We start from the raw sequence: 135021 nt of genomic DNA on the forward strand, positions 1-135021 counted from the left end.
TGCATAATGGATACTCCGACAACAGGTGTTGCATAACAGAAGCGGAATGGATTCTCAACAAGCATTAAAGGGGATTTACGTTGACGAATGGCAGTTTCCTTTAATGCTATGACTTCATGAAGCTGAGTGGTACTGATGATGTATCAACCATGAACGAATGAAAGACAGGAAAGGAGGTATACGAAAGCGGTGCTACAGGTGGAGATAATAGTTGGAGACCAGCAGTATTGCCGTGACAGAAGCCTGCAGCCCTTGTGGAATTCCCTTCTGGGTGATTGATAGTTGGAACTGCTCAGGGGGGAGGGTAGCTTGAAACATCATACGGCATCATGGACTGTCAGCTCAGCTCAGCATGGGGGCATTTACAGTGCGTGTACTGTAGGCCGCAAGAGATTGATGCACAATTCCATTCTTCAGTCACGGTTTCAAAGGTTCCCTGTATCAACAAGCCACATTCCCGTGCTTCATGGCGAGCAGTGGTGCATTTGGGAGGCTATAGCACGTCCTCTCTTGTAAGGCTGTATCCCCGAACTTTCTAAGGTTCGGTCCTTAATTCGCTCTTAATTTGCTCATTACGTTGGCACTCGAACCTCAATGAATGTGCTCGAAGCCTCGAACCTCTGCCTTTTGTTTTTCTTCCTTTTTTATGGAAAATATATACCATAAAGTCCAGCCCGGTCCTGTTAAAGCCCGACAAGGTTCTGCAATACAATAATCCCAACACCAAATTACTCTGACATGCAATTTCTCTGATGCGTGCAGCCGCAGCACGCAACTACAGTGCTCTTTCGCGCAGATAGCCTAGAATAGATGGAAACAAACCATATCCAATGTGCTAGCTAGATAAACTTGTTGTAGTTTGATTAAACATAACGAGCTCTATTAATACCACGTTCCTGACCATTTACCATTACATTACAGAGAGACAGGAATATATATAGAATGTGACATTATCAAGCAACAAATAATAGTAAATGACAAATAACACTTTGTTGGCAACAACAATGCATAAGAAAAAGGCATAGAAGCATAATCATGCCTGTAATAGTATAAATAATTACAGATTTAGCTTTCTTTGGGGTGAACTGTGAAGAATTATCTTGCAAACTTGCAAATTATCTTGCAAACTTTATAATGAGCCTTATTATGAGGCTCATTAACTATTTATTTTTGCGCCAGGAAGCGCTGTGTCGCTTCGTCCGACAAACGCAGATCTCCCTAGCACAGCTTGACTCTGGTTAGGTCGTACCATCTGTTGCATCATGCTGAAAATAGCCAAACTGCAAGCTCACAAAGCATCGCAGTGCAGATCAAAAGTTTCTTTGTTTTACCGATAGACTATGCAATGTTGCCACCCACAGGATGGATGGTTCGGTGAGTCAATGGCTTTTTTAAATTCAATTAATTAAAAAAAAACGATGGTTCTTGCGTCCGCTCGAAAATCCCTGCCCAAGTTCGAATCCTAAAAACAAGGCTTGGGGACAGCCTTATACGCTCTTGTCACAAGCACTTTAGATGTTGTTCCACAGTGTGATAACTACGCCTCAATATGTCGCAGCCCAGAGTGTTGTATTCCACACCGGCTATAGCGTCGCCTGACTAACCGCCTGGCAGGATACTTTGACAGGGAAGCCTGCAAAAAGTCGCCGTCCGTGTCGTAACTCTTAAGTGATAACCATAAAACAAAACAGTTTGGGGGAAGAGCTTCCAAACTGGCCCCAAAATAATGAAAAAATATATTGAGTTAGAAAGCTTCTTCTATGAACTAAAATATTTATTAGTGCTATTAAAGCAGTGCACAGAGTTCAAACAGTACTTACAGTAAGAAGCCAGAACTCAGTAGGCAGTAGTCCATAAGTGCTTTTGAACTCTGTGCACTACTTTAATAATACTAATAAATATTTTGTTGCATTCAAGGAGTTTCGGACTTTGATATCTCTTTTCATTTTCTTTCCCTCCATAACTGTAATTGACTATATCCCGGCCAGCGGTCGTCGTCAAATGCCGCCCACATGGACTCACCTATTCACTGACACCTGACTGCACAATGATGTATCTGTTAATTTGTCTATTCCAGTTCCCGTCCTGCACGGACACATTTTCAGCATGTTAATCAGATGAGTGCTCGTCCAAGAGTAAACAGTTGATACCCAATTTCAGTAATAGAAAAGTGAGGTACTACTTATATTAATAAGCCTTTACCCTATAGACATGGGGTTCCCAAACTTTTCCATTTCAAGGACCCCCAGTTTGACATGCATTAAGCTACGGACCCCCATTTAATGGCATTTCTATCTCTGAGACCACCAATTTATATTGTAAGATCAATGTTAATTTACACTCACAAGAGTTACAAACCCATAAGGGTCCATTTTGGTTCCTAACTATCATTTAGCTGGGGAGCCCCTGGAACTCCTTCAAGGACCCCTGGGGGTCCCCGGACCTCACTTTGGGAACCACTGGTCTATAGTATAGACCCCAGCTGCTTTAACACGTCCACGTGAATTCTGCATTGACCATAAAGTGGGTGAAACATATTGCAAAACACGTCGTTAACACTGATTAAGTACAGGTATCGGTGATATGCTTATAGCTTGCATTTCTGGTGTTTTGTTGTTGGTGTGAAGGTGTATTTTAGTATTCCCGCAGGTAACTCGCCATGGGTAGATGTCTTGACATTCCCGTCCCGACACAACTGCGGTGGTGTGCATTGCACTGAAAAACAATCCCCAAATAACTGGAATACATTGCGGATTGATGAGAAGTCTATACGAGGGTGTAATTTTTCTTTAATGGCAAGACTATTGCACTACAGAATAGTACGATATGGGGGGGCATTTAAGGTTCAAAGTTTAACTGATGTGTAATACAAGGCCTGTCTAATGGCAGAACTGAAGGCTTTGTTTGAATAAAGCAGCAGTGTTGAGCGCCTCCCTATAGCTCCTTGACTTCATTCGCTTGTTTATCTCGTTTTATCCTTGGGTGATTGCATGGTTGCTTTTTATTTTATTTGTATTTGGGCTCCTCCCTCAACCAATCGCCGCTAACAGGACAACTCTACAGAGATTTGGTCTGGAGCCCAGATTACAGGCTGCCGGTGGGACTGAAGCAGGCCTCGTCCAGGCTCGCCTGACAACATTTTGGATAATTAGTACCAGGGTCTCATGAGATGGGCGCGCATGCATGCACGCACACAATCACGCATGCACGCACGTCGCATGCACGCATTGCATTATACTGCTCCTCCCTGGGGGAGACGCAAGTACATAGACAGGGAGCTTCAAGGGGATCTTTGTGGATGCATGCAGCTCTGTCAGTTCTCCCCTCCCCTCGCCTCCTTCACTGTCTTCAGCTGCATCCTTCACGTTTACACACACTCACAATCTCTGTGCACAGCTCTTCCCAACTGTTCCTCTCAGTCTCTCAAGCAACTGTCCCCTCTTATCTGTCACTCACGCATGCTGTTTTTCATTGTCTTCACTAATACAACGATGCTTCGCGCTCTCTCTCTCTCTCTCTATCTCTCTCGCTCTCTGGTGTTGTCTATCGCTCTTCAGACCCTGTCTGCCCGTATGGTACTATACTGTAGTGTAGGAGCTTCACACAATATCCTTGATAAAAGGATAACACAAAAAGTGATGTGATGAACTTTGTCCATGTTTCATATGGTCGAGTTCCTTAACTACATGTACATAAATCCATGAGTCTTCCCAATTTAGTTTTTGTGGGGGGGGGGGGATCTGTGGCGCCCGCTGGCTAAGTGGCCCAGACTCAACTGACAAAAGCTGTTTATAGAAGGGTCCGTTAAAACAATAGCAGATCTACAAGTTGCACCACAACGGCTCAGCTTGTGGTTCGGCTGTTTAAGTTATTTGTCGTACAATGAGTATATAGGCGTAGGATTTTAGGCAGTGGCGTCATCGTTAGTTGTGACAATTGAGCCCTCCGTTTACCACTTCAGCACTTTTTTGCCGATTGGTCATTTGCTGTATCTATCCCATGGGGAAGACACGGCTTCGGCTTGCATTGATTGGTCAACTGCAGCATCAGCCCTATAGGGCTTGTAGGCCTGCTGACCAGTCAGCACAAGCTTATCACCCCCCTCCGTCTTTTATCACTGCTACCCAGGTTCTGCTACATGCCATATTGCCATAGGGCATCCACGGCATATGGGTCATTCATTTAAATGAACCTATTCAAGGGTTATAATTAGAATTTTCTATTGACTGGTTCACCCCAGTATGAACTAGAAGTGCACTCTGTGGAGTGCCTACTTGCTTGTTGCAAGTGCCTACTAATGCGCAAGTACTGTCGACCGGTACAAACTGTATTTACCTGTCTGACACTATTTTGAGATCTGTTGGAGAACATGAAGGTATTTCTATTTAAGCATTTCAAATTCATTCTTTCGTTACGTAATGAACAACAATCAATTAAAGGAAATGCCTCTATGTATATGTAATTTGTAAGTTGATTAGTGGTATACTGTGGTTACTTTGCGTATGCCCCGTTTGATGCGTATGTATCGTAGCAGCATATGACGTCAGGGTATAACTGGTACAACTAGCTCTCAATGATGACCTAATAAAGATGTGGATTAAAGGACCCAATGCCAGTAATTGGTTTTCGATGGTGACGTAATGACGATATGTTTTAGTGTCGGGAGGATTAAAGGTAAATGCCCCTATGTATACATGTATGTAATCTGACACCACTGCCATATCAAACACGTAAAGTAGTCATTACGCCATACGCTGGCACGGCGCACACACATCAAACGCGACATACGCATCGAAGCACTGGACGAAAACTATTACTTGCGCGCTCTGCTTACGCAAGTAATAAGTATTAACCATGCCTTATCGCTACTAACTTCCATCCAATCCTCACCTTGCTGATCTTATTTCGGATATATGCAGCCATCTTCTTGTCTCTCGTGAAGCTCAAAAGTGTGTGAACAATATAGCACTGATTGATTTGCCACTTTGGGCTCTCCATAACAAGCTCAAGGACACTTCCAATTAGCATGTGGACTCCGGTATGCTAGCGTTAGTCCCCTTAGACGCAGCTAGACACCCAGCAGACTGGAGAGAGCTGATTTGATTGGATGCCTCTCACTTCGCTGTTTGCAGAGCGAACAGAAAGCTGATTGGATGGAGAAAAGATCCAATGCCTCCTAATTTCATCTCTCCCTCTCTCTCCCTCTCTCTCTATCTCTCTCTCTCTCCCACTCTCTCTCTCTCTCTCTCTGTCTCACACACACACACCTTTAAACAATGTCAGATCAAATCCCCCAACTCACTCCCAGACAGTCTCACACATAATTCATGAATATTAAAACGAGGAAGCGTGGTGGATATATTCCGGCAAAACAAGCATGTTGATTGTCTTCGACGTGACTGCCATTCATATTTAGACTTGTTATGCATGTCACAGGCCTTGTGTGTCCTCTAACTCAACTGATAAGGAAGCGTTTGATATCCACCACCACCTGAAGTATGACGCTTCCTTCTCCAGGCAGAGAGACAACCCTGTGTTCACCTTGATGGATCAATAGCACTTTGTTTCTCTTTTTTGCCATTTTCCGTTACAGAGCTTTGTTTTTACCGACAGCCATACAAAGCTTTAAATAAATAAGTTACAGGAAAGCCAACCTGTGATGTGTGGATTGTCAATACATGCGTTTGTCTCCGTCATGTGACCCTTGTAATAGTGTCCCTGTGAAACCTGTATAATTCTGTACATTTATTCTATTCCTACTGGTATACAGGTGTCTATCTATATCCATCCATCCATCCAATCACCTCCTATCTACCTACCTATCTACCTACCTACCTACCTACCTACGTACCCATTACATCAACCTTCGGTTAACCCATTTAGACCTGAGGGCGATTCTACGTCTTCTAAATCTTGACAGTTTTCTGAAAAACCCATGTTTCCATGTCAGTGGTGCTCAAACATGTTCATGTCAAGGAATGTACTTGTATGTACTTGGCTGCCGACCATCTGAAAATATGTTGTTCCAGTTGACCCCGCAGAAGCAAAGATTTGAGTTAAAAACGTTCGCTCTGAAAGAATATATATTTAAATATTTGCGCCACATTTTCACGATTTTTCAAAAATAGACCTACAAGCTCATAGCGTGGCACTCGGTGCCGTGCTATGAGCTCCGACTAAATGAGATCCATGCATTGAGTTAGTGAAATGCCGCCACCACCACCACAGTCGGCTGTGTGATTTGGAATACATAACGGTTTTCACCCTAGAACACAAAAACACAGGTGATTTTCACCCGGACAATTATCTTTTTTGTAATTTTGTAAGGTGGGTGGGTCTTTCAGTACCTTCATGATGCTCAGTGACATCATAGGAGGTATAGGTATGTTTCCCTGTCCACACAGGGCCGGATCTACCATATGGGCACTTCTTTTTTTAAGATCCACAGAAAACGTCCCTGCTAATGAAATAATTGGTGTCTAAAAAGATTAGTGTTTTATTGTTGGTGAAAAGGAAGCTGAAAAGTGCAATTGTATGTAAATCAGCCAACAATGCGTTAGATTGGCTGTTGTTCAAGGTGGGTGTGCCCACTGGGCTGTGTGAGGTCAGGTGGAGAGGTGATTCTGGTGTAATAAAATAAGTATGTCCGCCATCCAGAATTGCTTTCTTTTTTTTTTTTTTTTCATTCTGCTTGCATAGCGCATCAGGTGACTCTGCAAAAATAGGACTTCAGCAGCCAGATCGTTGACCACATTACTACCGTCCTCGCCTCCCTTGACTGGCTGCCTGTTAGTTTTAGGATTGATTTTACATTTTTAATCGCCACTTTTAATGCCCTGCATGGCTTAGCCCTCAGCTACATTAAAGATATATGCTCTTCTCGGCCCGGGCACTATAAGCTTTGGAATGCCCTGCCAGAAAGGCCTTATAAGACATATAAGCTTACTGTGTTCTTTTAAACCACAGCTAAAAACTCACCTGTATACAATGGCTTTCACTTGATTTATTGGTCGATTTATTTTGCGTTCACCTGTTTACCGGTACATGTCTTAATTTGCTTTAATTGTTGCCTTTTTATATTGCTACACTGTATTTTATTCTGCATTTCTGCTATTGGAAAGCACTTTGTAACGTTGTTTTGAAAAGTGCTTTATAGATAAAGTTTTATTAGCAAATCAGAAAGACTTCCAAACCCCAGAGAAAGCTCCAGACCACAGAAAATCCACTGAATGTTTTTTGGATGTAATTGAGGTCATAAAACGAAGAATAAAAAATAAATGAAAATTAATGTCATGAAACCTTGAATAGCGGGGAGTGGGGCTGTCGCTCCCCGGTCCACACTCTATCCTTTATAACTCTATATATATGTGCCTTCATGTGCTCCTGCGTCTCTCTCTCTCCTCCCAGGTTGGAGTTGTGCTGCACTACTCGTCTCTGTCCACCATGCTGTGGCTGGGAGTTACGGCCAGGAACATTTACAAGCAGGTGACCAAGAAGCCTCCCCAGGCCCAGGACGGTGACACGCCCGCCGTGCCCCCCAGCACCAGACAGCCCCTGCTGAGGTGAGCATGATGGCATGCAGCCCCGTCTTTTAAGTAATTTTACACTTGGTTTGTGAGCTTATAGATCGGCTATTTTCAGCAAGTGTAAAATCAGAGCATCAAGGCCCACTAAAATAGATTTGTCGACTAAATCAACTGTAGATTTAGTTGACTAAAATCTTATGATATTTGGTCGACTAAAACTAGACTAACACTAAAACATTCCAGGTGACTAAAATGTCACTAAAACTAAATTAAGTTTCAATCCAAAGACTATGACTAGACTAGACCAAAACCACGTCTTACCTAACAAACAAACAAACAAACAAACAAACTCCCACTATACCTATTTGACAGGCAGCCGCTGTAGTGTACACACTTTTTAAAGCACAGCTCAAGACCTACTTCTACACTTTTGCTTTTAGTTGAGCTTTTAAAATCCTTCTTGTTGTTATTCATGTCCTGTATTGCATTACTGCTATCGTTTTATGCTTTTCTTTTTTTTCCCTCTATTGCTCTGTAAAGCACTTTGAGCTGCATGTCATGTCATGAAAGGTGCTATACAAATACAGTTGTATTAGTATTATTACTAGACCTGTACGTGCCCGTCGGCTACCGGCCTACTTGAGAATGATGCAACTTGGGAACCTAATAATACCCGTTGTCAAGTGGACTGGTTAAGTAGGCTAATCAATTGGCAGGTGTGGGGTTGCCATGGCAATCAATTGGCTGAGGCAGAGGCTGGAAATTGCACAGGTGAGGGGATTCCCACTGAGGGGATTCCCACTGGCAGAGCCTGAGCAGAGCGAACCGTGGGTCCGCCCGACTCGATACCGGGCACTGCACTCCCTGTGGGGGTGTGGAACGCGTGTGTCGAATATGAAGTCGGTGGGTCAAACGGTCCTCGAGTTACGTGCATTACAACCGTACACACACGTACGCACAGTCGCACACACGTATGCACGCAGAGAAGTGATGCATTTATAGTAGGATTATCCCTCTGAACCCAGTAGTTGGCACGAAACTACTCCTTGGCACACAATTGATATATAGTTGTTTGCAGACCCCATTTGATTTTTAAAACATTTTCAATATTTTTCAAACATTCAAAAAAAAGAAAAAGGCAGATGTACAAGCTCGAGCTTATCTGGTATTTTTGAATAGTCAACATATAAACTATGGATAAAGAGGTAACTGAAAATAATTGTGATGCTGTATTAACACATTTAGCTGGAGACACCCTGGAACCCCATCAAGGACGCGACATACCAAAGCCTACACGGGTTGTGCACGGTGCACACTGTGATTGGCCAGTCGCTGTGATGGACAGCCCTAACCTCAGTAAAACTATACCTAAACCTAACCCTAACCTTAACCTCAGTAAAACTATGCCTAAACCTAACCATAACCTTAACCTCAGTAAACTTAACTTGCCCGGGGTTTGGAACCCAATAGACCCTTATGGGTCTATAACTCAGTGTACAAATTTGTACACTCAGAGTTACATTAACATTGATTATACAATATAAATTGGTGTCCCAGTAGAGATAGAAAAGCCATTAAATGGGGATCTGTAGAGTAATATGCATGTCAAACTGGGGGTCCTTGAAATTTAAACGGGTTGAGAATCACTGCTAGAGCCTAAAACTCTTCTCTTAGGGGCGTCCCTGGAATATCTTTTAAAATGGGGGTCCACGGGCTAATTAGAGTCAATTTGGGGGTCCTTGACATGAAAAAGTTTGGGAACCACAGCTCTAGAAGAGGTCTAGGTTCACAACACAATTCTGTTTTTGGTTTGTTTATATTAATACAGTGTTATATATACTGTATTATGTGTTGAGAATGAGGAGCATCGATGCTTGGATGCATGTATTTCTTGATTTATGCTACGGTACAGGCACAGCTATATTTATTCCCATGCAGGTACATACACTCTGGCTCATTTTTTTTTAAAGAGCTACAATAGATTTACTCGGATGAGTTATTGCAATGTTTATCTGTGGAGACGTACAGAGCTAGTTTGCATTCTTTCAAGCCATGGGCTTTGTTCGCTTCCAGTCTGTAGCTCTGCAGTGACATGGCTGTCAAGGCTCTCCTATTTATACCATTTGGCTCTCCTAGTGGGATTTTCATGTGGTTTTTTGTTCATGTTAAGAAATTAAATTTTACAATCGGAGTCACGCCGCCTGCCACGAGGGGAAGAACTTTCGTTATAGGAAAAATAATGACTCGCATAATGTGAAAATTAGTCTGATAAATGTTGGAGATTGCCAGAAGCTGAACATTTTTTTATTTGAAATGGGGGGGGCCCTATTCAATTTGGATTCTCCTGTTAGACGTGGCTGGTGCTGTGCTGTTCAGTGTGCCGCTGCTTAGCAACAATAGCTCTGGCGGAGCCTGTAAGGAGACCGTGTGCCTAGGAGGGTATCTATGTAAATGTGTAATTGGATTCCCATCGACGGTTGACCTAATGCTCATAACCATTGCTGTCACTCATCGGTGGTTAACTTATCCCTTCCAATTTATTTATTTGAGAGTGGTTATTTATGTTGAGATCCTTAACGTCTCGGAGTTGCTGAAAGGCATTTAATCAATGAAGCAATGACTCTGGTTATAATAGGGAGGGAGCCGACTAGAACAGCTGCTTTAATATCTTTTTTTTTTTTTAGAATAATCATTGCCATGATCCTGGCCATCACAGACAATAACCTGCTTTATCTTGATGCACTATAGTCGAGTGTGTGTGCGTGTGTGTGTGTGTGTGTGTGTGTGTGTGTGTGTGTGTGTGTGCGTGCACGCACACACACACACACGCAAAATAGCTCATTCTGCATAGGCAGACTTTATCTTTTTTTTTTTATGCATACACAAATTCTTCCTCCTGCTTTGGCAGAGGAAGCATGTCTGTGGAACAGCTGAAGTGGGTGTGGTGTTGTATGATAAATGTTTTGGCTTGGTGATTTTTGTCTTGTCTGCTCTGATCCAGCGAGATGTAAGAGAGTGGCAGCCAGCAGCACAGTGTCATTTCACCCAAATGGGTGAGAGGATGAAAAGGGAATTAAAAGGACAACGGTAAAACAATCTGTTACACCATGGCACCAGCCCAAAGGCTGTAACTAATTACCACGATTACCTGGGAGGCAGCTGAGCCAATAGGTTCGAGTTCAAGAGCTTTATCAGAAAAATGAATCTATTTGGCCCTTTCGGACGGATTTCTGTCCTATTCGCTTTAGCCTCACACGGCAGTTTGAAATATCTTTTTTTTTTTTGCTTCCTGAATTTCCCCCCCTTTCCTTCCTTCCTTTCTCCATTTCATTTTTTTTCCTGCTTACTCATGGCCTTTGGCATGTTTAAGAGGATCAGCTTTAGGAGCCACATCGGGGGTACTTTTCATCTTTAGCCCATTAAGATCGGGAACGCATCTGTGTCACTTTAGCGTTTAACCATTATTTTAAACTTTAGCTGTTGAAAAATAGCAGATCTACATGCTCGTAGCACGGCACCGTGTGCCACGCTACGAGCATGTAGATCTGCTATTGAAAAATTGTGAAAATGTGTGCAAATCATTGAATAACTATTCTTTCACTGCAAACATTTTAACTCATGATAATGGGGATCCGAATAAAGAAAGAATAAATAAAGAATTGCTTGTGGTGGGGGTTCCCGGAACAAGATTTTTTTCAGATGGGGGTCGGCGGCCAAATACAGATAAGGGACAAGGGGTCCTTGAGCATACGTTTTTCAGAAAACTGTGATGATTTTATAGAAGACATCTTGTAGAATCTGGTATCAGTTCTTGACGGGCTAGAGGAAGGTGCTGTGTGGGCTTCTCTGCGTGCCATGATGGCAATTACTGTGTGCTGCTGAACTTCAGTCTAGAACCTTCAGCACGAGCACCTGCCAGGGAACGCTCGAGTGCTACGAGAGATACGGAGGCAAAGAGATGGAGGCACACATTTGAATTAATAACCTCCTCACGATAATTCTGCAAACCTCGCCTCCTCGTAATCATCGTTTTACTAAAGTTATTAGTAATTTTTTCCTCAGTCAGAATGTCTTATCTAAATGAGGTGGTTTATTACCTCTGAGTTGAGTTGGATGCCTGAGGTTGTGTTTTCACACCCATTGCAGGTGTTTGTTAGTAAATTCCGGAGAGATCGTATGGCTGGACTTTTCATGTGACTTGTATTGCTATTGTGGAATGATCAATAGGCTGGCCCAAAGAGAAATTTTCGGTTGAGAAGACGGAGATAACGCAACTGAATACAAGACAGTCCTACCAAACACTTTCTCCCTTTTGACAGATTATTCCATTTGCTTTTAGGAAACTATGTTTAAGGTTGAAAATGACTTGAGATGGCAATTCTATGCAGCAATATCGTCATCACGGTGGCGACAGTGACCATGTAGCAAGACTTTCATATTTTAAAACATTTTTTAAACAGCAGTAAGGTAAAATATGATTGTTTTCCTTTTTAATATCTTCTGAGTGATGCCTATACTAGGTCTGCATCTTTGGGAATAGTGGGTGAAAGTCATCGAGGATAAAGATGGATCCCACCAGTATAAAGGCGCTCTCAGGCTGTGACAAGCACAGTCTCTAACAGGCAAACACTGGGACACCTGCATGATTGCAGGGCTTTAATTTGAAATGTTCTGGAAGCTGTCCCTCATGTGCAGCTTGGGAATGAGATAATGTGACTGGCGGCAGGGGGGGGGGGGGGGGGGGGTGCAGCGGTCGAGTTGATGCACAGTGACTGACTGTACCATCTGAGGGGAGAAACCTTTTATGTCCAGAATCCAGATAACAGTATATTTTCTTTCTCCTCTTTGTTTCGTAAATGAATGCCTTACTTGGTCATACTTCAGTCGTGCCACGCAATTAATCGAAAAATAAAATATTGCAATCTAGATTCAGACACCTACCGGTATGCGGTCTCATTTCTAAACTTTGAGCAAGAATCGTGCAGCAATAGTTGGCTGTCCAATTACTCTTAGGTACTCTAATGTTTTTTCTACACAGATACAGACTTTGAAAGACAATTATTTTCATGGGGAGAAAAAAAAAGAGAATCGGAGCGGCAGGGGCGGTATGTACCGCACTGTTGTGACGAAAAGAGAGTTGAGCCAGAAGGCAAAGCTCTCCGTCTACCGAGCAATCTTCGTTCCTACTCTCACCTATGGTGATGAAGTGTGGGTCATGACCGAAAGAATAAAGGTCACGACTACAAGCGACCGAAATGAGTTTTCTTCGACGGATGGCTGTCATCTCCCTTAGACTAAATGAACATTTTTCAAAAGACCATGACTGAAACTAAAATCTAGATTTGCTGCCAAAATCAACAGCGATACACAGGTTATTTTCTTTCATTTCATGCAAACGAACCGCTTTGGGGACATACAAGGTTTCTGGTCCCCGACAGCAGCGCCATGCAATGAGACTTAGTGGCTGGCTGGAGACAAATGAATTCCTCCCCCTCCTCCTCCTCCTCCTCCTCTAAAGACCCCCCCCCCAACCCCTTTCATCCGGCTCCACTTCAGCTCACACCAACAGGCCAATAGCAGCAGGTGGTGATGATGATGGCTTATTGGCCCGTCAGCTAGTTCGGCGGCATATCGCGGTGACCTTTGGCCAGGAATCCCCCTGCAATGTGTTGGACAGCACACTTTAAATGCCTCCATCTGTGGTCTTAACTCACAGTCACGCCGTTTGGGTGACACGGCCTGCACCCGTGAAGCAGTATTTCACCTTGGTATAGAGCAGTGGTTTTCAACCAGTGGTCCGGGGACCACCAGTGGTCCTTCAAGGGGCTTCCAGGTGGTCCCCCAGCTAACCAAATGGACCCTTATGAATCTTTAACTCTTGAGAGCGTAAAATTAAACCAACATTTGGTTTCATTTTACGCTGTCAAGAGTTACATTTTTGTTCTTAATGGGCTAGGCTAGAGAAAGGTGCTGCGTGGGCTTCGCATTTGCATTACTTAGTTTACATGAAGTCTACACAATTAGAGAATGTATGAGAATTGTTCATTTTTTTTATCAACGTTTGCCTGTTATGTCTCCTAATGGTACCACATCAATACAGCAAGGAATTGTGGGCAAAATCATTTCCAACCATAACAACATATTTTTTTGTTTTGGGTCTGCGAGGCTAAATGTCATCACATGGTGGCTCAAATGTCAATAAATAATGGGCCTTGACAATATGAAAAAGGTTGAAAACCACTGGCATAGAGCGTTTGTCTTCATGTGGAAGGTCTAGAGAGCAATCAACCACGCAGTTTTGGCTCACCGATTGTCTGCACAGGACATTCTTTGCGCTCTCCCCTCTCAATATGATAATTGTGAAAAGGCAAATTTGTTTAAAACAATTATTGATGTGCCGCTGTGGACGCAAATACAAATTTGACATTACATAGGCTAAAAATAAATAGTGGTACTAATTTAAACATAGGGGCCTATTTTTTTTAAATAATTACAGAAATGAAAAGCAATGTGTATGCACACTTGTATTAGTAGTACTACATGTCAACATTACTCAGTGACTTTGTTATTAAAAACAAAATCATACAGAAAGATTGAAAGACAGCATGTCTAGTCTATTAGAGGCATATTATTTTTAATCAAACGAAAAGAATGTCTTCTAGGATCTTGTCATTCAAGATCTTAGTTTTGGTCAGTTGGTATTAAATAGGCTTGATGTATTTAATGTTGCACTGCAAGTGACTGAGGGGAAAAAGTATTTCATATTTTTTATGTATGCAAGTACTTGGGGGCGAAAGTGACAAGTAAAGTGATTTTGATCTCAGTGAGGAAAGGATGAAAATGCACATTCCACACACTAACCAGAATGGTCAGGGAGTGCAATGATGCCGAGTTTGTGCTAAGTCTGGCTTGGCTACAGCCATGCTTGGCCAGTACTTAAACAGGCCACTGCTGTGCTTTAGATGGGCTTGTCTGGAGTACGTGGAGGTGGATGTGAGGACGGTGACGGTCTCCCTTTCTCTTGCCAGCAGCAGGTGCTGCGTTTCATCGTTGTCCTCGGGATGACAGGGAGGGGAGCATGTGTGCTCTGCTGTGCTTGTTGCTTTGCTAGACAGGTTTTGAATGGCTTCCCGTGCGTGCACACGCGGGACAGGTGTATTTTTGCCTTTTTTGGTTTGATGTCAGAAATAATCTGTGTCTGCGATAGAGAATTAAGGCACATTGGTGAAATGAAAGCACGCAGAGATGTGGGTGAGGATCCCAAAGATAGTTTGGAAAGAAATCGTAATTGCAGATGGAGACAATTTAGACTTATTGTTAAATATTATAGGGATGAGAAAGGAGGAGAAAACTAACAGTTTAGATTTAAAATTACTTTTTTTGTTCAGAACGAGTTATGATATAATTTCTGTTTTCATTTCCGCTCAGAGTAAAATATTGTTTGTTTCCGTTCCTTGAACGCCGGTTAGAAATGCTATTTTTAGTCTAGGTTTTCCACACCAAAAAGAGAAAGAAATCAATTGTGTATGTAGGCCACCTGGGCATTAGTGCTTAGCCATTCTGTTGAGGTGCACACTCAGAAGAAGAAGGGAAAAAAAGCGTAGACCAATACTGCTCAAGTATCATTCTGCGGTCACAGTATAGAAGCCAACACCAGCCATATACAGTAGCAGTGCACCAATGAGCATGAAAATAAATCCAAGGCCCTCATACCTGTCAACTACTGCAGTGTCACACTAAGCTCACGCTTGACTTAAAACCCAACTGAACCCCTTATTTTAGTCTAATAGGTTGACGGCATACACTAGTGTAGAAGCAGCCTCGCTGCCTGCCTTGCCCGTGAGAGTTGCCCTGTCTGACCGCGAGTCGTCCCCAGCTGTTCTAAGTATATCCTGGGCCAATTCCAGAGAAAGGACAACGCATTAGACACTGAACAGGGGACAGTGCATGGAAAGAGAGAATTGGGGGGGGGGTGTCAGGTGAGGGAAGGGTGGTGGTACTATAGTGCTGCTGGCTAAAACACATTGGTAACTTGTCGATCTGCTGTTTTCTAAAGATTTGTATACATTTGAAAACTTGTGACTACTTTTACTTTAGGTACATTTGGTTGCCAATACATTTGCACTTTTACGCTAGTACATTTTTAATTGTGGACTTCCAGAGGTACACTTCCTCTGCCAACCTGGGGGGGGGGGGGGGGGGGAACTCATGCTTCCTTCTATGCATGAGGAGTCCAAGCTGCTTCCTTTCACCTGACAGGGGAGAGTTTCACCGGCCGGACGTAGCGCGTGGAAGGGTAACTGAACAGGATAACTGCAGGATAACTGCATGTTTTTGTGAGGGTACCTGCCCTATAGGGGACACAGGGAGAACATGCAAACTCCACACAGAAAGGCCCTTTCGCCAACCCCACCTCGGGTATGGACTCAGAGTCTATTTATATTGGACGGTCGCTGCTGCAAAATCTACTCAGAAGCACAACTGCGCATGCATTCTGTCTGCTGTGTGTCTGTGTGCATCATTGGGCCTGTGTGCATCTGCCCCTGCAGGTATGCACGGACAGAGTACAGGGATCCATCTACATGTGTGTATACATTAAAGTTTGACATTTTGTTTGATATTGTGAAGATAGCAGCTCACAACGCTAGCTTGTAGATCGGCTGTTCACACAATTGTCGCCCAGTTTTTATAGTATCATTTGTTGATGCATAGTAATGGTCTCATTTATTTTCTTTCTTACTTTCTTTTAGGTAATAAAAAGGTCTTAAAAGCGAAAAAAATAAATCACAGCTTACCGTTTTAACAGCGGGAGAACGGCGGCGACTCTGGACGATACAAATCTCCTAGTGGGCGTTCCTGCTGTCAGATCTCTGTCCTCGCATAGGTGGTAAACTGTGGAGGGTAAACAAAGCAACACATAAATTTGATTGGACGGACGATGTCCTCCAAAGATAAAATATTGTCATGTTTTCGGTTCGACGTTCCTCCGCCCACTTTCAGACTATAACCTCTTCGCCTGCTATCGCCAGTAGTTGCCGGGTCCCATAGACCAGTGGTTCCCAATGTGGGGTCCATGGGGGTCGCATAGCCAGGGTTATTTATTTATTCATTCATTCAAGGGCCTTTGGATAGAAATGAAACAGACTCCATGCAGCCTCTTTCAGTTAGAGCGCTGCAGAGGCCGAGTGTCTGTGACTGTGACCAGCTGATGGTCGTTGACGCTTAATTGATGCATCAAGGAAGGCAATTATGTTTCTGCACTGTCAAATAGGTCTACATCTATTCTATTGTGAAAATGTGTTGTGACTTTCATTGAAATGTCTTAATACAAATAGTTTCAATGGCATCTAAATGGCATCTAAATGTAAGGTTGCAAATCGGTTTTGCGAGGATGAGGGGGTACCTGGAAAAAAATCTTCCCTCCCCAAATGGTACCTGGGCCAAAACAGTTTGCGAACCGCTTCCATAGACAAATAACGCACTTAATTCCAGAAAATATGTCAGGCTTGTCGCCCGCTGTTAAAACGCACTGTACTGTAAGTGAGACAAGAAGGAATGAGGGTCATGGAGCACGGGGGAGGGGGCAGGAGGATGCTGGGGGTGAGGGGATGGAGGCTTTAACATCCACCACTTCTTCTCATTTATGCCTTATCTGTCTGACGGCTGTGTAAATGGCTTTCTGGTGGGGAGAGGAGGGCGTCCCTGGGGGGGGAAACCGCTCCTCGCAAAGACACTTGACAGGCCAGCAATGCCCCGCCCTCGCCCCCACACTATAGGCCCAGACAAACATCTTGATTGTAATTGAATTTTGGGGATGGCTGCCGTGTGATGGAGAGAGGACAGGGGGTGGGGGGCAGAGAGGAAAAAAGAATAGAAGCCGAGACCATGATGGAATGGTAGGGGGGGAAAAAAGGCTAGAGTGCTGACAGAGGGTTGAGATTGAGAAGGAAGGACGGACGAGGAAATAGAGTGGAGGAGAGAGAGAGGATGGCAGTGGAAGGAGGGGGAGGGGTGCAAAGGACTGGGTTTCTTTCTGCGGTTACTTCGGAGGGAGATGTTCTCTCCCACACTTGTTCAAAACAAATTTAAAATGCGTGCATGTGGAGAAGTTCAAATATACTTTTCATAATAATGCATAATACAAGTGCAACAGGTTTTAAAACCAATTGAATGGGGGGGTGGGTGGAGCAATTACATTGATTTCTCTAGCGTGTGAGATTAATTTAGATTAGATTGTTGTGTTTAAAGTCCTCTGTAAATTGATGTTGTTTTGCACATGGCAGCAGATTTCCCCAAAAGCATACTGTAGAGTGTAGAGTACCTTCTATTGACTCACAAGTGGTTTCTGTCAAAGTGATGTACATGGTACGCCTGGAAAGAAAATAATGAATCTAAATATGAACTGCTGCAATTTCCAAATCGCAGAGGCAGCAATTAATTGCATAAGAGAGATGGGAGCTCCAACATTAAATTATAGACAATGTATTCTAGTGCTTTGGGTAATGAATCAAGTACAATATTCGTGAAACCTTTCATCATACTCCAACTCAGTAAATCTTCCGTACTGACATTTATTTTAATGAAACCACTTGTCTTTGAACAACTTCTGAAATCTGAAAATAATGTCTGGCAAGACATTATTTTGTCTTGAAGTGCTGCTATTAGCAGCACTTCAATTTTCCGGAGTTTTGACAGTTTCCTAAACTCAATACTAAACTCTAAAATTCGTCACTGAACGTTTGAAGGCAAGTTATTATGGTTTTCAAAGGTGCACTAACCCGAAAAACAAGAGAAAACGTTGACAGGAATGAAGTCATTAAACTAGTTACTTGCGTTCCCATTTTCCTCTGGCCGAGGGGCACAGGTCTAGTATCCCAAATGAGGCGTATAGATTATCACCAGGGCAGGGTAAACTACAGTAGCAAACAAGCTTTAACAACCAATTAAAACTAACTGAAAAGTACAAACATAAAAATAAAAATAAAAACAGATTTAAAAAATGTAATCTATAATAACTTTGGTCTGTCTGTCTGACTGTGAGCCGCTGAGAACTTTCATGAAACTTGGTAGGCTGCCTCAAAGAGGTCAAGGTCAAAATTTGAAATTTTACTGTTTTCAAGAAAAGGGATTATAAATCACAATTCATAATGCATTCTCTCTCTCTCTCTCTCTCTCTCTCTCTCTCCCCCCCTCAGGTTTTATTTAGTGAGTGGTGGAGTCCCTCTCATTATCTGCGGGGTCACCGCAGCTGTCAATATTGACAACTATGGCAGTGGGGAGCAAGCGCCATAGTAAGTCCTTTCACCCCTGGTCAAACTGCCAGAGCATTGTTGTCAAGAGTGTGCGTGCGTGCGTGCGTGTGTGCGTGCGTGCGTCTGTCTGTCTGTGTGTGTGTGTACAGCTCCTCTCCGGCATCATTGGACCGATCGTTGTGAAACTGTGCATGCATGCTTACTCCCTGAAGGCCAGAGCAAATATTACTCCTACAGATTTTGTCCAAACCACACGCATATCTATACACAGTATCTCTTTAGCCATCTGATCAATACATGATGAATGCAGCGTCCGATTGCTTGGAAACTTTGCACGCTCGTTCCCACCAAGCCAAGGAAGGACCTCCATCCCAATTTCTTTAAAAATCTCTGTATAAATTAGATTATTTTTTGGATCCCATTCCAAGTGGCCACAGTTTGCGGGCCCTGGGTAGGCAACACGGCCTGGTGGAGAACTGTGCTGTCCAAGGAGCACACTTTTGTAGTTTTACAGTATTATCTTGTCGGTGACTTTGTTAATGACATTCATGTATCTCTAATTATACATGTGGATAATGATCGCCATAAACAAATCAAAGTTTCGATTGCCTGAGTCAGATTTCCAGGCAGGTACACACACGCCTCCACCCATTCTGATTTTCAAAGGCGGATTTATTAGTGTTTGATGAACCCGGCATGTTGTTTGTTTTTATGTGTTTACTAAATAGCTTAAAGAGGTCATGTGGTAATGATGAAGCTAACATTTTGTGTGTGTACGTGTGCACACTTATGCGCCTGTGCGTGTCTGGCGTGTCGTGTGTGTGTGTGTGTGTGTGCGTGCGCGTGCGTGTTTTAGCTGCTGGATGGCGTGGGAGCCCAGCTTGGGAGCCTTCTTCGGCCCCGTGTCCTTCATCGTCCTGGTGACGTGCGTCTACTTCCTGTGCACCTTCGTCCAGCTGCGTCGACACCCCGAGAAGAAGTACGAGCTGAAGCAGCTGAGCGAGGAGCACCAGAGGCTGGCGGTCCACGACGTGCCCACGCACTGCATCCAGGGGCCGGCGGCGGAGCCCGGGGCGCTGGCCACGCACCCGCCGGGCAGCGGCCAGTGCCCGGCCGGCTGCCCGGGAGTGCCCATCAACCCCGCGCTGTTGGCCAACGAGCACTCCTTCAAGGCCCAGGTGCGCACGGCCGCCTTCACCCTCTTCCTGTTCCTGGCCACGTGGACCTTCGGGGCGCTGGCCGTGACGCAGGGCCACTTCCTGGACATGATCTTCAGCTGCCTGTACGGCGCCTTCTCCGTCACGCTGGGGCTGTTCGTGCTCATCCACCACTGCGCCAAGCGCGACGACGTCTGGCACTGCTGGTGCTCGTGTTGCCCCGGACGACGCGGCGGCGCTGCCCAGGGGCCCGGCGGACCGGCCCGGCCCAAGGTCAACGTGAACGGGGACACCCCGGGGCACGGTGGTGGTGGGGGTGGTGGGTATGGCCACGGCCACGGCCACTGCCACCACAACGACTCGCCCGGGTGCCCGGGAAGCAAGGCCCTGATGGGCTGCGGCCACAGCCACTGCAAACACGCTCCCCTGCCGTCGGCTCAGACGTGCCTGGCCGGCCCCGCGGTGGTGGCGCCGTGCTGCGCCGCCCTGCACAGCCAGCAGCTGATCATGGACGAGGAGCCGGCGCCCAGCGCCCACGTGCTGCTGGCCGAGGCCGAGGGCGGCTACCGGCCCGGGATCCACCTGCACCGCTGCCTCAAGGGCAGCAGCGTCAGGACTAAGGGCCGCTCGCGTTTCGGTCGCCACCGGGCTGGGGGCGGTGGGGCCGGCGGAGGAGGAGGAGCGCCGGGGAACGAGCGCGAGTACGCCTATCACATCCCGTCCAGCGTGGACGACGGCGGCAGCCCGCACAGCTCGCACACGGACAGCCCGTGCAGCACGCACGAGCACCACGTCGCCCACGCCCTCTGCCCGCACCTGGCCGCCCCCCACGAAGCGGGGCATCACACGTGCGGCCATGCGTGTGCCGCCGCCTCGGTCAGCGCGGTCCACGAGCTGGCGTGTCACAATCCCTGCCACAGGCACATGTGCTGCTCCAAGGCGGACCTGTTCCCCACGCTGTGCCACGCGGAGGCGGGCGGGGGCGACGGCGGCACAGGGACCTTTCTGTGTGGCTGTGGCAAAATGGCGGCGGCGGAGGACGACCTGGTGGCGGCGGCGGCGCCGCATCACCACCTGGAGATGCACGTTGCTGCGGCGGCCACAGCCGCCGCCGCCGGCCCGCGCAGACAATCCTACCCCCAGATCCCGCCCAATCAGAACAACGGGATCCTGAAGGGGGGCCTTCACGAAGGGCTCCTGTACACGTCGGACAGCACAGGGAATATACGCACCGGGCCCTGGAGGAATGAAACCACCGTGTAGTATCCACAGACTATAGTCTGGAGACAGCACAGGGAATATACGCACCGGGCCCTGGAGGAATGAAACCACCGTGTAGTATCCACAGACTATAGTCTGGAGACAGCACAGGGAATATACGCACCGGGCCCTGGAGGAATGAAACCACCGTGTAGTATCCACAGACTATAGTCTGGAGACAGCACAGGGAATATACGCACCGGACCCTGGAGGAATGAAACCACAGTGTAGTATCCACAGACTATAGTCTGGAGACAGCACAGGGAATATACACACCGGGCCCTGGAGGAATGAAACCACGTGTAGTATCCACAGACTATAGTCTGGAGACAGCACAGGGAATATACACACCGGGCCCTGGAGGAATGAAACGACCCTGTAGTAGAACCACACAGACTATAGTCTGGAGACCTTCTGCCTCGACCCAACCCTTTCCTCCAGAAAAATAAGCCCTCACCAACCATCCCCCTTTGTAGGATTAAAAAAAAGAAAAGGAAAAAAAATTACACGTCACAATCAAGAGTGTTTTTCTTTTTTGTATGTCCTCATATTATTCACATACAGTACATGTCCTGTATCGCTGTACAGAAATCTGACATCAATGTGTACGGTCTCTCTATGGCATTCGACACAGGACAGAAATTCTTCCGTCAAGATTTGTAAGATGTTATTTTACCACTTCATAATACTACACACATGTATGTGTGTGTGTGTGTGTGTGTGTGTGTGTGTGTGTGTGTGTGTTTGTGTGTGTGTGTGTGTGTATATACATGTATGAGAAAACGGATGGTTGGGTGTATGAATATGTGTTAGTGCTTAAATGTACTTTTACACTTTGAATCCATCCATTAGTCTCTGACGACATACCTCCAGTTCTTCAAGAAACTCTTGCCATCCAGGTTTTAGACAAACTTAAACCAGCAATTTTAGACTCCATTGGGTATTTTTGCCAGTCAGACAAAAGCAACCTTACTATCAACTGTGAATATGATCTACTAAGAGATTTTGATAAATAATATACAAAGATATTGCCGCTTGCCAGAGATAGCTGTGAAAAATTAAAGAGCAACCGAAAAGAGCAGTGAAATCCACACACGTAGAGTTTATCCTCTTACCGGGTTGATATTGATTGTGCTGTGTGTACGATGTCTTTTACTGTTGTGTTACTTTATGGGGGGGAAGGGGGGGGGGGACGGGGGGGGCACTGGGAGACCACAAAAACTAGGACATTGCCATTGTGAATAGAGAGCTGACGCCACTATAACACCATGAGAGTTCATGTCATTGTACATCATAAGGTTTAACACTGTGCCACATCAACTCTGCTCCCACAAGTGTGTGTATTCCGCACATAGCCTACCCCCCACCCCCCCAGGCATTCTAAAGTCAATATTTGATGAATCGATATTTCATACGTTGTCGTGAAGAAGCTATATTTGTAAAAAAAAAAAAAAGAAAGAAGAAAAACAAATGAGACACTTAACAGCTTTAGGAGAAGCGGCGAGTGTTGTTGTGAGCATGAGTGCGCCAGAGACTTACGTTACTGAGGGTACACCTTGGGAAAAACCTGCCTTTGCCCTGTATCAGTGTTCTGTCCCCTTTATTATAAAACCAATGGAAAAATAACAATGTAGGCCGTTTTAACATTGTTGTTAATGACTCACTGAAATCAATGGGAAGAAAATGCAATTGTTCTTTTTCCTTTAATGCCCCACAGTGTGCATACTTTGTTGTAATGTAGCTACTATTTACTTTTTTGTTTGTACTTTATTATTATTATTATGATTATTACAGTGCAAGCCAATGCCAATTCCTTAATTGCCATTACACTGTCTCTTGTCTCTTGACCAGATTAGACTGCTGCAACATGCCATGTATTGTATTTTATTTTTATTTTATTCTTCCTGTTTTCGGTGCCATTTCACAGTCATGGATTAAGCCTATTTCTCAACTAATATGATTTTCCAATAACAGATCTCCATTCCAACAAAAGGGGGTGGGGGGGGGTGGGCCTGGGGGAGGGGGGAACAAAAATAACATTTATTTTTGGACGAGGCCCTATCCGAGAAAACACCACAATATTTCGGTGGCTAGCTATAGCTTAGCCGGCCATCTGGCATTGAGCGAGGCCAAGGCTTCTGGAGTATACTGTATGGATCAGTCCCCATTGTTACCATTGAAGGTCACAATCACTTTGAAGCATTGCCACTCAGCAGAGTACATAAAAGAGGCTCTTTATTGATTTAGAACAGCCTTGTTTGTTTTATGAATGGTGATACTGAGAATGACGCTCACCAAGGGAACCACTTATTCACCAGTGACTGTGGCAGGAGGAGGAGGGAAATAAACAGATCCATATATACCGTATGTGGTGAAGAAGTATGACACAGCAAACCCCTGCCCTTGCAAAACCCACCTTCTTCTTGGCATGCAACGCCATCCATTTACCCAGACTCGTGTGCACTCTTGTCCTATGTATATAGAATTGGTTTCTGATTAATTATTTTATAAGAGAAATAAGATATTTAAGAATAAAATAAATCTATATGTAAAGAAAAATGTATGGTTAAAAAAAAAAGAAAAGAAAAAAAAAAGACTGACCTCTATGTTATTAATACTCAGTATCTGAGTTTAGAAACGAACATTGTTTTTAAATGCATTTTTTTTTGCAATTTTTGTTTTTTTTGTTTAACTTGATTTCTGTCACATCTGAAATAGAAATGCACTACCCATGTTTGGCCTACCAGAGCTGGTCATGTTTGTCAAGGAAATATGTGTTCAGAGAGAGAGAGAGAGAGAGATTTCTACAGAGAGAAAATGTGGTATTTCTTCCCTTTTTTGTAATAGCTAAACCAGTGGTTCTCAACCTTTTTCTGGGTTCCACTTCTCAACAGTGTTCGACCGCATTTTCAGAGCACGTTTAATTTAATAACGATCAATCGTTCGATCGTGTCCCACCTCGGAACAATGGCACTAACGTAGTATGTTCTGAGCTCTTAAAGCTCTCTTATTTATTCGTATCACTTTTTTAATATTAACGTTATCGTATCATGCAATACCACCGTGGACCCCATCAGACAGGTTGAGAACCAGAGAGCTAAACGACTTCCTTGGAGACATCAAAGATGATGACATGAAGTCCATATCATTATGTAAAGTTAGCCAAATATGTGGCCAATCTACAAAATAAATGCATCAATAGCTTGCAAAACAAATGCTTGCAATGGAATTCAGAATCATGAAAAAACCCTAGTTTGACGGGTCAAACTAGAACACATGCATAGGTTGTTAATGATAGGCCTACCCCAACTTTCAGCAGCTGTCACAAAGTTTCCCAAGGGAGTTGGGGTGGAACAAATTGAGAGGTGATAGTAGACACCTTTATGAACACATTTGTAAAGAAAGCTATTGGTAAGCGTTTGCTTTGCTTTGCAGATTTTTCACAGATTTGGCTTTGTAGAGACAACAGAGGTTATATCCATGGTCTGGGCTCTGGGGCAGCGGTAACTCTGGTCCATAGCTGTAATGCTGTTGCATTGCGGTGGACACACTCTGAGCCCCCCACGTATATGAAATGCATTTTTTTGCTAGAAAAAGATTTTCTTTTTTCACCGGACGAAAAATACTTTGTTACTCCACTGCGCCGATATAGACAAGATTTTTCCTTCCAGTGAAAATAAATCCTTCTCTGGCCAAAAAAGTGCATTTTATACGTGTGGTTGGGTGGCTCAGAGTGCGTCCACCGCGGAAAGTAGGCGTTTGTCATCACGCAAACCGTCTTTGTATTGGTGAGTAGCGAAAACATACTTTTTATTTTTTGTCGAGAGGCTGGTCTGCATTTCATGTGATCGCATGAAGTGGAAAGTCCCATAGCTCTAATGCGACGGCGTTAGGGCTATGGACCAGAGCTAGGGCAGCAGGTGATATTGTATAGGCGCCCCAACATGTGACTCATAAACCTACATTCTTGAGCGGAGTCCCCCCAGTTCTCCGTACTAGGGCGTTTTCCGTTTTCACTCTACATTAAATATCTTCATTGGGAAAAACAGCCCGTATACAAGCTTGTAGATCGGCTAATTCCTGTGACGGCTTTCCTTCATAGCATACGGATGCCGGGGGAACCACACGAACCTCGGTGTCATTATTCTGGGCATGTGTCATGTTATGCAAACATTCATTTATAACTGGCAAACATTCAGTGAAAATAGCTGATGTACGTACAGTACGTATGTACTACAAGTCCACAATGTGTCACGTTGTTGTGAGCATATAGATCGGATATTTTCTGCAAAAGAGTTTGGTGTATTGGGAAAGAAAAAGGACGAGGCCAAGCACAGACTCTTGTTGGATGCTGGTCAACTGAATTATAAAGTGTTTAAGTGGTTAAGCTACTTTGTCGTATGACAAATAGTGAAAATGGCCAATCTACAAAAACAGCCCAACACATTGTGAGCTTCTGGTCAAAGTGTCTATTTTCACTATTTTTGTGTTTAAAACATTTTGGAAATGTTTGAAAATGTGCCCGAACATAATGATGGTTGAGGAACTGTCCATTCCAATAAAGTGATCACAGTGTATGAGGGCTCCTTTGAGCCATCTTGGACGCTTGCTGACAGACTTGTGGCCACCATGACTTTAACAGGTGTTCTCAATTCTCAACCAGTTCTAACGCTGGCCGTGCTGTTTTCTGTGTCAACCTGAAGTCAAGCCACGAGCCGACATATATTAAACCACACAATATTCTTCTAAAAAGAGTTGTTTGTGCAGCTGGTCCCTCTTGGTTGAAAATCACTGGGAATGGTCTTTGTGACAGTATCACAATTTTTCAGCTAAAACAAACAAAAACGAAACAAAGAAAACACAATTCACACTCGATGAATGGGACAGATCGGCGCTTCAAGGATATTTGCCGTACTCATAATGTGCACTACTGTATATTTGCTGGTGCTGTGTCTGTCTTCGGAGCAGCCTGAGCTTTTATTTGTCCTATTATTTGTTATTAGACCTATACAATAAAGACCTTAGGTGTTGACCACTTAAACCCTCTGGTCTTAGTGAAACTGACCCGAGTTGCAACTATACACCGTTTAACTGTACACCAAATCTCAGAAAAAAAAGAGCCAGCCACCCCCCTCCCGAATTATAGATGCCGGGGTCCAAGTGGGTTAATTTATCCATTTGTAACTTAAGGGAGTGTGCCATTGTAACCAAATAGACCCAACTTATCGATTTGATTATCTACAGTTAAAATGAACACATGGTGGTGGTTTCACTGTGTATTTGGTACTGCAGGTCTCTAATCTCATCTCTGTTGCCATCTGACTGTAGCAGACATTGGGCTGTATTTTGCGTGTCTTGAGTACCAGGTCTTATTACTTAACTTAAGACCTGGAGGTGTGATCAATGTCATCTGGCTATTCTGAGTGGCCAAAGAGCATTGACCACGCCTCCAGGTCTTAAGTTAAGTAATAAGACCTGGTACTTAAGACACGCAAAATACAGCCATGTCCAAAAAGGAGCTTGCCGAGTCAGCAATGTCTCACCCATGGCCACTTCTGCCACCATAAAGTTCTCAGCTGTGGTACTGTGACAAGACCCAAACAAAGTCACTTTTCACTTTTTTCTACATCAATAAATGTATTTTTTCACCATGCAATGAAAAAGATAACATATTTTACTCTTGTTTCCGTGTGTATGCCTATACAGTTTTATGCATGCGTCCCAAGAGAGCGTTAGTGGGAGAATGAAAAAGAGATGGAGGAATGTATGTATGTATGTATGTATGTATCATGAAGGATGTATGAATGCCTGACTCTCTCTTGCAACTGTATACATTCCTTCTGACAGTGGTGATGGAGATTGAGATGTTCTCCTTGGGAGAAAAAAATATTCTCCCAAGGGAAGGTTCTCATATGATAGCCGGCTCGACTTGACTGGCGGTCGTGTGTGCGCGTGCGTGTGTGTCTGTGTGTGTGTTCATTGGTACACTGTGCGTTCGTGCTGAGCATGCATGTCCCTGGAAATGAGACACAGTGTCATTGTGTGCATCACAAATCAGACCCAGGGCCTGACAGGCCGTGAAATGCATGAGCACATTTAATACTCAGCTGGAGATTATATGTAGATATTCATTTTTTTGTTTATTTTTTTTTACAAGGTTACATGGCACCAACCCCCCACACCCCCCCAAAGAAAATTAAAATGGTGCCAATGAGTTGTAATAGTGATTAGTGAACAGTGATAATGAGTATGAGGGCTAATGTGTTTTAATTATACGGGGTGTTTCTGAGGCAAGGAAGCGTGTTCCCTGTTGAGTCATTTTAACTCAGAGAGCGCGCACATGTAACCGAAAGGACCATTTGGTTAAATCCGTGTACTCTCCGAGTTAGAAATGGATAAATTAGCACTGAGACTTTTATCGTGTGTGTTTGGAGGATGGAAGAAGGCCAACAAAAGGTGGGCGTGGCGACTTGTTCGCTGAAGTACATAAAATTGCCCAGGATATGGCATCTGTTTCATTAAAAATGGATCTGGTTTTAGCGACACAGCTGTGTGTTTACGATACAATTATCCGCGTTTTTTATTTCATGCTACTACAAATGCCTTGGTAAACACGCATGAGTATGCATGGGCAAGTTAGTGAGGGTGCACCGTGGATAGTGTTTTATATCCATGTACCGTATGCACCAATTGTTTGCGTTAGAAGTTGCAGTATTATAATTAGCCCTCGGTGAGGCCTTTAGGAGGGCCACTCAAGCCGCAAGCGGAGCCTGCAGCACAATTTGAACTGGTTCTCCTTGAACATCGGTTTATTGGGGCAAGATTTTGAGTTTCTTCCGTTTTCGTGACACTTATGACAATGAATTTGTCCAGGAAAGGAAGGAGACATCTTCCCCACAACACAACACAACCAACATTATGGCATGCAAGGGGAGTACAGCCATGAAGTCAGTGGTGGAAAGTAGAGGTGTACGATTATGAAATTATGACCGATATCCGATTTCTGATTATTTGCTTAGGTCCCGTAGCTTTGACCTAAGCAAATACTGTATATCATACCTATGACACGCTGGGTGCTTTGTCAGCAGATTCAAACAATCAGCAGATTCAACAAATAATCATTTAGCAGAACTGCAAGCATATGAAAATAATACATAAAATAAATATACAATAATATTATCGAAGCTATTAATGTTATCAGGCCTATTATAATTATGATGTCATAATTACTGATATCGGGCCAATAATAATTATCGGGCCGATTATTGTGCATCCCTATCCCATTCTGACCGGGAACCCGTTTTGGTGTTCGCATCATGTTATGCTTTAGCTATTGAAAAATAGCAGATCTACAAGCTCATAGCGCGCCACCGAGTGGCGCGCTACGAGCTTGTAGGTCTGCTATTTTTGAAAAATCGAAGAACGAGTGACATTTTTTTAAATCTGATCTCAGGTCAGAATGGATTCATCAGACCAGTGTGTGTCCAGTGGAAACCTCGTATGTATCTGATCTCAGGTCAGAATGGGCTATAATAAGTAAAACAATTGAGTACGTTATTTTTCCCAGCACTGCATAGGAGTACATATGTATACATATATGTATGTTTTGTCTTATGTAATCACCAACTGTCCTGGGATCCACAGATGTTACAGAACATCATTTCACCAGCCCTTTATCTTCCCTCCTCTGTCTCTTCGTACAGTGTGTGTGTGTGTGTGTGTGTGTGTGTGTGTGTGTGTGTGTGTGTGTGTGTGTGTGTGTGTGTGTGTGTTTATTCTCCCTGGCCGTGTTCTCCCTCTCTTTTTCTCGTCTCTGATAACAAGGCCCGCCCCGCCTGCATGCAGCCTTGGCGGTGAACACAGTACTGCTGATAGAAAGGCTGTGATCGCCATGCTAATGTTGTCCTTGACTTAAATAAAACAACCCAAGACTCAAGGGGAGATGGTAGAGAGAGAGAGAAAGAAAGAACGAGACAGGGTGGCAAAATAAGTAGAGAGAGAGAGAGAGAGAGAGAGAGAGAGAGAGAGAGAGATGGAATACAGATGAAGAATAGTAGGCTACTAGCCCATTCTGACCTGAGATCAGATTCATACGAGGTTTCCACTGGACACACACTGGTCTGATGAACCCATTCTGACCTGAGATCAGATTCTAAAAATGTCAGTCGTTCTTCGATTTTTCAAAAATAGCAGACCTACAAGCTCGTAGCGCGCCACTCGGTGGCGCGCTATGAGCTTGTAGATCTGCTATTTTTCAATAGATAAAGCATAACATGATGCTAACACCAAAACGGGTTCCCGTTCAGAATGGGCTAGTATAGTAAGGGGTTTTGAGAGAAGAGAAAGAGAGAAAGCCATATATCAAGATGAAAGAAGAAGAAGTGGGATATGACAGGAGCAGAACGTAGAACTCCATATCTAGTGAATAGAAGCTGAATGAAGGACAATGCTGTCCCTATGTAGCGCTATAGTGTACTATAGACCCAGTGTTGTTTTCGTCGACTAAAACTAAGACGAAAAATGTTCGTCGACTACCTTTTTTCACTGACGAAAACGAAATGAAAACTAAGCTATGATGACTAAAACTATATAAGACTATATATATTGACAATTTTGTCAACAAATAAAAACTAGACTAAAATGTTAGGAAGGGACTAGTGGACATAACTAAAACTAAAATAGAACTTTGCTGCCAAAAACAACACTGTATACTATAGACCAGTGGTTTTCAACCAGTGGTCCGGGGAAGGAGGGTTCCAGGTGGTCCCCAGCTAAATGATGGAGAGTTGGTAACCAAATGGACCCCTGTAGATCTAAGATCAAATGGACCCTTAATTAACAGGTGGTTTCAATTTAAGCTCTCAAGAGTTAAATTATTGTTAAACATCTACAAGAAGTCTACACAATTAGAGAATGTAGAAGCATTATTTTGATCCACGTTTGCCTGTTGCCTCGCCTAATGGTACCACATCAATACAGCATGTGTGCAAAATCTTATCCAACGATAAAATATTCGAAGTTTGGGCTGTGCGTGGCTAAATGTCATTAGAATGGTGGTCCGTGGCTGAAATGCCAAATAAATAATGGTCCTTGATGTGAAAAGGGTAGAAAACCACTGGTATAGACTATAGACAATCTTCACTTGGCATGCCATCAAGTATTGCATGTCTGTCTGTGCCGCGTGTGTGCATGGTCACATGTTGTGCATGTGTGTGTGTGTGTGTGTGTGTGTGTGTGTACGTGCGTGTCTGAGTTTCACTTGATTGGGTGCCTGCAACGCCAACTGCACGTGCACCATTAGTGCACATCTATCTAGTGTATGTTAACTGACTTTGGAGTCGCTGATAACGGCAATGGCGAGAATGATTCGGTTACAGTGTAAGTGACTGTAATGGCTATGTGCATGAAGCATGATGTTGAACCCGACATTACACAGTGGTGGCTTCATTTGACTTCATGGGTGAATTGGGTGCTTTTTCTTGCACTGAGTTGTTCTTGTATAGTAGTTTGCCTGCAGGGCATGGAGGGGGGTGTATGCTAATGTACTGAAGCACTCTGTTGGGGCTCCAGACATCATGGGAAAATATGAACAGCTGTCTTGGTTTATTTGGTTGTCATTGCCGTGTCTTCACTCTACTGTAGTGTGTGATGATAGTCATGTACACTGTAGTCTCACTCTGCAGTTGCCTTCAAGCCAAAGCCAATATCTTTCTGTAAAAGGATCAATACTGCAACATAGATTTTATTTTTTTTACCCAGGGTAGTAGCTAATTTTCAGCATGCCCTGCACATAGAGACACACAGACAGACTGTGACACACACATTACAGCCTGGGAGCTGCTACAACCAGCTGCTACAACCACAGTCTTGGCCACTAAGCAGCTCCACTGGAGCAGTTGGGGGTTCAGTGCCTTGCTCAAGGGCACTTCAGCGGTGCTGGGTGAGTGATGACAATCACTTCCCGACCCAGATTCTTCCTGCCGTCCGGGGAATCGAACCGGCAACCTTTCGGCAACAAGGGTGCTCCTCTAACCCTTAGGCCACCGCTGCCCGCGAAATACTATAGTATTGGCATCCAAATGCACTTAAAGTACCGTTATTTATAGTTGGAAGGGTTTAACCCTTCCAACTCCAGCCTGCTTCAGCTCTATTCCACCGGTTCTCAGATGCCTATCATCATCAGCCTTTATAACCACAACTGAAGATGTCTCCCACGTGACGGGGTGCTCATTTCAGAGCACAAGTTTGATACCTCAGTGAGTGACAAGGTAGAACGGACCATGCTGTGCTGTTGAATTCCTTTAGCTACGCCTATCAAATCCACTGTTCACACTGCCATGTGTGCCAAAGACTGCATCGCGTACACGGGTACGTATGAGAGCGAGAAGAACATTGCTCTGCTCTGCATCGCCAAGTCGTGACTGCGAGCACCTGCATGTGAGCAGGCTTTGGCGGAGCCAGCCAAATGGCTGCCAATCTGTTTGACAACCACCCCCCTATATTCCTCTTCTCCCCCACCCTTTTTTTTATTTATAGCTTTTGTCCGTGGTGATGCAATGCACAGTGCAACTGCAAGGGAGCAGACAACTGGTGTGCTGCGTTTAATACAACAATCCAGTGAATTATGCCGGTCGTGAGAGAGAGAGAGAGAGAGGCTGCTGCTGTTGTCTGTCTAACAGCAGGGCCCCGAGGGAGATGGAGGAGCCAGACAGCTCTGAGGATGGGAGAACCCCTCCCCCCCGCATCCCCCTCAGCAGCGCTGCTGGACTTCTAACCTCGCGTCACCAGGCTTTCCACCTCGGAAGGAAAGCCTGGTCTGCATTTCTAAAATCGCTGTGTGATCCGGTATAGACTGGATGATAAAATCTAAAAATACAACCACAAAAACTCTTTTGTAGTTTCCGTCTTTTTCCACGTTGTTTTGTTTTTTGTCCCCCATCCCCCCCGTTTGTTTTTAGTCTACGAGTTGGAATAAATTATGGATATACCAAACAAATTATTCCAAGACGTTCTTGAAGAAACATGTGGGATTCATATGAGGCAATCAAGACTTTCATTGGGTATAGGCACTAAAACTACGATGGCCTTGATCACGGGGAATTTTGGTTAGTTCTGATTCCGGTTTGTGGTTTCCTGCCTGATGACTACAAATCTGTGACTACAACATGGCATATAAATTACCATCCGCTCCCGACCGGATCAGAAACCCAAAATGGAATGCTTCCCAGGCTACTGATCTTCGACCTCACACCGGCAGCGGTGGCCGAACGGTTTGCGGAGCGGTCTTGATATCGGAAGGTCGCTAGTTCGTATCCCCGGACCGGCACTTTAAAATTACCACCGCTGAAGTGCCCTTGGACAAGGCATTGAACCTCTACCATGAAATGTTCTATGAGCAGGGCCTGGCTGTAAACAAGTTATTGAGCTTAGTCCAGTTACCCTGGGTAAACATAGTACCTTTCCTTTCCTTTTACCGATCTCTCCCACCTTCCCCGGCTCCTTTCCTCCCCTTCCTGGCTATGCGTCCCACAATGCTTGCCTCACTGCAGAGAGCTGCAGGACAGCTGGGGACGACATGGCGGGCGAACGGCCACACAGGGGCAAGGAGGAGGGAGGGAGGGAAACAGGGGAGCAAGCAGATGATGGAGGGAGTTGGGGGATGGGGGCAGGGAGGGGCTGGGTCAGCTGGGAGATTATGGCAGTATAGTTTATCACTGTGTTCAAGCTCACACAGTTTTTCCATGAAGCGTTTGTCTGCAACTAGTAGGTGTCTTCTGTATTTAACATTATCAGATCCTACCCTTTGTCAAGTCCCGCCCATGGTTGTGCCCCTCTTCGCACCCATATGGACAAAAATCCATTCTCTCCATCCACTACCATTGAAATAACGTGTTTTTTCAGTTGCTTAACTTGCTTCGTATTCATATTCTGTGCATTCAGTTCTTATTTTAAACTTTGTGTCAGTAAAAAGGAACATCACAGGGGCAGCATGGTGACTGGGCATGTCATGTCAGTCAGGGACCAATCAGCAGTCTGCCAAAGGGTGAATTATATACTGTTTCTTGTGAGTCAGTTTCTGTCTGTCTATCTGTGTCTTATTCACATTGACATTCACCCAGACAAATGCGCGTGCACGCACCCAGTCGCACGTCGCACGCACGCATGTTTTACAGGTTAACCACTTTCAACATGGCTCCCCAATTTTGGCATGTTATTACAGGCACACATTTTCAAACATTTACAAAAATAAAAATATATTATGTATTACATTTGAACAATTTCAACGCTGCGATCCCGGTTAGCAGTTTGTAGTGAAACATCTTCATGTCCAATAGTCATTTTGCATTCTCATCCCGCCCTTCATTACATATGCACTAATAACTCGTACAGAAATAAAATGGAAAGGTTGGCAAAGAACAATGTAGCCTACTATTTATCACCCTGGCTGTACTTTCCTTGTCACAGACGGGAACAAAACAATCTGGTCCATTTAAACAGTCAACCCAAGCATTATGGGCAATCAATTGTTTTTTTAGACCACTATAGTGACGTCATCTGTAGACAGAGGCCCTGAACCTCTGGATGACATGCCAGAACAACGTGCGCATTAATTTAAGTTAAAGTGAAATGATACATGACTCAGTCACAACCAAATGATTAGGCCTATACTCGTTGTCAATACTTTGGCTCAGCGGCCTAGTTGGTGACACGACCAGTCGACCACTAACCTCGCCTCACCAGGCTTTCCACCACCTCGGAGGAAAGCCTGATTTTTCTCAATAAAAGCTCTCGTAGCCTGTAGCTTTTATTGAGAAAAATCAGTTTAAGGGAAAAGGAAGTTGCCGCCTGTTGTTCCTGCCTGTCGACTACAAAACAAACATGACGTAACGATATCATCCGCTCCCGACAGGATCATATACCCTAAATGAAATGGTGCCCAGGCTAGTCGACCACAGATTAAAATCTTGGTATAGGTTTTATGGGAAAATATACAACTACTAGGGCTTGCCACATGTGAATGCTGAAATAAAGACAATTTCAGTTAAATGGCCTAGTATAGGCCTAGGCCTAGAATAAGATGAATAACTATGCATATACTAGGCCAGTGGTTTCCAACCCTTTTCATATCAAGGCCCATTGCCATTTGAGCCACGGAAACGTTGAATATTTTGTCGTCGTTGGACAAGATTTTGTCCACAATTCCATGCTGTATCGATGTTGATATCATAGGAGAGATAACAGGCAAACATTTAATTGTGTAGACTTCTTGTAAATTAAGTAATGCAGATGTTTAACAATAATGTAACTCTTGAGAGCGTAAAATGATATGGACGCGGGAGGGTCCATTTGGTTTCATTTTACACGCTCAAGAGTTAAAGATATATAAGGGTCCATTTGGTTACCAACTCTATCATTTATCTGGGGAACACCTGGAACCCCTTCAAGGACCACTGGTGGTCCCCGGACCACTGGTTGAGAACCAGTACTAGGCCTACAAATACAACACTTCTCCTCCTTCTCAGACAGTATGGTAAATACAAAGCCTGCCGAGAAATCAAACAGATTTAAACATTTTTACACCAGGTCTGCCTGGTGACTAAAACGTTCTGCTTGCTATACAGTGCTGCCATCTGGTGGTTATAAAGGGTCACTCAGTCGGTGTGTTTGAAAGAGTGTTAAAACCACCAGAGCATCTGTAGTCTTTCGGGCGTGTCATTAAAGGAGAATTCCATGCTAGAAGGCTTTCTTACCTTTATTTGTAGTCGTTATGTCCCCACCAAAAAGGTGTTATTTTTGTGCAAATAAATTGGCTATTTCTCCAAATATAAGCCCTCAATGGGGGTTGGGTTTTTGTGCTAATTTGCTTATTTCCATCGAAATAAGTAGTAAAGTGTGCCGTAAATCAATTCAATGCAATTTCAATTCAATTAATTGAGGGCTTATGCTTGGTAGGGGAAATAGCCAATAATGCGCTTTTGCACAAAATAACACCTGGACCTCTTTGGTGGGGACGTAACAACTACAAATAAAGGTAAGAAAGCCTTCTAACATGGAATTATCCTTTAATGGCAGTGTGTTTGGAAAAATAAAGGCAATACGTGGCCAGGGTTCCATTTTATGGACAATATTGTCTATGTCGGTGGGTCCATCCCATATGGAAAAAAAAGTAGAAGAAACATATATGTTGTCCTGTTGCCTCCAATAGTAAGTATTTACATTTTTTATGTATGTCATTTACATGTATGTCATGTAAAGTACATACTAGATTTTATATGTGAACTCTTGAAAGTGGCACCTTTCATACAATCCTCATATAAGACAATAAAGTGAATCATGTATGAATCAAGTAAACAACATGTATGTGATCTATGAGGTAAGTACATGGCAAACTGTATTTTCCTTACATGTTCCATACAATGTTTGTAGTTTTAAATTATATGATATATATCCTTTCCATATATAAAGAAAATACCATTATAGTATGTATTTTATAGTTTGTAACCATTTAATTTACAAGAAAAGTATGCTTCTTTTATATGATTTTTATAACATTGTTATAAAATCAGCCAATACATTATACCTTATAGTTGTAAAAAAAACATATGTTTTATCTATGACTATATATAAGTTTTTATATGTGAAGTGTATGATAGGTATAAAAAACATATGCGCTATAGACCCCTGGGAGATAGTTGATGAGATAGAGCACCACACCTACTATACCATCAACTCTCCAATTCTTCCCGCATCACTTGCCGCACCCAAGCTGTGTTACTCATACGCTGAGTTGCCAGTGCCCAGGATCGAACCCACGAACTTGTGGTCTTAAGGCGAGAGCTCTACCGACTGAGCTAACCAGACACATCCTGACATATGTGAAGTGTTTGATATGCTCTCTTTATGTTTTTTTTTTTTTTTTTAGAAGATTCTTATAAGTTACCATAGCAGTATAAAATAAAATGCATTGGGAGGTACATGGGGGGACATTGGTGGTGACACTGGCTGGGGGGGGCACTGGCTGGGGGGGGGGGGGGCACTGGTTGGGTGGGCACTGGGGGCTTGTGTCACACTGGGGGGACACTGGCTGGGGAGGACACTGGCTGGGGGGGGACATCACACTGGGGGGATACTGGCTGGGGGGCACTGGGTGGGGGGTGTCACACTGGGGGGGTCACTGGCTGGGGAGGACACTGGCTGGGGGGGCACTGGGTGGGGGGATCTTAAATAATGTAGGAGTCATAAAATGTAAAAGGGAATACAACTCATTATTTTGTCATCTCATGTTATTTCATTGTAAGATTAGGTTTTGTTTAATTTGGATGTCTCTGTGACATACATGGCCTGTATTGTATGGTTTCTATACAATATCCTATCAGATTTTGGTTTCACTGATGTTTGCCCAACTCTACAAGTTTGACAACACACAATTACTAAGGATTTTGTATGTGGATTTACTGCAGTAATTATTTATAAGTTCATATATATTTCAATTTATACTAATTTACTAAGAATATTGTATGTGGATTTACCGTCACATATAGTTCTTATAAGTTACAAAATTATATAGGTTTCACTTTACAAAAACTTACTATGGCTCTATATATGTGCTTTGACTGTTTTATATAGTTCCTATAAATGACAAAATTATATAAGTTTCACTTTACAAAAACTTACTATGGCTCTTATATGTGCTTTGACTGTTTTATATAGTTCCTATAAATGACAAAATTATATAAGTTTCACTTTGCAAAAAAATACTATGGATCTTATATGTGCTTTGACTGTTTTATATAGTTCCTATAAATGACAAAATTATATAAGTTTCACTTTACAAAAAAATACTATGGATCTTATATGTGCTTTGACTGTCATATATATTAACTACAAGTTTCATGTAAAACATATACAAATTTAGTATTTTTTTTTCCATATGGGATCATAGACCCACCTGACACAATAGTGGGGGTTCATGCACCATTCCATGGGTTAAGATTTGTTTATTTTGAAGGGGCGCTAGCCCCTCCTATATACAGGTTTAATGTTTGTCTTTAGGACAGCACAATCTATGTAAAGCGCCTTGGATAACGGCGCTATATAAATGCACCATTTACCATTTTCAATGTTTGTTTTGTAAACGCCCTTGGCAATGAAGGGAAAATGTACGTCATAATGTGCCTCATTACGTCATATTGTCTCTTTATTGTTAATGGCGTTTAATGTTTGTGTTGGCACCGTTTGTTTTACATCACCATTACATCATACCTAATCAACATGAGTTCGACTTTAATTAGCGCCCCTCACTTCACAAGGGTGTGATTTTTACTCCTGATTTTTATTCCTTGTTACTCATTAATCACAGGCTACATTCATGAGCTGGACGAAAACATTGACAAAACGTATTAACTATTTTAAGTATTTTTCCCTGGACCAAACGGGACACCCCAAGTCCTCTCTCAAAATATTATTTCACAAGAATCAAGAGTAGCACATGAAAGTAAAGGGGCACCCACTGTGTATATCTACCACATGACGTCTCTTATGTGGTCATTAGTGCCCTAAACAAACATTAATTGTTGGCTGTTACGTCAAAGCCCAAAACATGGAAATAGCAACTTCACTCTTAGGATTACAGAAGTGATCAAGAGCCACATACAAGCTAGTCTCTAGCTTGACAAAATGGACTACTTGAATGTAGCCTATACTCTCAATCGAGTTCTGTATACATTGTGTGATATTTATTTACTATTTTGGTGTCAGCGTGTTGTTGGCACAGGAAATATAATGTATTGTAAATCGTGTCTGTCTGAATAATCCCATAAGGGATGGGCTCCGAAAGGCAACCAGGCACGAAAATAAAAGCAAGCATTCATTCATTCACCTATACTGTTCCCTGTTATAACTCACATACCTCCAGCAGATACAACACAACATACTAAACTGGTAGATTCACATCAGCATTCCAGAGCCAGAAACAGTTACTTGCCACCCAGTCATTGGGACCCACAATGACTGTAATAGTCCACCAGCTTGAATCACACTAGGCACTTTATGTGACAGCATACATACAACAAAGCGGCTGCAATTTAGCAAAGAAGAAACAAACAATGTTCCTACCTGTCCTTGACCAGGATCAAACTGTGGAACCCATGGATGAAGAGATAGAGCCTCTGCATGATCAGCCCAACAGTGGTAACCGAGGGTCCCGAAAGGGGCTAGTCATCTCCATGATCCTCATCCAGACTCATTCTCCTGGCTGCCATCTTCTCACTCAGTCTTGGATGTTTAGTACTGCACATAATAATAATAAAACTTTATTTGTATAGCACCTTTCATGACATGAAATGTAGCTCAAAGTGCTTTACAGAGCAATGGAGAAAAGGAAAAAAAAGCAAGGCAACGACATTAAAAAACAAGCAGTAATGCAATACAGTGAGGGCATGAATAACAAAAAATAAAAGATCAATTAAAAGCAATGTTGTAGAAGTGGGTCTTGAGCTGTGCTTTAAAAATGTCTACAGAGGCTGCTTCCCCGTGTTTTGTTTTAGTTGCCATTTTTTTAGGCAAAGCGAGCAGGCCAGCAGTGGAAGACCTTAGGGGGGGGGCGGTTTGGGACATATTTAGGCAGGCAGTCATGTAGGTAGGAAGGTGCGAGACCATTGAGAGCTTTATACACAAGTAAAATAATTTTTAAATCAATCCTAAAAACAACCGGAAGCCAGTGCAGTGAAGCCAAAACTGGAGTTATATGTTCTCTCATCTTAGTTCTAGTTAAAACTCTGCTGCTGCATTTTGGACAAGTTGTAATCTGTCAGTTGTTTTCTTAGGCAGTCAATTGCAGTAATCAGGCCGAGAAAAAACAAAGGCGTGGATTAGCGTTTTTGCATCGTCCAAAGACAAATAGGCTCCGATTCGTGCAATATTTCTAATGTGAAAAAAGGCAATCTTGGTGACATGATTAATGTGTGAATTAAAATTCAATTCAGAATCAATAATGACCCCCAGGTTCTTTACTGAACTTACTTACTTTACATCACCCTGACCAGGACATAGCATCCTGGTGTAGTGCAGTGGTCAGGGATTTAGGGCAGGCTCTAGTCTATAGGGTCCAGCATTCACAGCATGTCACAGGAGAATAGACTGCAGAGTTGAGAATAAGCTGAGCTTGAGGGTCTGAGGTCATCACCCTGGCACATGTACCTGTGGAGTAGGTTGAGAGAGACACCATAAGCTTTGAGTATAATTAAGTATGGTAGAAAGAAAGCTGACCAAGAGCCACATACTGTACACTGTAACTGTACCCTGTCACAACTCACTAGCAACAGCAGACAAAGTTGACAAACATACACAGCCTGACCTGTACTGCCTCCTACAGTAGTACTGGTTAAAAGTAACATAACAACCTAGTGGCTAGTAGTATACATATAGCCTATTGTATCCTGTCACAACACAGCCTAGTTTGTTTATATCCTGATATATTTGTTTATACCCCGAAAGGGGCTAACACACACACACACACACACACACACACACACACACACACACACACACACACACACACACACACACACACACACACACACACACACACACACACACACACACACACACACACACACACACACACACGTTAATGTTTACTAGCATTAGCCATTAGGTAGGGTAGCCACTAGCTAACATACCTGCAGAGCCTATGAAGATGAATTCTTCTGCTCTTTCAAACTGTCACAGTTTGTGACTGAGACTCAGTTTTTTCACTTCCTAACAACCCAGTCTACTCCACTCAACTTCCATGAGGTGTAAAGTTCCATTATAAGTTGTAAGTTGTTTATTTCACTCGTTGTATTATTGCTTACCAAACACATGAGCAATGAAGGTAGTGTCTGTTTGCAGCAGGTGTGTAGAGGGGGGAGGGGGCGTGGCTACCGGAGGATTTTAAAGCGCGCGCGCTTGAAGCCTGCTCAGTGCTCAGGGAGTGTCTGCTTTTGTTCAACTTCAACCCTTTTCATATCAAGGACAAGGTCCATTATTTATTCTGCATGTAAGCCACGGACCACCATTTAATGACATTTAGCCTCTCAGACCCCAAAGTTGTCTTAGAATATTTTGTTGTATTTGAATAAGATCCACAATTCCACACATTTGAACAATTTACATTTTTGAACAATTTACATGCTGTAGCCTAGTACCATGATAGTAAACGATAAAAAAAAAACAATTCTATATTCTCTAATTGTGTTGACTTGTACATTAATGCAGATTAATTAAGACGAGTTAAAACTATAAGGGCTCATTTGGTTCAGCAATCAGCACTGTGCCAAGCATAACGCAGAAACACTGGTCTTGCTCCAGGCTCTCTAAATTACTACCTGCTTATGAGCAGGTCTATTTAATAGATTTTTATTAGGTGAAAGATTAGCCAGCTGGAGTAATTAAGTGTTCGGAAGGAAGAGAAAAATGTTGGACCTGCTGTGTGTGTGTGTGTGTGTGTGTGTGTGTGTGTGTGTGTGTGTGTGTGTGCGTGCATGCGTCTGCCTCCCTGTTGCAGCAACATGGTCTGTGTATTTACACCTCTGGCCAGAGGTGTCTGTTGAACTGTCTAACAAGGTGCTGGGAAAATAAAATAGATGTTGCGAGTGGCTTTTTTGGCACTGTTCGTCTCTCTTTGCAGAGCTCTACTCTGCACCTCAGCACATATATTTCCAAGGCGTGCAGATAACAATATGTCTCAGTGCTGTGTGAGGACGCAGCAATGAGCGTGCATGGTGTGTGTGGGGGGGTCGTGGTGGTGGTGGAGGGGGGGGGGGTCTAAAGCTCCAAGCTCAAGACATTGCTCACCAACCATCACAAATTCAGCCAATGCAGCTATTCTGCTATAGCATCCAACACTCCAGAGCAGTGATAAATTCTTAAATACTGGTTCCCAAACGTTGTGTTGAGAGGCACACTCAGCCAAGAGACATGTCCCAGGTGTGCCTTGGGATTTTGCGACAACCACACATAATTATTGCAATTTACATAATTATTATATTATCATAATAATCAGTATTATAATAATCAGTATTAGCCTACTTCAGTACTTTGGGCACACTTATTCCTGGCTAATTCTATGCCCTAACTAACAAATATATATCTCAACCACTTTCAACCCTATTGTGGGAATGTCATTATAGCCGAAAATGTTGAATTATTAATTTTACAGTTTTCCCAAAGTTATTTATTTTTACTGGAAATAGCAGTAAAAATAGCAGAACTCGCTAAGAATACAGCTATGACTTGACATTTTGAGTTGCCCATCGTGTGCCTTATTATGCACAAAGTAATGAAAACCAATGGCTACTGAAGAATATTGGATCTCATAATTATACTGTGTTGCAAGGCCTTAGTCAAATGTGTAATTAACATACAGTAGACCTTTTGGTGGACAGCTGCCTAGGGGTGTCGGCCTCTCAGGAGTAGCTAGGAGTCTAATTCCGTTGTATGTAAATTGGGGTCTGTGTTGGCCTGAGTTGATCAATGGACTTTGCTACTAATAGATATGCACCATGTCGATCCCCTTGACCAAATGTGGAAGGTTTAAAAGGTGGCCAACAAGGCTATCATTTTAGTCAGTCAGTCGAGGCGCGAGCCTTGTGGAGAGAGACGTGAGCCAGCTCTGCTGGCTGGCGTGATTCTCTATGCTGTTGCTGTATGCTGTACTCCGTTTGAATAAACATCTTGGGACTTCAGTTCGTCTGCTGCGTGCACATTTCTCCTCTGTATGGTATATTATATACATCAGATGGTGCCAGAAACCGGTCGTGTTGGTGTGTTTATCACGTCAGATGAAACAGTACCAGCGGCTTTTTTTTCGTCTAATTCGGTGGAGGGGAGTTTTTGTGAGCGGCGACGGAGGAGCTCCAGAAGTTCTCCTCTGTATGGTATATTATATACATCACTACTTTTAGACTACATCTTGTGTGAAGGAATATATATCAAAACTGTATTGACGGTGAATATGAGAATAAATGTATGTAGTGTCAACAACAGGCCTTCAGTAGTATTTGAATAATGTGATGCATACTGTTGTATTAGTAGTAGTAGTAGTAGTAGTAGTAGTAGTAGTAGTAGTAGTTGTAGGAGGAATCCATGTATAAGTGTGCCAGAGTCAGTAATAATCAAAATGAGCAGACAGTGCCGAAATCAAAGCATGAGTCAGTAATCCACAGTGAACAGAACAGACGGTGTATAGGAGGTCTTATATAAGCTCTCATATGGGGTTCAGGCTTTGTTGTGGAGCCTGATGGCTGCATGGCTGGCACAAAGGACTGTCCAACTAGCTTTGTGGTGTGGTGTGTGAGACGAGTTGGGATGAGTCTGTGTGTTTGAATGTGCTCCTCATTAGGGCTGTCACGATTACACTTTTAAGTTGACGATGATGAGCCGCTGTTGAAAGCTTCATTTGGGGAAAGGAGGAAAGAATACTGGAAAGGCTTGCCTCAAAACACAGTCACCCCAGGCGTACAGCTGGCGGAACTGCTCAGCATGGACTCGTTGTGATGTCAGAACAATCATTGTGATGTCAGAACAGGCCATGCTTCATATATGGAGATATACAGGACCTACGGGTGATCAGGTCCAGAGCCCTGGCAGAGGCTATTGTGCTGGTTCTGGACAACTGTGGGTCCGACGGACTTGACACCGGGCACTGCACTCCCTGTGGGGGTGTGAAACGCGTGTGTCAAATTTGAAGTCGGTGGGGCGAACAGTTCTCGAGCTACATGGATTAAAGACGTACGTACGTACGGTACGTACACACAGAGACTTGGTGCATTTATAGATAGATAATTGTGACAATAAGCACCTCATAATTGGAGGGTAGGGTCCAGCTTCCTCCTCATCCTTCTCTCTGCAACCACCACCTTCAGATTGCCCAGTTTAACTCTAACTATAGAGCAGCTTTCCTCACCAGCTTGTTCTCTTTGTTGCCATTTCTTGTGTTGGTGCGTGCGCGTGTGTGTGTGTGTGTGTGTGTGTGTGTGTGTGTGTGTGTGTGTGTGTGTGTGTGTGTGTGTGTGTGTGTGTGTGTGTGCATGCGTGCCTGCGTGCGTCCAATATATCACGGCAAAGTAGAGGACACTGGCTCCTACAGGCTCCATCTGCAGCAGACTGTTGCACAAACAATTAAGCAATTTTTGGAGCATCAAAGCATTGTCATTCCTTTTTTCTTCAGGAAGAACAGCATGCTCTGGTCTGGTCTCTTCCTGTAGAGTCTACAGGAAGAGACAAGACCAGAGCATGCTGTAGTATAGTCTACAGCAGTGGTAACCAACCTTTTCAAGCCCAAGAGCCCATTTTATTCCCAATTGTAAGCCATGATCTACCACTAAAATATGTTTTGAAAAACCACTTGTTTTTGGCGATTTCTGACAGGCTCAATGCATGTGCACACATCCAGACAAAGTAAATTCTGATAGTTATATAATTAATGCCTAAATATGTATTAGAAATATACATATTAGGACAAAAATACAAATAAACTTCGTTTTTTTTAATAAAAGAAAATGCAAAGGACATTAAATGAATTGCTTATACAGCACAATATTTTGTTTCTCAGTTCGATGAATATTCACATTTACAGTCCAAATGACAAATGCATATGACCATATATTTGAACAGATATGGTGACCGTGACAGATACAATACTCTCAGGGTCAGCCCACCTTAATGAGACTGCTGAGACTGACATTATCTGCAAGCGTTTTGAAATCTGGTTCATAGTTAGTGATTGCCAGTCTGAGGGTGTCATTAAAATGTGAGACAGTCATACGAGTTGGATTTTATTATTTTCATTTGTCAAAGGGCCATTTCACATAAGTAAGTGGAGCCAAGCCAAAGCTTGAGTGCACACGACACAATCAGGGGATACTTGTCTCTGCTCACAAGCGACCAAAAGTCTTGGTCTCTAGCTCTGCCCTGCAGTTGACAGTCATTTACTAGTTCAGAAATATCCATTTAATAAACGTAATCTTTGAATGCATTGTACACATCCTCACCCCGGGTCCTTTTTTTCAATGGAATAAGGGCAAGAATGTCCTCTTTGGTGGTAAAATCAGGAAAAAAAACATTCAGACAAACACAATTAGCTGGGCAGTGTGGACTCGTCAAACTGAAGTGAAAAGTATTCACAAGTCTTTGAATACGTTTGTATCAATGCTTTAATTTCCTCCTTGTTTTTAAGGTTAGAAAACAAGCAGTCTGCCGTGACATTCAGCAATTCTTTAACCATGTCCCCGTCCATAAATGGTTTCTTGCACTGAGCCAAAACATGGCTAAGTCGGAAGGATGCATGCTCCCATTCCTGGTGGAAATGATTATTGATTATGATTTATTTTCCCGCCGGGCCCTCTATAGTCAGAATAGAGTAGTCACTGCTTGCCTGTGTAGGTATAGTAGTGAGTGAGAGGCTGTTTAGCTCTGTGGGTTTTTATACTGTTCTGTTCTGATATGCATGACTATTATGCACAAGTTGTGCATCACAACACAGGGGTTACGGGAGATAGCGGTCAAACAATAGAACAAACGAACTCCGCAGTTGATGGCCCAATACACACATCTGGGGCCATCACTGCGAGCTATTCTAAATCCACGTTCTGTGCATTGGTAGTGATGGCTGCCTGTCAGTCTGACACCTGCTCACTCCGGGATCTACTTGAATGGCTCGTGCAAGTTACATGTAGCTCGCAAACCCCTGGTTGGTTACCCCCGGTTCTACAGTGTAGACTATAACCTCTCTCTTTGCTCTGGCACATCACGGACCTCACGGTGGCATCACAGACTTATTGTGTAACTAACAATGCTGTCCAGATGACACAGGTAAACCAGGTTGGCACATACAGTACATGGAACCAATTGTGGTGCACTCTCTCTCTAATAATAATGAATTAATTGCATGTACTGTATGTAGCACTTTTCCAAGTGTTCAAAGCACTTTACAATGTTTGACAGGGGGGGGGGGCATAATTTGACAGCAGGAATTGCCTGTCATAATTTGACCCCCCAGTATCAGGATGTATTAGGATGTTGATATTCATTCATCAGCCAACACTCCCCACTCACAGGTAGTACCCCCCCCCCTTAGAGTAATGTTATTCCATATACAGTAGACACATACAGTACAAAACCGAAAAAGTACAAAAATAACGGCATCATCTTTAACTCTTAAAGTGTAAAAGAATGGACCCAGCTTCATTTTTACATATTCACACATTTTTCTGTGTATGAATAGCACTTTTAACAAACTGCTAAACAAAGTCAAACAGTGAGTCAATCTCACAGCTTGTGTATCTGTTGGCTTCTAGATTTAGTAGATTTAAGTATTATTTGGTAGACTTGGACAGGGTATGCACCCTTTTTTCGTCACGCTGCAATATGTTGCGAGCTAATTGTATATGTCTGCCATTTCTGGTGCATGACACCGGCGCACAACAATATCAGGCTTAAGAGAGAAGGAGAGAGACAGTATTCTTGACTTGTGACCTCGAAACCGAAATGTCAGAAAATCACTTTCTCTGTACTTCTGTATCTGATGGCTCCATATGGTATTTCTTTGTAAATCATGCTGAATACCACTTCTGACATAACTAGCTAATCCTCATGAAGATGGAACACTCCCTGAATGCTGAATGTGACTATATTAGTTTGGTGTGGAGCAGTGCCAAGTGGGATCAAATGGTCTGCGTTGGTTGGTGCCATGTCAAAGTCATTGTGGAGATATGCAGGATAAGTTTCATCCTATTAAAAGTCTGGCAGCTTAATATAAATGTATTTCCCCATTATCTCAACATGCCAGGGCGCTGAGTGGTCAACAAATCTAATAAGTCTTTCCACCCCCGCCAGGACAGTGAGTCGTCTATATTGCTGCTCAGCAGTCACAGGGCACTGCCAACATAATAGCTATCTCATTCCCTGCCACCCTGAGCTCATCTGGCACCCAGACAAGCTTTACATCATCGCCATGCAGGGCTAAAGCCAGATCAGGGCCATAATTATTCAGATAGAGTGCACAATTAAAGTGGTCTATCCTGGATGTGTATACAAAATGGTATTGATCTGGAGAGAAAGGAGAATGCACAGTGTGTGTGACTGGTTGGGTGAAAAACATCAAGTCCTCTGTTAATTTCAGGACCCCAAAACAGTCCTATATAAAAACATACATTAAAAAGCTACTGCAAGCAAATGTTATCAGTCCTTGTCCTTTGATTGATTGATTGATTGAGTTATTAACTGTGAGTGGACGACACCATAAAGCATTACACTTGTTTACAATAGGGCCCACCATTTTCAATTCATCAAAACATTTAGAGACGTACGAATATACACAACTATATAGTAAAAACAGGAAATCATCATAGAGGAGGTGAAAAGGGAAAAGAAACATATAGGGCTCCATTTTCGTCACCTCTAAACCCCTTTTTTTACTATTTTGAAAAACATTTTTGAATAGTTCAACTAGCCAATCTACATTGACACGTTGTGAGCTTGTTGACTGGCCATTTTAACTATTCAAAAGTGTTTTGCAAAATAGTTTAAAAAAAAAGGCAAATAATTTAGGGATAAGGGGTTTAGCGGTGACGAAAATGGAGCCCATACAGTGAGGGGGAAAAGGGGTGGGTGGGGGATTCAGATTTTACTGGGGCCAGTTTCGAATTGCAGCCGTCCATATAGGTGCCCTTTGAGAGCAGTTTTGAAGAAGTCAAGGAGTCTTTACAAATTTAACTTTCGCAAAAAAAGGTGGCTGAGCATGTTTTTTGGAGCTTAACAGCCTTTCAGCCCTTTCCGGTTAGGTTACTGTATGCGCTCTCTCTGATACCTGTTGGTACTATGGTACCAGCCAGGAGCGACAAGAACACTATAATCAACAGAAGTGTTTGTCAGTGAACTAGGTCGCCATGTATACCAACGCCAAAGTGGTTGCCTGGCACGAGGAAATGCCGTCCAAGCCCCAACCCATATCTAGGCCTTCAGTACTCAGTGCTGTAAAAAAATAAAAAAAGGGGCTTGCCTTTGTTTGCTCTGTGTAAAGCAGGACTTTATTGTTTGAGGCAGACTCACTAACATACAGAGTACAGACAGGGTGATATAAGCTAAAAAAAGGTACTGGCCATTATTAAATTAAAAGACAACATTTGAAGAATTTTGAACGGAATGATATGTAGGCCCTACTGTATCACAAGGGTCAACACATTTTGACTGAGTCACCATTAATTATTTTCTTGCCATCTACGCATATGTACTATAGATATGCTATTGGGACCTATCTCTGCCAGCTACGCTTATAAGCGTAGACAACCGTTTAATCCATATATCAACACACTGACCGTTTGTTGACCTTTTAGCATTGCTCCGGGTAGAATAGCCCTCCTCCGTCACCACCAGCGATGCGATTTCTAAATCCAGCTCCGTTGAGCCTCCATTATAACCCAATTTTCAAAGCGCTGTATCTCCAAAGGTTAGAGAGCTGTGGGCAGTTCGGAAACTGCCCACAGCTCACTGGTGATGTCCACCAGTGACGTCATCGTTAGGCAGATATTTTTTAAACAATATGTTTTTTACAAAAATGTTTAGATTTTTATTATCGTGAGAACGATGGCTTCCTTTTTCGCATTGCAACTTTTCAGGACTAGAAAGCCTGAAGTTTCTATTAGCTTGGATTCCCCATTGATGATGTCACATGGTGGACGGGTTTGTAAACTGCCCACAGCCCTCCTATGAGACACAGACTGAGTAGAACAAAATTGTGCCATTTTATCATGATTAATAGTGAGGACCTATTATATGAAGATAGGTTGAAAAGTGGTGAAGTGGTCCTTTAAGGTTGCCTGCTGTAAATCATATTCTGTGATTTATAAGGCATATAGCTAGCAATCTTTGCAAAGTTGGAACAATCATAACAGCATATGACATAACTAGGCTACATCAAAGCAAACTTCTAGGAATGCTAAAAGAAGAGCACTTTAATAAGAAGTGGGCTGGAGGCTGCACTATATTACATGAGTCACTGCATGGACGCCTGTTCCAAAACTGCACAGAGATCGGAGGCGTACAGCATTGATTCAGACAGCAGCCTCAAAAGCTCAGCCCATGCAGCCACATTGCATTTCTTGCTTCGCCAGGGTGTAGATTAGATTAGAACGACGGGAACTGCAGTTTAATATCGTCATGTTTCTTTTAGTCGTTGACTCGTTGCCATGACAGCTACAATAAAGTCCCTATAGTTTGACGACACGAACTAAAGGCACGATCGATCGTCGCAGCTGTTTCACCTGTTCTGGTCTCTTCTCTGGTCTGGACTGATCGAGGTCTCGTCTCCCTGCCGTGGTGTGGGTCTGGACTTGGTCTGACCTGGGAATGCTGCAGCATCATGTTATTGTTTGGACAGATTCGGACAGAGTGAGAACAATGTCAAAAGTACCAGTCGACGTACCGAACAGACCTCGTTTATTAACTTAATTAAGCCTGCTTGTCCTCAGCCGGCATGTCGACTCCTCGACACACCGTTGCCAGGACACGGTAAAAGGAAGAGGCTGAGCCTGATAGTGTCGTGTACAGCGCCATCATAACTGGCACAGACACACTATAATTCGCTACTACAATTATAAAGACGTTCAAAATCGTGATAGTTTTAACTCGACACAATGGGGACACCCGGCACTGGTGGTGATGCTGCAGTCACATATACATACCTGCAGCATGCATGGAAAGAGGATGAAATCTGCACGGAGGATCGACGTTATGAACCAGAGCATCTGCCTACACTGCTTGAGGATGAGGTAAACACATTTATGAAAGAAAGGCACCTTAATATCATATGCACACATTTTAACTAGTAGGCTTAGGCTATATGGCTATATAACGAAGTCCCCTAAAAGTCGTAGACTACTTCATTTCCTCCCAGTCTCCCACCTGTTTCTATTTTGTTATAAGTTATATTGGTCGTTGATTATTCTTTTAAATAAAGGCAATGATCGGATTTAGGGTCAGAAACACTTCCTACTACAGGATATCTTTGCATTTGAATAATCAACTTTGGGGCTATACTTCATTGTAGCCTACTGCTAGCAGTGCTAGGCTATTACTAGGCTATATAGACTACCTCACAAAAGTGACTTGGAATTTTCAATATAATTTATAGATTTATCATATGTCTGGATTTTTGCTCTTTTTAGCATAATGGGCCTCTCTTGCTGGTCTTATTGTGTTTGTATGGATAGTGTAAATTAAGATGAGTCAAGAAGACATTTGCAGATGTTTATGAGATAAGTTAGGGCCCGGGGGACAAGACATAGTTTTACATTTTCATGGCATTCACCCAATGCACAAAAAAATCCAACAAAAAAAGTGTATAACACAAGGTACCAGGGCAACAAGTACCAGCTCCCTAATCTCTGCTGCTCTCTCCCACTGTCCGTCCATCCATCCATCTTCAAAACAAAAAAAACAAACACTTTGCTTTTACTGGAAGGTCTGGGTCTGGCAGGTCGTCCAGAACTGTCTTCTAAATCCTAACAGACAAAAACGTATGTTGAAGGATCCCCAAAAAATTACGTAATTGGCCACAGACCCCCATCTCAAAAACATTTTGTTCCAGGGACCCCCAGAAGCAAAGATTTTAGTTAAAATGTACAAAAATGTATGTATTCAAAGATTTGCACAAATATGTTTAGTATAAAATGACATGCACAGATGCTTTCCCGGATTGAATAGGTTGAGCCCTTCTGTGGTAGCCTAGTTAAGTTTGAAGTACTTTTGGAACTCGTCATCAATTGAGAACTGATCACTTAATGACAATGATCATATAGTATTTAACTCCACATATCACAGTTGAGGTTGAGGTCTAAGTTAAAAAAATTAAATCTAATAATGAGAAAAATAAATAATCACTTTCCTACTTTACTGAAGAGATAATCTCTCAAGAAAGATGAATAAAATAGCAGAATCTGTCAGCACTACTAAAATATGTAAGGTTGTTGTTAGTAGGAATAAACAAAAGCAACCAGGAGGAAGTGGACTAAGTAAGGGGAGGAGCCAAAGCCAACTTTTTGTTGTAAACAAAAAAGGAGGCGCTGTCCCCAGAGGCAAAAGCCCTTTCCTTTTATAGTCCAGTAATTAAAGTAAAAATATCCTCTCAGGTTGGACAAAATTGCTTTATTTTGTTTCTCAACTGATTCGGACATTATTAAACCATTTTGGGTGGGAACCCCGTTTGGTGTTTTAAACACGAAAGTTATAATTTAGCTATTGGAAAAAAAGGTCTGCTATTTTTGAAAATTCGTAAAAATGTGGATATATATTCTTTCAAAGGGAATGTTTTTAACTCAGGTCTAAATGGTTAAGGGACCAAGAAGTCACGAAAATGGAATTTTGACAAACAAAAATCCACCACAACCCATCATGACGATGACCCCTGAAGGGAGGGTTGTCCCAATGACCTGAGGCAGAGTCGCAGTAGAACCTCTGGGCTGAGGGAAACTTATGTAGGACGGCATATTTAACTTGAGTAGAGATGGAGAGACTTCTAGGTTTGCTCTGCATGTACTGTTCTCAAGGGAAACTGTCTATTTATGGGGACACTGCTGCTGCTTAAAGTGGCAGTTTTCTGCCCTGTAATTGTGCAGCAGCACCCCAAGGCTCATGTACTGTAGATTGTCTTTGTTCAGCTGCTGCAGCCGAACTGCAACATCAAGGGAATGATCTCTGAGCACACAGTACAGGCAACACAGATTGGGACACTTGAATAATGCAGCTGCTCTATTTTGTTTGCAGATCTACTTGAATTGGAGATGGAGTTCTTACATTAGCAGAGCTAATAGTGAACATAAGAGAAAGAGCATTGTGACAATTCAGTTGACCAAGAGTTCGTTCCACTCACTGCATGGGAGAGAATAACCTCACGAAAACCTTTTGGGCCTCTTGTTATTAAAACCATATTTTGAAGAAAATAATTTAATACATTTATATTATAAAACTATTGCCAGTCTCACACTACATCACATCATGATTCTTGACGCATTGTGAGCTTGTAGATCTGGTATTTCTTTAAATGTTTGTGGAGTTATACATACATGCCCCGAAATAGGGCCACCACCAGTGGTAATGTGGTTAAAACACAGACCCTTGTTGTGAGTGTGTGCTCGTTGACATCAAAGCATTATCTCCTTTCATCCAGGTTTCCTCAGTGGGCACAACGTTGTGCTAGTATCAGCAATTGCACAGAACTAAAAACAGCATCATGTAATGTAAAGTACATGCAAAGCAATGGAATCCCGCTTCGCGTACTGGCTGCGTCTGTTCACAATAGCCACTTTGTGCCCCACCCCACCCCCCGCATGCTCTATTTTGTGCTAAAGCGCGCTTTTGTGCTCGCTTTCCGTCCTAACAAGAAGGTCCTATCTTCATCGGACAGCATTACAAAGATTCCATGATGGAATGTTCTGAGATCACTAATGCGGCCATATGGTCATGATGGGTCACTTATCTGGCTCTGGGTGTATGTGGGTGTAATAATTCACAACGTGTTGTGCATGCATGCGTGCGTGCATGTGTGCAGACGGCACACGCACCATATGTGCTCACAGCAGTAGAATGATGGCGACTTGTACTGTATCTTCCTAAGCGATGGCATTTTGCTGCTTGTACCAACTTATGACTCTGTACTGTACTGTACTGTACTGTACTGTACTGTACTGTACTGTACTGTACTGTACATACTCGGGAGCAGGAGGTGAGGGTTCCTCAGAGTCAGTAGTAAAAACCTACTGAGTATGAACTTGGATGTAATAGCAAAATAGCTATTAATCCATTTAGGCCTGACCTCAAAATAAAAAATAAAAATAAAAATATTCTAAATCCGTTTTCTGAAATAAATATTTTCACGATTTAAAAAAAATAGCAGACCTACAAGCTCGTAGTGCGCCACTCGGTGGCGAGCTATGAGCTTGTAGATCTGCTATTTTTCAATAGCTAAATTATAACATAATGTTTAAAACACCAAAAGTGAATATGGTCAGTGACAATTCAAACATCCGTGGGTCTGTCTGTCTGTCTGTCCATTTGTCCAACAGGAGAACGTGTCCCTGGCGGACATCCTCTCGCTGCGAGACACCTGCCTGACGGAGGAAGAGGTGTGGGCGGTGTGGGCGGAGTGTGTGCATGCCGTCAGAAGCATTGGAGCGTCCCACCTCTTCCACACCCTGTGCATAACGCCCGACACCCTGGCCTTCAACGCCCACGGAAACGTGTGCTTCATGGAGCAGCTGAGCGGTGAGTCTTCTGTTCCGCAACAGCCACAATGCTGGTTTAACCCGTTAAGACCTGAATCCAGATTCTACAAATGTCTTCTAAATCAGTGGTTCCCAAATTTGTCAAGGACCCCCAAATTGACATTTATTGGCCCCGCGAACCCTCATTTGAAAAGACATGCCAGGGACCCCCATGAGAGAAGATTCTTACGGCTCTAGCAGTGATTTTCAATCCGTTTAATTTCAAGGACCCCCAGTTTGACATGCATTAGTCTACGGACCCCCATTTAATAGCATTTATATCTCTGGGGCCCCCAATTTATATTGTAAAATCAATGCTAATTTAACTCTGAGAGTGTATGTAATGGAACCAAATGGACCCTAACGGATTTTGTTCCATTTATGCGCTCTGAGTTACAGACCCATAAGGGTCCATTTGGTTTCAAATTATCATTTAGCTGGGTCCCCCCTGGAACTCCCTCAAGTACCCCCCGGGGGTCCCCGGACTCCACTTTGGGAACCACTGTTCTAAATGCCAATTCATTGTCAATGGAAGCTGTATCGACGTGAAGATACAAAGATGCATCCGACATTTGTAGCTGCTGCAAAAGCTACAAATTGAAGCTGAGTTCCAACTTCCAGATGCAAAGCTACAACTATAGCTGCAATGACACGCGTCACTACACGGACGTCAACGACCGTGTGAGTATGACAGATATACAAAGACTTTGTATATCTGTCACGAGGCATCTTTGCATCTGCCTCGTGTGAAAGCAGCATTAGGCCACGTTTACACGGCGACAGTGTGTATGGAAAACGGCAAATTAAATATCATTCAGATATAAACCTTCTGTTTAGACGGCAACGCTGTTATCGGGGGTTGGAGACGCGACAAAGTGGACGCCTGGCGTCTCCATGCAAACGTGAAATACGAACGCACACTCACACACACACACACACACACACACACACACACACACCTTTATTTATAGAGCACCTTTCAGACATAAATGCAGTTCATCAAGTAAAAATGGTTTGATCATTTCAACTGAATTGCACTTAAAATGTCTTTTCACATAACTTGTTATCCAGCTTTACTGGACTGTGTCCTTTACTTGGAATATGATGAATTCTGTAGAGTGTAGATAAAACAAATAGCGTGCACACAGTGTGTACAGTGCACGGTGAACTATGTGTATCTATGTCATTAATCATAACGCTGCCCTCTACCGTGCCTGCTTAGCTATTGATCGTGTTTAATTGACCTCTTTGTGAAATTGTGATGAGATTGCACGCGTGCAAGCATGCACGTACGCAAGCACGCACACACACGCACACACACATGTTCCTCTTGTGAGAGTGTACGATTGAGTGACCTTGCAGGCTGTAATATTGATGCAGTCAGAGATCTAACGTGGATACCAGCTACTGTGGGAATGATGGGTATTGAGCATCCATGACGCAGTGTAATTCTCTCCAGACACTTGCTAAGTGCACACAGACATTTCAGAATGACATTAATTATGGCGGTTTGTAGAGAGAGATCACCTGGTAAACCAGTGTATACATTCTTCAAGCGATGGAACAAGTACTCGCATGTAATGTAAAAAGTATCCACATCACAAACAATGTGGAAATACTGCGTTACCAGTAAAAGTCTGGCGTGCAAAATGTACTTATACTAGAGTACAAAAGTAGTATATTTGCGATTCAAAACGTACTCAAATGTGCCAAAAGTAAAAGTCCCATTTCACAAGTTTTCAAAATGTCTAAAAATCTTTTGAACGTAAAGTAAAAGTATCTCAAAAGTACTGGAGTACATGTTCTTTCCTCCATTGTATTCTTATGTCCTGCTTTCAAATAACAACATTAATATTAAGGAACGTGTGCAACATCAAGTTATTTTTTTAGATTGGGAAATGTGAGGAAGCCAGAAGGATCCTTGGTTACCAGACGATACAGCATAGCAACTCCATCTGTGATGAATGTGTGACTTATTTTGGAACAACATACAAGATTGTTTAAGACCACTATTATAGAGCGCAGCAGTCCCGCCCCCTTTCAGAAAAGCGAGTGGCCCAGGAAATGAAACCCCAATGCATTTTTCCATCGGCACTTCGAATATAATTTATTTAAAGACGGTTACGCCGCGGACAAAGCCAATTCGGATCATGACAAATCATGACAATGAACACAATGTTTTGGGACGATCAAATCATTAGAAAGAAGAAAATAAAGGCAGGAGACAACACTATTTGTTTTGTTTTTCGTCTTATAAATTATTTGATCGTCCCAAAACATTGTGTTCATTGTCATGATTTGTCATGATCCGAATTGGCTTTGTCCGCGGCGTAACCGTCTTTAAATAAATTATATTCGAAGTGCCGATGGAAAAATGCATTGGAGTTTCATTTCCTGGGCCACTCGCTTTTCTGAAAGGGGGCGGGACTGCTGCGCTCTATTATAAGGCCCTATTATTTAAAAGAGCAAAATTTGCCGATCCAGCTTGAAGACCTGCTCTTTTCCCTATTTTGGAAATCTTTCTTGAAATGTTTTGTGCCAGGTAGGAAGTGGTTAAAAATCAGACCTGTCTGGTGGAGGGTTGTAGTGACCCTTCCTGACCCCAATCAGCATGCTGCATGCAGGGGTCAAATTGGTCCTACTCCAAACACCCATACACTCTAAAAGCAGGGTCAAAGGTCCTACTCCAAACTCACACACGGACACACAAAGCTATTCATTGGAGACGCGGTGTAATACCGTTCAAAAGTATTTGGTGTGTGTGTGTGTGTGTGTGTGTGTGTGTGTGTGTGTGTGTGTGTGTGTGTGTGTGTGTGTGTGTGTGTCTACAGGCAAACATGAGTCACCAACATTGTACTGTACTGCAGTATCTCAGAGTTGCAGAATGCACGCGTTATCAGGGTCATGGCTCATCATCTCGCTCCCTCCCTTCCGATCTTCACTTTCTTATTTCTGTCTGACTGACCTCACAACCTCATTGCTGTGTTCAACTCTCCCTTTCTTCTCTGTGTGTGTGTGTGTGTGTGTGTGTGTGTGTGTGTGTGTGTGTGTGTGTGTGTGTGTGTGTGTGTGTGTGTGTGTGTGTGTGTGTGTGTGAGATAGAGAGAGAGAGAGAGAGAGAGAGGGAGAGAGAGAGGGGTAGAGAGAGGGGTAGAGAGGAAGTTCTCCCTGACTATACTCCAGGACGAGAGGAGACGAGAGATAGAAAGATATGGGATGGGGAAGAGAGTGAAGGAAAAGTGTGAAGGAGAGGAGAGGAGCCAGTGGCCTCACCACACCTCATAGAACATCATAACTCTAGTAGACAAAACCCAAATCTGTCCTGACCCACTTTATTTCACTCACCTCCTCTATCTCTCTTTAACTGGGCTGAGTACAATGCCCCCGCCCCCCCCACCTCACTCTATCTCCCCCTTTCGTGTGTGTGTGTGTGTGTGTGTGTGTGTGTGTGTGTGTGTGTGTGTGTGTGTGTGTGTGTGTGTGTGTGTGTGTGTGTGTGTGTGTGTGTGTGTGTGTGTGTGCACCCAGTAGAAACAGTGGCCTATTTAACATCAAGGAAGATGTACTCTAGTGATGTGGATTTCCCCCCTCCAGCCTGCAGATATACCTTCCCCGCTTGTTTGTCAGAGATTATCTCCGACACGACGTATGCAGATGAGGGGTGCTACAAACCGCTGCATACACATTGCTACAGTACATGTACACATTTCCACCCCGAATCCACGATTTGCATCTGATTATGGCGGTACGTGCTTGCTTAGTGAGTTTAGTGCAGATCAACCACAGCCGTATTTCAAAGTGTTTGATAATAAAAAAGGGACAAAACGTGCTGCCTGCTTTACTTTGATGAGTGAATGATAATATGCGTGATGAATAATAATCAGGGGTCAATATTGGAGGTCGCTGTGAATTAACACCTTGATTGCCCGGGGTCATTTAATCCATTAAATCAGTTCCGCCCAGCAATAAATGTAGCCAAAACACTACAGTATGGAGGAATGATTTAGATCAAGAGTTATTAACGCATTGAATGTTGCACAACAGACGCTCCCAGCCTGTGGAGCGATGCGATTTGTTTTGATATCAATAATCTCCGTCCTATTAATCAATCTCCGCCTAGGGCATCAGACTGTTCTAATTAAGAGGATGGAGACCTCCGTCTGGGAGGTCTTTCATTAAACGGTTAACATGTTTACTTTTTATGCCCGATTGTTCCACAGATGATCCTGAGGGCTCCTTTGTGCCTCCTGAGTTTGACATGACCGGAAGTACATTCGAGGTGAGGGAACATTCTGCACCTACAGATCAATTAGGTCCACTGACAAAAATTAGATGGAAACTAAATGAAAACTAAGCTATGATGGACTAAATATACTGACGATTTCGTCAACAAATTAAAACTAGACTAAAATGTTAGGGACTAGTGGATAAGAGATCCAGTATTAGTCATTTTACACTTGGTTGCATGCTGAGAATAGCCGATCTACAAGCCCACAATGCGTCGCAGTGCGACGCGTGAAAGAAAAACAGTCATTACGACAACATCAAGGCCCACCAAAATACATTTTGTTCGACTAAATCAACTAGATTTAGTCGACTAAAATCTTATGTTATTTCGTTGACTAAAACTAGACTAACACTAAAACATTCCAGGTGACTAAAATGTGACTAAAACTAAATAAACTATTCAAGAGACTACGACTAAAACTAAAATCAAAATTTGCTGCCAAAAACAACAGTGATGTGAAGGTCAGTGTTACTGTGCTACTTGCGGAAGTTTGTTTGTATGCAAGGACCACAGGGGAGTAAATATCAGCGCTATATTCAACTATATTTATTTATTTTCTTCTTCTTTTTAGGTTAAAATTAATCAACGTTGCCTCTCGTGTTTTGTTCATTAGACTATATTATTTGAAAACTATTACATCCGTTTCTGTATAAAATGTTGTGTTGTATTGATATTTCTGTATAAACATTTTTGAATCGTACTGTCCGGCCAATAGGACTGTGGTTATTCTGGGCAGTTCGGCCAATAGGACTGTGGTTGTTCTGGGCAGTTCGGCCAATAGGACTGTGGTTGTTCTGGGCAGTTCCCAGGTGTGAATGCGTGTAATTGTGTCAAGCAGGATGTTGCTGAAAAAGATTCCCCAGGGGGCCCATTTGGAGAAGAAAATCTCAATGTGACCTACCCTGGTTACATAAAGAATGAATAAATAAATAAATAAATAACCATCAACAAAGCTTGGGAAAAAAAATAAGAGTTTATGAAGGAGGGCAGAGTTTATGAAGGAGGGCAGAGTTTATGAAGCCCACCAACTATTTTGGGCTCCCACATTGGGATCCGCCTTGCACATGTGTTTATACCACATAAGTATGGTCCATAGTTCCACTTCACTTGTTTGCAACAATCATCATGTCTAGGATCTCAACTCAAAAACACCTGTTTCAGCTCCGCAGTTACCAGAAAGTTAGCCATAATATCTACTGTGAGTGCAACTTAAGCAAAGCAAAACAAAAGCCCTGTCATGTACACGTGTGGCGTCTGTGACAGTTATAGCCCACTGGGGTGGCTGTATCCTGTTACCCAGTTTTTTTTCCTATAATCTTTCACAGATTTCCATTCTCCTGTCACCGTAGTTCTATTTTGCAACCGTGGGCTGGTAGTCAGATCACGTCGTCAGGTAGAAGGAAGGATAGTTCTTGGTTTGGTAGACATGAGGCTGCAGGATGTGAGAAGAGTAGTTCTGATAGATGTCAACATGGAAGAAAAGGAGCCCTCATGCTGCACCGTATGTTAAGTGACTTTCTGATGGATGATGGATGCGTGAATTATGCCCTTGATTGAATTCATACCAGCTTAGGGTACCGCATGGATAGATTAAAACATAAAACACATCCCTAAAGTATCAATGCTTTGTTCCCATTTAAGTACCAAATTAAAAAATCAATTCAATGCACTCAATTTAAACCGAAAAGTGAGCCGTTTGTGGTCCCATTGACAATGAATGTACCATTTAGAGCCATTTCGAGTGCTCTTATCCATTGGCTTCCAAACTTCCAAAGTGCAATGAGTGAGTCCCATGATAAATGGTTTAGGAATTATACAACTATGTACAGTATGTGCAAGTATAACAGTAACAGCAAGTAGATATACCATACATCTAAAATTCTAAATCACACTGTAGCATCTACCTACAAGTAAACAACACACATGGAATCTACCTAAATAACATAGCTACCTTCTATGTAAATTAGATACCTAGCATCCATCTAAATAACATGCCTACCATCTATCTAAATACCATCTACTATCCGTCTACATAAGTCAACAAACAATGACCATTTAACTTCCTGCCTTTCTGAAAAATAACTGGGTGTATGTATTACTGTATGGGTACAGAATAGTTGCTGGTTAAGCTTAGTTAGTGCTTTGGCTCCCCTCAAATCCACACATGTTATATTTTACATCAAAGAAGGATCTTATTTCAACACAAAACAAACCCTGTTCGACAGCGGTGTCTCTAGATTATCTCTACCTTTGATGCTCTGGGTTCGCCTGAGGTCTCTTATGTACGTGTGTGTTTTTCTCTCTCTCTCTCTCTCTCTCTCTCTCTGCGTCTCTGTCCTGCGCTGTGCTGTACTCTTTAGGGCCACATGTACTCTCTTGGCTGCACCCTCTCAGCCGCGTTAGACTTTGTCATTGAGCCAGAGCTGCAGCCGGAGCTGGGAGAAGAGGCCATGAGGCTGCTGGAGCAGATGCAACGGGAGAAACCCGAGGAGAGGCCTCTGCCACAGGTACCCAAGCATGCACTGCCCACTGGCACTGCAGTTTGCTAACTAAAAGGTGTATTGTTGCACAGTAGAGTTCTGAATTTATATTTTATATTTTGTCATACAACAGTTTTTAATCTTTGTAAATCTTCTCAAGGAATGCCTTGAATTATAGGAGCTGAAAGCAAAAGTTTGCTTTGAACGAGTCGAGTACTTCTGCTTCGATGGTGGCTGAGGCATTGTTGTGTGCAGATAGAATACTAGCACCAGCCCTACTGAAGCCAAAATGCTGTGTTGCTTACCGTGCATGCGAGGTGTGAGGAAGCATTTGCACATTCACTTGTTATGCAAAGTACCCATTTGGGGTTACAATTTAACTTGGCTCATGAATTGAGGACACGTATGCGTTCCAACGTGCACGTCTTTAAAAATGAAAAAATGTGAGGAAAGCCTTTCTAACTAAGCTACACCATACCGGGCCATAGATGCTGAAAACCTACTGGCATTGCCATCCTTGGTGCCCCTGCGCTCTCATATCAAACAATATATTGAAACCTTGTATCTGCATATTGTGACTTGTTAGGCTTTTGGTAAATGAATGCCTTCCTCATACTAGAGCGTCAGACAAAAGTAGTGAAAAATGAGATCTGCAATCTTGCTATTGACATGCAGGGTTTCCACCCGACAACGATACATAGAAAGGGATTATGTAAGGTGTATTAGTGGCAGTATTAGGAGGGTATATGGGTAAGCTAATAAGAGCTAAGAAATGCATTTCAATGGAATGGTTTGCTGCCATTTGCAGATTTCTGCAAAAAATACTCCATTCCCATTGAAATGCATTGGCAGAATCCACCCTCATAGGTAGAATAAAAGTGTGGTGTGACCTTAGGGTGGTATTAGAGGAAAGGCCATGGGGTCCCCAAAATCGGTAGGGCCATCCTTAGCCGCAATTTGCAACAATAGACCTTTTTATAATGAGATGAAGCTAGAGTTGCAATACTATCCATTGACTCCCCATTCATCCAAATTGAACTTGAACTTTAAATTAAACTACGTTAAACTCACCAACATTGCGGCTGTAGGCCAAGCTTGAATTATCCTCTTTCAATCTGCAAAGCTTTTGTTTCATAAAAATCCACCATAGACATGTTATGAGCTACTTTATGTTAAAAATATTCATAGCATAATTCCCAGCGGCCATGTTTACTAAATTTGCGACCAACCTCAAAACAAGTCGTGTAGGAGAGAGCTTGTTTTATTAAACGCATGATTGAAAGCTGTGTGTGACGGGGCTGTACTGTAGACAGCATAGTCAGGGAATATTATCAGAACAATGTACAATCTGGGAATAATTTCCTTACCAATACATTTCTTCACAAATGTGTTTCTAAAGGTGTCTATAGCAACACATCTCACACAGACTGTAATTCAGTTTCCCTAGAAGAATCTATGACAGCTAGCTGCTAAAAGTTGAGGTACCATTAACAACCTATATGCATTATGTATAGGCTAACTTCACACCTTCATTCTGTTTTAAGTAGCGTGTGAGGGGGTCAAACTATGGGGGTTTCATGATTCTGAATCCATTGCATGCATTTATTTTAACAACAAATGTGATGACCAATGTGAGGTCGGTGGGAAAAATCCCCCAAAAAAGTAATCCATAAGTAATCAAACCAAAAATTGTAGATCTTCTATTTTCCAAAATCTAGTAATCCATAAAGTCATCAAATAAAAAGGCAATGCATTGCTCAAAAAGGTAAAAACGTATATTGCTCACCCAACCTTCAAGCCAGGAGCCACAGCAGGTTCCCCTTTGTCCAAAAGCTCTGAATTGATTCAGAGATAAACCCTCTAAATGTTCCTTGACCAAACTTTTCTTCTTCAGATCTCAAAGTTTTCCAACCGCACTACTCTGTGGTTTATCAATTTCTGATTGTAAATTAGTATTGGCCTTAAAAGAGTCTCTTTGACAAACCACCACCAAACACTCCTTTTGATACCTAAAATGGACTGCATGGCTGCCTCACTTCTAGCTGTTCCTGGTACCTCACTTCCTGGAACTATTTCTAACATGCTTTTTTCCCCACAGCTCCCCCCTATGATCAAACCAAACAGAAAATGAATGACCATGGTTTACTTTAACTACACAAAACAAAACATATTTTCCGTACACTACATTTCAGGGTTAAATATTCAACCATATTTTAACCAATATATTCCCTTGCTATCACCCAGTATTTCATTTTCTTTCAATACTCATGCCAGGACAGGAAATAAATTTCTTCACACATTCATAATGAAATAGTTAGAGAATGAGCAAACCTAGAAAACCTTAAAGAAGAAGTGCATACGATATTGGTTAAAGATACGTCATATACGCTTTGTTTTGATTCAGAGAAAATCTGGCAGCTGACAGCTGGTGTTTGAATGAGACAAGTGACGCACAAGAGTGTGTGTGCGCAGACTGTGCACAGTCCCACACTTTGTTGTGTCTGCATGCATTTTGAGCACATGCAGCTGTAGCAATATTCCATATGGTATATGATGGGTATATCCTTGCGTGCGTTTGAGTGTGCGTGTGTGTGTGTGTGTGTGTGTGTGTGTGTGTGTGTGTGTGTGACTGTGTGTGTGTGTGTGTGTGTGTGTGTGTGTGTGTGTGTGTGTGTATTCTATGTCCACACGATTAGTAAATACACATAAAGGACACAAACATTTCAGGTGCAGTTAGATTACATTCACAAACTTATGCCACATGTTTTCATGATACAACAAGAATGTACACGGTACATGCACGCACGTGCGTGCGCACGCACACACACACACACACACACACACACACACACACACACACACACACACACACACACACACACACACACACACACTAATGTTGCAGTAATCCTTTAGGATAAGTAAATGATGGTTCGTTCCAGTAATCATATTTGGTGTAGTAATAAAATGCTATTGTTCCCTCCTGACCATTAGATGAAAGATAATTGGCTTTTTATTAAGTTACTGCTCAGTTGTTTCCATGAGGTGCTCTGGAGCACCACCAAGTGGACATTAAATGTCAGTGCAATGCTATTGGTCCTTGACTGAGAGAGCAGTTGACTCTAACCCTTTTTATCATCTGTCTTGCTCAGTTCATGTATATCCATGACACATTGATGCCCACTCACGCACAAACACACACACACAGGCAAACGTTGATGAAAAAAAACCTACTTTCTCTAATTGTGTAGACTTCTTGTAAATTAAGTAATGCAGATGTCTAACAATAATTTAACTTGACTTTAAGTCAAGATCTAATAAGGGTCCATTTGGTTACCAACTCTCCGTCATTTAGCTGGGGACCACCTGGAAGCCCCTCAGGGAACACTGGTGGCCCCCCAGAGACCACTGGTTGAAAACCACTGCCTAATTGTAACATTTTAAAATCTCCACAGGACGTCCTCTCTCTGGCAGAAGCAAGGCTGTCTCACACTTCCTCCGTAACCGTGTGCCGCAAACTCTCCTCTCTCGGACGACGGGTGCTCTCACTAGAGTCCGTCGCAGCCTGTCAAGGTCGGCTCATAACTTATCTTCAGAGGAAAAAAACACCTAACTCCAAAATGCTAGTTTTTCTGGAATATTATTTTTTTCTGGAAATGAAGAAAACCATATATTTTAAAAACAAAGCAATACAGCCTAATCAAAGTTGGTGTTGTGATTTTATATATTGTCAATTACTTGCATGAGAGGGGGAGAGGTGGTGGCAGTTTGAGGGTCCAATGGCATTTAAGAGGTTTTGTCTGAAGCACTTTTTAATACTCTTGTTATAACCAACACACAGACGTAAAGGTGTGTTCAATAGCATTGATTTATGGAGAGAGAAAAATACCCTCAAACATGGAGTTAGGTGGTTTCTTCCCAACAGTGATGATACATCTTTGTGTGGTTAAAACATGGCCTCTGCTGTGATGTCTCGTGGCGCTAATTATTCTCCGTGTTTGAGCACAGATGGAAAGGAAGCCGCCTGGGAGGCGAGATGGCAGCATCCCAAAACCAGATGCCCGCTCAACCCAACGAGCTCGCCGGCGGACGGCACCGCCGGCGACGACCCGGGCACCAACAACACCGCCAACGGCCTCTCCCGGCAGCCCATGTGTGGGGCCTGGGACTCCTCCCTGTGGGCCGAGGACAGCGGCGAAGGAGGAGGAGACGTCGGCATGGCTCTCGGAGACGACGATTTGGACTACCGATCCCAGAGCAACTCCCCGGTGAGGAGACGCGCCGAGCAGAGGTTGGCCAGGGCGAGGGGCGTCCTGAATCGCTCCTGCTCCATGCCCGACTCCAACAATCCCCCACCGGCGCTCTGCCCCGACATCAGCGTGCACGTGACCGACCTCACGGAGATAGGGGCGGACGAACGCTCCGTCGCCGCCGGCACGTCTGCCGTCGCCGTGTGGGGCGAAAGTCTCCGTCGATTCACCCGGGGCGTGTCCTGTGACTCTTACGACGACAGCGGCAGGACCGGCGGTGGCGGCGACTGCATGAGTGTTCTACTGTACACTTCATGGCGAGGGAAGGAGGATACCGAGGAGTCTGGATGTAGAGCCAGAGGACCAGAGACTCGGCCGTGTAGCGAGGACTCTGGAGGATGTCGGAGAGAACCAGAGACTCGGACGTGTAGCGAGGACTCTGGAGGATGTCGAGGAGAATCAGAGACTCGGACGTGTAGCAAGGACTCTGGAGGATGTCGAGGAGAATCAGAGACTCGGACGTGTAGCGAGGACTCTGGAGGATGTCGAGGAGAATCAGAGACTCGGACATGTAGCAAGGACTCTGGAGGATGTCGAGGAGAATCAGAGACTCGGACGTGTAGCGAGGACTCTGGAGGATGTCGAGGAGAATCAGAGACTCGGACATGTAGCAAGGACTCTGGAGGATGTCGAGGAGAATCAGAGACTCGGACGTGTAGCGAGGACTCTGGAGGATGTCGAGGAGAATCAGAGACTCGGCCGTGTAGCGAGGACTCTGGAGGATGTCGAGGAGAATCAGAGACTCGGCCGTGTAGCGAGGACTCTGGAGGATGTCGGGGAGAACCAGAGACTCGGCCGTGTAGCGAGGACTCTGGAGGATGTCGGAGAGAATCAGAGACTCGGACGTGTAGCGAGGACTCTGGAGGATGTCGGGGAGAACCAGAGACTCGGCCGTGTAGCGAGGACTCTGGAGGATGTCGGAGAGAATCAGAGACTCGGACGTGTAGCGAAAGTGAAGAGCGATCTGCCTCGGACTCGGCGTCCCCCTGCACGTCCTGTCGAGAGCGGGGAGTGGACCACGACTGTGCCGACGATGATGACCAGGAGGGTTCGTTGAGCAACAGCCTCTGCAGCCTCAACAACCACATGACCAAAAGCATGCTGTGCCTCAACGAAGAGTCTCAGGACGAGGTTCAGTGCTCCACTGGCTTTATTCATTTGTTTTTATATTGCTGTAGTTTCCATTGAAGCAGATGTACACATCAGACAGGTTATTTTAACCGGTGTATACTGTATACTATATATACAGCAAATAGCAAAAAAATGTCCATCTACATTAAGCTCACAGTGAGTGTGCTTGTAGATATGCTATTTTCCACATTTTTGGAAAATTCTGAAAATAATGTTATGAAAATGTTTTGATATTTTCGATATTTTCCCGCCCCAAAATGGGTTAAGCTTACAAAAATAGTCAGTGGAGCAATTGAGTGCACAGATTTACGTCTGTCTGTGCTTCTATTCCTTCTGGTCTATATGTCTGATCCAGTGGATCTCTCTCAGAGAGCTGCTGGTGCTCTCTGGGCGCAGGCTGACGGTCAACGAGCTCTGGGCGTTGTGTTACACTTGCCTCGCCACGCTGCAGACCTATATCGACTTCCCAAGTGAGTAGAGTACGTCCTGCTGAGCAGTGTTGTTTTCGCCGACTAAAACTAAGACGAAAAATGTTCGACGACTACCTTTTTTTCACTGACGAAAACTAAATGGAAACTACATGAAAACTAACCTATGATGACTAAAACTGAGACTAAATATACTGATAATTTCATCAACAAATAAAAACTAGACTAAAATGTTAGGAAGGGACTAGTAGACAAAAGATCCAGTATAAGTCATTTTTCACTTGGTTGTGCTGCGACACATTGTGAACTTGTAGATCAGCTATTTGTGTAAAATCAGTCATTACGACAGCATCAAGGCCCACCAAAACACATTTTAGTTGACTAAATCAACTGTAGATTTAGTTGACTAAAGTCCTATGACATTTAGTCGACTAAAACTAGACTATCACTAAGGCTAAAATGTGACTAAAACATATGAGAACTATTCAAAAGACTAAAATCTAATTTTGCTGTCAAAAACATAATTTCCTATTTCAGATCAAAGACTACACATACCTATACCAGAGTTACCTTTTAGTAACTCTGGAGGGAGAGTTCATGTTTGCTTTAAAATCATCTTCTCTCTTTTCTAACAGCCTATATTTGCCTCGACACGGTGTATGTTGGTTGCGAAGGAGAAGTGCTTTTTCTGAAACCCAAAAATATAGGTAAAGTCTTTCTTGTATAATATTATGTACTTGTACATGTATAATTTACCACCGCCTGAGGTCTTCCTTTACATTACAAGTAGAACAAATCTTTCTATTCTTCAGTGCTCAGCAGCAATGACAGGCTAGAGTTCGGCAAAAGCATTCTAGTTATTGTAACGGAAGATTCAAAGTCGTTGGCTTCAATTCTTAAATACTTTATTGTATCTATTGCAGGCTCCCGTGATGCATTTTATCTTGCTCCTGAATATCAAGAACATGGAATCCTAACAGAAAAGGTTGATTAAACTCAACTCCTGGCTTAATAAATAAATAATAAAAGGTCATTCCAATAATGAGTTTTTTGTTTTTTTATGAGAGCTTGTTTCTCTTTGTGTTTTTCTGCTTTGGCCCAGGCTTGTGTGTACGCAGTGGCTGCTATTCTCTGGGCCACAGCCAAGTTCAGTTTATCACCTCATCAGAAGCTGGCCATGCCTCGTAAACTGAAGAGACTACTGCTTGAGATGGCCAAGAGAACACCCATCGAGAGGCCCTCCATTGTTATGGCGAAGAAGGTATAGCATCTGTTCTGTTAGCCACTAATCTAAAACGGTTAGTCCCAATACTTGATTCTGATTGGCTGGTTTCTGATTAGACCATCTCACAATAATCTACACCGTCAATCACTTTATATCATTCCCACGTGCGTTACATTGATTCCACATCTCTGTAGCTGAACTAGGGAAGGGAAGTGCTTGATTTCCTTACACACCCTGGCCGTGCGGGTGTCTAAGCACCACCCGCACACATATGACTGAATGGGGGAATGGGTAACTAGGGGTTACATGGGTGGCATTGTAACTAGACAGCAAGCGCCTCCTATTCCTGGGCTGGCTGGACTGCATGGTCGAGTAAACAAGGAAGTGGGGCTCGCTCTGGTGGGCGGAAAGTGTAACTACTTTAGTGAATTAGGAACAGTTTTATGACGTTATTAATTGCTTTATGTTTGTAACCGTTTCAGAAAAGCAATAAGCCATGCGAGGTCCGAGGGTACCGTGTATTTTATAATGGAGAGTCTCCTCTGTCTGATCCTGTGTGAAATGTACATGGTGTTTTGCTGTCTTTGTGTTGTAGATCTGTGGTGATTTCTTGTCACGTCAAGGGACCAACGCTGAAGCCGTGTGGTCCAAACTCATCAATAGGGTTCACCAGGTAAGCCTCCTCAAAATGTGCTATACCCACTGTTGCTACGACTGTTACTACTAATGATAATATTAAAGTAGCTCCAAGCATTGGCAATAATATGTCAACATTTTAATGACATTATTTATTAATTTTTTTGGTAGTCAGACAGCCAGCAATGAGTAAAACACTCCCTGAAAATTAGTCTATATATGACACATCTTGGGGCCAAAATCTGCATTCAAAGATTTTCCTAGAAGCTTTGTCATTGGTCAAAAAAAACCCTGACGAAATGACTAACCAAACAGGAAGTAGACAGGCAAATCGACCAATGACAAAGCTTCTAGTAAAATCGTTGAATGCAGATCGCGGCCCCTAGATGTGTCACAGAGACTACATTTTTTGTCTGGCTGTCTGAATACCAAAACAAAAAGAGAAAAGGCCATTAAAATGTTGACATATTATTGCTTACAGCTACTTTAAGGTTGAGTTGATTTAATGCAGTGGTGTAATGGCATCCTGGAGGGACTGTTGAAGACAGACCTATAGCTATCTGATCTCCCTTTGCTTTTAGCCACTGTCCAGATGGACTGATGAGGGGAATGGACTGGACACTGAGCGGAGGCCATTGGGGCAATCGGCACATATCAACGGTGGTAAGAAGCATCAACTTTCATAAAGACGACCCTCATGCAATACTGAAAGTGAAAAAAAATATGACCATTTTTTAAAATGTACGACAAATAGAGAAAATAGCTGATCTGCAAACTCCCAACATGGCGCATTGCGTTGTGAGTTTGAAGATTTACGCTCTTTTTTTAAGAAAAAACTAAAAAGGTGAACATTTGCCCAAAATAAGGACACTAGGGTCAATGTGGTGAAAAAGGTTCTTCAACCTTTTTTTCCATTTTAACCTCGTTTTGGATTTACTGAAGTGCAATAATTGACTACCTTTATTTCAGTGACATTTTCCAGTGTGCATTGCATGAGACAATATCACCGATATTGTAACTGCCATTGTTGTGACTGTGTGTATTAGGCTTTATGCCGATGGCCACTGAGAGCCGTCTGGCTCCTATGCCTGGCCCTATTCCCCACAGCTATGCAGTCAGAGAAGGACTCACACTCCCAGAGGCCTTCACTTCCATCGCCACACACTTCACCCCCATCATCCTGACCAATGAGGAGGACTCGGGGGAGGAGACCCCACTATCCGAGGCTGCCACTGAGGGGTATGTGCTGTTCACTTTAAGCTTGTGGCCTGACGTCGAAATAAAAAAAAAAGTCTTCTAAATCTTGACATCTGAAATACCTTCATGTTTCTGTATCAGTGCCAGTGGTGCTCAATATTTCATGTCAAGGCCCCCAAAAATGATATGCATTTGGCCACGGACCCCCATCTGAAAATATGTGATTCCAGGAACCCCTCGGAAGCAAAGATTTTAGTTAAAAGCGTTCACTTTGAAAGAATATATATTCAATATATATTGTGCGCAATTGTCACGATTTTTCTAAAATGGCAGACCTACAAGCTCGTAGCGCAGCACTCGGTGCCGTGCTATGAGCTTGTAGATCTGCTATTTTTCAATAGCTAAAGTATAACATAATGCTTAAAACACCAAAAGGGGTTCCCGCCCAGAATGGGTTAACAGTTTGTGTGCTTTCATTAACCACTTGAGTTGAACCTTAAACATTGCTATTCTAGGAGCAATTTATTCGCCAAAAAATAGCTAGTTATTTTCTAAACCCAACCCAACAGGAACAAGGAAGTGTCCTAGTATTGTAGTGGTTAATATAATAATAATTGATCTTAACTAAAAGAGTGCTTTTGTAAAAGATGACACATGAAATCAAAAACCATAGGCTGAGAATGCGGCCCAGTCAAACTAAAGACTGCACTTATAGAGTAAATCTAAAGACAGAATGAGGGCTGAAGAAAATGAATATTATTGAGATTGTGTGTTCTTATATATCTGCTGTGACACCCTGAATCCCCCCCCCCCTCCCCAGTGGGTTAAGTGTTATCAGTCAACAAATCAATTGTGTTTCTAGGGCTGTGCATGAATTTGCAAGAAGCAGCGGCAGCCAACACATGCAAGTAACGGGCCTGGATTTCACAGCAGCACACTTTGAGGACCCAACGACGCTCACACGACCTGACACAGATTCACGCTCAGTTCGGCCGGACCTCCCCTCTCATCATCATCATCATCATCACGGGGCAGTGAGCACCACCAGCACATCCACATCCTCAAGCGAAAGGACACTGGTCAACTCTCCTCTCACATCCACTGCCTCTAGAGACAGGACACTGGTCAACTCTCCTCTCACATCCACAGCCTGGCCCTCTAGCGACAGGACACTGGTCAACTCTCCTCTCACACCCACAGCCTCTAGAGACAGGACACTGGTCAACTCTCCTCTCACACCCACAGCCTCTAGAGACAGGACACTGGTCAACTCTCCTCTCACACCCACAGCCTCTAGCGACAGGACACTGGTCAACTCTCCTCTCACGTCCCTCGACGAAGTCAAGCAGGGCCCCAGAGTTTCGCATCCTCCGCTGTCATCCGCCCCTCTCAACGGCTGCAGTCTTGTCAACAATTACCTGCTCCGCCAGGACCCCGTGACTGGACACCTTACCCTGGTGCCGGTCCAGATCGCCACGCCAGAATCCATCCCCGGGTTAGAGCTGACTCTGCCCCTGATCACAAGCTCGGTCCAGGGTTGTTGTGCCACGCACACAGGGAGCAACAATGGCCTGTCGGTTTCTTTGAGTCCCACCACACAGCGGCTTTTCAGATCGCATCCCTATTTTGCCAACGGTAGCTCTATCACACACAGCAGAAAGCCAGAGCATGCCGTGCACCTCACCCACAATGGGGGAGGTGATCCCTGCAGAGACGCATCCCCTTCAGAACTCCACAGATCCAATGATGTCCATCCAGCCCTACAAGAGGTGATTGACCTGCTCAGGGGAGAGTTTGCCTTTGATGGTTATTTGGAGGATGGAGCAGAGGACCTGGCTATGGGTATGTATACTTCACCAACAATGATTCCCCCAGTTTCACATGGATTAGTCCCATGATTGAATGTTTATCTCTGTGACCACCAAATTCCTCTGTGTACAAATGGAACCAAATGGACTCATAAGGGTCCATTTGTTTCCATTTGGACATTTAGTTCCTAACTATCAATCATTTACCAGCTAGATTGAGTGCAATAATTGACCTGTATTTTTAGCATTTGGCCATTCATGAAGACAAATCTACGCCTCGCAACGCAGTAGTGCTGTTCATAGCTATACTATATACAAAGTGGCTTTTGTGTTTCTCTGTTCCGAGGGGAGTACATCTTCTCTTTGAAGGACCTGCAGTACCAGACGTTTGCCAGCGTTGTCAAGGAGAGGTTCAATGGTCTGTACTGGGAAGAGGACCTGCTGGGTGTTCTGCACTGCCTGGTCAACTACAGCCCATCCACGCTGTGAGTAACTCTTTCTACAAGACAGTGTCCAAAACTGATAAGCTTTTGTTGAAGGTACCAAAAACTACTACTAAATTGGGAGATACTGCCTACAGGGTGTATGCTCCACATTTATGGAATAATTGTAAAAACAAATTGAAGTCGAATGTCCTATTTCTAAAAGACTCTTAAGTCTTAACTGACCTCACACTAGAGGAAGGCATACGTATGCACCTGCTTTTTGTAATATTTGGTTATAAGGTTTTGTTTCTGTGTGTATGTGTTTGTGTATTATATATTTTGTACTGTGTGTCCATGTCATGTATGTAAATCATTGCTGTAAATTGTCTTGTTTGTATACAGGGCGCCATTGAAAAAGAGACCCTGGTCTCAATTGGTTTCCCCTGAAATAAAGGTTTCAATCAATTGCTGCAAATGCAACACCGTCAACACACTGCTCTCGGGGGGCACCAGTCGGTAGCGCTGTCGCCTCACTGGGTTCCATTATCTTGCATATCTCTCCTCCACCTGTCCTTGGTGTCCTGTCTCTCTAATATACTTTCCTTTCTAAGAAATAAAGCATAGAAAATGCACGTCCACTCTTGTGTAGTGATATAAATTAAGCTGAAATGATTCATGCGTGGTCAATGTTTTGAAGCAAAATTGAACTACCACATTCACAAAAACAGCGGAAAAAGAAATGTGGAAAGAATGATTATGATATGATTAATGAATCTACCGTGTGACCTGGTGCAGTGTCCGAATAATTACCCTACTTTGAACAGACAATATCCTATTCCTTTATTTATATCCAAGGAGGAGGAAGGCACTTCTTTTTAGTATTTGACACTTATGGTGCTTCAGTCACACTGGTAAATAACCTATCCTCCTACACATACTTATATGCACCTCAAAATAGCGTTCACTCTGCACGCACTTCATGCAAAACTTCACTCGCAAGCTAGAATGGTCCCTATGGCAACCTTGCCTGTGAAGTGTGCTTTCGTTGGTGCTGAGGGGATCGGCCAAAGCACCGCTGAAGAGACATTCAAAGCCCCGTCTTCACTGTCGCGGGGAAACCTTGTACATTAAAAAGCCTTACTTTTCAGGAAATGGAAAGAGGAGCCAGTGTTCCAAATGGATCCAATATAGTTATTATGAATGAATTGCATTTTTATAGCGCTTTTTCTTTCTTTTTTAAGATTAGTTTTTTGGCTTTTCTGCCTTTATTGATAGTTACAAGTGAAGACAGGAAAGAAGGAGAGAGAGAGACGGGGAGAGACATGCAACAAAGGTCGCCATAACGGGACTCGAACACGCGATTCGCTGTCAGGCCAGAGCCTATATGTGGCATGTGCCTGGACCACTAGGCCACTAGGCCATATAGCGCTTTTTCAAGTGCTCAAATCGCTTTACAATGATTAATTCATTCATACATTGGGAGGTGAAGCGGTGAACAGTCGACACCAGCGTCCTCACTTACCCACATTCACACACCAATGGTGGCAAGCTCACACCGACCAACTCATTGGAGGCAATGTAGGGTTCAGTGTCCTGCTCAAGAACACTTCCACATGTGGAGAGGAGGAGCCGGGATTTGAACCGCCAACCCAGGGATCATTGGACGACCTGCTCTACCTCCCGAGCCACAGCTGCCCCAATTATCCTCACAAGCTGTTTTTGATTCGCAGTTTCTTTGGTACATTATTTATAAAACCCACAGACACTTGTAGATTGTTTATTTTGTCTACTTGTGTGTGAAACAGTAGTGTGACGACGAAGCAGGGCTTAATTACGGGGACGACGACTAATACGTTGAAATATGGAGATACAAGGTTTCTGTCCGACAGCGAAGACACACTCCCAATTAGCCTTGAGGAGCCTTAAGTGTATGATTGAACAATCTGGCCATTTGCACGTCATCCATAATTATGGAAGGCAGGGAGTGGCTGAGGGACAGCGATGTGGTTATACCCCAGACAGACAGACAGACATCTGCCTGCACGCTCTTCTCCCCCCACGGGTCTACTCATGAAGCAGGGAAATCTCAATCTGCTGTGGCTGTAGTATTAGTGGAGACGTCAGAGGATATATACACCATAGACTCTTGAGTTGTTGTTGTTTTCCCCTCCTCCTTCACAGCTCCATATGAGAGCTTGGGGGGGGGGGGGGGGGGGGTAATCCCTTTAGTCAGAGTTGGACTAGCTTTGTACCACTGCTGCGCAGCAAAGGACTCTCTCTTGTGGGGGATACTCCAACGCCAGTGATGAATAATTTAAGGATTGTTGTGTGTGTGGTTAGTGAGGGGGGAGAGTCGTGACTCAATTTATTCTCCATTGACTTACAAGATGTCAGAATTGTTGTCTTTGGCGCGCAAAGTTTGACTTCCATAATGATTTCCCCCCCAGGCTGTTTGTTTCTGTTGTGGTTTTTCACTTTGGACCAGAGAGAGATGTGTATATTATGCTGTATCTCACTGGGCTGTCTGTCTCTTTTCATCTCTCATGTTTGGTTGTTAACTACGTCCAGTAAGACATATTTTATACTTTGCAAAAACCAACCGTGTGTGTGTGTCTCCATCCTAGAGGAAGCCTTTATGACCACAGTCATTAAATACCAACCACTTCTAAATGCCATCTCAGAGCTGGGCTATAGGTGGAGCAGACTATTTGTGTTTATATTCGGCAGCCTAGGGCATTATACCCACAGACTGCTTGTTAGAGAGTTCCAACAACTTGGGGTGCTCAAAAAGGTACACTAAGTACTGTAGTGTCTCTGCTATAATTGGCAGCCGCCACATACAGTATGGCGGAGACGCTGCTGCTTATACCCATAGATAGATGCTGAGTGACATGCCTGTTGTACCATGAAAACACATGGTTTTGTAAGTGTAACTCTACTGCACCTTTACTAGTTGTGTCCTTGTATGCATCTCCTTTGTGTGGACATAAATAGATGGTTAAAATGTGTCTGTGTGTGATCTGCCCCTCATACAGGAGCTCTAATGAGCAGCCTCCATCAAAGGGTCTCCAAAGGGCAGCCGCCGCCACCACCACCACCGCCGCACCCTCGACAGCCACTATCTGGACGGGGGGCAACAAGGTGCACCTGCACGGGCGTCCGCTGGACCTGAATGGAAACGTCCACGTTGTTGTTCCTGGTCGACCCACTGCTGCTGAACGAGCACGGGAAAGGATGACCGAGGTCCAGAAGCCTGGTGGTCTTAATGGGAAATCTGAGCCTTATCGGTGCAGAAACGGTGAAGAGAGATCAGAAGAGAATCAGAACCATGTCTGCCCAGGTGAGAGACAAACTGTCTTAACACCATCACTGTTGTTCTTAGCCCATTTAGACCTGAGGACGATTCTACAAATGCCTTCTAAATCCTAACAGTTTTCTTAAAAATAGCAGACCTACAAGCTCGTAGCGCGGCACCGAGCTTGTAGAACTGCTATTTTTCAATAGCTAAAGTATAATATAATGCTTAAAACACCAAAAGGGTTTCCCGCCCGAAGTGGGTTAAGACCTGGAACGCATCTGTGTTGCCGTAGTTTTTTAACCACTTTAACCATTATTTTAAACATTAGCTGATGAAAAATAGCTAAAGTACTATATTACAAGCTCGTAGCACTCAAAACTGTCAGGATTTAGGAGACATTTTGTAGAATCTGGCCTCAGGTCTTAATACCATACTAATAACTGTTGATGTTATGAGTGGCAGTGTGCAGACTGCTTGGACGGTGTACTCGAAACATGCAGCTGTGAAGTTTCAACGTGTTCCACTTTGGCTGTGGGTTGGTATGGCCTTGACTGACTGTTGGCCGTAGGTTGGAGGGTTGGTACGGCGTTGACTGACTGTTGGATGCGCTTCTTAAGATCGCAACACATTCAAGAATGACCAAGTCCTGCTGTCGAGGCTGCAAAGATCCTCTCGTAAGACGGGCGTTGTCGTGGAAACAGGAATTAACTTCCGTCCAAAGGCTTGCGTGCTTGTGTGACTGACACACACACACACACACACACACACACACACACACACACACACACACACACACACACACACACACACACACACACACAGCGTCTCCATCCCAGACAGAGGAGACCATTCTGTGTTGGGTTTTGAGTCTCACTTAACGACTTAAACCTATTATTAATTATATTGAAATTCAATATCGCGATTTTGCCAGTCAGTCTTACTGTCACGAAGGAAAGAAACGTGGCATTTAAAATCGCGATATTTGAGTGAATCAATTTATTTTGCCCACGACTAGTAACAACAACGTTAGCAACTACTGCTAATAGACATAATGTAAAATCTACAAAATGATCCAGCCTTCACAGAGTCAACTCCCAACGCTCTGCCTCCCTCCCTCCGTCTCTCCCTCCTCAGCAATATTTGGTTTTCCTCATGCACCCACTTCAGTCTCTCTCTCTCATTAATTCTCTCTCCGTTGCTCTCCCTGTCCGGTGGTCTCTAGGGGTCTCACACTGGGCTACCAGTGGTGAGCTCTCGGGTAGTGGCGGGGTCATCATGGATCGCCCTGCAGGGGGACACGATGAAAGCCCCTCTGAAGCCGATGACTCGCTGTTGGGAACAGAGAGGAGGGGGGGCCACAACGAGGGCCAGATGAGCTCTTATGACCGCTCGGAGGACATGGAGGATAGCGACTCGTTGGTCTCGGAGAGACTCCTAACATCCCCCGGATCCCAATCGCCCGGGGAATCCGCCATGGGCTTCGGCTTCGGCAGCCCGCGCTCATGGGCCCTGGCCTTCTATGGAGAAGACTGCTTCAGTGCGGAGGTGATTCAGTACGCTCTGAATCTGGGCCAGCACTCGGAAACACCCTGCCTGGACCTGAAGATGCAGGTAGGGTCAGTGGTTTTCCAACCCTTTTCATGTCGAGGTCCATTATTCATTCGGCATTTCAGCTGCCGTTTGATAAGGAAGACTTATAGAATATGTTGTTGTCGTTTGGTTAATATTTTGGCCTACAGCAATTCCATGCTGTATTTGATGTTAATTGTTACCGTAGGAGAGATAACAGGCAAACGTTGATCAAAATAACAATTCTTTTACATTATCTAATTGTGCAAATTGTTTAACAATAATTTAACTCACGTATTTATTTATTTTAAACACGTAGAATGAAACAAAATGGACAGATAAAGGTCAATTTGTTAACTGATTACAGTAGTACACATAAGTTTTGTTTCTACAGCTATTCAACGTAACTGATAATTGAAGCAACACTGTTATTGTTGTTGTTAACATTTTGAAATTACTTGAATTCCCCATGGCTGGTTGGAAATATGCAGTTGTTGGGAACTTTGCATATTTTCTTTATTATCACAATTTCATTCCCAATGTTATTTACTACAGGAGGAACAATTAGATATTCAAATTAAGTCCACTTCTTAGTTCATTTTTACCATTTACAAGAATGATATTCAAATCTGGTACAAAGTAGGCCACGGTCAGGCTTTGGGGTAAATAGGAACGAGAGATGTGGGGTTGAGGGGATTTAAGGTAATTTGCACATTATTTTCTCTCAACTTGATTTGAATGGTAATGTGTTGAACTTAGCCTGTGGCAGCAGAGGTTGTTATGATTTATAATAGAATATTAATGAAGTCTTTGTGTGTGTGAGTGCAACTTGGATAGGGCTGTTATGAGCTCCATCACAGCCCGTCACACTGGAGAGGGCCAAGAATGACGTCAACCCTGACCCTTTACTGACCAGGGCTGTCCAAAGTTCAGCCAGCGGGCCAAATGCGGTGCGAGGACACATTTTATACGGCCCACGGCTTCATCATTCCTAAATTGTATATTAAACACAGCCCGCCAGCACTGTCAAACAAGAATATTTTCCCAGAGTATAATTTGTCAGGATACCTTGTTCCCTGTTGTCTCATTCTGAAAGGGTCAAAGAAAGGCTATTACCTTGTTGCACGTCTGGTTACATTTGGCAATGTGAAATGATAAGGCTGAAAAATGAGTTATTTTGTGTTTTGTTCAGAGCACACACCTAAGCCATATGCATATCGCTTCCCCACAACTGCCATATTTACTGTACAAATATTACTTCTGTCAGACACACTGTTATTGCGCAAACTTTCGCTGTGGTGCAAATTACATCACACATTCCTCATTACCCGCCCCCTCCCCTTTTCACTGCACCCACACACATACACACACACACGCGCGCACACGCACACATGGCACAGCAGTACGGTACAGCACAGTATGCTACAGCACAGTACAGTACAGTATGGTACCCTATATTTAGAAATCAACACACTGGTACAGGTGTACAGCATGTGGCTTCTTTCAATGACAACAAATTCACAAGATTTTGGTTAATTGCTTGAGTTTGAATTCACCTCTTCTACAGGAGCTACAACAACAACTGACCATCGAGACCAGGAATCTGAGGAAGACTAGAAACTTCTACCAGAAGCTGATCCAACAAGACAGAAAAAACAAAGGTGACTATATTGCATGGTGCTACATGATGGCTTAAATTAAAATGAAATGTTAACATTCAGTTGCAGCATGGCAAAATATTTACGAAAACAAATAACGTCAACATAATGTTATTATCCCAAAAGGTTGTGAGAGCAAACTGATGTCGTCCAAGCTCAAGGCCCAACTGGAAGAGCTGATATCTAGAGTGGACTTCCTGGAGTCTGTGAAGAAATACCTTGAGGTGCAACACAAACCCACCCGCTTCCACTGTTACCAACCCATATTCACCATCAAACCCTATAGCCCCATATGGTCCCTCAGTCCCTACGCTCATTCTGGAGCTCCGAAATTAGCTCCCACTGTCTTAGCCTTCTACTGCGTTTCAGAACGTGGTTTGAACGTGGTTTCAACTAGGAACTTTTCTGCACAATGCACATCGTATCCAAAAAGTAAAGGTCCGATAATGAGCTAAATAAAACTAATTTTACATTATTCCCGGACAATAAAATCCAAGTTACTTATTTTGCCATGTTTTGCAAGGAAGTTGCACCTCGAATGTCGCAATTAGATTTTCCAACTGACTTCAGTTGGCGTTATAATACTGTCTCTCCTTGCAAAACATGGCTAAATAAGCCATTTAAACACTCGTTTAAACTTGGATTTTCTTGTCCGGGAATAAAGTCAAATTAGTTTTGCTCATTATCGGACCTTTATTATTTGGATACGATGTGCAGAAAAGGGTGAGAAATGTTCTTAGTTGAAACCACGTGCCGGTTCTGAAATGCGGTACAAGGCTAAGACAGTGGGACCTCATTTCGGAGCTACAGAATGCGCATAGGGACTGAGTGAAATTACTGCTGCTGAAGCGAAAACATCTTTATGCTTTATGTTTACTTACTAGAGTTAGGGTTAGAGTTAGGGTTAGTAATTGCGACAATGCGACCGACAACAACAACGTCCCCGCTCCCGTAGAGCCTACTGGCTCCATTGCATGGTCTTGATGAGTAACCTACTGGTTGATAACATTCGAATCCGCAAAAAAACTAGTTCATCCACCTGAATGGGCTGCTTCAGTTCACGCACTTCCTGACAATTGATCTGACGTGACTGGTGTGTTTATGTCCAGATGTTGACGGTGGAACAGTGGGGTTTAGACGTGTCCCAGCTGTCGTCCTTGGCAGCGTGTGGTCCTGGTTCTCTGGAGCTGCGATCCTCTGAAGAAGACGCTGCCGTGCTGAGCTTTGGAAACCACAAAGGGAAGAGGACACTGCAGGCCGGGTCTCCGCTGGGTCTCATGGCGTACCTCTATGCTAGGTATTACTCATTATACACTTTGACTGGAAACGCATTGTAGGGAACTAGCCAGACAACTATTCCACAATCTCCGAATGCTATATAGCAGTCTGGAACTATACACCTCCCGAAATCTGAGTAATCTGTTTGTCAACAGGACTCTGGTTTGGTGCGACATAAAACCTATCCTTAATCCGGCCATGTCATACTAAGATGAACATTCCGCAAATTTAGCCGATCTACAAACTCACAACTTGGCGCAATATGATTATGCCCCGATTCCCTGTTGGCCATACAGTATATTACGATATAAGCTTCTATATTCTGAAGGATCTAATTTTAGCAAGACAATCTTATTTAATACATTTCAGTGACTCCTGACATGAATTTGATATCACAATGTTCTCAAGTGTGTTGATATTATAATGTTCCATCTTGTTGTAGAAATGCAGCTCTGGAAGGTTATGTCCAACACTTCCTGTACACTTATCGTCACTTCTGTACTCCAGAGGAGCTTCTTCAATTCCTAATGGACAGATTCATCAGTTCCTCAAGGTATATATATACTGTATATCTCTCATGAATACACAAAGAAATAGCTGTTCTGAAAACACCCCATTTTTATTGAATGCCATATTAGTGTTGCTCCTACCTCTGGCTGAGCACTCTACTTCTGATGTGTGGTTTGTGTTTGCATAAATTGTGTATCCGTTAAGTTTTGTAAAGCCACAAGTGATATATTGTGAGTTTAGGTCGACTAACGTCGCTGTTGTTCATTGAAGTATGCATCCATCCATCCATCTTCAACTGCTTATCAGTCGGGTCGCGGAGGCAACAGCTCCACCAGAGAGCTCCAGACATCCCTCTCCAGAGCAACATTAGTAACTTCATTCTGGGGGATCCCGAGGTGTTTCCGGCAGATTTGGAGATATAAGCCTTCCAACTCATCCTGTGTTTGGCCTGGGGTCTTCTTCCAGCGGGACGTGCATCGAGGACCTCCCTAGTGAGACACTCAATTGAGAGGCATCCTAACCAGATGCCCGAACCACCTTAGCTGGCTCCTTTCCAAGCAAAGAGACTCTACTCCGAGTCTCTCGCCGTGACTGAACCCTATCTCTAAGGTAGAATGAAGTATGCATCAGGCTTAACTCAATGCAATGATTCTTCTGTGCCAGAGCTGGTCCAGAGCTGTCAGGAGACGATGCAAAGGTGTTCCATCGCAGCTTGGCTCTGCTGGAGGCTTGGGTGATGGACTGCAGGCTGGTGGACTTCACACAGCCGTCTGGCCTTCTGACAACACTGGAGAACTTCCTCATCACTCAGGTAACCACACATAGGAGCAGAACTTCCTCATCACTCAGGTAACCACACATAGGAGCAGAACTTCCTCATCACTCAGGTAACCACACATAGGAGCAGAACTTCCTCATCACTCAGGTAACCACACATAGGAGCAGAACTTCCTCATCACTCAGGTAACCACACATAGGAATCCTTTAGTTGACCAAGTGGTCGATGTCCGTGGCTGGCCACATTAACCCTGGCATTCCTATTTTGGGCACATCGATCATTCATTGGATTGAAAATTCACAGGAACAGCCAAACGCCTATGTTTATTTTATACTCGTTGACTTACAACGTATGTAAACTTTGTATGGAAGCTTTTCTGCCTTCATTGATAGTACACAGTGGAGATAGACAGGAAACAGGGAGCAAGCACACAACGCGTCGCGTGTGAAATCAGTCATTACGACGGCATCAAGGCCCACCAAAATACATTTTAGTCGTCTAAATCAACTGTAGATTTAGTAGACTAAAACCTTATGACATTTAGTCGACTAGAACTAGACTAACATTAAACATTCCAGTTGACAAAAATGCGACTAAAACTAAATGCAAACTATTCAAGAGACTAATGACTCAAACTAAAATCTAAATTTGCTGCCAAAAACAACACTGCCCTGTACAGGTGGCTCCGCTAGACAGCCGAGGAGGGGTCCTTCTCACCAGCCTCCACAGCTCTCCCAGTAAGACGTGGAGGAGCCATCATGGAGGTGAAAGCCTGATCAGCCCAGATGAGGCCGATGACTCCCTGTCTGTCCAGCTGCTATGCGGCAAATCGTCCGTCGAGGACCCGGGAAGAAAAGTCAGTGTAATATAATGGTCCGTAATATATGAAAACTACAGCCTGAACCAATATATGCATCAGTTTGGCCAAAAGCCCAGATATATATATTTTTTCTATTGAAAAGTATATATATATAGTTTATTGTGAAATGTTCTTTAGTTCGTTGTATTCTGTATATAAGATATCAGTGAAAACATTGGTACCTATCCTTTTTTCTCATTGCTGCTGACAACCTTATTGTAAGATCTCTTGTGGCTGACATTTTCACCTTTTTCTTTCTTTTTTCTTTTACATCATGCAGCCTTTTTTAACCTTAAATCAGAAATGCAAGGCCTTCTCTCCCATATCAGACTCCACTTAAAGTATAATGAGACATTTCCAAGAGGGGAAAAAAGAACACATTGGCCTTCTTCACACTAATTGTCATGTATCTTTGTAGTTGTTTCAGTGGAAGATCTCTCGGGTGGTGGAGCCCGCGGTGTCCAAAGAGAAGGCCTTCTCCGTGGCCGCGTTTCTGCCTGTGCCTGCCTACGGCTCCCTGGTGGACGACCACCTGACCAGCGGATGGCGCCACCGTGCCGATGAGCGCCTCCCCTTCGGCCAGAGTGAATACAGCGCACAGCGGACGGCACAGCAGCTCACACTGTTGCAGCAGGTTAATACAACACTTCATCCAACAAATCCCTTTAAAGGCAGAGTATCACGCTGGCATCTACTTTGTCTGAGTTTAATTATGACAAAGTTGTGATACTATTCGAAAATGCAACTATACGGCTCTATACAGCCTGTTCAATGCTGTGTGAAGTCGGAGCGGGCTAGTGGCCACTGCTATGAAAAATCCTAAAGTTGTCCTTGAAAATAGCTGATGAAGCTCCACAACTTGTCGGATTTTCGCACTACACCATTGCGCAAGTATAAAATAATATGTAAATGGTTAAATGATTATTTCGGTTCCCGATTTGATTAATTCAAAAACAAAGTCTACTCCCCTACTATTTTGCACAAACATAGGCCAGTCCAGGATGTTATACGTTTCAATTACAACTAAACTAATCCAGTTTATTGCACAATGATCACAGTTAATCCTGATCCACATTTTCCATATTTCCAACTATACTGCAAGTATTGTAGATTCAATGAAATGGTTTAGTGCCACTATTGTGTGTTTTATTAATTGTGGAAACTGGAAATGATTATTTTCAATTCATCGTAGGGACAATAATACACATGCTGGTATGCAGGACACACATGCTCACATGCTTACACATACAATGAGACGAACATGCGTTACGATGGGATATATTCACGCAAATCCCCTTTCTCATACTCACATTTTACCCATTCAGGACGGGAACCGACTTTTGGTGTTTTAAGGATTATGTTATACTTTAGCCATTGGAAAATAGCAGATCTACAAGCTTGTAGATCTGCTATTTTTGGGTTGAGCACCACTGACATAGAAACATCGATTTTTTTCAGAAAACTGTTAGCATTTAGAAGACTTTTTCTTTTTAGAATCGGCCTTCGGTCTAAATAGGTCAAAGTGCTGTTGCTTGTGTTCAGCACTGGAGGGAGACATACCTCTATGAAGAAGTAAATTATCATTGAAGTGAGTGACCATTAATAACAGGCATGTTGCTCTCCTGTGCACTTGAATGAGGGTGTGACTACTAAAATAATTATGTCTAACAGGACGTTTTCCATGGCTGTCACCCAGTTCACTTCCTCAACTCCAGAACTCAAGGAGTCAAAGAAAAGGTTTTGAGTCTAAACAAGTGAGTACACACACACACACACACACACACACACACACACACACACCCCTAGTTTTAGCAATGTGGGAGCTTGTCTGTCAAGCTCCTGCATGTTATTATATTTGGTTATTAAATTGATTCCGATTATGTGTATCAAAATGAACTCACGTTTATGACCTGGGTCTGGGTGTCGCCACCTTCATGATGACAGATTAAACCAATGGTTCTCAAAGTGTGGCAGAACAAGTCAATACCAGGCCAGGGCGGGGAGCAGATCGAGCGCACAATTGGGGGCCTCCCAAATCGATCCCCCCACACCCCTACTATGCTTTATGTTGCGATATAACAACCCATCAACATACAACACATCCCCCTGCAAGCCTTGCATGGCTACTGCAGTTTTCTCTAACACACATTCAAACCATTTGCGAGTTAGGAGTTCAGCAGCACCACAGTGCACGGCGGACCCACTGCAACTAATGAACTAAAATGTTTAACAGAAATCTGTCAATTTCAAACAGACATTTTTAAAATCTGATCTCAGGTCAAAATGTTTAACAGAATTGGCACGGCAGGCCAAACATTTCCAAAGTACAAGAGCTTTAAGGGCATGATATAAGCAGGCGAAGTGAACTTCAATAATAACATCACATTGTTGCAGGCATTGACAGTAACAGTACTGTATGGAAGCCTACCCGAGACTTATACAATGAACTACTCACCTAATGCCGCGGATGTTCCATGTTTAACATACTTCCAAAGTGTGTACATTGTTTAAGTCACAGCCACAGGTGTAAGGTTTTCATATCGTAAACATGTGAACTTTGTCTAAAAGCTTGTGTTTAATCCATGGGGGTTCTTGTTTGCTACTTGGTCAGACTAGCGCTTGCCAGGCATCATAACAACTGTCATGGGAGTTTGGCTACAACCGAAACTGACTTCCTCTTCCTCTTCAAAATAAGAGCCACTTGTAATGATTAGTCAACACTAGTTTTATTTCTATGTCCCGGGCCGGGCAACGGCCGTACGCCCAGCTTCCCCTGACGGACCTGCCCCTGAAGTGTGTTCAATGTGTGGTTCCTTCCTTGAGAGAGGGTTCCAGGAGGTCACAAATAAAATGTGTTAATACATGATCAAAAACAGTTTAACCACTTGACCCCTATATCTGTTGACCCCTATAACTACAACTGGATCACCTTGAAATGAGAGGTAATGAGATGAAATATGTGGTCGCATCTGTAATTAAACTGTTCTACAGTATATCAGCATTACATAGCGAAGAGGATAAGGAAAGCAACCATCAAACAAACAGAACAGACCCATGGCTTCAGACATGGCATAATAGAAAGGCTGCTGCTTCAGAGATGGTTTCCTACTTCCTAGCATAGCCAATGATAAGGCTGCCGAACGCAGTACACTGTTTCAATTCCACTTCCAATTTTTTGACGTGAACATTTTGGAGACTTAATCACTCTGCCTCAAATATTTGACAAAAAAGAGCAGGCCAAGTACAGAGCCTATTTATATATGGTCAAGTTTGACTAAATTAGTAAATATTGAGAGTTTAAGTGGCTAAACTGTCTATATTGCACGAGAGTTTAAGTGGCTAAACTACAGTATATTGCATCCTGGCTTCATTCCCACCACCATCAGGAATGTGTCTCAGCAGCACGTCTCACCACCAGAGGGAAACAATCTGCTGGCGTGCGAGGCTACACAGAGAGGGGGCAGCCACCTCCAGCGGCTGCTCACATATGCAGACGGTGTCACCAACTGGATCTCTGCAGAGATAGTCATCTGTGACACGCTCAAGGTGAGATCAAATCTCTCTGCCAGATGAGAGCTCAGAGCTGCATGTGGTGGTAATGGTCACACACAATACAATCTTCAGTGTTCATTTGTATTCGGAGAATGTACAAATCTAACCAAAACAGGACCCTTGTTTGCGGGTCTTATTTGGTTACATTTGTACAATCGCAGAGATACAAATGGGATAAATGAACGCAGATACATTCGTTTTATTTAACAGATTTGTGTGCTTTCCGAATAAAAACATAATTTTCTGATCTGTCAGAGTTAAAGTTAAACTAAACGACATGCTATTGTTCTGATGTGAAGTGATCAATAATATAATGTGTGTGTGTGTGTGTGTGTGTGTGTGTGTGTGTGTGTGTGTGGGGGGGGGGGGTTACGTTCCTTGCAACGTGAGATGTGCTTGATATCATCACTACACACAAGTCATAGCCAGGGAAAGGTTGCCACACAATATGCCTGGCCTCTTCACATCAGAATGGGATTCTGGGCATTATACTGTTTTCGTCGACTAAAACTAAGACGAAAAATGTTCGTCGACTACCTTTTTCCACTGATGGAAAACTAAATGGAAACTAAATGAAAACTAAGCTATGATGACTAAAACTAAGACTAAATATACTGACAATTTCGTCAACAAATAAACTGTTAGGAAGGGACTAGTGGACAAGAGATCCATTATAAGTAATTTTTGTGTCACGCTGCGACGCGTTGAAAACTTGTAGATCGGCTATTTTCAGCAAGTTTAAAATCAGTCATTACGACGGCATCAAGGCCCGCCAAAATACATTTTAGTCGACTAAATCAACTGTAGATTTAGTCGACTAAAATCTTATGATATTTAGTCGACTAAAACTAGACTAACACTAAAACATTCCAGGTGACTGAAACTAAATGAAAACTATTGAAAAGACTAGGACTAAAACTAAAATCAAACTTTGCTGCCAAAAACAACACTGCAAGGTTCTATATGCTGTCTTTGGTCATGTGTCCTCTGTTTTGTTTTTTTCAGACACAAGTGGCGTTGCTGAGCAAGTTTCTGTTGATTGGCAAACACTGCTATGAGTGGAGGAACTTCGCCACGGCCATGCAGATCCTCGGAGGCCTGGAGAATGTGATCGTCAGGCAGTTACCAGTAAGGCTGCAGATAATAGAACGCTTTCTCACGAAACATTATGGAATAACTTAACTGCACATCACGTCATGAATTCGGTGCCCTCAAGCTACCTTGAATTTGTATGTGATGATGATGATGAGACCATATTTAAACACCTTGAATGCCTGGATGTAGTTGGAACCAGTAAATCAGCGTGCCCAGCGATTTGCAGCTTCGGAGCGCAGGGCACAAGGCACCATCTTGGATGTGTAGCTGAGGGGATCCTCCCATCCATTAAAATGGAGGGGGACCACTTTGGATGACGTCCCAACCGGAAATGACATTGAATGTTGCTCAATAGGCGCTCCCAGCCTGTGGAGCGGTGCGCTCGGTTATGGAATGATTAATGTTCTTTTGATTAATCTCCGTCCTGGCATCCGACGTAATTCATTAATAAGGTGGAGACCTCCGTCCCGGGCCCTCAAGGTGTTAATGTCCTCCTCAAATGAGATCCATATTAACATTAATAACAAGCGCTGATGCAGCACGGGTGTCCATGGGCCGGACGGCAGACACCCTTGCCGGCAGGCCAGGTGCAGCCCAGTGAATTAGCTTCTTCTGATTTTTAAATTTTTAAATGTATTCACGAGCATTCATTACGTTATCTGTATGGCAGTTGCTCTCTTGACGCTGCGCTTGTTGTCGTGTGTTATTCATAAAGCTTCAGTCTGTGCAGAGCCTTGATGAAGTATACATCATATACAACATGCAAGGCCGTAAAAAACTTGTTACGGAATACTATGACAAAATGCATTCCTTTCAATCTATCATGATATAAATTAAACACAAATGGAAGGTGATGGATCTGTGGGTGCTTTAGTGGTCCGTTTTGTTACTCGTCACAACCGTGCATCTGGTGAGAGCGCTGTGCTCATCTGCTCTTTAGCTTTGTAAATAAAATAAGTGCTGCATTTTAAAAAACTTTTGTTATTTGTCTCTGATATATAAATTGCTATACTTATCATTAATACTGATCATAAGAGTCATGTAGAAATGTTTCTTCATAAGAAACAATATTGCGTAAAGTGAAATATGTTGGAGGGGAGATATGCAAACAGGTAAAAAGAAATGTATAATATATGATGGCCTGGGCCATGGCTCAGCGGTCCAGACACCTTGGCTGGTAAACCAGTCTGGCAGTGTGCCGCGGTTTGACTCCCGATCCTGACGGTCTTTACTGCATGTCACCCCCCCCCCATCTCTCTCCCCTATTTCCTGTCAGCCTACTGTCTATCCCTCTATAAAATAAATTGTGGCGAAAGCCAAAAAAAAAAAAAAAAAGACAACATGCATATGAGTTCTCACATGTGTTTCACGCGTGTGCACAATGGTCCCGCTCCAATGAAGTCAAATGTTACACGGTCCGGCCAACATAAAATGATTTGGACACTCCTGATGTAGAACACTAGAATTTTAGCCTGGTGAAACCACTCCCCCTGCTGGACAACATTTTTATTCTGCCAGAAGGGCAGAGATGTACTCCGATCCAAATCAGCCTGCGGCCTTATGCGGCCGCTAGAGGCAGGATCAACGGGCGAGACTGGTGACATATTGAAGCACTGCCACAGCGCAAATGTAAACACAAACTAACAGGACTACAACTCGAAATTATTATGGAGATATCAGATTTTTGTCCCACTGCTTCCTGTTCATCGTTTCTGCTTGAGAGAGCCCAGATGCAGGCAGGAGGAGGGAACTTGTGAACTCAATACTGGAGTCAGGTTATGTAGAACATGCATGGGCAATTGGGCACAGACTCAGAGTGGTCTCAGGTGCAGTCGCCTCTAAACCATCTCGCACCTCGATTCTTTTCCGCCGACCGCTCGGTGCCGCGGTTCTTGTATTCTTTATTTAGTTTAAATGGGAATAAGGTTAGGAATAAGTTTAGGGTCAAGCATAGTTTTACTGGGGTTAAGTATAGGGTATAGGGTTATGTTTAGGCATAGTTTTACTGAGGTTAAGGCTTGGAATAAGGTTAGGTTTAACCGTTTAAGCATAATCTACTAAGGTTACTTTAGGAACACCAGGCCGCGCAGTTCCACCGGCTGTACGCCTGGGGCGAGTTGGTAAAGGGGCGAGTCGTCTGGTATTGCTCAGAGCTTGTAGGTTTGTGTCGTGTAAAGAAGGGTCCTCAAATAACCTACAATGAAAAGACAACCATCTAAACCGAATAAGGGACATTTCCATATTTCTATCTGAAGGCTGCTTATATTCATAATTAGTTTCCATTTTGTGGCTAAATGAAATTACTAAATTAAACTTCCTGCTGTCTCCCTTGCAGGCTTGGAAACATCTGCCTAGCAAAGTGTGTGAGATCCTGGAGGAGCTGCGAGCTGTGCAGGTCTGTGTGTGTGTGTGTGTGTGTGTGTGTGTGTGTGTGTGTGTGTGTGTGTGTGTGTGTGTGTGTGTGTGTGTGTGTGTGTGTGTGTGTGTGTGTGTGTGTGTGTGTGTGTGTGTGTGTGTGTGTGTGTGTGTGTGTGTGTGTGTGTGTGTGTGTGTGTGTGTGTGTGTGTGTGTGTGTGTGTGTGTGTGTGCGTGCGTGTGCGTGTGTGTATGTGCACACTTGCTTGTGTTTTTCTCTAGATAGGCTGGACTTGGCACATACTGTTCCGCTGGGCTCGAGGGCAGACAATCAAATCAAAAACAGCTATGTGTGTTCTCACTGTGTGCTACAGAGTACAGACCCAAAGCTAAACCAGTCCCTGAAAGCAACGTCTCCTTGAATATCGCACCATCCTGAAATGATTCCTTATGTTTGGCGTCAATGTGACAAACACGATAGGAGGTTGCAGTAGGGTTGTCTGCTCTCTGGACTCCATCTCTCCCTACCAATGCCTTCAGGTTTCTCTTTCTCAGCTCATATATATATATTTCTTCTGTCCCTTGACATCTCTTCAGGAACTCAAAAGTACTAAACATAGCACACCCGAACCATTGATATGCTGAAAGGGACATTCCTATGCTAATGTGCATTGTGCACTGCTCCCCTCTAGGGTTCACATTCAAATCAGCAAGCATGTGTGAATGGACGGCGGACAGTGTGAACGGTTGTTTTTGTATGAGTTCTCTCTGAGACCAACTCAATAGCCCATCGACTTTCCATTCCAAAATGGCATGATTACCCACATCACATTTGAGCTGCCTGGAACGTCAATATTCAGGCCATTCCTTCTCTGTCCATTTTTTTCCCTGTCTTGCCTTACAATTTATTTAGCAGACGCTCTGAATCCAGAGTAGTCAGCAAATAAAAAACGTGGTGATACATAAAAAATAGTCCACTTCAAGGGAAAAGGCCCGCTCTACTCAAACAGTCTTGTAAAGTTTCAGGCGTGTGCTGGGTTCAGATTCAAAGAGAACATATGGAAAATGAATAAAATCGACTGAGAGTGCGTATTTTATTCATTTTACATAAAAAAATAGTATCATGAATCATACGCAAGCTAAGAACTTAACAGTGGCACATCTACTGTATATAATGAAACTATGCATATATACTATATAGTGCAATGTCTACATAAAATGCTATCTACGCCCTAATATGCTATAACCATAAATGGTTTAACCGATTCTCCATCGGTTTTCCGGAAAACGCGTCCAGTGTGCAACCACCTTAACACTCAGGATTTTACATTGGAGGAACAATATTAGTGTACAAATAGTAGCATTAACCCACACCACCCATCCTTACAAACCCCCCTCTTCTATCTCTACCCTCCCATAGCTCCCTCCCCAAGCTAATGTTGTAATCACCTTATATCAATTTGTCTGCACTCTGCAATGCTAAGCATGTCCATAATACAAACACTGTTCAAAATGTAATGAAACTGTGTCTATGCTGCAGCTCCCAGTCCCAAAGCTTGCACAAAACATGTAAATACAAACTCCAAAAGCACTTTACAACATGGATTACATACTTTCAAAATGTGCTTTTCAATTAGGAATAATATGAATTGAAAGACACAACCTGAGTATCTTCAGCCAACTGGCTGCACTCACACACACTGGCAGGTTAAAAGAACGATCCTCTCGACTTCAAGTTGATGCTTTTATTTGATGCTTGCGAAACTACATGTTTAAACATGGTGTTTGCTTTGTTGAGATTGCTTTGTTGAGAGGAACTCTATGCAAATATTGCATTTCACTGCCAGTGTGTTGATTTTACCACACTTGCACCCCACGTTTTTTGTGCAACTATTTGCCATGAGCCAACAAACAGTTGAATAAACAAACACATTACAGCATCACATGCTGACGGGAGTTGTAGAAGTGAGAGGGGAGAGAAAAGAGACTTAAGCAATCCAGGTATTTTTGTGTTCATGTATCCCTTTCCCTTTGTAACTCAAGTGTGTACAACTTACTATTTTAAGATCCAAATTTGTGCTCTGTACACATTAAAATCCAAATGAATCCAATTCAGCACTAATTGTAGACTGAAAATGTTATCCAAAACGTAACCGGCTAATACATAAGCGCAAGCCCTGCTCTCTTTAGGTGTTTCTGAAGAGCGATGACCTGTGTCTGATGGGAGGAGAGCAGGCGAGGAGAAGACCCACCCTGCCCTCGGCACATATCTTGGCCATGCACATCCAGCAGTTGGAGATAGGAGCGTACACCCTCACCACTGGAGCATACAAGTGGACCAAGCTCAGGTGAGGGGAAGGTCAATGTTAATGAAGGTTAATGTTATTTAATGCAATCAGATAGGACTTTTCAGTTTGGATGCATGGTCTGTCAAGGCCATGCATGCCACTCAGTAGGCATTCCTGCATAACTTCCGGGTTTGATGATGTCACGCGCATACCCTCTCTATAGCATGAATTACCATTTGTGTCTCCTCTCCTATATAATTAAGTATCATTACAGTGTTTTCTTACATTCCTCTGCTTAAATATTAATAAACAAAACATACCAATGGTAACACAATAGAGTGGCGCCAAACACATGTGGGTGCATTCGTACTTTACTTCGGAATTACATTACATTATGCTGGAATATCCAGATTTCAGAGTGCCCTGGTGTTGCCATAATAGAGCGCTTTGAAATCAGTTCATTTAAAAACTTCCATTTTCACAATTATTACAGTTAAAATATCAAGTAAAATATTATTTTCATTTTCATGCGCACTAATGACAATGCCGTTTGTCTGCCCCACACAGCTGTTTGAGCAGAATGACGCGCATGACAGCGTTCAAACGACAGTAGCATCTACTGTCTGTGGCTGCTTTGCATAAACATGGACGACCTGTGTTCACCTTCAGTCAGTGTATTGTTGATGAGGGGATCATCATGAGGGATCATCGTTCATGCCTCCCCTGTGGAATTACATTAACAATAGGAAGGTAAACGACTGGCCCCTTTGTGCTCTGATTGAGGGCAGATAATCCTTTCCATGTCAGTTCTTTTTGCACAGAACGTGTCCCTTGTCTGCTGTTTGTGTTTGGAATCAATTTGAGTCACTCTCTTTCGTTAGATTTAGCCCTCATGTATGGATGTGCTAAATGATACGCTATATATGAAGCCATCCTTCTGTATGATACACAAAATTAGTCTTTATAAAAACTCACAACACCAGCCGCTTTTTTTTTAAATACAATTGTTCAAGTAAACACAAAGTTGTCTGATTATTTAAAATAAATTAAATTACATTTGGTGTCCCTGCTCTTCTATTGAGACATTCTGCATTATGTGTGTCTAGCCAACCTAGATTTATTGTTGTATTGTTTTAACCTTCGGAAATAGGATCATGTCAAAGGTTGTGTCCAACACATCCTATTTCCGAAGGTTAAAATTAACTGACTGAAATTAACTGACTCAAAATGATTCCAAACATAAACAGCAGACTGAAGTGAAGACAGAGGAATGGAGGATTATATCTTGCCAATCACAGGAACAAAGGGCAGTTCCATTGTTCATGTAATTTATTCCACCGAGGAGGGATGAAGGAATGATGATGCCTTCCTGATGATCCCTGCATCAACTACTCTGAACTTTGACATGATCCTGTTTATGGAGGTCAAAAAACTCAAGTTCTCAGCCCACAAAGTAATAAAAATGTCAGTACTTTTATAGGATATCTGGGGTCGAACAGGAAGGTTACACAGTGCAGCTTTAACTAAGACAAAAACAAAAAGGGAAGAAATAATTTAATTAATTTTAACTCAAATGAACAATGCAAAACTAATTGAAAATAAATATGATTACATCATTTATAAAACCTCACATCTGTTGGAATACATACAGTATTTCAAAAACAGTGATACTAACCTGAGCGGCTACGTGTAAATGCTAAAATCCCACCACTGTCAACCATTAGTGGTACTTTATATTTTTGGCAGTAATATTCCCTGCACCAATAGAGGGTGCTGCTGCCTCTTGAGTTTTGTGTGTGTCAACATGACATGGCATTGTAATCTTATTGTGCCATTCAGCCTAGCCTCTGCCATGTAATGTTATGTCTATCTGACTGTCTGTCTGTACTTAGCACAGAAAGTAATATTGTAACAACGTCCTTGCAATAAATCACGATACTGGTGGAATCATCCATGAACCATCATTGAAAACATTGAAAGCTGCCTAGTGTTCTATGCACACAGTTTAAACTGCATAAAAGGATAGTCACATTAGTTCCTGTGTGCTGATAAACATGCCCTGCGTCCTAGTACCGACACAAAATGTCACTCCAAGATGACAAACTGAAGATCAACTTTATCCTTACACACACGCACAGACACACGCACGTCCAACTGAAACAAAGTCAGGCCAAGTGGCCGCGAGGACATGCTCCACTGTGTCCTTCTCGCTGACTCCAATATGTCTGACCAGATGCTGAGGGTCGTGGCACGTGGCGGCGGTGTGGTAATGGGATAGTGGCGTCCAGCGCAGCTCCAGATGGCGCTCGCTCGTGATGATGGGGGTGGGATTGGTAAAAAGAGATTGCGAGGCCAGATGCTGCGAGGCGTATAGTTTTCTCCAGATGCCAGGGTCAGGGGACATAGCTGGTAGCGGGGGCACAGAGACACAGCTGGTTATTGCTAAAGTCCCGGGTCCACGTTGGATGGCACACTCCTACGTGTGTGTGTGGGGGCGGAGGAGGAAGAGGTGGGGGCGGACACACCTGGGTGGGTGACACTGAAGTGATATCAGACTTTAGTTTTCATCCCTTGTTCTGCGTTTTATCATGGCTTCTCTTTCTGACACAGAAAAATACTCGGTATTAATTTGCACCCTCTCTGAATGTGTGAACCTGAACCTAATTGACCTGTAAGGGTCCTCCTAGTGGCCAAGGTACCTAGTGATGCTCTTGGCATGGATCCTGTATGTACAGTATGTACAGTACTTTGGGTCGGACTCAGTCTTTTTTTGGTAAAGTTATGATGCATGGATAAATTAACACGGAAGATTCGAGAATCTATTTGTTACATAAATGCAGGAGTAAAAGTATTTGATGATTTTGCCTTCTCGACATCATAGCAACGAGACTTAAAACAGCAAATTCTCCTTTTGTTTCTCTCCCATTTCTCTTCTTCATCTGCGTGCCCTGCATGCCTCTTTGTTAATCGCTATCTCTTGTGTCATTCGTCCCTGTGTGTTGAAGGAGCATAGCGAAGGTGGTGAGTCAAGTGCACGCGTTCCAGGTCGCCGCGTACCCCTACAGCCCTGACGGCGAGCTGCAGGCCTACCTACGGCACCGCATCGCCAGCCTCAGCACCTGCAACGTTCACCTCCTGGCAGCGGACAACGATGCCAACTTCCAGCAGTCCACCACGGAAAGGCACACGCGGAGGATCCAGGACACATTGAGGAGGGTCAAGGCTACCTTCCAGTGAGTCATGAACCCTCCCCTCCGATCCAGGCAGTCGTTTGGAGCTCCAAAGCCATGCAGGCAAAGACCCTTATTAGAGTCTACAGCAGGGGTGCCCAAAAGGTAGATTGTGATATACCAGTAGATCACAAAGGCTGTTCATGTAGATCACATGACATGGCCCTAATATATTTTGAAAGGAAAAAAGGCTGCTTGAATTAAGGTGACTTCATTGACTTCATTGATCAAATAGGGCCAGTCAGCTCAAACCCACAATGCAAGTGTGGCTGTACACAAACGTCAGTTGCATTTCAAAGTTATACAAAACAAAACAGTATACCAATTCCTTCCCCCCCCCCCTCTATTCCCCATTCAGAGTGCGTTAGGTCTTATTATATAACGCCAGCGCCGCTATTCCAAAGCCCTTTGTAAATCGACTAATTCGGAAAGCTTTTGAATATAGGGCTCAAGTCGTTATAACATTTCATCTAACTATAAATGCACCAAGTCTTGTACGAGTGTAATCCACGAGAACCATTAGCCTGCACCGACTTCAAATTCGACACACGCGTTCCACACCACCAGTCCACCACAGGCAGTGCAGTGCCCGGTGTCGAGTCGGTCCGACCCACGGTTGTCCAAAACCGCCCCCAAAAAGGCCTCTGCCCGGGCTCTGGACAGGGCCCCTGCCCAAGGTCCATATATGGAGCTGGCCTGTTCTGACCTCACAACACTCCATATTTGGGCATGCCTGACACAGAACTCCATATAAGCTGGCCTGTTCTGACATCCCAACACTATATTTGGGCATGGCTGACACAGAACTCCATATATAGGAATAAAGGGACTCAGAGAGACATACAGAAATCTGCCATCATTCTGACGACACAGACATAATATCTGGGTGGGGCATCCATTTCCAACTTGCATCATTCCAAGTAGGCCAGGGCCCAACGGGCACCGCCTTAGAGGCCCCATTGGCACCTCTCGAGTTCATTTAATTTAGTGGAAAAGGCACTGCTTGCGGGGTCATTTGAGATCATCATACCTATAGATAATTGTCATTCTGACAATGTGATAATTATGTGTGGCCTGGCCCAGTGATTTTCTTTATATACGTGGATCAAATAAATCCTAAATAAGATCTTTATATAGCGATACCTGGGCTTAACCTGCATTTTTAAATATATATATATAGACAAGCTTTCACTTTTAAACCTTTGCACAAGTCTTTTTGGATGTTGCTTTGATGTCCGACAGAAACATGGAAATTCAAATTCAGGACTTTATTCACTATAGATAGCTTCTCCGTCTTATCCTTCTCTGCGCACAACTCTTAGTTATGTTAACAATACATCCATATGAAGAGATTCTTAAAGCAGACGCTATAGCATTATTTTTAAACACGACTAACAGAAGATGTTAGATATATTTATTGTGTGGATAAGAGAGACACAAAGGGCAAACGCTTGACAAGCTTTATATCTATTGTGTAAATACTATAGCATTTCAGAGGTTTTGCTTTAACATGAGGTATCAGTGTGCATAATGTTATTTGATCAAGTACAGTATACTGTGTTAAGTCTATTTTTCTATTTCTGGTCTATTTTTCTTCTATAGCCTATATACAGCTCTCCTCCTCCCATGCAACGACATGACATGTGATACCTTATGCTATCAATGGAAGTGTTCTGGATTTAGTCAAATAAATTACATTTCGTACAAGCGGCGTTTATCTGTTCATTTTTGTTGACCTTCAAAGATATGTGCATTTGTGTGTGTGTGTGTGTGTGTGTGTGTGTGTGTGTGTGTGTGTGTGTGCGCGCGCGCGCGCGCGAGTGTGCGCCCCCCTCTCTCCAGTCTGCCTGCTTCGATGCAGACAGAAACCAATCCATGCAGGCACGGAGAGGTGAGGAAATTGGCGCTGAGTGGAGGAGGAGGCGACTTCCCTGGAGTCCTCTCCTCGTCTCGATTATATTATTATTATCTCGCGGGATCAGAGCCCATCATCAAAGCATCCCCGAGATAAAGGCCGCAAAAGGACCAAGGGCCCTCTCTTACAACAACAACAGATCACCGCGATAAAGGGGAGAGATTCAACGCAGTCTTATCGCCACATTGTCATAGCTAAGCATCAGTTTAGTCCTCCCATTGTCCCTGGGCTGCGGGGTGCACAGCTAACCAAAGGCTCTCAAGCCCTTGTAGTTTGCTATGGTGTCATCTAATCTTCAGTGGCTTTCGTTTCTTTAAGAGGGGCGGCCACGGAACATTTTTATTATGTGAATAGGCCTACTTATAGACTTTATGAACTGAAGCCGTGCGTAAAACTGCGACCCTGTATATGCGCCATTGTGCGCATATGGTTTTCGAATGATCATTGTCTTTGCATACTTACCAGTCTTTGCGTATTTACATTTGAACGGCCGACAATCAACCCTATAATGTTGTTGCTGCTACTGTAATTTACCTTTGATCTTTCACTGTTCCAAATGCTGGCTGCATGTTTGTTGCGTAACTGGCGCCAGTGCCCACCGGGGCATTGAAGACGTGTCAATACTAAATAACAGGAACTGCATTGTGCCCTTACTACTTTATTCTCCATTTGATTGCACAAGTGTTGCATGGGAAACAGAATGTGTTGCTTTAGGAAGAGACGGTTAAGCCTGATTCAGACTTTATGACCGAGCATAAATTAGTCACTATATCTTCGCATTCTGAATAAGGAGGACAGGGTTTCGGGTTAAACTTGGTTTGATTAGAATCAGAATAATTCATTATTTTTATTGCCAGGTTTGTCTCTGCGATCGGTGCACTCGCCCACACTATAAAGACATGCAATCTCATTAACGATTTCCTCAAAATGTAAAGATAACCGTGCAGACAAGTAGGCCTATGGAATGGGGATAAACTAAAGCCTGCATGCACAAAGTAGGCATGGTGTTGACTATAGTCTATATATCATTGATTTGTTGTGCAAACTTTCTCCCAACGTGTATAGCTATGCCTTTATACCGTCCATTATATATTAATTGGTGTGTCCATGTCGTCTGCGTTGAGGGGCATTTTTAGCATCTGAGCTACACCCAAACCAACCCAACCCTGCATGCACAGACTTCAGAACTCAGCTCTTGTATACTTGTGAAAAAGTTTACCTCGGATGGCATTTAACCGTGCGTTAGAATTTGACACAAATTGGAGCTCTAGTAAGACCATTTGCGTTTAATACACATTTCCTTCGGCCAAAGTGTAGGACATACATGAAAGTCGGAGCCGTGCACGATACAGTTTCAGGCGGCTGACAAAATGTATGAGCTCAAGACAATCTCACAGACCGAGTGGCGCCATGGTCCCTCTCTGTCTCTCTCACACACACACATCAGAGGATATGTAAAGCCTGCAATAACGAGCCATTAGCCCCCTAATCAGTGGAATCGATCAGACGTTTTAACACTTCTTTACAATTGCAAATTTCAGAGAGGGCCAGGCCTATAAAAGCGGCCCTGGGATAGGGGTAGCATCACACTCACTCTCTGACACTCACTGGATACAGAGGTCACCGACCAACCAGCAGCACTCACTCATCACAGCCGCAATAATGGTGAAAATGTTCTCCGTTGACTGGATGGCGCAGAGCCACTCCAACAACAACAACAACACGCCGAAAGAGGACCAACTAGCAGGAGCAATTGATAACATCCAACCCCAAAGCAGCAGACCCCATGTCCCTTGCATGGTGCAGCCTCGTCCCCCTACTTCTTACGAAAAGGGCTACTTGCAGCTGAAGCCGAAAACATCTCGAGGACACTACAGCAGCAGTCATCATCGGGAATCTGACATGAACTCGCCATCAGTTTCAGAAATCAGCAGCGGCTACTCGTCCGGCAGCGACTACGAGAGCGAAGCGGCGTCCTCGGGCTCGGAGTGTCCCTCCGTGGAAGAGGGACAGGGCACCGAGGAGTCGGACAGAGACGACGATGCGGCCCAGCGGCGTGTGCGCACAAAGTTCTCCGCGGAGCAGATCAACAGGCTAGAGAGGATCTTCAACAAGCACAAATACCTGGACGCCGGGGAAAGAATAAAGACTGCAGAGAAGCTGAAGCTATCTGAGACACAGGTAAGATTGGCTACAAATGAAGACAAATATAATATGAATGTTCGCCATGGTTCATTATTTCCAGTTAGATTGTATGCTCTCTGGGCAATGATTTTAATCGTGCTTTCTTCTTGTCTTCTCAGGTCAGAACGTGGTTTCAGAACAGAAGGATGAAGCTGAAACGGGAGGTGCAGGATTTACGAGCTGACTTCCTTGCTCCCGCCATGTTCCAGAACTTCCAGGCCGTGCCCCAGATTCAGTACCCCGGCCTCGGCGGACAGCTACTCCAATACCAGGCGTTCTACCCTGCCATGGTCCCCCAATTCCCAATGCACCAACAACATATGGTTTCACATCATCACCATCCCGCGCATGCTATGATGCATAGCCCACTTTTCTACTAAAGACAATAAGACATGGCCCATGCACAATCCTGCATATTAGCGACTCAAACACTTAAGAATTCCAAGAGTTATAAAGTGCAATTCCTGTTTAGTTTTTTTACGAAGTGTTATGTTACATATATTATATATGTTTTATATGTAAAGCTGTACAGAAATACAAATGTCTATTTATAATTGAATAAAATATATATATTTTTTATTGAAATACTTGTTTCTGCTCGTTTCTTTAGGCTATTATTATTAGTAGAATTATTATTGGGCCTATTATATTCAGTGGGTGAAGCTCTATATGTATAGGCTCCTTCATATTATGGAACTATATATTCTGAGATGGTTGACAGAAGGATTAGCTGAACTATATTTAAATACTTGTTTCTGTACTCGTTTCTTTGGGCTATTATTATTAGTAGTAGAATTATTATTGGGCCTATTATATTCAGTGGGTGAAGCTCTATAAGTAGGCTGCTTCACATATGGATCTATATATATTCTGAGATGGTTGACAGAAGGATTAGCTGAACATGAATAGACCATTAAGTCTTGTTTCAAGCATACAGGCAACAGATGGGTATGTTATCTCTGCAGTGGTCAATCAAAGACATGGGGTTGGGTTGGGGATCCATTAGCCTATAGCAGAAGTTTCTTATCACAGTCCATTGTATGACTTCCTTGATGTGATCCCCTCGTGACAGTCGAGCAGCGATATGGCTCTGACGCTTGGCCTATAATAAAACAAATCATACAATTAAATCACAGAGTGGCCTGAATGCAATGAGCATTTCGTACTCGAAAGAGCTATAGGGGGGGGGGTGGATCGGGGGGGTATTGGGTTGGGGGCAAACGACAAAATGAACCATAATTATTTGTTTATGGGCGACTCCGAGAGAGGGTGGAGCCGGTTTCTCTTCCCTTCCCATGCAGCAGTCCCACCTGTCATCCGAGACAGTCGAGGGACAGTGAGACCCCACGCTGCGCTTTCAAATGCGAGTCAACTACCTCTGTTTGTCCTCCGCCGCTGCACTTCAAACGCCATGCTAACGGGGAGATCATGGTCAACAATTAGTTCAGATTAAGCCGGTCATTGATGAGTTTACACTTCTCACCGGAGCCCTGGCTCCAGAGAGTCTGGGGTTTTGTGTGCCTTTGAGTCTGATCCCTGGGTTTGAAGTCGGGCCCGAGGTATTATAGACTGACTGTATAGCCTAGTGATGAGATTGTAATGCCCTATAATGATAGCACACCTTTGTCTATGCACACAACTGTAAATAAATTAAGGGAACATCAATAACTGCGCAAGAAGAAAAGTCTATGTCGCTATATCCGATGAGTTATTGACGAATTAGCCTACTATATATTTACTCACACTTTGTCAAATGTGAGAACACACGTATATATGCTTAAAATAATAATACAAAAAACATAGTAAAAAAAACCCTTCTGATTATAATTTCCATTATAAGACAAGTATGCTAATATATAATCCTGTCATTTAATGTGTAGAGACAAGGGCACCACCAGCATATAGCAGTTGCAAAGTTCGCTTCGCAGCAGCGAGGATCGAGGTCCAACCAACAGCAGCAGCAAATGTCATTTGTCATTAGCATGTTGGCGAAGATCAAAGGGACCTTTCTCACTTTCTGTTGATACATTGTGATGATGGCGTCACAGCCACCCACTCAGACGCTCACACAGAGCTCATCAACAGGCTGTTGACAGCGCAGCGGAGCAGACAGCCAGGCGCTTCTGTTTCTGTCTGCGCGTCAAATAATTCACCATGTATGCATGCAGGGGCCGAATAATGTCATCTGCACGAATAAGACTAGCTGTCACAATATGCATTTAAATACAGTGTTAACTTGCACGTTTTATTTCATTTCCCTCCGACTCTCTAACAAGAGAACAGAAGATTATGATAACTTGATTAACTTTGTGCGGCCCTGCGACATTGATACGTGATATTAAATTAAACAAATTTAAAAACAAAGGCGAGATTGTGCTTTATAGGCTAAATGGTATGGTATTCTATACTCTATGTGCAAATAAACTCCCCTGTCTGTTCTGCGTATTACATTTATCAAATACATACAATGAGGTTATACAATCACATAATATAGGCTATACATAAATGCGGATGTACAGCGGATGTACTGTAGCCTACATATGGCACTTTATATATAGCAGAAACAAGGTGAAGATAATGTGGCAAGAGGTCAAAGCCTCATGAATTGTGTCTGCAGGTCCGTGTTGAAGGTCAGACCTGTCCCTTGATAATTAGATATAGTTGGATAAGTAGGCTATTTGCTGTTAAAATAAGTTAGTTAATATGAAGGGGGAACAATCTCAACCCAAGATCTTCAGAAGTGTACCTTTTATATATGGGCTGGCTATATATTGTAAAGTCAGTGAGGAGGAATTTAGGCCGTAAAAAGTGCCACAACCAACCCATTAATCAGGTCAAATGTTGGTGAAATGTGACTATGACTAAAAGATATATAGAAACATTCATGCTTTGTTTTATATTATGTATAGCTAGCTAACAGTTATTGGCATTTCATCCACTCCCCCTATACCATCTACATGATACTCAGACTCGGAGGCGCCTGGACACGCCATGCAATCTTGAACGTGAGAAAAGGAACACAATTGCGGTATCTATTAGCCTCAATTACAACGACCATCAGGTTTTTATCGTTCCGTTGAGATCCCTTTGCATATGCAAATAAAGACGTGTGCCCCTCCTATATATAGTGGGCCAAGAGCAGGTCAGTGGACAACGACACTAGTGCGACACACACCTTGGAGCCTTCAGTCACAGCTAGACTACAGCCGTCGACTTGGAATATCAACACAAAATATACTATGGCTTACTCAAACTTCTCCGTGGAATGGCTTTCCAAAAGTTGTTATACCACGCAAGACTCTGAGGAGGATGTTGACATCCAAACCTCGCAATGCAAGACTGCTTCGCTCCAAACTAAAGTACACAGCGGAATGTTTCTACAAACTGAGATCGAGGAGCTTGCAGAGGAACCAAGAAACCGATTTTCTCCGACCTCACCAAACAGTAAGTTCACTTTGATATAACATGTGTTGTGTTGTCTTGTGTGCACAGTGCACAGCGTGGAAAAAGCCCTGTTTTATACACATTGTTTGGATTTAAACTAACGTTTCTCTCCCTCCTTCCTCCATCAGATAGCTGTGGATACACGACGGGCTCAGAGAGTGAGATTGGAGAAGACAGCGAGCTGAGCGAGGGGGAATCGGCCCAGAACCGCAGGCTGAGGACCAAGTTCACCACGGAGCAGATCAGCAAACTAGAGAACACATTCGGCAAGCACAAGTACCTCGGCGCTACGCAGAGGAGGAAGATCTCCGAGAAACTAAACCTTTCTGAAACTCAGGTAAATATAGTGACACTATGCGGCTATCTTTTCATTGTATTTTGACGACAAAAATAAAATTCACTATTGAGTAAAGGGTCTAAACGACTAAACAAACAAGACAACAACGGATGACTAATTTCCCGCTTCTTCTATTTTTAGATCAAAACCTGGTTCCAGAACCGAAGGATGAAACTGAAGCGAGAGGTCCAAGACTTGCGGCCCGAGTTCTTCCACGCACAGTCAAGTCTGCTGCCGCCTTTCCTGTTCGCGGCGCCGCCGTCGTTTCAGCACCACCCGCTGACTGGACAGCTCCCTACAGCCGCTTACAGCTCCTACTGCCCGCCACCGCCGGTCCAGAGGCCCCCGTTCCCCACGCAGCACCTCACAGTCCAGCAACAACATCTCGCTCCAATGATGCTGCATCCTCACTACTACTAAAGCTTATCGTTTTCTATATTATAGCTACATTATGTTTCTCATGTGGAACTGACGTTTAATTAATCGTCGTGGATGAATTTCATATCTAGAATCTAGATGTTTGTTTTTCCCCAACTCTTTCCTCTCTTTGTAAGAGGGGGTTTAAGATGTTATATTCTGTGAAGCACTCAACATTGTATACAATATGTATTGTATGTTAAAAGATGTAAATAGATATTTATACAGACACATATTTTTTATTATGGCTTATGCCATGTGCAACAAATAAAATTGTTTCTATTCAACAAATGCATCTTGAATTTCTGCAGAGGACACAACTAGAGCCATGCAGTATGGTTGCTGAAAACTATTCGGGGGTATAGATTCGTGTTCAATGATAGACAACAATTAATGTCATTAGCGCACTAGTATACACTTAAACAATGTAAGTATGTAGCCAGTGGTGGGAAAACTTAAAGTATCAATACTGAATACCGAATTCAAAATGTACCCGCAAAGTAGGCCTATCAATTATAAGGTCCCAAGTTAAAGTACCCAAAGTAAAAGTATCAATTATAAGGTCCCAAGTTAAAGTATACTACCCAAAGTAAAAGTATACATCCATTAGCCCCTATAGGGTCCCAAGTTTTCAATTGAAAATCTACAATGCAAAAACAGAGCAAAACAGACGCATTGTGAGCTTGTATATCTGCTATTTTCAAATGGCCGAAATGTAGTATAGGTGGTTAATGTATGTGTTTTGTAATAATAATCACAATCTACAAAGTAACTAAAAAACTAAAGTTTTAAATTTTTGTAGTGGAGTGAAAGTACAATATTTGTCTTGGGGATGTAGTGGGGTAGAAAGTAAAAGTATAGCCTGCAAAAGGAGAGGAGACTGGAGCAACACGGACATTTGGAGCCTTTTATTAAGGTGCTGAGTATACAAAACGACTAGTCGTTTTGTATACTCAGCACCTTAATAAAAGGCTCCAAATGTCCGTGTTGCTCCAGTCTCCTCTCCTTTTGCAACTTTGATGTCCCTGCACCTGTGAAGCACCGGATCAGCCGTTTTAGGCTTGAGGCGCGTTGGTAGACTCCCTCTGTACCTAAAAGTATAGCCTATTGGAAATTGGAATTATCTCAAGTAAAATACAAATACCTCAGAATTGTATACCCAAGTAGGCTACAAAACTTAAGTAAATGAATTTTCCACCACTGGATATAGTTAAATAATGATAGACAGTGTTTTGACACCAGTTTTTCGGCTGTGACTGTGGGAGCTGCAAACTGCAAAGAAACAAATGGTGTAGGCTTTATAGGTTCCAGCATATAGGCCAGTAATTTGACACAATACTGTGACCCTCTCCGTATTGTTTCACATTTTGTCAACAACGGTGAGCACAGACAAGCTGTCATGCATGGTCATGTAGGGTTAGACCTGCAAAGCCTTCAGCATACCATGCATAAACTATGACAATACTATAATACTTTCTATTTAAATTGATTTTAAAGGAGCTTTATTGGCAAATACGACAAAAACTGTTGAAATTGGAAAAGTGTATAGGCTACAGTTGTTGGAGGGGGTACAGTGTTTTGTAAACAGAGCTATGTCACATACTCACATCACATCGTTATGCTATGAGTATACATCTTTTTGAAACAAATAGAAGCTTTTTTTGCTGTTACTTTGGGACAAATAGCAGCATTATTTCTCAAGACTATTTAAATAGTAGGCTATACAAAAAAACCTCTGAAAACTCAGATTTAATTACATGTGTTTAAACTAAAGGGAGCAGCTCTGTTGCAGTAGCCTTATGTCTAAACTAGCGGTCTACTTGGTACAGGTATACTTTCAAAGAGTAGGCCTGCTGTGCTTATAAAAGGCCTAGGCCTACTGGTTTGGCTGGAATATCCATTCGTGCAGCATTATATTGGTTTATAACCGAATGAATGATCGACTCCTTCATTTTTTAACGGTCTATGCCAGGCCAGTGTTGCCAGATTGTGTGACAGAAACAAGCAACCAGGTCTATGAAGAAATATTTTTTGAAACATTTTCAACAACACAAATCTTGTATGGGGGTTCCTGGCACTCTGACACTGAATATTTATTTAGATGTATAGGGTCCTTAGTTGGACAAATAGTCTACATTCATCTGGAGGTCCTTGACATGAAAATGTGAGAATCACTGCATGGTTTAAACGACATTAGGAAACAAATAAATAACTATATACACACTTTAGGAACAAGCCAAAAAAATAACCGCAACCTGCAACCACCAATATTTACAAGCTACTGTACTGTACAGGAAAAAAGTAGCCCAAAGTAGTTTATAATAAGCGGACATGGCAACACTGCTCTCAGCAGCCTCTGGTCTGGCTACAGGTTGATGACCGGTGGGCGTGCATGCATGTCTCCGAGCAGTCATTACGTGGTGCGCTTTTGGTAGATTTGCATCTTCAAAGGGACATCAAAGCACGAGGTAACTGCCAGATCATTTAGATCCATTGAGCCCCATTGTCTCTAAATTGAACTTTTCGCACTTACTTGAAAGACTCCGAGACACGGCGCCCGCAAGTCTGCCAAAATGTGTATATTGTCTCACGTTAAAGTCATTAGTTGGCAGCAGTTAAAGAGGTAGGTGGCTGATTGAGTCACTCCTGGCTGTCATATAACCTCTATAGTCTCCTCCACGGATGGATTTGTAAATCCATTTTTAAAGGCAATACCTATCTAGTGACTGCACTGTGTGGAGATATGCATAGGAACCTATGTGTGCAGGTACGGGGGACACGTTAGGTGACGCACCCAGGTTCAGGGGTTACATTATTAAGAGTTGTCAATAAAGCCACACTTAAAGTGATCCCTGGCTCGTATAAGGATACACGCCAGTCTCGTCTATATTATTATACAGAGTTGATACAGCCTGTTACAGGGAATCCATCACACTGTACTCTTTCAAACTCCAACATAATATTAAGCCCAGATGATAATCAAACACCCAATGCAAAAACAAATCTCATTTGTATGCTTGACATGTTCCTATAAGCTGCAGCTATAGCAGGCTACTCAATCATGCAGACATATTTGTCTGTAGGCCCCTATATGTTTCCCACCAAGTGTCCTAATCATCGAAAGCCACGGTAAAGGATTTAATTCACACATACTACACACATTCAACACATTTTTTTAATGTAGGCTTATTGTTATCATCACAGTCTTTATAAAACAGTAAAACTGCATGTCGCACTTCCCTGATCCCGATTGTAATTCATGACCTGGGACAGACTGTAGCCTAATGGTCACATCAACATTGATAAGCCTTTACAAAGTAAGGGCGGAGACCAGTTGCATTTCATTGATACTTGAACCATTTCATTCAGATCAGATGAGTGGGCTATCACTCAGGTAAGAACGCTAAGTACCTTGCTATATGCTAAGAAGCTACTGTATGTGATGGTTGCTAGACTGAACAGACTGACTGGAGCCAGTAGAAAAAGCGTTGGCATTTATTTTACCCCCTTTGATTGCATTATTATGTCTTAAAGTAGCAATACTAGCAACTCTAAAGTCAAAAATTGTACAAACATTATAAGTGACAATAAAAAGCACTCTGGCTATCCTACACACCGTGATATAAAGGAACATTTCCAGGTTGACTGAAAATGTTTTCATAATTAACCTCAGAAATAATTAAGTCAGACATGCTATACACAGTTTTACTGTGCTTTTCATTGCAATACCATTTTGCACAAAAGTGCATTTAAAACCATCTACTCCAACCACACTTATATCTAACTGCAAAGAATGCCCATGTGATGTAACACTGTGCCTTTTTAGGCAATTAGACAACACTGCCACGCCATTAGCACAAGAGAAAGTATACACAGTAAATGTAATTTAACTCTGAGAGTGTGTTTTGTACAAACATTTAAAAGTTAAACATAAATTAAGCACACTCTCAAAGTAAAATTTACACAATACTTTACTGTGTGCAGTACATGGATGACAAAAATATTGCTATGAGATTATAAAGCAGCAATACTGAGGCAATTTCTTGGGCACTGTTGCCCATCTGAGATGCCCAAAAATATTGCCTAGTGTATCACCACCCTAAATATATATTTTTAGCATTAATAAATAATATCATTCAATTCAGTAATTCACATTTAGTAGTGAAAAAAAATAACTTGTTTGTGATGTTGAAAATATCTTTATTTCATAAAATAACCTCATTAAAACAGAAGGATTTGTCAAATATGATCATTTTGGTAAATTATCTACATGTTACAGACCTATATATATATATTCACGAAAGAACAAACAGCAGGTGATTTACGCAAAAAGGAATTATGGTAACTGACAGCATAAATGATATTATACAAACATCGTTTTGCAGATTGCAGGCTTCCTCCAGTCTCCGTACTGTACGTACTGTCCCCCAGCATGCATGCATGCATGCAGCGTGAGGATGGAGTCTGGGGGTCAACCTGTCGCCGAGCGAGGGGTCAGCTGCCGGGAGGGTCGGCACTCCGCAGCAGCAGACGAGGAAACGTCCGACTTTTCACGGTGAAATACCTCTGCAGCCCCATTTTCCCATGCCGTATGCCTCTTTAACGTTACATCTCAAAGAGGTATATGCATAGGAAAAAGAAACAGCGAGTGAATAGAACAGAGTCCTGGAGGTCCTGGAAGCCATGCTGCTCTCTCTCTCTCTCTCTCTGTGGTGTTGGCACCTGTAGAAGAGACCCACCCCCCCAAAAAAGAGACAGAATCAGTGGCTATGCAACAGACACAGTGACATATATAGATGAAGGACGATACAAGGCATTATACACAGATTTACATATTCTCCCTCCACTGAACATTTGAGCTAATTTAAACAAAAATGTAAAAAAAGAAAGTCACACAAAGTCACACAAATATAGCTATTAAAAAAATAAAGCTCCACACACTGAAATCTGTGCACAATCAATTCATTGCAGTCTACTGCCTGAAGAAGGGCAGTAGAGTAGACAGAACGATTGCAGCAATAAATTGACTGTGAACAGATTTGAGTGTGCGGAGCCTCCCTTTATTTTTTCATAGCTAATTAAAAATAATAATAATAATAATGTATAACAAATTAAAAGAAAAACATTTCTATAATCACAAAATAAAATAAATAAATTAAACGGTTGAATAGTAATGTCTAGAAGATTCTCATATGGTACTGCAATAGAGACGATTAGGCATATAGACCCCCAAACGCCACATAAAACCCAATGAGACAGGAAGCGAGCGGACTGACTTACCCCGGTAAAGCTCCAGAGCTCTCTCCCTCGGCACACCAACTCCAGTCGGCCATTTATCCCTCCACGGGGACCTTGAAGATGTTTGAGAAAGACATAGTAGCTGTTTTCTGTGTGCTCCGTCAGCATGTGCCCCCCCCCCCTCGTTTTTTTGGGCAGTGGACTGGAGCACATGGCACCTGCGGGGGCCCCGTACTGTCATCAGACAGACAGACAGACACTTTTTAATTATCCAGAGATACTGTATCTAAAGCGTCTTTGTCTGTGTGTGTGTGTGTGTGTGTGTGTGTGTGTGTGTGTGTGTGTGTAACGGTTCATTGGCTGCTGTGTCTAAATCATTGTGGCCAGTCAGTGGTGAACTCGCTACAACAAGTTATTATCTCCTATCTATCTATCTATCCCACAGACGTCAACAGCGGAGAGAGAGCGAGGAAGGAGGGAGAGATGTGGGACGCCTCGTTCTCTGTTGGGCTGAAAACGTTTTCTTATCTGCTCAGGGTCTTCGCCTCCTCCTCCTCTCCCACAAGAGAGGCCCTGTACTTTGTTGCACTCAAGGTCTCCAGACAAGGACTCTCGGGTCGGGGTGAGAGACGCACATGCATGCACACACGCAAACGCACACACACACACACACACACACACACACACAGCACCGTGTAACCAAGGGAGTCAGCATGGGTATGTCAAGGCCAGCGCAACCAGCCAAAGATGAAACTGTGCTCGATTCTCGGAACCTCTGAGTTTGCACCGCTAAGGGCAGCAGTCGTATATCATCATAAGGCCCGGTAAAGGAAGACCTGTCAGGGATGAGCATGTTGTCCTAGATGAGGTCATCGCACCACCATTGCAATGAAATCCTATATGGTATCGTTGCCTAGTATGGTTTGGGAGTTTTGCTATACAAAGACAAACGATTAAAGCAAAACTCCCAGGTACTTACAGTATCATGTTTTTTTTTTCACTACATTATTCCTGAATCCTGACCAAACAAAAGTTATCATTTTTATTATAATTTGTCGTGAAAAGGAACTACCGGTATATATGCAGATTTGTTTAAAAAAATAAAGTAAAATATGGGAAATTATTATTATTAATGCACTGACTGTACTGTATTGTGTTCATGGGATGTTTTCATTACAGGTCTGAATGACCACTTGGTGGCAGCAGTTTCAAGCACAGGCCCTGAGTGAGTGAGGTTTTGTATTTTACTTGTACTATAGTGTTTGCTTTAACCTATTTGCTTACTAATTAGATTTGGGGGGGGGTAGTAATCATATAAGATAAAGTAATATATTGACTGTCGCTTTTTCTTTATTCAACATTTCTGAGACTGTTAAACCTTGTCTTGAATTACCCGGAGCTAGTAAACCACACCCCTCTGGGATTGCAGGCAAGCAAAGCAGAGTCAGTATACATACCTAAAAATAATTCGACCAATCTCGGTGGAGCAATAATATATATCATCATAGCACAAGAAGACCAGCTTGGTGGCCTTGTGTTTAGAGTGTCCGCCCTGAAACTGTGAGGTCGGAGTTCGATCCCTGGCCGGGTCATACCAAAGACCCAGTGCCCCCCTGCTTGGCACTCAGCATGGTTGGATTGGGGTATGCTAGCGTCATGTCCAGGGGGTGTGCTTGTACATCATGTCCATTCATGCCTCACACTAGAGAAACAGGAGTTATGCTCATTGCGAACGCAGTGATTGCGAACGCAGTGAGCACTTACTATGAGACCTAGCAGATCATGTCTGTCTGTGTGTGTGTGTGTGTGTGTGTGTGTGTGTGTGTGTGTGTGTGTGTGTGTGTGTGTGTGTGTGTGTGTGTGTGTGTGTGTGTGTGTGTCTGTCTGTCCCGCTATACGTCCAAATATGGAGTGTGTTGCATCATGTTCGCAATCACAAACAAATCACTCAGCTCCATATATGGGCACAAAAGGGGCCAGGTCCACATTATACAGTAACAGCGGGACAGACACACAGACAGACAGACAGACAGACATGATCTGCAGGGTCTCAGCTGCGTTCGCTTCCCGCGTTTGCGCGTCTTACTGGTGTCATGCCTCGGTAGTGTTGTCATGTCACTGGTATAGTATATGATTATGAATATACTCTGTCCTACAGACCCCACTTTGAGGAGAGTTGCAGCTGCACCTGCAGACTGATTGAGTATGTTGCAGCAATAAAATCCCTGACTAATTTTACCTCCATCCCACAAGAGACACGCTTTTAATTGGGCACACTTTTTAAAAGGCAGCTTCTTACATTGTTTGTTTTATTTCTTTCTATTTTTTTGCAGAGTTTTACATTTGAACTGAGCTGAATTTGCAGAGTTAAGCAGAAATGTCTCCCCTCCTCAGAACTAGCCAACAAAAGCTGCTTGTTCATCTAAACAGAAGTGCCACGGAGCAGGAGGCACTGATTCACTGGCAACATGCTTTCTTGTGAGGCCACCAGTGTGATAGAACAAGGGTGTGACATTTCCAAGACGACAGATACATGCCATAACTTTCATCAAGTTAAAATCTGAGAGATTTATTGTTCTTATATATACTTCTTATAGATACTTCAACTCCAATAAGCAACAATTAAGCCTGGCAACTTAAGTTACTTAAGTAACTTAGTTGACTGGAGACCCCATCCTTTCAGAGTAGACCATCTACACCAAATCTCTCCATAAAATAGCCAATCTAAAGCTTGTAGATCTGCTATTTTCACTGGATATTCGCCACATAATAGGCACGCTATGTGGTTACAACCTATGTTCTGCAAGCAGAATTTGGCAATGCAGCATTCAATGTAGCATGCGAGAGAAAATGTCTACTCTTCCTCCACCAGCATTTAGTGCATTTTAACCCATTCTGGGCGGGAACCCCTTTTGGTGTTTTAAGCATTGTTATACTTTAGCTATTGAGAAATAGCAGATCTACAAGCTCAGAGTGCCGCACTACGAGCTTGTAGGTCTGCTATTTTTGAAAAATCATAAATGGTACAAATCTTTGAATATATTCTTTCAGAATAAACATTTTTAACTCAAATCTTTGCTTCTGGGGGGGATCCCTGGAACAACATATTTTCAGATGGGGATCGGTGGCCAAATACAGATAATTCTTGGGGTCATTGACATGAAAAAGGTTTGAGCACCACTGACATAGAAACAGAGGTTTTTCTGAAAACTGTTATAAGACATTTGTAGAATCAGTTCTCAGGTCTATTCCCCTATTCTATTTCCCCTCCATCAGGCGCCCCGGCTAGCCAGGGGGAGGTAGTTTTGCCTGCATGTCATCCTGCGATGCAGTGAGACGTGGTGGGACAGATGGGGACGGGGCCTCCCTGGGACCCTCACGGAGGCCTCATCTGCTTCAGGACAGAATAAGGCCAAGCTGGGGCGGGTGCTGATGCACACACTTCAAGCATCAGCTGCATGGTCCCTCCCCTCCGAGGAGCTGAGCCACCAGGCTGTCAGTCACCCATGGCTCCCTCCAGGAGGTCTCCGAGTCCACCTGCAGCATGCAGAGGTTAAAGGTGCTCCTCGCCCTACACGGTGAGCCTGCTTCCATTCAGCTGTTCATCTACAGAGGCACGTGTGTGTGTGTGTGTGTGCGTGCTTGCGTGGGTGGGTGTGTGCATGCATGTGTGTGTTGAGTGCAATTGTCTTGTGTGACTGAGGCTGTACAAGCGGTTGCTGTATGTTCTAACCTAGAGTTCAAGGTTTCTTTATTGTTACATCTTGTGACTTAAGTATATTATTTTGTCCTGCCATACATTGTAGCAGACATAAAAAAGAAGGAAAAGAATGTGTCTGGGTGTGGCTGTATGTGCCTGCATGTGTGAGTGCATTATGTGTGTCACATTGTGTGTGCACTCGAGTGTTAAGATCACAGGAACAAGTGGAGAATGAGAAGCAGGAGAATGGTTGAACATTGAACAAAGCACTGATTATGGCAGGCCAGATGACTCTGACTCCTCGTCTTTCTGCGGTATAAAATGGAGCCAACGTGAAGTGAAGGCTGCACGGCAATGTGTTTGCATTACCACCACTTCCATGTAGCCAGGGCTCGTGGAGTGAACCATGAGTAACCTCATTTTGCATTCAAATGAATGCCGCAGATTTAATTTCGCCGCTCGGATGTGCATAAATGCTCCTCATCTGCACTTTGCCCTGTGGTGTGTTCTATTTGCAGCTCAAAGCAGGTTGAAGTGGAAATGAAAGCGCTGTATATAAACCATATAGCTATCTCACAAGCCAGGTGCTCGTATATTACCGTTCGATGTTCAGAATGTCTCTTTATTGCACATTATTGGAGTTTAAGCCATTTTGGGCGGGAACCCCTTTGGTGTTTTAAACGTTATAATTTAGCCATTCAAAAATCGTTAAAATGTGGCGCAAATCATTGAATATATATTTCAGAGCGAACATTTTTAACTAAAATATTTGTTTCTGGGGGTCCCTGGAACTACATATTTTGAGATGGGGGTTCGTGGCCCAATAGAGATAATTCTGGGGGTCCTTGACATAAAAAAGGTTGAGCACCACTGACATAGAAACATAGGTTTTTCTCAAAAATGTTAGGATTTAGAAGCCTTTTTTTTTAATCGACCTCAGTCCAAAATGGGTTAAGCATATACTGCATGCAACTATTTATTTTATTACTAAAGCGTACACCATGTAACAAGGGCAGAAGTGAATGCTTTGCTATTGGATAACCGATAAATTACAAGCAGCATCTCGCCAACATTTTCCCTTCTTCAATCTTTTATTGATACGCATTTTGGTTCTAGCTGTGCTCAAGGTTGTTGAATACAGTACAGGGCATGAAATATTCATACCGTTCAAAGATATAGCCTGGGGCTCCCATCCGTGAGGAGACCTTCGCTGATTGTGCCTCAGGTCATCACAATATATGACCCTGGGATTTAAAGGCCATAACAGGATTAGGCCAGTAAACCTGTTGTTTGCAGCAGCAATGATCCCATTTCCTCTACTGTAGTCAGTTTGGTGGCAGATAAAACACGGTTTTCCTGTCCCCCCCCCCCCCCCCCCCCCCCCTCCCCCCCCCCCCGCTTTTCTCACTCTTTCAGTCTCCCTCCGTCTGTTGAGCAGACAGCCCTCTCTAAAAAACAGGAGCCTTAACTCTGTCTCTCTTTCCTTCTTTACCCACCCCCCCCCCCCATCCTCTATCTAACAACCAAACACACACAAATCATCTGTATGTGGCCCACGGGCCGCCAGTTTGACACACCTGGTTACTTCCCCATTTTAGCGGTCTCTAGCTCTCCCCAATGGCCCCCTTGGTCTCTTCTCTCTTCCCCCCCCTCTCTCTCTCTCTTAATTTATTGGCATGGGAAACACACGTTTGCTTTGCTAAAGCAAGTGAGAAACAAAACCAATAAAGACTATGAAATGTAGGTGCATTTATTTCAGTCTGATGACGCATTCGGAAACCAACATTGTATTTATAAAATGTAAGTAGTACAAGTGAATATTGTATTTATATCTTGGCGTTCAGGCTCCGCTAAATGTTTTGTCCCTGCTCAGCATATTCTAAGACAGCCATCATTAACCATTATAAGTATACAGCTTATACAGCAGTATACAGTAGAGTAGAATAACTAACAACCCACATGGGGGAGCAGACCTATTACAGCAGATCCCCCTGGAGGTGCTGGGGAGGCGGTGGTACAGTTGCAAGCAGACACATACCAACAGCCCACCGAGAACGGCTCCGGCTGTTACCCGCTCTGTAGCTTTGTTGTTTGTAGCCGGCATCAAAGTTCTGATTCTGATTATTATGCATGTAGTCCAGACAAGAGTGGTAGCGCTCCGGATACCAGAGAAAGCTGTAGTAGTAGGCCTATAATGCTATATTAGAATAGACATGTATGTTGATGTAGCCTATATTGTAAAATATGCATTTCACACATCACAACATTATTTTTTTTAAACTGACGATAATCTGTTCTCCGAAAATAGCTCACGGGCTGCAGATAGTCTATTTTCGGAGAAGAGATTTATAGACATTATGTGCAAATATAAAATAGCCGTGATACTTATGTAAGTGGTTATGGTGCATCAAACACGCATCAAACAAATGCACAAACAATATTAAAGCCAAGGCTTCACTTTACAGCTAACCGCATTCATTCACATACAATATACACATTGATAAATAACCATTAAGCAATTAATACCAGTGAGCTGGTGGTTATGAAAGGCTCGTCATAAACCTGCATCATTTTAAGTAAAAAAGAACGTAGGCTATCATATAAAAAGCCAGCCATCAGTTGTTTTGGAGGTGGAACGCCTGGTGACGTGAGGTTATAGTTTGAAGGGGGCGAGGGGAATTCACTGTAAGCAACGGAGACGACAAGATAGCGTCTCCGAAGTTTGTCACTCTGGGAGGCGGTTTCAAAAAGTCCCCCAAAACGCCATCTCTGTGTGGCAGAAAGGGCAAATCGGCTAAGTACTTGAATACATCCTCTGACACTGACGTATTATGGGCCCCATTTTCGTCAGTGCTAAACCCCTTATCCCTAAACTTATTTGCCTTTTTTTTTTTTTACTATTTTGAAAGGCAATTTTAACTATTCCAAAACGTTTGAGGTATAAGGGGTTTAGCATGGACGAAAATAGAGCCCATACATAGTTAGTATAATGAAACCATGCATGAAACCTCTCGAGTGCCTGAACTAGCTCGCAGGCTACACATCTTTTCAAATATTATAAAGAAATTAGTAAACAGAGGTTGCAGCTTTGCAATCAAATGTAAAAAGTAGAAATAAATTAAATAAATACATACACTACAGTTAGGTTATCCTTATAAATATGTGACACACACACACACACACACACACACACACACACACACACACACACACACACACACACACACACACACACACCTTTCTGTTCCACCTTTCTATCTCTCGGTCTCTCTCTCTTCCTCTCTCCCACCCCTGTGCGTGGCAGCGTGGCTCAATCAGTTGACAACAGCGGCTGTCTGTCGTTATCAAAGACATTTCAATTTAGCTGCCCTCCCTGGTGCTCGGGCAAATTACCACTTCAAAGGCTGTGTGGGTCCCCAGGTTTATCCCAGAGGGACTGTAGGGACACTAGACCTCCCCATCTACTGTTCAGCAATGCTGATGAGGTACCCTTGAGCATGCTTGTCCCTCCATAATAAACAACAGCTCACTTCATTATGCTGCATGAATAGCGTAACGTCTTAATTTGTGCAGGGCGGAATTATGCTCGTAGCTTTTTTTACCATAGGAAATGGGAAAGAACTGCTAGAATAGCTTATTGGATGTCTGCAGAACACTGATGATTATGAGCTGGTCTATTTGGTTTGCAACACAAATGTTTTGTGCATGCAGTGTGACTTTCCTTGTACAAAATCACCAGCTCATGTAGTGGCCTTGAGGTTAGAGTGTCTGCCCTGAAACCGGGAGGTCGGGGGTTCGATCCCTGGTCGGGTCATACGAAAGACTGTACAAATGGGACCCAAAGCCTCCCTTCTTGGCACTCAGCATCAAACCCTTGATGCTGATGTTATCAACTACAAAAGATAACCGAGTGAGGCACGGCTGCGGCTCACCTCTCCCAGTGCCGTCGCTACGTATATGCACAATACGCACCGCGAGTAGGGCAACACACCGAGGGGGGCAACAAAAAGTGCCAAGCCGACCATCATAATAATTTTCTCTGCGGCTCCACCGCGTAATAAGGAGCGTGTTCGTCCTCTCAAAGGGCAAAAGCAGCACAAATATCCTACGAGTAGGGCAACCAAATGGTCAGCTACGTCCCTGACCGCTCCGAAAGATGGTTCAAATGCGGAGAACAAATCTCGCATACAGCAACGTATGTGACAAATCTTGGTTCTTTAAATCACCACAACAATGACACGTACGTTCTAAATGGACCCTGTAACTCGAGTTTACAAGTGGAACCAAATCCAAACAAACCCTACAATCTCAGAAGTGTGGTTTCAGATGTAACGTTTCAGAAGCCCTGTTGTAGTGCAAGAGCAACTATTGAATTGGTCACATTCAGAGAGGCCTATGGTGTTTTACAGTAGATTAGCTAGATAAGTGGTTCTTTTCATATAAAGCAGTGATTCTCAAACATTTACATTTCAAGGACGACATGCATTAGACCTCGGACTCTCATTTAATGGCATTTCTATCTCTGGGACCCCCAATTTATATTGTAAATCAATGTTAATTTAACTCTGAGAGTCCATTTGGTTCCATGTGTACACTCTGAGTGACAGACCCATAAGGGTCCATCGGTTCCTATCTAAACTATCTATCATTTAGCCGGGGTCCCCCCTGGAACTCCCTGAAGGACCCCTGGGGGCCCCCGGGCCCCACTTTGAGAATCACCCAGCTAGAGGTCACAGGCTCAACACCTGCAGTGTCACAGATACGTATACACATCATCATACGTTCTATCCCGCTAAGCCGCTCTTGGCCATTATAAGGCACTGAGGCCTCACATGCTCTTCTATTCAGCTGACACAATATAAAATGGATCTCATTTGAAGTTGTGACAGACAGACAGTGCTGTAGGCTGTCCTGATGTAGCGAGAAGTTTGGTGTCACAGAAATGAATGACTGCGCTGTTGCTCCAGTCGCTGCATTTTGTTTCGTGTGGTGAAAAATAATTCTCTCTCTCTCTCTCTCTCTCTCTCTCTCTCTCTCTCTATCTCTCTCCTCAAAGTATGGTTTGAGGGAGTGTTGTATTAAGCCGTGCAGCTAGCAGAGCGGACCGCAAAGCGTGAAGAAGAGATAGAGTGAAGACGATGAGAGTGACAGTGTCTCTGAGATGCCTGCACAAAGTGCACAATGCATTGATGTTTGAATGGGACAGGGCTGGTTTGATCCTGGCTAATGGCGCTGTAAAACACCAATTAAAGATCAAACCGTGTTTAATGAAATATTCAACGTTTCTACATCAATTACAATTATATCTCTGAGTCTGCTGTGCTTCGGAATGTCATGACTGAGCATTTGTAGTGTGGCTAGTAGGGAATGCACGACATAGTAGCATAATCGGAATGGGCCATATCGGTCATAAAAATGGCATATATCGGTATCGGTATAGGCTATTTATTAGGGACTTTAAGAAACGACGGCTACGGATCAGTGCTCGATACATAAGCCTGCTTGCCGTCGCAGCCATTCCTACTACGGCAGAACCTAAACTTCCACGTAGTGTCACTGTCTATACAACGCCATGTCATAACCATGTTTATTGAAATTATAGCTGTCATACATTTACACCGATTGCTCCATCACCTCTCTTATGCTGTGTATGTGTTGGCATGCTCTGAATGAAGAAATAACACTAATACCATGTCATATTAACCATGTTTATATATATTATGTTTGACACATGCTGTATAGACGCATCACCATGGGAACCAATGTCGCCGGCGGCTGTTTGCTTAACGATTTTGACAGCTACGGTGATTGCGTCATAGCCGCTGTACTTCCGCCTAGCGGAGCCGTCCTGAAAACAGTCGTTGCTGTTGAAAAGTCCCTATTGATTTATTGAATACTTGGGCCAAGCCCCTATAGGGCCTATACCCTATACTAGGCTTGTTTCCATTGTCGTCCTCTGTATAATATCGGAATCTGTCAGAATCGGTATTGGCAGATATGACCCTGCAAATAATCGGAGATTGGATATCGATCATCATTTCATAATCGTGCACCCCTAGTGTGTTTGTTTACTCTCTCTTTCTCTACCTTATACCAACACTCACGTTGCACGCACGCACATTCAGACAAGCACCCACTCGAAAACTTGTAATGTTCCATTCCAAATAGAAATGTAACATAGAAAACCTGAATAACTGAGTGGAGAAACAACTAAGGCATCTGCTGCCAATCCTGCCATACAGGTGGACAACTACATGAGACAAGCAATTAACTAGCCCGTCATGCTCTGTGCCATGCATGTGGAACAGGTCCAGTTGACTATGAATCAGGATGTTATTCTTATTGCATATGCCGTTGAATGTGACAGCATTGTCGTTGGTGAATAGACCAGGAATGTCAATAAGACCGTTTCTGTGACAAAACTTAAAGGCTCGATCTTTGTGATGATGGTAGAAAGAGATGATTATATTATATATGTTCATTGTTAATGGAAGAAAAATATTGGCTTGTTTTCAGACCAAAATGGGATCTAAATGGATTCCAATTCTATTTTACGATTGGGTTTTAAAAAGCACTCCCTCCCCATCTTCGACATATGCTTTTTCATGCGTGGGTTAGTTTTATTCCATATAAAAGTAGTTATCGTTTAAAGAATGCCAGACATTTTGGTAGGAATAAAGGTGGAATATATTTTGTTAGAATGGCGTTCCATCCCTCCAGTATAGTTACAGAGAAGTAGAGCATTGTAGTGGTTCTGGCAGCTTTTGGTGGCCTAAAGCCCAAACCACAACGCCATTTGTCCCAATTAAGGAGTTGCAACTGCTGTGGTTTGAAAGACATTTTGTTTTGGTCTCATCTTTCATTTGTCACTGCAGGTTTGCATACATCTATACATATTATACATACATGAGATTCTATCCCTACTCGCTGTGCCAGGGCTGAGGGTATAATTGAGCCGTTTCTCGTCTCCGTCTCTCTCTTTGGTTCTTTTGACATTTATCTAGTCATTACTTTTCTCTTCCCTCTCATACCTCTCTTTGATTCCCCTCACCCGGAGCGAGGTGAGATCCCTGCGCGCTCTGGCAGACAAGATCATCAGCCCTAGACATGGGAAACGGCTAGGATGAAGGGAAGGTGTGGCGGCGGGGGGGCGGGTTCTTCTCACCCCCCCCCCCCCCCCCACACCACCCAACCCAAGCCTCCACACTCCCCTTCCATCCTAGTGATGATAAGAAGCCAAATGAAAGACCTTCCTTTTCTCCTGGTGCATGGTGGGAACCTCGAAGGGAGGACAGAGATAAGGTGGGCGGCTGCCGGACCTTCTCCTGGGAACAGGGAGTTCTCATAGTCCACTGATACTGTGTTGCACAGAGGATGAAGGTCAGAGGATGGCGTAGGTCTGTGTGAGCGTGTGAGTGTGTGAGTGTGTGTGTGTGTGTGTGTGTGTGTGCGTGGGCCCATATGAAGACATGCAAAGGTATGAATCACTCGACCTGTCTAAAAAAAAAAAGTCCCTTTATTAAATATGTGCTCCCAAAAAGACATTAACATGCCCATCCAACCAGAAACTGCATGCCCTTAACCCATTTAGAACTGAGAAAAGATTCTACAAATGCCTTCTAAATCCTGACAGTTTTCTGAAAAACCCATGTTCCCTTGTCAGTCGTCAAACATTTTCATGTCAAGGACCCCCAGAAATATCTCTATTTGGCCACCGACCCCATCTGAAAATATGTTGTTCCAGGGAAAAGATTTGACTTAAAAACGTTTGCTCTGAAATAATATATATTCAAAGATTTGCGCCACATTTTCAAGATTTATCAAAGAATAGCAGATCTACAAGCTACGATGAGCTTGTAGATCTGTTATTTTTCAATAGCAGATCTATGAGCTTGTAGATCTGTTATTTTTCAATAGCTAAAGTATAACTTAATGCTTAAAACACCAAAAGGGGTTCCCGCCCAGAATGGATTAAGGAGATTTGTGCTAATGGAACATTGCAGCGTGCCACAACCCGATGAAGGTCAAATCCTAAAACGTACTAGGTCAGGACGACCTATACGCTCAAAAGCCGACCGCCGTGTAAGGCCACGATGACTCAGCACCGTGCCGCCTCGCTCGCTCGGAGAGGGAGCGCTGCAACGTTTCTTTCAGAAATGCAGTTCCTTAAAATGGAAATATTCACTAAATCAAAGTTTGTTTATAAGAACTGAATCCAATTAACATTTCATGAATGTTATGAAAGATTCCGAATTACATATTTGGGTCGTCAGTCATTCATCCATCCGCCCAGAGGCTTGATGATGCTTCCTATATTAAGCCAAACTGACGAGAGTATATAGACAGAGTTATGGTAGGTAGGATATGGGGTGGTATATTATACAGTACTGTTGTTATGGTAGGGCGAATATGGGGGGTACAGTATATACAGTAGCCTACTGCCAACTGCAGTGCGAAAGCAGGGGCTTTGACAAGTGCTCAGGACAAACTCTAACAAGCCTTCTTTGGGAGCAGTAACTAGAGTTTCTGCAACTAGTTGTTGGCCACCTCTCGCCCCCACACAGCCCACCACCGCGTGTGGCGTCTATTCCACCTTGAAGCCATACATCCTGTGTTGCTTAGAGATGATGTAGGTCAGAGGATGCTGTCTCTGTGTGTGTGTGTGTGTGTGTGTGTGTGTGTGTGTGTGTGTGTGTGTGTGTCCATGCGTATGTGTCTTGTGTGCGTGCCTGCTTGCCCGAGTCCTCGCACGGTCTCTCTCCTCCACTTTCCAAGGTTGCTGTCTGTGTTAAGGCGAGGGTAATGAGCTGTCAATCAAATGACCAGCATTTGATTTTCCGTCTATTATAGCTTCCAGAGAAAAGGACAGAATTATTTCTGTCCTTTCTCTGAAAGCTGAGCTGGAATGACAGCCGAGGGTGGCGGAGAAAAAAAACCAAATAAAAAAACAAAGAGGCATAATTTGCATGAGCCTTTTTATTTTTCCCCCCCTACCTTCCATCTACCATACACTTTGACAGGAAATATGATTATATCTCCCTCCCTCTCTCTCTCTCTCTCTCTCTCTCTTTCCACTGTGAAGTTTATGGCAGCCGACGGAGGGAGATATGGGACGCGAGCCACCATGGATTTATGTGTAGTTTGTTAGCAGCCCCTGCAGGTATAAAGCTTGATTTGTGCTCTCGCTGTGGCGTGCCAAAAATAGCAGTATCGTCAGACAGACACACAGACAAGCTCGCAACCTGTCGCATCGTTTGTTCGCTCGTGACGTGTCGTGTTGTGAGCTTGCAGATCGGCTAGTGTTGGTGCAGACAGCACGTATACATACGGTGGAGTATGAATTAAGTCCACCGCGGTGATGCTTAACCCATTTTTCTGAAAAACCCTTGATTCCATGTCAAGTCGTTGTATATGTAATTGGCCGCCGACCCCCCATCTGAAAATATGTTGTTCCAGTGACCCCCCCAGAAGCAAAGATTTGAGTTACAAAATAGCAGATCTACAAGCTCGTAGCGCGGCACTCGCTTGTAGATCTGCTATTTTTCAACAGCTAAAGTTTAAAATAGTGGTTAAAGTGGTTCAAAGCTATAAGGTGACACAGATGCGTCCTCGGGTCTGAATGGGTTAAGTCCATGGCGGTGATGCCTAATGCCCCCCACTGTGGGACGGGACGCCCCCTGTGTGTCCCTGACACCCGCTCTCATTATTAGGTACAGCAGTTCCTGCTGGGTGGCCAGGTGTTACTGGGACTGTCACCAGGAACATTCACAACAAACAAAGATGCCTTGTGCGCACGCACGTACACGCACGCACACGCACACACACACACCCCATAATGCGATTGGAAGCATGCCAACATACACGCGAAACACACAGCCATGCATGCGTTGGAACACATGGGCGATGGTGGTGTGAGTTTTTCGGAGGAGGGACATGTTTATCAACCCGTCTTCACTGAGGTGTATAAGATAGGAGTTGGCACAAACTACTGTACGATGCGCAATCTCACACCTGAGCAAAACTCCATTTTCCAGGCAATAGAGCTGCTGAAGTCTTTGTGACACTGTGTGCACGGAACCATAAAGCATCGCTCTCTAGAGATCACTGCTTCTCAAAGTGAGCTCTGGGGACCCCCAGGGGTCCTTCGGGGGGGTTCCAGGGGGGCCCCAGCTAATTTAAGCCCTAAAAAGCCCCCCAGAAAATGTAAATATCTTGACAAATCTTATCTTATGGGGGTCCTTGGCACAAAGTATTTTCAAATGGGTGTTTGAGATGCACTGATCTATTCTAGACTCAGTCCAGAATCTTCCAAACCTGATGAGATTCGAATTCCAATGTTTTACTCACGATTTGCAAACCACTGGACTATGATCAGGGGTCAATTTCTTGTGACTGTTGCCAGTAGGCATAAGGTAAAGTAAACACCAGAATATATTTTCTCTTAATATGAATATGTGTTTTGCCTGTGAATACTTTTCACATGAGACTTGAGACTATGCCCGGAATTGTGATGTCAGGGTTAACGTTGTTAAGAATGCTTACAGATACCACGTTTCTAATGACTTTCACTGTTTGTTCACCTTGTTTTTCTCTTTCCCCCCATTTTTGAATAATTTAATATTTTGATATAATCTTTCTTTCATATAACCCACTTCCTAGCCAATCGCAGTGAGTGAACTGACCGCAGGCCTGACATCCACAGTAAGGGGTGTTTTGGCATGCAGAATTAACAGCACTCAGCGGTCTTGTGAAGCTGGCTCAGCATTAGATGGGCAGACTCTTAACTGTCCAGTCTCATCAAAGCAGCAAATCAGAGTTCGCTCAGAGGCATAACCCTGACGATAGGGCACGGCACGACCGGCACGTACGGATCAGTGGTGTACGTGATAAACAAAATGGTTTCCCCAGTGCCCTCTGCACCCATATAGAGGCACGTAATCCACCCCTCGCTGCCCTGGCAACATCCACAGCCCAGCAAATTACAGCCAAGCCATGCAGCCGTCCCTCTGCTCTATCAGAATGTCAGCGCCAGGGGGTCACAAACAGGGCCAAAGACATTTGGAAGGTTTAAATGCAGCAAAGGACTAGAGTGAGTCCAAGTATGAAAAGTATAATACATACTTCTTTTGGCATCTAAACTTGAATTCACTGTGTATTCACTGTGGTTGATTCGAAATTATAAACTGACAACTGAATACGATGTTCAGTTTAACATGAAAGCTCTGAGGTTTCTTTTTAATTTAACAGCCTGCGTTGGCCTGTTAATAATGCTGATGTCATGTATATTTTACTGAGGCCTATTGTCTGTCTAAAAAAAACAGCTGTGGGAAGAAACTATCGTTTTCCTCTCGTTCTTTTGTTTCTTTTTTAATTGAGATTTTACAAGGTCATGCGCAGGTTGACCACACAGCTCCCCCACACTCCCTCAGCAATACTGATATCCATGCATCACTGAGCCCTCTCTGTCTCACTCTCCAAGTAGCAAATAGATACATCAGCACTGACGATTTACGCACGCACGCACACACGCACACAGTTAATAAGAATACAAAAGGAAAGAAATCTATAGCATTTCTGAATCAGCCAACTCAGAACAAAAGGATACATATACAATACATAATATAATATACTGCATGTGGTGATACTGTAGATCCATTGGCATTGCCGTTATATAATTGTATAACAGCGAGGGAGATATTGGGGCTACATTTAAACAAATGTACAAAGATGTTAGCGACAGCTTGCTTCAAGAGCACAATTATAGACAATTGTTTTTATTTGTATCAAATTCAGCACATCAATAAAGTATATCCAGGTAGGCAAATGTTGATTCATGCAGAGTTAAACGGCCCGCAGAGATTAATTAAATAACAGAAATTGTAAATAATATTTCATGTACATTCCAGAGGGTAAGGATTCTTTAGATCGCATGCCAAACGGGATGCTTTATGGTCATGATTCCTTCTTCCCATGAAAGTTACAATGAAATTTATGATCTTTGCTTACAGAACGTCTCTCTCTCACGTTGATCTACAGTACGTGGTTAACGTCATCATTGACCTTGGGTACGCATGTCTGCACATTTATGGCTCTCTTGCATTTCATTTGTGTACCTCAAGTGGCTACAGTTGAGATGTTTTATATACTACTTAACTACTAGAGATGGTGCATAACATAATTCAAACCCTAGCGGTGTGTGTGTGTGTGTGTGTGTGTGTGCGCGCGCGTGCATGTGTGTGTACGCGCACAACCATCACTCCACCACTCAGTTTATCATTACTTCCTGCCGTATTTTCTGTCACTACATGCTGTTTGACAAATCAGTGCACACTATACCGAAAGCTAAACCAGCTGGTAGCGCTACATGAGCAGATCTACTCGTGAAGTGAAATAATATCCTCCACAGTGGATCAGTGTTGATTTTGTCGACTAATACTATGACTATCTATGGTTGTCGACTACCTTTTTTCACTGACGAAAACTAAGTGGAAACTAAATGAAAACTAAGCTATGATGTTAGGAAGTGAATAGTGGACAAGAGATAGAGTATTTTACACTTGGTCGCATGCTGAAAATAGCAGATCTACAAGCTTCAAGAGACTAACTAAAATCTAAATTTGCTGTCCAAACCAACAGTGACACTGCAGTGGATAATATGCCTTTGTTTGACTCATTAACTTGTATGTAAGCAGGCCCAGCAGATCTACATCCTGATCTACCTATAGGCCGGTTCAGTCCGCAGCGGGCCTGGGGGCTGAATGATGGTATCACCACCTCTGAAGTCTCTGCTATTCCTTTGAACTATCTTTATCATCATAAGAATATCTCTCCACTGGATCTGTCCAGCTGGAACTGGAACAACAAGCTTGAGCTCCTTTTGTAGCAAATCATAGCGAGAGCAAGGTGTCTGACTCACCGGTGGAGCGTGCCTAATTAGTCCAACAAAAAATACATTACGGAAAGAAATTATGAATATAAAAAAAGGCCATATGCTTATGTGTATTCATTCATTCCGCCGCGCCACAAAGCGCTTGAATAAGCGAGACGATGATCAGCCATGACATCGACAAATGATTAGAGTCAAAATGGCTACTTCCCCCCCGTAACGCCTCAGCAAAGCATCCATAATAAAAAATAAAAAAGTAGCTACAGAAAAGGGAAACAGGAGATGATAAATGAACAAGAGCGATCCTAACAAGCTTGGTGGGAGAGGCAAACAAAACAGACAGACTTCAGGAGAGCCGAGTGAGAGAGAGGGACCCTCGCTCATTCTTTAGTCTGCTCCCCCAAGCCCAATTCAGCTGCCACGGTTGGAAATATCAATGTGTGATACTTTGCTCCTGTGGGTCCTGCAGGCTGCATGGCTGCTATAGCTACGTTAGCAGTGACATGCAAGGATGTCTGCCATGCATTCCGACTCAGTGTTGTTGTTGTTTGGCAGGGGAGGAATCAGAGCAGGGACTCAGGGCGTGCTACTGTATACGCCCAGAGGAGAATAGATTTCATATTCTGGAGTGAAATGCCTCCCGGCACTGTTCCGCCAACTTGTGATTTAAATAGACAAGCGCTGCTGGCTAGGATTGTGGGATGAAAGTGGGAGGGGGGAGAGAAGTGACTGGAACTTGAATAATAATAAGCATAAAGTCTGTCTACCCGCACAAGTGTGAAGTGGCATGGCCTGCGTCTCCCGAGGTCAAACCCGAACATTCAGATGGGCTTGTAGAGATTGTTTCTATGCTTTTATGCCTGGGGTGTGACGGCAAGTAGTCTGAAAACCTGAGTTATTGGCATGTATACGGTTCTGACTGTGCATTTAAGGTTGTGCTTGTGTGTGTTAAGGCATTGACCTTGGGTATGTCTGCACATTTATGGAATGCATAAATGGATGGAATGCATTCATTTGTGTACCTCATCAAGTGCCTACAGTTGAGATGTTACTACAGTGTGTGTGTGTGTGTGTGTGTGTGTGTGTGTGTGTGTGTGTGTGTGTGTGTGCGCATGCGTGCGTCTATTAATGTGTAGATTCAGAATATATTAAAGTAAACAAGCTTGTTAGTTGTTAGGAAGAGAAAATTGGTGGTAAATGGTTGTGCTGAGAGACACTGCTGTGGAATATAGTGCATGCCCAATGTTGCTGCTTTTTCTTCTATTGACATTCTGTCTCCTCCAGCACAGGCTGTTAAGAGGTCAACAATCAGTGGCTCATGAGGGAGAGCCAAACTCCATGTGAAAGTCCTACTTTCTGCCACAACACAAAGGAGAAACACTCCCACACATTGGGCCACCTGTCAAGTTCCCTCACTCCCAGTTACATCATCTCGCCCGCACAGTGTGCATGGCAGGCCAGAATCTTTTTGGTTTTGTTTGTTTGTTTTCTACCTTCATATGACACACACACACACACACACACACACACACACACACACACACACTAGACTCCCAATCCACCATACATTGTTGTTGTCCTAATCACGGGTCATCGCCATGTTGGCTTGTAGTACTGGACATTTTTGTCGACATAATGTTTTTGCCATGGACATACAAAATTACTGGACAATAATCATACCTGAAACACATAAATAGATAGCCCTGAATAGGTCTGTTCAAATGGAACAACCAGACCCGTAATGGTCCGTTTGGTTCCATTTGAACACTAAGAGTTACAGGGATCTTTGCAAATAAAACATTTGAGAACCACCACTAGTACTAGTTGGACTCCTATTGTGCCATAGTGTCGTGGTAAATAATTGCCATACTTTGTGGAGAAAACCTGGAGATTGACATTCAATAAGTGGGTGTTATGATAAAAATTAGAACATTATAATGGTGTGTAAAACAGAATGTAAAATGTGTCACGGACCAGGCCTCGTCTTTGCCACGGACAGTCGGACACATTTTGTCCGTGTACGGACATGTTGGTGACCCCAGCTGCTCCAAATCCCTTTTTTATCATTGACTATTGGCTTAATCAGGCCTAGCTTTTCTGTTGCAAGGTTAAATGAAGCAGAGCCAAGTCTCTATCCCGTCCCTTTGACCTGCAAACAGCAGCAGCCTTCCTCCCCCCCTTTGTAAAGAGCACCACGGGAACACATCAAACACATGCCCTCTGCACCCAAAGGCAATTAAATATAAATCAACAAACGAATGAATAAATAATCATGCACCAAGAGCTACGGGCTCCCTAAAATATGTAACCACCATCTATCCTCCATACCACCAACATGCTAATCATTATCGTTCCAATATTCCGGAGCCTTTTGTGTATACTTATACAAGGTGTATTTTGGGGAGCTGTGTAGGTTGTTGGTCCCTGATCTCATTACAATGGTATCCATTGTTCATTTGTGGACCAGGCAGCGTGTTAAGAAAGGCCTGCGTCGGGCTGCTTTTTATGTTAGGCATTGTTGCCTGCAACACTGCACATCGCTCCCCGTAGGCTACTTGCATTTTCAACCTAAACCCTCAACAAATAACTCCACGTTGCCTCCAGCTATGTCATTGTTGTAAAGCATGAAGCGAACTGATTCATCTAGCAAAAGGGAGAATAAAGGCATCGTCTTGAATCAGCTGCATATTGATATAGTCTCCAAAGACTAAAAGCCTACTTTATGCTTCATTGTATGCACCATATGAGTGTAAATTAAGCATTGGTGCAGATGGTGCACACCTGTACGCATATGTAATATTCATCGTGAAATCATGTCACATTTTACTTGAGCATGCACATTTTTACACATAGCATAGCAGCATCCAACACCACAAGCAGCATCCAACACAAACAGCATACAGTACACCACCACAAGCAGCATCCAACACAAACAGCATACAGTACACCACAAGCAGCATCCAACAGCACAAGCAGCATCCAACACAAACAGCATTCACCAGTGGTTCCCAAAGTGGGGTCCGGGGACCCCCAGGGGTCCTTGAGGGAGTTCCAGGGGGTCCCCAGCTAAATGATAATTTGAAACCAAATGGACCCAAATGGGTCTGTAACTCAAAGAGTGTACAAATGGTTACGCTCTCAGAGTTAAATTAGCATTGATTTTACAATATAAATTGGGGGTCCCAGAGATAGAAATGCCATTAAATGGAGGTCTGCAGACTAATATGCATGTCAAACTGGGGGTCCTTGAGATTAAATGGGTTGAGAATCGCCGTAAAAAATCTTCTCTCATGGGGGTCCCTGGAATATCTTTTCAAATGGGGGTCCGCTGGCTAATTAGTGTCAATTTGGGGGTCCTTGACATGAAAAAGTTTGGGAACCACTGCAGTACACCACAAGCAGCATCCAACAGCATACACCACAAGCAGCAGGAGACACAGAGGGGGACAGCTGTCTCTCAGGTGTGAACGGCGCCTTAATTATAGGTCAACTGATCAGGGGCTATCCTCAAGGTTCCACACACCAAGCTTAAGTCAAAAGGTGACCGAGCCTTTTGGGTCGCCGCTTCAAACCTGTGGAACAATCTACCCCCTAAATATTAGGTCTGCTCCCTCATTCGACATTTTAAAAGCAGACTGAAAACACACCTAATTCTCCCAGCAAGGTCTTTTAAATCCTTTTTTAACCGATGCCTTAAAATGTATTGTACTTGCTGCCCTACTGTTTTCTGATGTTTTTTATAATCGTGATGTGTTGTGTAATACAGTATGTGATGTTTTTGCACAACGAGTTTATAGGCCTATATTGTGCAATGTGTAGACATTTGTTTTCTCTTGGTGTACAGCACTTTGGTCAGCCATCGGCTGTTTTTAAATGTGCTTTATAAATAAAATTGACTTTACTTGACCATTAAGCAGCATTCAACACAAATAGCATGCACCACAGGCAGCATCCAGGACCATCCAACACAAACAGCAGCATTAAGCAGCATCAAGCAAGGAAAATTTTGGCCCGTCACAATTATTACATACAGTAAGTACAATTAAGTAAGTATTTGAGATAACCACAATACTTATTTGAGGGGATATAATCATAATTATCGTTTCATATTTTCAAACATAAAAAAAGTAGTATATAGCTGATTTAAGAGCTCAAAATCATCACGATATGATGCGTTTTGAGCTCGTTTTTTTGAGCGCAGTTACAGTAATCAAACCAAAAATTTTAGATCTTCTATTTTTCCAAAAATCTAGTAGGCCTAATTCGTAAGGTAAATAAATAAGTATTCCTCACCCAACCTTCAAGCCAGGAGCCACAGTAGCCGCAATTTGCAACTCTAGATTTATTTTACAATGGGATGAATATAGAGTTGCAATACCCTCCATTGACTCCCCACTCATTCAATTTGGTTTGTGATCTGCTTGTCTTAAACAACGTTAAACTCACCAACATTGCAGCTGTAGTCCAAGCTTGAATTATCCTCTTTCAATCTGCCGAGCTTGTTTTTCATAACAATCCCCCGTGTTATGAGCTACTTTCTGTCCAAAATATTCCAAGAGTGATATATTCCGAGCCGCCATTTTGTAATTCTGCGACAGGCCGTAAAACAAGTTGCAAATTGCTGCTAGAGCCACAGCAGGTTCCCCTTTGTCCAAAAGCTCTGAATTGATTCAGAGATAAACCCTCTAAATGTTCCTTGACCAAATTTTTCTTCTTCAGATCTCAAAGTTTTCCGACCCCACTACTCTGTGGTTTATCAATTTCTGATTGTAGTTTAGTATTGGCCTTAAAAGAGTCTCTTTGACAAACCACCACCAAACACTCCTTTTGATACCTAAAATGGAACACCTGGCGGCCTCACTTCCTGTACTTTTATAGCTGTTCCTGGTACCTCACTTCCTGGAACTATTGCTGTGCTTTTTTCCCCACAGCTCCACCTATGATCAAACCTTGTCAACAGAAAATGAATGACCATGGTTTACTTTAACTACACAAAACAAAACATATTTTAAATAGATGATATTGTACAGCACACAACACTCTCCCAGACAGAATTAATTAATCTGTACATTCTTGGTCATGGTTCACTATTAGGAATGTTTTCACTCTTCATCTTAATTCTACAAGGTTTATGGCAATACAATTAGCAAGAGGACGCTAATTGAACCCCATCTATTGAGCTATTTTAGTCTGAAGAAATTGCACATTAACATACATTAATTTTCATTTCAGCAGTAAAGTCACATCAGACAATGAGCAGTGAGCTGTCAGTTACACACTGTACATTCTCCTTGAGTGGGTGTCTTCTTGACTCCTGGACTGGGCGTAACTGTGTGCTGGAGGCTGGCCAACATGTTCTCCTGACCTGAGAGCAATAAGCTGCGATGGATGAGAGAATAGCATGGTGGAAGGAGTCTCAGAAACCATGCAGCCACAGATAACAACTACCACGTGATCACACACACACACACACACACACACACACACACGCACACGCACACGCACACGCACACACACACACCTTATTCCCAATTTATATTATCCATTGATGGTGAACCAAGTGGTGTGTAGGTGTGACTCATCATGAGAGCTAGGCTCCACAGCAGTGACGTCGAGGTTGGACAGCTCTGCGTGTGCATGCTCTGTTTTCACATGACTGATGAATCACATTACTATCAAACATGAATATCTCATCAAATAATTAAATGAAATGTAATGTAATATTCCACAAACATGCATTCCTATAACATTTGTCACACTGGACCAAAATCACATAAAATAAACCACAGGTTTTAATTAAACTATTGTTACTAATGTACACATTCTGTTGCCATGTTTGTTGGAGCTCATTTGAAATCCTCAAGGAAAGTATTTTGTCTGTACCCACACAGTTACTTGCGGCTGCAACCAGTTTCCCAAGATGAGTGAAGCAGAAAGTTAGAACCCTGCACCTGTCTGTGAGATGGTGAAAGAACCCATGGTGGTACCTCACCTGTCTGTGTGTGTGTTGGGGAACCCAGTGCCATACCTGTCTGTGTGTGCGCTGGGGAACCCAGTGCCATACCTGTCTGTGTGATGGTGAAAGAACCCATGGCAGTACCTCACCTGTCTGTGTGTGCGCTGGGGAACCCAGTGCCATACCTGTCTGTGTGCAGTGCACCTTGATCCTCTGGTATGCAGTGACAAGTCGTGAGCACCTCTGTTGGTAGCAGATAGGGTCACACTATCAAATATCCTATCACTGACTAAACTATAAATGGTGACATTACAGTCATATGCTCACTCAGAAACGTGTTGAAATGTTTAATTCACATATTATTCTCTTCTCCTCGTTGACCAGCCACAGCACAACTTGTAGTTGTGTTAATGTCATATGGTTATGGTAGAAATACTGGAACCCCACTACCCCCAGCTCCTAACACACTATTTCAGCCAGGTTGCATTTGGGGGGGGGGGGGGGCTTGTTTCTAAAGTGTTATTGCGTATTTGGGCTTGCTTCTTGGTGTTCTCTAACCCAGTGGTTCTCAAACATGTCGAGGACCATCAAATCAATATATCTGAAAACATTTTATGCCAGCAGGGAGTAGGGAACACCTATTGCCCTTACTCTAGTCTCCGGATAAGTGGTTGATGGATGGATGAGCTTTGAGCTTGTAGATCTAGCTATTTATTTTCAAATACCCAAAGTAGGGTCCAAGTGCTCATGTGGACTATAGTCCCTTGTTTTCATAGACCTGGTTGTTGCTCGTTTCTCTCGAGAGGCATACGCTTTCATCAATTTAATCAAACGCAGATAATGTGAACAAAGACAAAGTGACTCTTGGGTTCCCATCGGGTCATACTGCCCCTCCCCCCGAACTCCGTGTGCCTATTGAGGCATGTCAGCTGATTGTTTATTTGCATTAGTATATCACTCCTAATATTGACATGGAGGTCATTAATCCACATCAAGGACAATCACCGTAATAGACTTGTATCGCACAATTACAGCAGCTGCTGGTTTGCAAACAGCCTTAGCAAGCGAGTGGCTAACATTTGCTGCTTGGGTTTTGATTCTGTGCTAAGTGCTTCATCCATCACAATCCAAGACAGATCATTAGAAGCTTCTAGAATGACAAGACAAGGCAAAAAGGTCCCTGAGAAGATTGCTTCACACCGCCCCTCAGACCTATAATTACAGTTGAGGTTGGCAATTATCCCAGACATATTATCCAATGATATGTAACTCAGTCAGTAGTGGGCTAGTGGCCATTAGTTAAAGTAACTTGCTGCTGTGGAAGGTTATACTTAAATGACATTCTGTTTTATTTGCAATTGAAAAAGTGACAGCTTATGAACTTTTATATAGGCTATCACAGATAATGAGCATACTGTATGTTTTGACATTTTAACCACTTTCAACATCCCTATTTTGGGAATGTCATCATTAGTCAAAAACGTTCCAAATAATTCAAAAGATTAAAAAAAGATGTCACAATATTATTTACATAAAAGTCTACGTACAGTATATTAATCTATGTATAACCACTTTGCGATAGGCGGATTAAGAGAACAGTGTTTAAGAGAATAATGTTGGTTGATTAAATTAAATTACTAGTATTTTCCTGCTATGTTTGGGCTTGTTTTTGTTGCATTCACTGAAGACTCGGTTGACAAAACGTCATATGATTCGCACTAGGCCAAGTGATGGCCTTGTGCACAAATAAGTCTCATTGTCATGAAGAAATGCATTTCAGATTCCCCATCCATCACATCACTAAAATCAATTGTAGAAGCCATCCTCACTGTTTATGTATGTCTACTTATTATTATTATTATTATTATTAATAACAATTGTTGTAGCTATTTGGCATTATTGGGCTTTAGTTTGACGGGTTATAATTGAATTATTGTTTGGACAACAGGGGCACGCCTCCCCAGGCCTAATTGCTTGACAGAGGGTATAAGCAGGCCTGGGTGATTGGGGAGCGGCATGCACCTGGTGGACAAATGGTTTTTACCTGACAGACAGAACAGAGATCATGCCATAACAAGGAAGAGAAGATGTGCCTGTTTGTAATGTATCATTCACTGCACTTTGGAAAGTAAATGCAAACCAAAAAGACATTGAACCTGTGGACAATCTGTTTCTTATGTCTCAGGCTCTGGAGAACACTCTGCAGCTGAAAGAAACCCGACAGGAAAAGCTGACCGACCCTGCAGAAGAGGACGGGGAGGACGGTGAGAATGAGATGGCTGTGGAGACGGGCGGCTCCTCATCTTTCAGCGTCATATCTGAAGCGGAAGAATATGGACAGATATCTGAGGGAGAAGAAAACTGCAAGCAGGGTGCCATGATCAGCAGTTTGGCTGAATCGGCTGCTGTGAGGAGGCTGAGAAGAAAGGTGATAAAGCCACTCTGTGGAGAAAGGCGTCCCACCCCATTACAGAAAGCCAGTGGTGGAAAGACAAATGGCACCATGAAGGAAACTACAATTACATCTGATCTGACCATGACCAACAAGGTGGCAAGAAAGAGAAGAAGAAACAGATGAAGAAAGGAAGATGGCATAGGAACCGAAAGAAAAGGAACAAAAGGCCTGCCCAGGAGAAGCGAGAGCAGAAGGAAAAAGAGGAGGATGATGTGCCAAAGGAAAGGGACAACGACCTGCTTTGCTTCCTGTGGTGGCTTGAGCGCTACATCAAGACTTCTCCAGACCATTGAGAGCTTTGACCTTTCTTTTCTCCAACTTTCCCTTTCTTTTTTTTTGCAGTTTCAACAAAGAAGATTCAGTCAAGCTTAAATACAACACACATACCACATACCTTGAATAATGTATTTTGTGTTTGGCTTCTTTGAAATGTATTTAGTAATTGTGTCCATACTGTGCACAATTAGGGGGGAGTGTAGAAGCCATCCTCACTGTTTATGTATGTCTACTTATTATTATTATTATTATTAATCACAATTGTTGTAGCTATTTGGCATTATTGGGCTTTAGTTTGATGGGTTATAATTGAATTATTGTTTGGACAACAGGGGCACGCCTCCCCAGGCCTAATTGCTTGACAGAGGGTATAAGTAGGCCTGGGTGATTGGGGAGCGGCATGCACCTGGTGGACAAATGGTTTTTACCTGACAGACAGAACAGAGATCATGCCATAACAAGGAAGAGAAGATGTGCCTGTTTGTAATGTATCATTCACTGCACTTTGGAAAGTAAATGCAAACCAAAAAGACATTGAACCTGTGGACAATCTGTTTCTTATGTCTGCGTACATCCTTAATCCCTGAGTGCATCAGTGGGTTTGTTGGCTATGGTAGAAATGTTTGGAACCAACAAAATGGCCACAACATCAATCAATGTTTAGCAATATAGCCTTCACACTGCTTGCTAGCAGCAAAGCATGTCCTCTTTGTCCTTCCTGCCACTTGAAAGAAATGACAAAAACGATGGGTTATAGCCCATGTTTTTTGAAATTTTGAAAAAAAAAAGTTAGCCTCGTTTCTCATCATTTTGGACCATGGGCTATAGCCCATATCGTACGGCATACTATAGCGCGCAGTTTTTCATCATTTTTGAAGATTTGAAAAAAATGACGAAATGACAAAAACGATGGGTTATAGCCCATGTTTTTTGAAAAAAAAAAGTTATCCTCGTTTCTCATCATTTTGGACCATGGGCTATAGCCCATATCGTACGGCATACTATAGCGCGCCGTTTTTCATCATTTTTGAGGATTTGAAAAAAAAGACAAAAACGATGGGTTATAGCCCATGTTTTTTGAAATTTTAATAAATAAAAATAAATAAATCTGAATGAAGTTATCTTTAATTACATTATTATAAGTAATACTATTAGAGTTGTACTATTACTCGAACGAAAATAAAAGCTTGGGGGGGAGATGCAATGCAAATGAAAGACATATACTGTGTATCCCTATTCCCTGACATAATTTTATAGCTAAACGGACAGAATTCTATTTTATTTGAATGATGAAACCCAGCTGCCATTAATAGTTGGAAATGGAATTTTTGCGGAAATTGCGGAAATGGTGGAAATGGAAATTGCGGAAATGCGGAAATGGAAATTGCGGAAATTGCGGAAATGGTAATTGCGGAAATGGTGGAAATGGAAATTGTGGAAATTGCGGAAATGCGGAAATGGAAATTGCGGAAATGGTAATTGCGGAAATTGCGGAAATGGTGGAAATGGAAATTGCGGACATTGCGGACATTGCGGAAATGGAAATTGAGGAAATTGCGGAAATGGTAATTGCGGAAATTGCTCTTCACTTATAGCTATCTATTTTCAGGTAGATTGTTTTATTTTACTCAGTCAGCCATATCACTACTCATTTTTTCATGAAAAAGGTCATAGCTGGGTAATCATTTTTGAGGATTTGAAAAAAATGGAAAAAATTGAATTACTATACTCCTGGAGTGTAAGTGATTGGGAAATGTGTGTGTGTGTGTGTGTGTGTGTGTGTGTGTGCTTGCGTGCGTGCGTGTGTGCACAACATGGTACTAAACAGTCCCTGTGAGGCAGACTGGACAGTGTGTTCCTTTCCAGGTGAGTGGCTGGGTGACAGGCATGAGAGCAGACAGGCTCTGGTCAGGGTCACGAGGTAACTGTCCCAGCCTCTTCACCTGCTCGCACAGCTGACTCTGGGATTGTGGGAATGGGCATGTCTGGACACATTAACTCACACCATCTGTCCTCTCCTGTTATCCCCATAGACTGTAAGGTTATCCCCCAGGGTCTGTGTGCCCCCTGGTGAGGAAAAAGTGTAAGGGTGAGGAGTGATGTTTTTTTTATTCAGAATGGGATTAAATAGGAACACATTTGGTCATGAATGAACGCACAGCATTTGACATGTTCTGCTTGCTTTCTGTGTGTTTTGATTGAAGGTATGTATGTATGTATACACACACATATATAGGGCTGGGCAATTAACAGAGCATATATCTAACCAACATTTAGAACCAGCAACCAATTTAATATTGGTCATGTGGGTTAATCGAGTAATCAACATTTAAAAAAAAAAAAAATCAACAAAACCAACACAAAACTTTTTTATAATCAACTAAATCGATTAGTCCGAATTTGCCACTTGTATTATACTGTACAATGTTGGTGTACAAAAATAGCTAAAGTAGCCAATCTACAAGCTTGTCCAGTGTGAGCTTGTATTTTCACTTATGTTCATAATTGTTCATTAATCGTAATCGAGGCATAAGTTTGAAATAATCATGACATCGATTTGAAGTCACATACCGCAATATATACTTCCTATTATTTGTGACAGCAATTAAGGCTGGCTGCCGCGCTAAACTGAATTTCCAGCATGGCTTACAATTAGCTCAGGCCATTTTCACCCCAAATTAAGATATAAACGGCACTATTGATGATCACTTCATGTTGCACAGTCAGCCAGACACCCTGCTATTTGCCTGCAAATAGATCCAACTGGGCATTGATGACTGTTCCTCTCTCTGGGGAGTACTAGTGCTTATTCAGGCCGTGCTGAACGCTCGCAGACAGAGAGGGGAGATCACATGAGCATCAGTGATCCCTCTGGGGTGGTAGCTTTGGCTGCTGCTTAAAGGAGGAATCGATGAAGGAAACATGAACCATGTCTATCTGTTATGAGCAGCACACAACACAATGCTTCTGGGAAAAGCATGCGATGAACACACCTCCGAGAAGCGCTATAGCTATAATAATAGGCTAATTTATACTTCAAAATGCCCTCGCACTATACCACGAAAACGGCATATCGGAAAAAGGCGTTGACACGATGTCAATTCTTAAGAAAAGCATGAAATGGCCCAATATAACATTGTGATGTAATTGCCTTTTCGTAGAAGTCTAGAGAGACCTGTTAAGCATATAATTTAATGGCTATGTCAAACACCTGAGGAAATTGTTTGAGCGAGGCAGCAGTGAAATGCAAGACGAGCTCCCCCAGAACACGAGCGTGCTGACTATGGAGATTGGTCTGATTTAGCTGCGGGCACAGGCTACC

General features: G+C 43.1%; 4 protein-coding genes across 4 annotated transcripts in view; all 4 read left to right on the forward strand.

The window, feature by feature from the left end:
• The window catches only part of adgra1b (adhesion G protein-coupled receptor A1b), a 202709-nt gene extending 180364 nt beyond the window's left edge, over nucleotides 1-22345 (forward strand). Inside the window, exons 17-19 of the mRNA XM_080781504.1 lie at nucleotides 7408-7562; nucleotides 18722-18817; nucleotides 19635-22345. Coding sequence (XP_080637630.1) covers nucleotides 7408-7562; nucleotides 18722-18817; nucleotides 19635-21198 — 1815 coding nt within the window. The 3' untranslated portion in view covers nucleotides 21199-22345. The remainder of the gene's footprint in view (nucleotides 1-7407; nucleotides 7563-18721; nucleotides 18818-19634) is intronic.
• Nucleotides 22346-48805: 26460 nt separating this feature from the next.
• On the forward strand, nucleotides 48806-94522 carry kndc1 (kinase non-catalytic C-lobe domain containing 1). The gene is made up of 30 exons (XM_080782159.1): nucleotides 48806-49004; nucleotides 52296-52494; nucleotides 56714-56772; nucleotides 59142-59288; nucleotides 62717-62834; nucleotides 63270-64702; nucleotides 65058-65172; nucleotides 65766-65837; nucleotides 66054-66115; nucleotides 66233-66391; nucleotides 66951-67028; nucleotides 67573-67654; nucleotides 68038-68230; nucleotides 69051-70030; nucleotides 70343-70481; nucleotides 73457-73761; nucleotides 74942-75330; nucleotides 76856-76949; nucleotides 77073-77170; nucleotides 78056-78243; nucleotides 78667-78777; nucleotides 79398-79545; nucleotides 80192-80368; nucleotides 80790-81005; nucleotides 82043-82125; nucleotides 83758-83917; nucleotides 84929-85051; nucleotides 87354-87413; nucleotides 89564-89721; nucleotides 92667-94522. The coding sequence occupies exons 1-30, from the start codon at nucleotides 48870-48872 to the stop codon at nucleotides 92896-92898; spliced, it is 6513 nt and encodes a 2170-aa protein (XP_080638285.1). The 5' UTR covers nucleotides 48806-48869; the 3' UTR covers nucleotides 92899-94522.
• A 1946-nt stretch (nucleotides 94523-96468) lies between these two features.
• vox (ventral homeobox) lies at nucleotides 96469-97370 on the forward strand (the record flags this gene model as incomplete). The annotated part of the gene is made up of 2 exons (XM_080782160.1): nucleotides 96469-96987; nucleotides 97110-97370. The coding sequence occupies 2 exons, from the start codon at nucleotides 96469-96471 to the stop codon at nucleotides 97368-97370; spliced, it is 780 nt and encodes a 259-aa protein (XP_080638286.1).
• A 2991-nt stretch (nucleotides 97371-100361) lies between these two features.
• On the forward strand, nucleotides 100362-101191 carry vent (ventral expressed homeobox; the record flags this gene model as incomplete). Its single annotated transcript, XM_080782161.1, has 3 exons — nucleotides 100362-100434; nucleotides 100563-100771; nucleotides 100913-101191. The coding sequence occupies 3 exons, from the start codon at nucleotides 100362-100364 to the stop codon at nucleotides 101189-101191; spliced, it is 561 nt and encodes a 186-aa protein (XP_080638287.1).
• Between the last annotated feature and the right edge of the window lie 33830 nt (nucleotides 101192-135021).

The sequence above is a fragment of the Protomyctophum bolini genome, assembly GCF_963924005.1.
Source record: "Protomyctophum bolini genome assembly, chromosome: 14".
In the NCBI taxonomy this organism is placed as follows: domain Eukaryota; kingdom Metazoa; phylum Chordata; class Actinopteri; order Myctophiformes; family Myctophidae; genus Protomyctophum; species Protomyctophum bolini.

Coding starts and splice junctions, on each gene's coding strand:
- kndc1 (XM_080782159.1), top strand. CDS start 48,870: ATGGGGACACCCGGCACTGGTGGTGATGCTGCAGTCACATATACATAC. Junction 68,231..69,050: donor TCCGAGGCTGCCACTGAGGG/GTATGTGCTGTT, acceptor TTGTGTTTCTAG/GGCTGTGCATGAATTTGCAA. Junction 82,126..83,757: donor AAGGTTTTGAGTCTAAACAA/GTGAGTACACAC, acceptor CACCACCATCAG/GAATGTGTCTCAGCAGCACG.